This window comes from Chanodichthys erythropterus, chromosome 6 (assembly GCF_024489055.1).
Source record: "Chanodichthys erythropterus isolate Z2021 chromosome 6, ASM2448905v1, whole genome shotgun sequence".
Classification (NCBI taxonomy): domain Eukaryota; kingdom Metazoa; phylum Chordata; class Actinopteri; order Cypriniformes; family Xenocyprididae; genus Chanodichthys; species Chanodichthys erythropterus.
In genome coordinates this window covers 33,172,700-33,295,225 of record NC_090226.1, presented here as the reverse complement: position 1 = coordinate 33,295,225, position 122,526 = coordinate 33,172,700, and the positions used below count along the sequence as shown (strand labels likewise).

General features: G+C 37.6%; 3 protein-coding genes across 5 annotated transcripts; 1 reads left to right on the top strand and 2 right to left on the bottom strand.

Moving 5' to 3' along the window:
• Positions 1-2,404: 2,404 nt before the first annotated feature.
• rbms2a (RNA binding motif, single stranded interacting protein 2a) lies at positions 2,405-72,508 on the top strand. Of its 3 annotated transcripts, none has more exons than XM_067388707.1 (14): positions 2,405-2,893; positions 23,797-23,957; positions 45,620-45,678; positions 45,791-45,882; positions 57,741-57,898; positions 58,211-58,290; positions 58,386-58,495; positions 58,612-58,655; positions 58,772-58,865; positions 62,443-62,517; positions 62,613-62,723; positions 63,439-63,516; positions 63,607-63,694; positions 67,443-72,508. In XM_067388707.1, exons 1-13 carry the CDS (start codon positions 2,822-2,824, stop codon positions 63,685-63,687), a joined length of 1,215 nt encoding a protein of 404 aa, XP_067244808.1. In that variant the 5' UTR covers positions 2,405-2,821; the 3' UTR covers positions 63,688-63,694; positions 67,443-72,508. The 3 variants fall into 3 exon arrangements, with proteins under 3 accessions (XP_067244808.1, XP_067244809.1, XP_067244811.1); XM_067388708.1 differs by having other exon boundaries at positions 2,407-2,893; positions 62,443-62,493; XM_067388710.1 differs by lacking the exon at positions 2,405-2,893 and adding an exon at positions 20,427-22,596.
• Positions 72,509-78,679: 6,171 nt separating this feature from the next.
• On the bottom strand, positions 78,680-86,221 carry faim2b (Fas apoptotic inhibitory molecule 2b). The gene is made up of 12 exons (XM_067387536.1): positions 86,207-86,221; positions 85,013-85,076; positions 84,853-84,929; positions 84,698-84,762; positions 82,434-82,487; positions 82,283-82,333; positions 82,152-82,191; positions 81,726-81,763; positions 81,528-81,615; positions 81,272-81,367; positions 78,946-78,999; positions 78,680-78,829 (listed from the first exon to the last, which is right to left on the bottom strand). The coding sequence occupies exons 1-12, from the start codon at positions 86,219-86,221 to the stop codon at positions 78,680-78,682; spliced, it is 792 nt and encodes a 263-aa protein (XP_067243637.1).
• Positions 86,222-91,771: 5,550 nt separating this feature from the next.
• On the bottom strand, positions 91,772-104,893 carry nr1d4b (nuclear receptor subfamily 1, group D, member 4b). The gene is made up of 8 exons (XM_067387533.1): positions 104,429-104,893; positions 98,632-98,961; positions 98,458-98,546; positions 98,194-98,338; positions 94,659-95,215; positions 94,361-94,546; positions 93,440-93,650; positions 91,772-92,847 (listed from the first exon to the last, which is right to left on the bottom strand). The coding sequence occupies exons 1-8, from the start codon at positions 104,442-104,444 to the stop codon at positions 92,651-92,653; spliced, it is 1,731 nt and encodes a 576-aa protein (XP_067243634.1). The 5' UTR covers positions 104,445-104,893; the 3' UTR covers positions 91,772-92,650.
• Between the last annotated feature and the right edge of the window lie 17,633 nt (positions 104,894-122,526).

Genomic DNA, 122,526 nt, shown 5'->3' with positions numbered 1-122,526 from the left:
TGTGAGTACAGTGGTTCAATATTAATATTATAAAGCGATGAGAATATTTTTGGTGCAGCAAAAAAACAAAATAACGACTTATATAGTGATGGCCGATTTTAAAACACTGCTTCAGGAAGCTTCAGAGCATAATGAATCAGTGTGTCGAATCAGCGGTTCGGAGCGCCAGGGGCATAAATCGCGGGGGGAGGCAGGGGGGTCAGGACCCCCCCTATCTGAGTGCTGTCCCCCCCAAAAATATATATAATTAATAACCACGCTAAGTATTGTACATAAATTATAAAAACTTGAAATAATTATGTAAGTAGTGAAGCAATACAAACGCAAATGGGCGTTTTAAGTTTAGAAAGATTTTGAGTCACCCCTCCCTTGCCTCACAGTGGTTTGGTCCACCGCGCACGTCACACTCGCGTGTGTTTAGACTCTTTTAAAAGTCCGGCGGCGCCGGTGGGAGAGAACAGTTCTACAGACAGATGAGTTCCAGTAAGTCGGCTCTCAAGGCTATTTTATTCAAAAACATCGGATGAAGTGATTATTTTCTCTAGTGATGGGCAGATCGAGGCTTCATGAAACACTGAAGCAGCTGAATCAAATGTGCCGTAATGATTCGAGGCTTCGAAACAATCTGACACCCGTCTCCACGGTGACCCCTAGTGGTCAGAGCAGTGCAAATGCAACAAAACTCAGGCCAAACATGCATTAAAAATACACTTTAACAAATGTATTGCAAAAGTTTTATTTAAAGTAAAATCAATTAAATGGAATTAACTTATCATCTAATAAGATTAAATATAGAGTGTCTGTATAATTTGTGTTCTTTTATCAATTTTAAAGGCTTGTTTCTCTGTTCCATGGCTCAAGCTAAACAGGCCAATAAGAGATTAATAACTACCATTATTCATTTTAATTATTCTAATGTATAATTAAAACATGTACAACTGTATAAAACTGATCGGAGATCAGGTAAAACCATAGGGTAAAGCCCTAGACACTTGTTCAACAGTTCTCAGTGAATCTGCATGATTCATGGGCTCACTTTATCATCGCCCTCTGTTGGTGAACCATTGAAATTTCGAACTGTTTCGAAACAGTCATGACGTGATGAAGCCTTGTTTACTAAAATCACGTGACTTTGGTAGTTTGATACACGCTCCGAATCACTGATTCGAAACAAAAAGATTCATGAAGCTTCGGAGCTTCATGAAGCAGTGTTTCGAAATCAGCCATCACTAATTTTCTCTTTAATGCTGAGGGTGCTGAGTAATTAATCATAACAACAACAAAAAAGATGATAACTGATGATTTTATTTTCCCGTGAGTCCGCTGTTTTAGCAATTATGATGTTAACTTACCTAGCTTGTTTACCATAGCTTGTTGGATATTATAAGATAAGTCACCCACACCAACAACAATTAACATTGTGATAAGAATATGTGAACTGTAACAAGGCTAATAGATTTACTGTTGTGTGTTCGGTTATGCTCAAAGACTAAAAGGGACTTTGGTATTCATCGTATTTTGGTGACTTGGTTGTAAACAACTTCAAAAAAAAAAAAAAAAAAAAAAAATATATATATATATATATATATAAAAATATATATATATATATATATATAAGATTTTGAAGAATATTTTGGCAAATTTAGTCAGTTTTTTCATTGAACCAAAGAGAAACAATGAGCATAATGGCAGTCTCCATGCTACACTAATAATAGTAGGTTTTCTTTTGTGTAACATTACATATATTCTTTATAAGTAAAATTTTGGCTACGTTATTTGTGTCCTCTTCAAAAATTTATCTTAAGAAATTTTATGTTTATTGTCTCCCCCTACTGTCAGATGAAATTTACGCCCCTGAAGTCACATGATTTCAGCAGTTTGGCGGTTTGACACGCGATCTGAATCATGATTCGATACGCTGATTCGTAACGCTCCGAAGCTTCCTGAAGCAGTGTTTTGAAATAGGCCATCACTAAATAAGTCGCTATTTTGTTTTTTTGGCGCACCAAAAAAGCAATAGTTTTTTTGTTTTTTTTCCATTAAGCAATAGTTTTGCAAACATTAAGGGAACGTTTACTTTTGAATGTTCTCCGAATGTTCTAAAACAAGTAGTAACATTTAAAAAATGTTAGATGAACGTCCAACTAAAACATTCCATAAACGATGTATAGATAATGTTTTTATGTTAATATTTTGAGAACCTTATTAAAGACCAAATAACTGAGCAAACGTTGTATCAATGTTACTTGAAGAGCGTTTGTTCATAACATTGCCAGAATGTTAGTTATAGTTCTGAAAACATTCCCTGGTAGTTGAATAAATGATTTTACCCCTTAAAAGGCACTCTGGACTAAAATATAACTCTGGAATAAAATGAATGTGCACTTGGAAAATTTCTGGCATTATTTAATTGATTCATTGACATTTTGAAATGCACGTCTGGCTTATTTGTATAGACACAATGGCAATTCAAAATGTTTTTCATACAAATGAGTAAGACAAAGACATAAAGTTTAATTAAAAATGGATGGATTAAGACGAATAAAAATGCACATGTCGTTAGATAAATTCTCCACACCAAGATTTTATGCAACGGCAAGTATATAGATGCACTTTTGTCAAGATGTCTACAGCGTTAGCAGGTTTCTGTGTGTTATGGTGGCTGTGGTTGTGGCGCTAGGACCCGGGCGGTCTTACAGACACACACAGCAGCAGCAGCAGCGGCAAGCGGCTTCAGTCCTGGCGACGGCGGGACTCGATCCCGCCTGAACTTCCTCTCACTGACGTCAGCCTCGCCGCTCCGGACACCGCGCTGAGAAAAATGCTGCTCTCCGTACCGCCAAGGACGGGAATCAACCCCTACAACGGATACAACAACAGAAACAGCAAAAAGGTAACGCAGACGGACTTTTCTGTGTATTTGACTGTTGCTTTCCAAAACCAGTGGCTTTCTTTGTGCAAACGTGAGCTGCAGTGTCCTTGACAAATCAACTTCAGCTTTCTATGGAATCATTGTCTCTAGAGCTTGATAAAAGACGGCTCAGGATCTGCTTGGTTTTGTTGGGAATGGCGGCTTTCATAAGTTTCTGGGAATAATAGCTTCATTCGTCGTGTTGTTGTAGCTAATCACTCAAGTCGTTTAAACCCACACACATTAATACACACATCGTTTTCCATATTTTTACTATCGAACTTTGGAAGCAAAATATGGAAATTTACTTTCCACAACGAAGAAAGGTTTAAAAAAAATTAAGATATTGATAGATATCAAATGTGACCAGTATCGGTAAGTGATCGACATATTCTGTATCGTATCAAGAAAGGGATGCGGATGCTTTGATGTTTCTGTTTGCAAGTTTTCAGCGATGGGAAAATACAACGCCCCACCCCTCGAAAAACCCACCGTGACGCTTTCGACTGTTGCGTTGTAGAGTAATAAAATGGAAAAAAGTTTCAGTTCAGCGAACTCCCCAGACTCCGTGGACTATGTTTACGCCTCTTGTTTGTTAAAGAACCAAGTAACTTCGACGCGCAACGCGAAGCGAGAACGCAAGTCTTCAAGCGCGCGACGCGACATACTGTATTAGTTACGTTTATAATAATGGAAGCGCGCGCTTGGAATGCTGCCAGCTTAGTTGTTTATAATGTGAGCGTTACTGTAGCGTCGCTTAGTAGCTGTAGATGGGGTTAAACAGTTACATAATTCAGGATGTGAATGTTCCATTGTTTCCCTGAACTTAAGTGTTTTTTTGGGCTTATCAAATGCGACATTTTCTGAATGTCACGCACATTCATAATACGATAAAAAAATCAGTGCTCTCATATATTTATTTATGTCAAAGTACCAGTACTTTATTTATTTATTTATTATTAGGCTATTATTATTATTTCTTAACATAAGAACAACAGTTAGCTCATGGCAGATAGAAATTATGATTTAATATGTAAGTAACCTATAATTGGCTGTTTATGTTCATTTATGTTAAATTAAATAACAAGGTATCAATGTATTTCACATTTACAGTTGCTGAACACCAAGAGTTTTACATGGCATTTGGCAGCTGCTTTAATCCAAACATCGAACCCATGACATTGGTGTTGCTAGTACCGTGTCTCAAGCAATAGACTGCGAGTGATTTCTGAAAACCGTGATGGTGGCTGTGCAAGTGTCTGGAATGTTTACAGTCACAAGCGCTTGACAATCACTGCTCACTGACGCAGTGAGTGTGTGGCACATAGTCACACCCTCAGTCTAGAGACAACGTAACATCACAAATGGAGACTTGGGAAACTGATTGTAATTTGAAAAATGAAAGTGAAATGAAATTCTGCTTGCTTTGTCCGTGAAATGCATTATGTTACAGCAGCTTCTTAAGCTTTCTCTTAATAAGTAGTGGACTTTACATGCATGTTAGTCCTTCAAATATCAGTTAAGCCCTGTTTACACAGCAACATTGTCTCTTTTTCAGTGTTTTTTGTTGTTGTTTTTGTGTGGCATGAGCAAAAGTTGACATTGGATGACACAATGTGGGCATGTCCATCGACACGACAAAGTGGAGAAAAGTTTATCTTTATGCAAATGATCAGCGACTTTCAGCAGTAACTACCGATGTGGAGGGCATGTGATCGGCGTGCAGGAGAGAAAAATCTCATCTCTCAATCACAGTTTTCCCAATAAAATTAAACATTTCACATTCAATCAAGGTACTCATTGCAAACTAACTGCCAGCCGTCTGACATAAAGGATTAGTTCACTTTATAATGAAAATTACCCCATGAATTACTCACCCTCAAGCCATCCTAGGTGTATATGACTGTCTTCTTTCAGACAAACACAATTGGAGATATAATAATAATTGCCCTGAAGCTCCCAAGCTTTATAATGGCAGTACATGGAAACCACCTGTTTGAAACTCAAATAAGTGCATCCATCCATCACAAACGTACTCCACATGGAGTTAATAAAGGCCTTCTGAAGTGAAGCGATACATCTGTGTTAGAAAAACATTTTTCTGATTCAAACGCTTTGCGTCAGAAGGCCTTTTTTTAACACAAATTAAGATATTTTTGATAAAATCTGATGGTTCAGTGAGGCCTGCATTACTTTCAATGCCCAGAAAGCTACTAAAGACATATTTAAAACAGTTCATGTGACTACAGTGGTTCAACCTTAATGTTATGAAGCGACGAGAATACTTTTTGTGCACCAAAACACCAAATGATGGGCGATATAAAAACACTGCTTCATGAAGCTTCGAAGCTTTACGAATCTTTGGTTCCGAATCAGTGGTTCGGAGCGTGTATCAAACTGCCAAAGTCACGCCCCCCAGTGGTGAACTATTGAAATTTCGAAACACTTATGACATAATGAAGCCTCATTTACTGAAATTACTAGAGTTGTTCCGATTACGTTACTAGTATCGGAAATACCACCGATACCACAAAAATTTCTGGCATCGGTATCGGCGAGTATTTAAACTCACGTACCGATCCGATACCATTTTCTTAAACAATACTTAGTTGTGCCCGCTATCTTTGCTTAACGCAGCAAATCGGAAATCGATTCTTCTTCGCGGCTCAGAATGCAAACACAGGAAGTTGTGCTGTGTTGCCACAAACAACCACTGTTTCGAGCAGCGGAGAAGTGAAAACGCGCTAGCAGTATGTCTGCTGTTTGGCAGTACTTCAGACCAGTAAAACGGCGACATGTCTCATATGCAATGCTGCAATTTCGAGTGGCACAAGTATTGGCAACTTTAACACAAATAACGTCATAAAGCATTTGAAGACGCGTCACCCAGCGCAACACGATGGTTACATAAAGGCTAATGCTGCGTTCACACCAGACCCAAATGAAGCGATAAGCGCGAGTGATTTACATGTTAAGTCAATGCTAAGACGCGAATTGACTCCCTGCGGCGCTATTCGCGTGAATGACGCGGTGCGAATTGAGCGATTCAGGCGTTTGACGCGCTTAAGATGGAGAAGGATGAGGCGTGCCAGCTTCATTCAAACAAAGAGAAAAGTTTTCAAAAGACATATAAAGATAACCGACAAAATTGTGGGGTTTATTGTTCTGGATGACCAGCTGCTGTCAGAAGTTGAAAAATTTGAGATTTTTATTTAACAAAATTGTTTCTGGACTTCAAGTTTTAAAGAGATTATTTTCTTATATAATTATATTCCTAGATTTATTTGTTGCACTGTTTTTATAGTTATATTGTAAAACTAATATGCCTTTTTCAGTTTACAGTGTTAGATTTGTGGCTGAATTTGAAGTTCTTTTTCACTTAAAATAAATAAATAATATAACTGACAAATGTATGTCAGATAATAAAAATACTCTAGTTCACTGTATGTTTTTGTTCTTGTTTTATTAAGGGATAAGTCTGAAGCACACCATAAATAATTCTATCAATTCATACAGGGCAGGTAGTATATATATATATATATATATATATATATATATATATATATATATATATATATATATATATATATATATATATATATACACACCCAGGTATTGGATCGGTACTCTGTATCGGCCGATACCCTGAGCTCAGGTATCAGAATCGGTATCGGGAATGGAAAAGGGGTATTGGAACATCTCTAGAAATTACATGAATTTGGCAGTTTGATACACACTCCGAATCACTGATTCGTAAAGCTTCATGAAGCAGTGTTTTGAAATCGCCCATCACTAGATATTGTTGAATAAAGTCATTGTTTTTTTGTTTCGTTTTTTTGGTGCACAAAAAGTATTCTTGTCGCTTCATAACATTAAGGTTGAACCACTGTAGTCACATGAACTGTTTTAAATATGTCTTTAGTAACTTTAATTATCTTGCTGTCAATGGAGGCTTCACTGAGCCATTGGATTTTATCAAAAATATCTTAATTTGTGTTCTGAAGACGAACAAAGGTGTTACGGGTGTGGAACGGCATGAGGGTGAGTAATAAATGACAGAAGTTTAATTTTTGGGTGAATTAACCCTTTAAATATTAATATTTTATTTAAACAAATGCAATGCTTCACTTCAGAAGGCCTTTATTAACCCCCCCGGAGCTGTGTGGAGCACATTTATTATGGATGGATGGATGCACTTTTTTGAGTTTCAAACATGTGGCTTCCATTATAAAGCTTGGGAGCATCAGGGTGATTATTAAAATAACTACGATTGTATTTGTCTTAAAGAAGTCATATACACCTAGGATGGCTTGAGGGTGAGTAAATCATGGGGAATTTTCATTTTAAAGCGAACTACCTCTTTAAGAAATAGCACGGCATTAGTTTGCGTTGCAGTTGGCAATCCCACCTTCTGTAGCAGCTCATCAAACTTCGTCCTCTCCAGCCTAGAGTACTGGAGGCAGACCTCATGGCACATGCCCTGCACCGGCCGCTGGCTGCAAGCCTCAGTGGTCTGGTGGACTCGAATAACCCCGGTGCCTTTACTTACGGTGCAGATAGAGTATGCATGGTTTCTCATTGATACTATGCAGTGTATGCATTGATTCTATGAATGGTTGAATGCCATGAACTTTTGTTCCCACAATTTTTTGAATGTGAAGCTTTCAGGTTACATTAAAGCCCATCATTCTGCATTTGGCATGTGCCTGAGTGGTTTTATGCTGCTCTATATGAACCCTTTTCACATTTCCAGGTTTGGAAAGTGGAAGTGGTAAATAGAGGTACATAGGAGACCAAAGCAAATATAATGTTTGCATTCCCACTTGCTCAAACAACAAAATAAGCCACTATTGCATTTCCATGACTGTCCAAAAGAGGTAAAAATATAGAGAGAGATGAGTTAAATCCAAACTCAAATAGTCCTGCACTCACCACAGATACTTATGAAATACACATTATTGATGATGTTAAATACCAAGAAAATAAATAATATCATGTTAAATTTATGCATTCAGCATATTCTAGTGAAATATAGTGTCTTTGAAGGGCTTCTCAAACAGCAGAAACACACTCAAATAACTCAGGAACTAAAAATTTGATTGGCTGCAAATCATAGTATAACAGTAACAAGGATTTGCTGTGAAACTGATTTCTCTCATGGTTTCTGTCATTTCTGTGTAAAATAAAACAAGTGTGCTCAGCTTAATAACCTTACAAACATTTCCAGAATTTTGGTACAATTCAAACTGGTAACAACTGACATAACAAATATATCTTAAACATTATTTTATAATGTTACATGTATACGTTTTAAATAGATTTCTCACCATTTTCCTGAGAAGAGTGGATTTCACAACACTATGGCTGAAGTGAACTTTTGTGTTAGTGGTGAGAATGTTACTCCCATGACTAGCTGAAAAACATTTGGCCGTAGCCTGGAGTTCATGCACAGGTTAAGTGCACATGTGGAGAATTCCAGACATATCTCGACCATCTCTCTTTGCTCTGTCTCTCTGACCCGATCTCTCATTCCTGTACCTGTGCCATAAGAGTAAACAAAAGAGAGAACACAAAATAAACACGAGCCGAGGGACGAGAAAAGGCTCTTTGTGAGTGGGAGGCGATTATAGAACCAGATGGCAGAAGGTTTTGAATTACCGCATTGCCTTTAAAATGACGTTACTCAAAACTACATTTCCCAGAAATCCTAATTCTGCTGGGTCTCTTGCTGTGCTAATGAATTCTTCAGTGGTGGCAGTTTTCCAAGCTTTTTGCAAGAAAACTGCACACTGATTCATTTCAGCCTTCAGGTGATTGTAAGAAATGTTGCTGTTGCTTTATAAATCAAATCATTGCCTTTCAAGGCAACAATTTTTTTTTATCTGTAGTTCATATTTCTATAAGAAATTATATGAGCACATTGAAGGAAAAAAATTACACTAAACATTTAAACATTTAAAACATTTAAAATTGGGTTAAATGTTTGCCCAACCTTTAACTCAACTATTGTTTAAAAATGACTAAATTGCTTGCTAAAAATGAACCCAAAATATGTTGGAAATTAACATGTATTAATATGTTTAATAAATGAACAATTATTAATAAGTTCAATGAATAATAATCAAACAATAAACATTTATTAAATTGCTTTAATAAATGTTCACCATTTGATTATTATTGTTGCCTCTAGTAATTGTGTACAATTGTTAATTTCCAAAATGCTTTGGGTTCATTTAAGCAAGCAATTTAGTCATTTTTAAACAATAGTTGAGTTAAATAAAACTGCCCAGCAATTTGGGCAAACATTTAACCCAACCACTGGGTTTGTCCATTTTCATCCCAATTTAGGTTGTTTTTAACCCAGCATTTTTTAGTGTATAATTTTTATCATTTTATCAGTCTATCATTTTTGGACTCTCCAGTCTACAGTTTAATACATTTAAATTGTGAACATTACAACAAATTTAAAAACATGCTAAATATGTACTGTACACGCTAAAACTGCTGGGTTAAATAGGGACAAACCCAGGGATTGGGTTGTTTTCACCCAGCAATTTTTTCCCAGCCAATTTTGGATTTATTTTTTTTAGCCAGCAATACATTAATTTAGTAAAAGGCATGTTTTTGCTCACCCCCAAATAGGGGCAAATTTGTGGGGTATTTTAAGCTGAAACTTGACCAGACCAGAGACTTATATTACATCTTGTGAAAGAGGGCATAATAGATGCACTTTAACCCAACCTGCTGGGTTTGTCCATATTTTACCCAGCTTGGGTTGTTTTTAACCCAGCATTTTTCTAGAGTGTAGTCTTTCACAAACGCTCACTTATCTGGTAATATCAGATGCTGAAATGCTAGTTTATATAATATCATAATTGTAAAAGGCCTCTTGAACATTGGTAAAATGAAAACCAGGCAGAATGCATGGCCATCTCTGGCAATTCTCATAACTTTTGTTAACTCTACAATTAGTAAATCCACATCAACAGCTAATTACTCTTCGACAGCAATGCCATAGAAATATACAGAGCTACGGCAAGAACAGAAGTTCAAACACAAAATTCTAAAGATGGCGCTTGTTTCTTTGGCATATAAGGTCAGTAGGATATACCAACGTTTCTTTGGCTGAAATATGAAACGAGCCACAGCTTTAACAGATCAGATAACAAAAACTGACAGATAATGCAGTGAGCCTGTGAATGGATGCAGGTTTAATCATATTTGTCTGATAGTGATATCTTTATTTGAGACACTCTATGAGAAGATGACAAGTGTGAATCTGCATCAGTCTCACTGAAGTCTACTGGAATCACTTTATCACTTTAATTTCATTTAATTGAAATCTTCCAACGTTTGTCATCATTCAAGTTCAAATATAGTGCATATTGGTTAGTGCATAATTGTTGCTTTGTGCATCAGTTTTCAGGACAAATTAACCATAAGGTTTGATTTTGTTTCAAAGTTTAGTCATGCTATTGCCAAATAATATGAAATGCAAATATACAATGTGCAGAGCTCACTTTAATGAGGTCCTTACCAAGTTTACCATGTCCTTTACAGTTTATAATGCCTTAGTTATAACATGTTTGTGTACTGGACTGTCATGGTGAACTTTCAGACAAACAGGTGAAATGAAAATTGAATTTTATTTGTTTTTGTTAACCTGACTTGTAGAGACTGACTGTTGTCAATGATTAATGTGATAAATTTGTGTCATGAGGCCTTTAATTGAGTTTTATTCTGAATGGATCTGTTGGTTTTAGGGTAAGAGGATATTCAGGGCTCAGCCAGCATTTGATTAGATATTGAAGTACAACATTTTTTTACATCTGTATCATTTTCATGAAATAAATCTTTAAATATTAGAGCTAAAAGTAGAAAAGTTCCACTAACTTTAATCTCAGAAATTAAGAAAGGTTCAAAGTTTACATAAAAATGATGGCAACAACACAAGAAGTTTGTCTGCTTTGGCTTTTTCTTAGTCCGATGTCTATTATAAACAGATGATGGTTATGCCGTTGGCTCACCGGATGTTAGTTAAAATGAGCACAAAATAGTTGGTAAATTTGATAAAGTCATGTATTAATAAAAGAATCAGAATAGATTCTTCAATAGTTACATCAGTAGTTATAAAACAGTGTAAAAGTATGTTTTTCCCCCTTTTCTTTTTACGGTATAGGTATTTGTTGCAGAATGCTTGTATTAGCGACACGATTACAGGACTTAAAAACTTAATGGGAAAGAAAAGGTATTACTTTACTAAAACATTTGAGGTTTAATTCACAGAAGCCCAATCCAGCACTAATCATGTCTGTTAGTGATTCACATGAATAGTGTGTTTGGATGCGGTAAATCCAGGGTGTCGAGCCAGACCTCTGGTCTATCAAGGGATATCATGATGATTTCCTCTTGATTAAACAAAAACAATGAAAGTCACAAAGAAATCGGATAGCTGAGACTAATGGTTTTCAGGACTGAAGTGTGTGTGTGTGCTTTATTCTATAAAAATCTAATTAAATAAAGATTTAAAAAGAGTTCGTTTTATGTAGAGCTGGGTATACAGACCGATGATGGAAGCTGGTAGAGATTTTGATATAATTTGCTATAATTTAGTATTGGCTTTTGTGTGCATTTTTTTATTTCCTTGTCTATTTTGATTCATTTAGAGACAACATTTTGATGGTGATAAATTGTATATGAAATATTTCTGCATGAAAAATAAAATGACATTGCAAGTGGACTACAGGAAAAACAATAGTTCAACAACATGTATTAATCTAAGTTAATTTTGTTCAACATTTACTAATACATTATTAATATCAAAAGTTGTATTTGTTGACATAAGTTAACGCACTGTGAACACGAACAAATATATTTGTACTAACATTAACACAGACTAGTTTTAAAACATATATGGCTACGCTTTATTTTCATAGTCCACTTTAGACATTCTACTAACTCATTAATTTGCAACTACATGTCAGCTAACTCTCATTAGAGTATTAGTAGACTGTTAGTTTAGGGTTCAGGCTAGTAGAATAAGTTGACATGTAGTTGTAAAGTTAATTTTAGTCAGTAGAATATCTAAAGTGGACTATTGAAATCAAGTGTTAACAAATATTTGCTCATATTAGCTAATGCATTAACTAATGTTAACAATTGAGAACTTACTGTCAAGTGTTACCGAAGATTTTTGGAAGAGCTGAAAATGTAGACTAAGAGAAGATAAGAGACGCATGCGGAGCAGAATCAGGTTAATGTAACAGCATCAGGTTTCCTCCTCTGAACGCTGTTTTACGTTACACACGGTAATGAAGACGCGAGACAGACAGCGAGAGTGAGACGCAGGGGACGAGTCTGATGTCAGCTTGAGGAATGTGGCGTAGCGTGTGAGGATGAGAGGATGTCCTGTCCTGCTGTCTCTGCTGCCGATGGTTTGACTCGCTCCAACAGACCTGAGACTTATGCAAACTAGTTGTGCATTTTTTTTTTTATTGCAATGCAAGGCTTATAAACAAATTGTCTGTAATCTGTAGCAAATAAGTTTTTGTGCATAGCATGAACTACAGTGCAACATTAACTTTATTTAAACACAGAACAATATGTGCAACAGCTTATATATAAGTTTTATTTTGAAATATAACAAAAAGACAGAAAGCTCGAGAGAAACTGTTTCAATGTTCAGTGCTTTATATGTTTAAAAGTCACATGTTTGAGAAGCTCTAGAATGGTGATAAAATCTGGCTGAGAAGTAATAATTTTAAAATGAATTTCATGAGAATGTGCAACTCTTGAGTAACGTTCACAAAGACAGATGCTGAACATCAAAACCGAACCAAAAGTGCTGATAACCATATTAAATGAAAATATTTAAAAATACCATTCAATCCTCTGTATTTATGATCCATAAACATGAAAACTAGCAGAGCATAAACTTACAAAAACAGATACATTAGTACATCATTATTTTTTTAAAGACCCCCTGTGGTGAAAATCTAGTGTTTGATGTTGTTTATATGTCTATGTAGTGTTTTTAATTAGACAAACCATATGCAAATTCTTCAGTCAACACCGTTGCTGAGTATTTTCTCCTTAAAACTGCAGTGAACCAAACGCTGTTTGAAATTGCTGGTGTTTCTGACGTCACAAACTTTTTTGTAACCAGTCACGTCAGTGTGTGGCTGGGCTTTAGCATATCATTAACTGAATGTTCTTAACAAATATGAAAAATTGGGTAGATTTAGCAATATGGCATGATGTATATTATATTGAAATGATGAACCATGCCTTTCTCCTCTGACGTTCTGAGTTGTTCAAAGCGTTTGTAAGGATGCTGATTGTTAGAAGGCAGCTGTCTGACTCTGAGATGAAGAACGGGAACATGGTTTGTTTAACATTAGCAACACATTAATTAAAGTCCAGCAAAAAGATAATCGTATTAATTACCGTTATGTGTCCGACGTTGTAAAGAGCGATAATGTTGTGCAGCGTTTACTTCAGTAAGTTGACCGAGTGGAGTATGAGTTGGTGTGAGTGAGTGGAGGCGGGGCTAATTTGCATATTCATGGTTCTGCGTATACTAAATGAAGCAAGGGTGTAGAGTTACATTCAAGCTATTTCAAGAAATTAAGAATTTTTTTTTTCACAGAAAAAAAGTCTAAATATGTCATTTTGGTGATCAAAGATGAGTTTTAGGGGATAAAATTATTGAATACAGGGGGACTTAGTTTTAAGGATTCTGAGAAATATATATAATATATATATATATATATATATATATATATATATATATATATATATATATATATATATATATATATATATATATATATATATAATATATATATATATATATATATATATATATATATATATATATATATATAAATTAAATCATTATGAAATATGCCTACTTTTAATACATTTCTGCACTATTTGGTGACTAAAGTAGAAAAAAACTGACATCACGATATTTTGTTTTTCTGTGATATATCGCATCTGGTTTCACCAGATGACTTGAATCAATCTATTTGGGGAAAAAAAAAAATCATTCTAGAATGATTGAGGGGGATTTTAGAGGGGAATGAATCTGCATAGAAAATGACGTATTTGTCTATGGCAAAGTATATGGCATTGATCACATGTTCCTGTACTTTGTACAGACTGTCAGATTTTCTTGCTTCCATTTAAGCTCTTAGTGCTTGAACACGATCAAGTTTTCTTTTCCATGTGCAGTGAACAATATTGTTTGCAATTAGAAAAATAAAAAATAGTAAGCAAACCAATTAGTATAATTTTTTTTATGTGGTATATTATTTTAGTAAATGTATAAACAACATACTATATTAGATATATTGGTTACTTTAGTGTTTTCACAGCTGTGATTACATTAAGATTACAGTCTAGTTTAATGTTATGAAAATTCATTTCCAATGTGAGGAATTGCTGTCCACAATTGAAGTTCTACCAAATTTTTTTAAGTGTAATGAAATTAACAATGCAATTATTCGTTTTGTATTAATTGTTGGTGTATTACTCCTCACTGTTTTGTGACTTTTGAATTTCTTTGAATTGCAATTACGCTAAATTGTCGTCATGCCGTAAGTTCAGTCAATTGTCTGTCTGCTTACAGTATGATTCTGCTGTGTTTTATTTGTTGCTGTTTGTGTATGAGATGGAGAAGCAGGTGTTTTCTTGACTGGGATATGGTTAATGGAAGAGAAGGAAAGACCTGCTTCTATTAGGAACATCCCCAGAATCCTTGGAATGTAATTGAGCTCAGGGGCCCAAAGGACACACACACATGCAGAGAACAAACAGGCAGGAAAGGAAAAGAAAAGAAAAGGAGGTGAATTCTGCGAGATGTTCAAAGAACAGGCTTAAACCGGGACGCTGGCCTCGTGGATATCCGGAGTCTTAATTAAGACCAGAGGAGCCAATAAAACGCTCCATGTGAAGCACAAGTTTCTGTTTCAGCCTCATTGTGTGGGGCTAGACTGTGACATGGGATTTGAGTTCCTTTCTGGGTCATCAGATCGGAAATGTGTTTCCTCTTCTCACACCTAATATGGAGTTATATGAACAGTTCAGTTAACAAAATGAGTTCAGTTAATGGGGGACTGGAGTCTTACAATCTGGATAATAGGAAAATTACGCTGAAAATTGTATTTTAAACAACCCGATAAATTCATTAAACATCTTACCGTTAGGTATTTACAACTCGGCTGGAGCTTATCCTAACTTTAAGAAGTTATTTGCAATGATTTTTAAGAACATTCTTTTCAGGAATTCAAATTCCTGTTTAAAGTTTAGTTTTAACGAGAAAAATAAGAAGAACATGGCAGTTAAGAATGTTTTGTGAATCCAGAACCAGAAATTTAGTCATTCATTAATATATTTTGCCCTACCACATGGTTTCAGAGGCAGTAGTTATTGCATTTTAATCAAGCATTATGTAGATTGTGCATTGATGAATTGCTCACAACAAGAACCATGCAAGTTTATCTAACTTAACAGGTGAAGATAACTCAGAGAAAACCTTTAATTTTGAAAACCGTGGTAACTTTTGTGGTATGTCAGCAATCATAGAAACCACAGTTTACTTCAGGTGAACATCAGAGCGTCACAAACGTCAAAAATGAAAGGCATTAATTTCGAAGACATAGAAATTGCATTATAATAACCTTGCATGGAACAGGTTGTCCAGGTGACCGGGCCTTCTTAGTACAGTGTAAGAACACCAAATGTTTGTGTGTGTATAGGGTTGCAAAATTCCGGGAATTTTCAAAGTTCGATAATTTCTATTGGAATTAAGGGAAATGTATGGCAATTAACGGGAATTGGTGGGAATAAACTGGACATTTGAAAAAAAATGCCTGGTTAACCTGTAACAGGGAACTTAAAAAATTAGTTCACGTTAAAATGAAAATGACCCCATGATTTACTCACCCTCAAGCCATCCTAGGTGTATATGACTTTGTTATCTCAGATTAATACAGTCAGAGTTATATTAATAATCACCCTGATGCTCCAAAGCTTTATAAAGGTGACAGAAGGGGGTACATGAATAAAATGCTGAGTCTTGCCATTTGTTTGCTTCTACCCTACCCTCTATGGTACAGTGTTGCCTCCAGGCAACATGGTCTATTTTAGTTTGTTTTTAATAAAATAAGGCACCAATTGATTGATCAAATGTATCTCAGGACAGAATAACTCAAATACTAATCAATAAAAGTACAAAAAAGACCAAAACATGACCAACAGGGGTCCATTTTGTGCCCTGTTTCAGCACATGTGCACATGACTCCATATTTTCTCAAATGAAAAGTGCTTTACGTGTTTGTATCCATTTAATCACCCACAAAAAATACTAGTCACCTTCACTGGCAATATATCATCAAATGTTTTAGAGAAAATAACAAAAAACTGTGTGTTTCCTCAAGGCAACATTGTACCATAATGGAATCGCATAAGGCCATACAGCCATAATAGGTTTGAATACAAATGTATTGTATTTGTAAGGAAAAGAGTGAGAATTATGTAAATATATTTGAATTTTCACATGATTTTATATATACACATACTATATCTGCATATATTGATCTGCACATTTTCCATAGCACTTCAGAAAGGTGTAAAACACACGTAGTTGAGGATGAGGGGTCATACTGTGATGAGGAAGATGAAATCAGTGACAGTCTGTCAGGGAGAGAGAAGATGGAGATGAGGCTGAAGATGGATATGATAACTTGATACAATAACATAATAATATGACAGTTTGGTAATATTTGTGTTCCACTATGGTACAATGTTGCCTGAGGGCAACAGCTGGATATAAAAATGTTACTTTTTATTAAATATGAAACTTTTAATACATTAAAAACTGGATAAGTTTGTTTGTTCAAGTGTCTAGTTAAAGAAATTGATGTTTTCAATAAATATATTTCTTTTTTCTACATGAAAATGCAAAATGTTTCAATTTTACCATTGAGATACAATGTTGCCTCGAGGCAACAAACTTAAAAAATTTTTATTGATATTGTTAAAGTGTCCAATTTTAAGCAGGAAAAACAACACAAATCACAATCAAATCACCTCATCTTTTGCGGTGAAAACTGACTGCATCCACACAAGCAGCGTGCACATGACAGATTGTGTGCAGAGTTTGCTGCCTTAGCAAATCACGCTACCTAAGCTAGTGCCGTTCTCGACAGTGCACCTTTGAAAAAAGTGTGGATTTAGCACTTACTCGCATAAAGAACAAATATAGACACCGAGTGGATTGAGGTCGATTTAACTTGGGAGTTCTTGTATTTAATGTTGATAACGAGCAAGAATGCAATTGTTCCCAAATATCCACATGATTGCAAACATGACATTTATTATTATACAACAGGTCAACAAACAAAATGTGCATTTTAAACACAGTACTGTCAGTATCAACTCAATGAAATTAGTTCCAACGAAAGCCACAGCAGAGCTAAAGCACACATCGGTGTTTTGTCAACAGTTCTGCAGTTATGAACGAATCGTGAGAGTCAATCATTCAATGATTTATTCATAAATACAGCTAGTTGCTTCGTTACTGAATAAATGAATGAATGACTCGATGACTTGCTCATTAAGACAGTGATTTACCGCCACCTACTGGTGGTATTAGTTTAATATTTAAAAGTCTCACCTAGTTTTTACTATCATTGCATATTTCTCTATTGAACTTTTTTTTAATTTAAAACATTATTTTATAAAGTTATTCATAGAGGTAAAAAATGCACTGGAAAATCAATTTAGGGGGCAAATAGTGTAACGTAGTACATAGTAAATAGCGTAGTACGTCATGGCGTAGCGTAACACCGGTAGTACGTTGTGTAAATTATGCTTTAGACGCAAGTAGAATCTGCATGGCCGGAAGCAAGTTATTTTACTTTATAACATGTTAAATATGGATATTTTTCTTACACAGACTGCATTGTTTCGCTTCAGAAGGCCTTTATTAAATAAGACCTTCGTTCATCTTCAGAACACAAATTAAGATATTTTTTATGAAATCCAAGACCTATTCCAAAAATATTCTTGTCGCTTCATAACATTAAGGTTGAACCACTGTAGTCACATGAACTGTTTTAACAATGTCTTTCTGGGCCTTGAAATTGGTTATGAAAAGCTCTCGGATTTCTTCAAAAATATCTTTATTTGTGTTCTGAAGATGAAAAAAAGGTCTTATGGGTGTGGAACAACATGAGGGTGAGTAATTAATGACAGAAATGTCATTTTGGGGTGAACTAACGATTTAAATGTAGTTGGAAAATCGATTAAAGTTCTACTCACAAATAAACCAAGTCAAAAATGTTTTATATTGGTATTAATTGGCATGCATGTCTGCTTAAGACCAAACAAAATGTTTAGATTTATGTTAATATATGATACAGTTTAACTTCTCATGAAAAGTTTCCACCCCTATGCAACCCTAGTTGTGTCCCTATAAGTTATTGAAGTACTGATACAGTAACATCACCCATTGTGGAAAATGCTTCTGTGCTGCTTATGGTTTTTGGGTTTTATGATCTTTTTTGCTCTTTGTCAACATTAAAAAAAGTTCAATTTACATTACGCAAAAATCTACTTTAGTTATATTCTTTGCTTGGCAACAGCACCATAACAAACGGCTGTTGGTTAGGGGTTGTGTCATGTACATCTTATGTTACTTCTATAACATGGAAATTAATATTTTTACATGTTAACATGCTTCCTAGCCATTTATACTTAATGATAACAATACGATGAGGCATTTCTGAGAGGGTTACATTTCCATTTACGACTCCCTACAAAGGTCTTAAAATTAGCTTTATGAAACCTGTAATTGAACTGACTCTGACTTTGGTTTTCTCTGATCTTCGGGCACTGACTGTTGGCAAGGCCACGCTAAAAGTTCTTTGAAGCCGTTCCCTGTGTCTAATTATTGTAGTATTTGTTCATTGATCTGTGTTTTTTGGCACCTCTGTTCTCTGTGAGTCATTGTGGTTGCTGGAGACATTTGTGGTGTGAGTTGGTTACACTGATTCAAATAATGGATTTCAACCGCACTAAAATTGCTGAAGAATTCATCACCTTTGAAGTATTTTTAATGAATCAACAGACTGATCAGATTGAGCTTTTGAGCCAGCGCGGGGTTCTTTTGAAACTTTTAAAGCGCAAGCAAGACAGGCTCACAAAAGCAAAGGCTCATAATTAGCAGGACTGAAGCGGTCCCCGCAGGGCCCCCGAACGCTTGATTTGTGCTGGTGGATCCTTAAACTAGCAGGCCGTGATCTATAACCCCTCCCGCGGTGTGCGCAGTCAGATGTCTGCTGCCGCTGTAATTGGACGCTTTATCCTCCTCTGAACCTCGTCAAGAGCAAATAAGGCAGCCAGAGAGTTTCCCAGAGTGATAATACACAGGGAGCGTTACGCATCACATGGTAAAGCTGTGAGAGATGTTCAATTTGCTTAATGTGCTGTTCTTTGTCTTCTGTTTTCATGCAATCTTCCATGCAAATGTCTGTTGCTTTCAGAGGTAAAGTACATTCATTTCTTTTGTAGTGCAGAATGGCTCATTGAGTTTGTTGTGATGATTCCCACGAGACGCTCTCAGACAAACCAGCAAAAGAGAGATAAGTGAAACCACTTCCATTATATGGGCATAGATGCGTAGTAATATATATAAATATATTTCTTTTTTGTCTTGAAAGAATTGATTTTTTTTTTTTTTTTAAATGTTTTTTTTTTTTTTACCCTATATCTGTAACTACAGAAAGTATAAGAAGACAATATAAGGAAAGAATATATGTGGGAGGTATACGTAAAAAATAAAATAACGAAGGTTGTTTGGTTGTTTTGCTATGCTCTCTCATAATACGTTCCATATGTTTGCTGAGTATGTGGTGTTACACAAGGACAGATAGTTAGGGCTCTATGAAATCAGTTTCATTTTTTCCCAAATTCCCAAATAATCAAAAGTCTAATTAAGTGAAATCATGAAACATATACAATTTAACAAAAAAATGCATTAAAAGAGTAACCAAAAATACATTTTTAGAGCCCTATGAAATCTGTTTAATTTTTTCTCATAATCCCTTTCGTGATCTTGCATGGTTTAAATTTTTCTGGATTCCATTTTAATGGATTAATTAAATTTTTATCATCAAAAGGATGTCTAATCAATTGAATTCATAAAACTTTAACAAATTGAATCATTTATTGAAGTGATTACAATAATAGTGGCCTAATTTTTCTGGATTCATGATTTAATACAAATGTATTATCAAAAACGAATCAAATTGAATTCATCTTTTAAATTGTAATCAAATAAATATCTAACTAATACATTTTATTTTTGGCAAACAAAGTAGCTTACTCCACAACAGAGGTTTACTGTTAAAATTAAAACATGGAAGAAAACGTGATTTTCCTTAAATTGAATTTTATTGTAATAATTATTATTACTGTACAAAGTTAAACTGAAGTTTTATTTTACCAGGTTGTAGCGAAGAGCTTTTAGTTTATGTTGCTGTGTCCATTTGCGTATTATCTATCCTAAATAGTATTCAAAATTAGAATTAGCAGGTGTGTCGAATCAATGTACATACTCATGCACTATTCTGTGACGTTTTGTAATATAAATAGTAAAAGTGCCCTTTGAATACCCAAATGATGCACTTAATTAACTGATAAAATAAAGTGTGGAATGTTGGACACTTCCTGCACTGAAAAGTCGCAGCTTTAATTACGTAGCGGAGGGGGAGGGGCTGTCAGACTCTGATGCTGATAGACAAAATAACTTTATACAACTCATACACATGAATGCCTAGTGCATATGGTCTACTATTTCCTAAGCGCAGATCCCTGCACACTCTAACGGCTAATATTGCCCATTGCACAATGGGCGAGGATTCAATTAAAACTACAAACATGAATAAAAATGGTTTAAAAAAACTACAAATATGGTGGATGTGCGCGACCAAAGGTTAAGTAGACAGGGATTTGACTCGTGATCAATAATCAATATCTAACCTGACAAAAAAATATTTATTCAATGTTATCCACAATTATATTTCATCTGCAACAACATTTATAAAGATAGGTTTGGTCATTAACACTCAAAACACGCAGACTTCAGGTTTGCAATTTAATGTTATAGAAACGACTCCATATACACAGTGTTCATCCAAAATTTCTTGAATTCATAGGACCCCCAGATAGTGTTTCTATTACAAAATTTAAAGGGTTAGTTCACCCAAAAATGAAAATTCTGTATTAATTACTCACCCTCATGTCGTTCGACACACTTAAGACATTTGTTCATCTTCAGAACACAAATTAAGATATTTTTGATAAAATCAGACCAAAGTCACCCCCCCCAGTGGCGAAGCATTGAAATTTCGAAAAACGCTTATGACATAATGAAGCCTCGTTTACTGTAATCATGTGATTTCGGCACTCTGAACCACTGTTTCGTAATCAAAAGATTCGTAAAGCTTCATGAAGCAGTGTTTTGAAATCGCCCATCACTAGATATTGTTGAATAAAGTCGCTATTTTGTTTTTGCGCACAAAAAGTATTTAGTAGCTTTCTGGGCATTTGAAAGTGTTATTAAGTGTTATTAGTGATTATCTTGCTGTCAAAGCAGGCCTCACTGAGCCATCGAATTTTATCAAAAATATCTTAATTTGTGTTCCAAAAATGAACGAAGGTCTTACAGGTGTGGAACGACATGTTTGGGACCTCCTTTCCACCGGTATCCACTTGATCACCAAAATTCTCATTGTCAAAAGTTGCATCTTAATACAAGGTAGAAACGATGCTTAAGTTTCACTTGTTCCTCACACAAAGCTATCGTATGGCTTCAGAAGACATAGAGGCTTTTGGGATACTTTCAAAATGTTTTTGCATCAGTACATAGACATCAAAGTGCAGATTTTGGCATCTGCTCAGACATGTGGCAGTATCGGATGCCTTGGGTGTGAGAACGGATTGGAGACTGAAGTAGAGTGACAGCAATTTTGTCCCTCCCAGCTGTCAGGTTTTGAACGAAAGAAACCCTTCTTTTTATTTTCCCTCATTTTCCGACTCTCCCCACTCCAGGCAAAATTGTTCAACTCCGTTCCCACTCTTCTTCACTCACATACCCTGGTTTAAACCCATTACTCATGCAGTCAGTCATGTCAGTCCACATCCTCTCCATGTCTTGACAGCTGTATTACCGGTGTCCCCTGATTTCCCACGATTAATGCCTTAACGCTTTAAACCTTAGGCCGGGATGAACTACACATTTTGCTGTCCTTCACTTTTTTAGTGGTGGTTTTCTGTTGGCAGGCATCTGAAAGTTGCTTAATGTTATTATTGGATGGAAGAGACAAAAGGTCAAGTCAACAAACTCATGGAGCATAGGGGAAGGGAAACCATGGGATGTTTCAACATGCAGGATTTTGATTGTGTATCAGGGTGAACTGACACATCCTTCACTTTAACCAGTGCAGGTTAGAGTATAAGGACACAGCTGTTAATGTGTAATGATCATGTTCACTGTGTAGGGCTGAGCATTGATTCAAATTTTATGATTTGATTCCATTTTGATTTACAAGCTTGTGATTCAATTCAGTTCTGATCTCAGTTCAATTTGATTCAATATTGATTCATTTGGATATAAGGTACAGTGCATGTCAACTTTTCTCAAAGAAAAAAATCTCTCACAACTGCAATATTAAAGGTTTAACAACTGATCAACAGCTTATTTGCATACAATAAAGTAAATTGAAAAGTGCACATAGGGTGGTTTTATAATAATGTTATAATAATACATTATGTTTCTATTCCAATTTGAGTTTTTAAATATAAACATTGGCTGTCATAACTTGTTTTCATGAAAGATTTATTCAAATATACACATGTAATATTGAAGAACAGGTTAAGTAAAAATATAATACAGTTCATATATTTTTTAAAATGCTCTACTCTAAAGTAAATTTTTCTAGCTAACTGTCGAGTTTAAGTTTATTGAATGGCTTCCCTGAGGTAAATGTGACGTTACGTGACACATTGTTCACAAGCTGATTTATTGACGTCTTTCCACAGTTGAAACACTGATTTGCGCAATTACATGAGACATGATTCATTTCAATACATTGTAATGTATCTTTCAACATTCCTTCTGATGTTCATTCATGTTTATTTGGTGCAATAACTAGTAGTAAAGAGGAAGAGTGGGTCAGTTCATGTGTTGTTGCCATGCCGTCATTTTACGCCGGACTACTTCACAAACGAGGGTCAATTCAACACAAAAGATGAACATGAAGGCACATGCTAGTGGATGAGTTGAATCAACTCCACAGCAACTACATCAATTTATCCACTAACCATTCAGAAACGTCTAAAAGTTGTAACTTCTTCCTGAGTCTCTCCATCAGTGTCGACTCCGGTTTGAACAATGTAAGGCTGAACACTTTCCTCATTTTGGCTGCGTGAGATTCTCCAGCTTTGTTGTTGTTGAGCTGTTAAAGCTCCGCCCTCTTCTGGAAAGGGGAGCTCATTTGCATTTAAAGGGACACACACAAAAACGTGTGTTTGCTCACACCCAAATAGGGGCAAATTTGACAAGCTATAATAAATGATCTGTGGGGGATTTTGAGCTGAAACTTCACAGACACATTCTGGGGACACCAGAGACTGATATTACATCTTGTGAAAAGGAGCATTATAGGTCCCCTTTAATTAACAATTATTTTTTCACTTAAAATTTTTGTCTTTGTTAAAGTTTTGTTAAATATTAATAACCTTGATTGAACTGTACTTGTATTGGTTTGTACTGTACTACACATATGAATAAATTATTGTTTTTTTTATTTCAACAGCAAGCCTATGTGTCCTCCAGCCACCAGATGGCACTGTCCAGTCCCAACAGTAGCAGCGCAAGTAGTGCGGGAGGCGGGGAACAGCTGAGCAAAACAAACCTTTACATCCGTGGACTCCATCCTGGGACCACTGACCAAGACCTGGTCAAGCTCTGCCAACCGTAAGTCACGCTGGTTTATATAATTCTTTCTAGCTAGCTTTGTTAAGCTTGTCGTATTTGTCAGGAAACATGTTCCTTTAATCAGAATACATCTGAAAAGTAGTGATGAGGAAAACAGAGTGTTTCAATTATAAGTGTTTTAATGGACTATATGCACGGTTACTTCCTGGTTGTCGTTAAGCCAGCTCGAGCACTTCCGGTGAACTGTTAGCTGTTCATTCTGTAGTCGTTGTACATCGACACAAAACCATCTATGGTTGACTTTTTAATGTTGTATTTATATTTTAATGCAGTTAACACATTTACCTAATTTGCCAATAAACCATTTTTATTGATTGCAATAAAGACAAAGCTATTGGGACCGTTTAAGAAATGCCATGTCTGTAATTAGACACGCACATGCATTTTTTCCCCAGCACTTCAAATGTTATTTTTATTGTGAAGACCACAAACATTTTTTGTTCGTCCTTCTGAGATTGTCCCCATTGTAAAACCGAACGTTTAAAAATGTAGAAAATTTTAACATTTGATAGAAAACACTTATTTAAAAATAAAAAAGACAGTAATTAGCACTTTAATTTATTTTAATTTATTTGCGCACATATCAGCCATAGGTTTAAAATACTTTTTGTCAATGTGAGTATGAAATACTCAAAAAAATCTTATGAAAAACAATAACTTTTATTGTGAATTACACAGAAAGTGAACACCGGGCTCTCCCTTTGTAATCACAGCAGCTGTCAGTCAGTGCAGCGCAAGATCAATTAATCAGCACACTTGTGAAAACACATTTTATTCAATTAATCTAAGTAAAGTGCACAATAAATATTTAATTTTTGAAGCTTTTTTTCCACATAAAAGTGTGAAAACTAATGGTCGAATTGAATTTAGGCGAGGAAGAACATTGAGGTACGTCTTTATTTTTTTTTATGCTGTCTTACGTTTGAATAACTAAATTAATGCTATGCCACACTATTTAAGTGACTATATTCTGATTATAAACTAAGTACTACACTACTGACGCTCAACACACCCGCAAATGCATCTCACCGGAAGTTTTCGAGCTGGCTTATATTAATGCGGAAGTTCTAAAGAACGCTCTGTGCATATAGTCCATTGCTTCAATTGATTCACTCTTATGAAGCACTTGAAACACCAAATGTTTGCAACAGCTGGCGGTCAAAACCATATAAATGCAATGAATACTCAGTCCAAACATGCATAAAAGCACCTTTCACAAACCAGTCTACCAATCTTGACATACCATTACAATGAAATGTGTGTATAATATACAGTCATGCTCAAAAGTTTACATACCCCTTGCAGAATCTGCAAAATGTTAATTATTTTAACAAAATAAGAGGGATCATGCAAAATGTGTGTTATTTTTTATTTAGCACTGTGCTGAATAAGATATATTTCATAAAAGATGTTTACACATAGTCCGAAAATAGCGGAATTTATAAAAATGACCCGTTCAAAAATGTACATACCCTTGATTCTTAAAGGTCCCATGGCATGAAAAATTTCACTTTATGAGGTTTTTTAACATTAATATGAATTCCCCTAGACTGCATATGGTCCCCCAGTGGCTAGAAAAGGCGAGAGGTGTAAACTGAGCACTGGGTAAATTGAGAAAATGAAAGCTCAGACGGCCCAATCTGGAATCTTCCCCATATGTCGTCATAAGGGGAAAGGTTACCTCCTCTTTCTCTGCTTTGCCCGCCCATGAGAAAATGAGCTACTACAGTGAGATTCGAGCACAATATTTTTTTCATGGCTTGTAAACGAGCAAATCATGGCAGTTGCTCAGTGTTTGGATGTACAAATGAACACCTTACTATTTTTTTAGTTCCTTCATCCGAGTCTATGAAGAAACAGTGGGTTTATGTTATTTTCTCTGATAATGCGCCGATACAACTTCCCATAGTTTTGTATGTCTGCGCCACACATTTCACCGACCACTGTTTCCTCAACGTGGGCTAATCCAGCCCAGTTACTGTCACTAATGTAAAGGTAGACAGCATCAAGTATGTGTGTGAATACACACACTGTAACGCCAGTGTTGTACATTTCTTTGTGGTTTGAAACCGTTCTGCTGTCGGCGCACGCGATATCCACATTTCCAGATTGCAGAGCTTGATGTAATTTTAAAAAGATTGTGAAACTTTTAAGATTTAGAAAATATAAAATATGTAAACAAATAAATGATGTTGGCATGGTAACACATTTTCCACAACGGCACCTATCCGAAAAGGAATTAGTAATAATAGCGGAGGACTAATTTAGTGGCGCTGGTTAGTGTCTATAGCTGATTATAATATGTATACAATAGTAAATCAGAGCAACATGAAGAGCTAACAATGTAGGTTAGCATTAGCTATATGATAATAACTGTAACAGCATACATAAACCAACTAAAGTACCGTATCCAGACACAATGTTTTAAACTAACCATTCGGAGATGTCATGCTGTAGCCGTTGAGTTGTAACTTCATCTGAATCAGATTCTGGGTCAAACTGAAAGCTTGAATGACTGTGTGTCTACGTGCCATTGCGATACATCCACTGTCAACATTAGCGCATTGTACCATGGCCGCAAGCTGGTTAAGGCCACACCCACCCTCCACCTTGCCCCGCCTCTCTCCCCCTCATTAGCATTTAAAGCTACAGACCCAGAAACGGCACGTCCTGAGGAAAGCTCATTGTGGGACTGGCTTGTAGTGGCTGAAATTCTGCACCAAGGCTGAATTTCAGGAAAGAGACTTCAGATACAGTACTAGGGACCACTTAGGCCTATATAAAAGCCTTTAATAGGCCTTTAATACTGTGTGTGGTTACCTGATGATTTTTGTTTTTATGTTTTGTGATGGTTGTTCATGAGTCTCTTGTTTGTCCTGAGCAGTTAAACTGAGCTCTGTTCTTCAGAAAAAATCCTTCAGTTCCTGTAAATTCTTCAGTTTTCCAACATTTTTTTGCATATTTGAATCCTTTCCAGCAGTGACTGTATGATTTTGAGATCCGTCTTTTTACACTGAGGATGACTGAGGGACTCAAACTCAACTATTAAAAAAGGTTCAAACATTCACTGATGCTCCAGAAGGAAACACGATGCACTAAGAGCCGAAGTGTAAACTTTTTGAATTTGAACATCAAGATAAATTTTAATTAATTAATATAAGGTATCTAATATAGATAGTTAAACAAAATAAGACAAATTGTGACATCTTCATCCTGTTCAAAAGTTTTCACCTCCGACTCTTATGCATCGTGTTTCCTTCTGGAGCATCAGTGAATGTTTGAACCTTTTGCAATAGTTGAGTTTGAGTCCCTCAGTTGTCCTCAGTGTGATAAAATGGATGTGAAAATCATACAGTCACTGCTGGAAAGGGTTCAAATATGCAAAAAATGCTTAAAAACTGAAGAATCTGCAGGAGCTGGAGGATTTTTCTGAAGAACAGAGCTCAGTTTAACTGCTCAGGACAAACGAGAGACTCATGAGCAACCATCACAAAACACAAAAACAGTCGTGGATCATCAGGTGACCACACACAATATTGAGAATCAAGAGAATATAATTTTTTGAATGGGTCATTTTTATGAATTCAGCTATTTTTTGACTATATGTAAACATCTTTTATGCAAAATATCTTATTCAGCACAGTGCTAAATAAAAAATAACACACATTTTGCATGATCCCTCTTGTTTTGTTAAAATAATTAACATTTTGCAGATTCTGCAAGGGGTATGTAAACTTTTGAGCATGACTGTCTGTTCTTTTATTAATTCGTGGGGCTTGTTTTGTGTGTTTTAATGAGGGCGTGGTTATTTAGGCAAACAAGAGACTATTAGAGACTCTCTTCATCTTTTTTTATTATACAAATGTGTCATTAAAATGTCTACATTACATCTGAGATGGTTCATGGGTTCACTGTGATCACTGCCTAGTTGTGAACCACTCCAAATTTAAAACCAACTCAATCTCATAAGAAAATGCAACTATTTTGGAAAATTGATGGTGAATTCCTATGAATTTGTAGAGTGAATTACATGAATTACTTAAAATTACATGAAAAAACTTAAAATTTTTACTGCATATTTGAAAGCAATGTAAATTATTTTTAATATGCACAAACTTGATGAGATTTAAAATGGTATAAAAATGCTAAACTGTATTGTTTTTGAACTTACTGCTAGTGTAATGTGTTCCATATGTCATTTTTTAAGAAGGGAAATAGAGCATGAATTTACATAGGGAAAAAAACATTCAGAGGGGATTTTGTGGTCTCATTCAGAAGAGGCTCAGACACTCTGAAGCTCCTTTAAGCACACTTTTCTCTTTTAGGACTTCTTATATTGTGCTACACTCTTAAAAATGCTGGGTTAAAAACAACCCAAGTTGGGTTGAAAATGGACAAACCCAGCGATTGGGTTGTTTTAACCCAGCAGTTGGGTTAAATGTTTGCCCAACCTGCTGGGTAGTTTTACTTAACTCAACTATTGTTTAAAAATGACAGTATTGCTTACTTAAAATTAACCCAAAATATCGTGAAAATTAACATTTATTAATATGTTTAATAAATGAACATTTTAATTTAATTTTAGATTCATTTTAAGTCAGCCATACAGTCATTTTCAAACAATAGTTGGGTTAAATAAAACTACCCAGCAGGTTGGGCAAACATTGAACTCAACTGCTGGGTTAAAACAACTCAATCGCTGGGTTTGTCTATTTTCAACCCAACTTGGGTTGTTTTTAACCCAGCATTTTTAAGAGTGTACACATGCATGTGATACTTTTTTAAAAAAAATCTTGATGAGAACTCTTTAAGTCGGACTTTTCATCTGCAAACTCCTGCTTGTTAATGTGTTTATAGTCTAGAGATCTCAAGATCAGATCTAACTTTGAGTATGCTTTGTTGCGCAAACTATGGCAGGCTTTGAGGTTAGAACTCAAGCCATTTGTGGTTCAAAAGAGGAAACATGAGGGTAAATTCAGGAGACATAAATCAAATAGGAGTGGCAGAAAGGAAATGCTTTGTTTTCTTGTGATGAAGCCAAGAGCTTTTTTTTTTAAATGTTACATCAAACAACTTTACAAATCCTTTCAGCTAATTCCAGTATAAGCCGTGTGTCCACCAAAGCATTTTTTTTCTGAGGCTAGCATATTTTTCCAATTGTTTTCAATGGGAGCGTCGCGTTTTTAAAATGCCAGGAGCATTCTCGTTTTTTGAGTTGAAGAATGTTCAACTTTGGGTAAAATGCAGCGCTCATCAATGTCACTTTGTACCCCGCCGTCCAATCACAGTGGAGGAGGGGCGCCTTCAGCTAAGTGTTTTCAGAAGAGCGCCTAGCATTTTCAGCTTGCTACGATTTGAAACGCTTTGGTGGACACATGGCCTTAGTTCAGTTAGTTCTGGTTCTGGTTCTCGAATATGATTGGCTTTTGATAGAGCCTTTTCAAACTATACAATATTCTACTAATTTCACACAGAAATCATTTCAAAATTTGTATCACGCTGCTTATTTCTGCCGGATCTATACTCGCAGCATTTCTCTCAGCGAGCGTCAATGACGGAGGAGCAAACCCACTACAGTTTTACAGATGCTACTGTTATTGTGTAATGGAATGTAGTTTTAAGAAATTTTATTTGGTATGACCTCAAATATGCAATTTATATATAAGCATAGTGCCTATTTCGGAGATGTGAGCTCCAGGCGGTCAGCGGCCGAGAACAGCTTAAAGGGTTAGTTCACCCAAAAATGAAATTTCTGTCATTAATTACTCACCCTCATGTCGTTTCACACACGTAAGACCTTCATTCATCTTCAGAACACAAATTAAGATATTTTTGAAAAAATCCGATGGCTCTGTGAGGACTGCATCGCCAGCAAGAACACTCTTTTTTCAATGCCCAGAAAGCTACCAAAGACATATTTAAAACAGTCATGTGACTACAGTGGTTCAACCTTAATGTTATGAAGCGACTAGAATCCTTTTTGTTGTCCAAAAAAAAACTAAATAGCAACTTTATTCAACATTATCTAGTGATGGGCGATTTCAAAAAGCTTTACGAATCTTTTGTTTTGAATCAGTGGTTCGGAAGCGTGTATCAAACTGCCAAAGTCACGTGAACTATTGAAGTTTCAAAACACTTACGATGTAACAAAGCCTCGTTTACTGAAATCATGTGATTTTGGCGCTCTCAACCACTGATTGGTAACAAAAGATTTGTAAAGCTTCATGAAGCAGTGTTTTGAAATCGTCCATCACTAGATATTGTGGAATAAAGTCACTATTTTGTTATTTTTGGTGCACAAAAAGTATTCTCGTCGCTTTATAATATTAAAGTTGAACCACTGTAGTCACATGAACTGTTTTAATGATGCAGGCCTCACTGAGCCATTGGATTTTATCAAAAATATCTTAATTTGTGTTCTGAAGATGAACAACGGTCTTATGGGTGTGAAACGACATGAGGGTGAGTAATTAATGACATAAGTTTCATTTTTGGGTGAACTAACCCTTTAATCTCGGCCAGTCCTTCAGCAATTTTCCCCTGGTTCTAATAGTGTTTAAGCATGAGATATAATTTTTTTTATTAAATGGGCAATCGTTGGTTTTATTAATCTATTACTTGTTCCAAAGCAAATTGATTTTACTAAGGGCAAAGTTAAGTTTCATGACTTTTTATTTCTTTTTAACTTACAATCTACAAACTAGAGTGCTGCTTTCTCCTGTTGTACAAACTTCTTATACTTCTATAATGGCTATTATTATTCATTTAAATATTATTGTTCAATAAATAATATTTTATTTTATCTAAATAAAAATATGCCATATTGGGTATTGAGAAAGTGTCCGTTAGTGATTTCGACTTCAATAAAATTTACATTATTGCGCCATTAGACGGCAGCATCTTTAGTGAGTGAGTCAGTCGCAAAGACTATTATATTGAAAGGGACTGAAACAAGGTTGTAATAAGATTGTAAAAACTTTTAAGATTTATGAAATAAAAAATGTGTAAACAAATAAATGATGTTGGCATGGTAGCACATTTTCCACAACGGTACCTATACGAAAAGGTATTTGTAATAATGGCGGAGGACTAATTTAGTTGCGTTGGTTAGTGTCTATAGCTGATAACTATAAACTGATTTTACTAAGGGCAAAGTTAAGTTTCATGACTTTTTATTTCTTTTTAACTTACAATCTACAAACTAGAGTGCTGCTTTTGTACTTTTGACTGAATTGTGTAAAGAAGGACATTAGCACTTTATAAGACACAATAAATGCATTGACTAGTGTTGTCATGGGAAAGCCCCTTAAGTGTTACTAAATGACAAAGATAACGCTTTCGTCAGCGGACATTCAAACTGATTTTTTGATTATGAATAATGCACTCACAAAGTCGATCTCTCTCTCATAACACTCTACTCTACATAATAAAATAAGTTTCAGTAAAGCAACTCATTGTTTCTTCATTACTAGTTCTAAAGTGACGCTTGGGCTCGACTATTAAACTGTCAACTTGAGATTTGAATCCATGACGGAAGAAAGGGGCTTTTAAAGACACTCCGTTGTTGTTTCTTATTTATTTACACACTTGTGCAAATAATATAAAGATGCATATAGAAATTTTAGTAGATTTTTTTTTTTTTTTTCATTGTAGATTGGTAAGGTTTTATGTAGTATAAGCTAACACTGTACATCTACTCATGAGAAGCTTTGCATGTTAATAGTCTTGCTAAACTTGATAATTTGTGCTTTGAATCGAGTCTTAAGTAAATTGTGTCACAGTATGCCATAATTTTACAGATTTCCAGAGGCTGAGAACTGGTTTTGCTTGTGCAAGTCAAGACCAATCTTGTTTAGACCCTATCATTAATGTTTAAACAGACACATTCTTCAGTTCAGTTCAGATGTGGGACAGCGTTTGCACGGCGGCGAGAGAGAGGTGCTGACGCTTTGCTTCTGTTGGAGATGAACTGGAAAAAGCAGTGCGACACTGCTTTTAAACATTTCTGAGAAAAAAGTGCACCATACACTAATGCTGATTTTCCATAAACATCAGCACAGCCATATTTCTGCGATGGAAAGATTCAGGTGACAGTCCTCAGTTTATGTGAAGGCAGTGCTATACTTTGGACACATTTGACTGAATTTGTTTCTCTTAACTGAATCTTAAAAGCAGCTTTTGTTTAAATGATTGAAGTTGTTTTATATATAAATAACTGGAAGAACAAGTGTCTAGTATACATGTGAACTCCTTCAATACTACTAAAAACAAAAAAGCTTTTGACTAGTGTGTCGATCAGAGTAAACGCGAGTTCATTGACATGATTTGTTAGACATAAAGCAAGTCAGTTTTGCTTTCTATTTCACTTCTGTAGTCTCATCTGGCTTCATGTGCATTTTTGTAAGATTATAAGACTCTGTTCCTGATCCACCCAGTTTCCCCCCGCTGGGAGACTGTAGGTTAAGAGGGACGTTTACGGTAATTTCATGATGATGTAATCTGGGTAAAAGCTCTCCGTTTATGGCCTCACATGCTGTCTAGCCAACAGCTATATGAGTGATCTTTTCCTGTTGTATGAAGGCTAAAACAAACTGCGTTCATGATTTGCTATGGTGTGTAGCTGGATAAATGTGTGTGTCATGTACTTCTGTCACAGCTTAATATGCAGACACAACTAAGTAAGCCATTCATAAGTTAAACACTGTGGCTCTGTGGTTCCTTCAACAGCAGTCCAACATATCAACCGGCTGAACTGCATGTTCGCCAAACCTGTTTTAAAGCTCCAGCAGATAAATGCTTTAATTTGTTGTTTCTCATTTAATATCTCATCAGAAATTAGCAAAATGTTTCTTTGATACTCGCAGATGCAGTCAAAAATTAAGAGTTGTAAAAAGCTATACTCCCTTAATAAAATCTCTGAATATCACTTAAAGGTGCCCTAGAACCAGCTTTTACAAGATATAATATAAGTCTAAGGTGTCCCCTGAATGTGTCTGTGAAGTTTCAGCTCAAAATACCCCATAGTTTTTTAAATTAATTTTTTCAACTGCCTATTTTGGGGTATCATTAACTGTGCACCAATTCAGGCTGCGGCCCCTTTAAATCGTGTGCTCTCCGCCCCCCGAGCTCTCGACTATAATATAGTGCATTTACAAAGTTCACACAGCTAATATAACCCTCAAATGGATCTTTACAAGATGTTCGTCATTCATGCTGCATGCATGCTTCGAATTATGTGAGTAAAGTATTTATTTAGATGTTTACATTTGATTCTGAATGAGTTTGAGGCTATACTCTGTGGCTAACGGCTAATGCTACACTGTTGGAGAGATTTATAAAGAATGAAGTTGTGTTTATGAATTATACAGACTGCTAGTGTTTAAAAATGAAAATAGCGACGGCTCTTGTCTCCGTGAATACAGTAGAAACGATGGTAACTTTAACCACATTTAACAGTACATTAGCAACATGCTAACGAAACATTTAGAAAGACAGTTTACAAATATCACTAAAAATATCATGTAATCATGGATCATGTCAGTTATTATTGCTCCAGCTGCCATTTTTCGCTGTTGTTCTTGCTTGCTTACCTAGTCTGATGATTCAGCTGTGCTCAGATCCAGATGTTAATACTGACTGCCCTTGTCTAATGCCTTGAACATGAGCTGGCATATGCAAATATTGGGGGCGTACATATTAATTATGTTGAGATTCGCCTGTTTTTTGGAGGTCTTTTTAACAAATGAGATTTATATAAGAAGGAGGAAACAATGGAGTTTGAGACTCACTGTATGTCATTTCCATGTACTGAACTCTTGTTATTCAACTATGCAAAGATAAATTCAATTTTTGATTCTAGGGCACCTTTAAGAGACGAGTTAGACATACCAAAATAAATGCCTAAAAACAATTTTGTCTAAAATTTACATCTATCATATAAGTTTATTTTATGAAAATAAATGATCAACAATTTATACTTTTATATATTTTTTGCTAACATTCAAAATATTTGAGAATGAATATTTGAAAATAATCGAGAATCAAAATATTTGAGATTGGAAAAATTATGCTGATCAGTTTCAAGAAATACAATTATTACTCATTCCATATCAATATTCTTCATATTTAACAGCAGCTTCAGAAATGGAATTAACAATCGCATGCAAAGAGAAGGAATCTGATTTGTCAATGCATTGAACTATATAAATGATAAAATAATGTAAATAAAGTGTTTATGTTGGGATTTATAGGGATTTCTTTAATGTTGGGGTTAACATTGTGGTGAAGAGTGTGTGGTTCAGTCAAGGAAGGGCCAAGAGATGCTGCTTTATTTTAAAAGCATTAACAGTGATAGTCTCTTTGCTAGTTGTTTGCTATAGCTAAATAGTCAGCTGCAAAATATGTGTTCTGTTTTAGTAGATTCAAATTATGTATGTTCACATTGCTTAATATTGGTTTTTAAATCAGTTTCCTCAACTGATCTGAGTTAAACACTCTTAGGTTCTTTATTGCCATAGATGGTTCCATCAACCTTTAACATCCACAGAAACTTTCCATTAATAAAATGTTCTTTATAGTGGAAAAGATGGTTTTAAAATGTTTTTCACACTGAGAAAAAAAAAGAAGGTTCTTTTAGGTAGTGATCACTGATCACCAAAAATTGTTCTTCTACGGGATTGCTGCGAAAACTAAATTTTTAAGAGTGTAACCTGTTGGGTTTTATAGTGTAGCTACTCTTTTATTTGTCATAGTTCTAAATGTAGTTATTCAGATCTAGTTACATTTTTTACCTGTGTTTATTAATTAATAAGACAATCATTTCATAACAGTTACTAAAAATCTTTAAATGTAAAAATGTTTCAGCAAAAAATTTAGTACATTTAAGTTTTTATAGTATATGATATGGAGTCAAATTAATGCCTTAAAGTTTTGCACAAAAATAAAGTTTTGCAAAACACAAAAAAGAATTGAGCAATAAAAAAATGTTTTGCAAACAAAAATAAAGAATTGCAAAGGAAAAATAAAGTATTGAGCGGAAAAAATAAGTTTTGCAAACAAAAATAATAAATTGCAAAATAAAATAAACTAGTGCAAAAATAAAAATATAATCAATTACAAAATTCAATTACAGCTGTAATCCTATTTTATCTTTGCCACATATTTTTCATGCTCAAACCTACTAAATCATTTGCAACGCTCATTTTATTCTGCGTTTCAGTCAAGCGTGCGCTCACGACACCCGTTTTCTTTTGCGCTGCAGTTTTCTGTGCGGATCTCTTTATGGCACTGGTTTGACGTGGGGGTGGAGTCAAGAAACGGGGGCACGCCCCCGCGAAATGCATTGGAGGGGAACGTAATCGGCGACAGGTGAAATAATTCTTTGACATGGTGAAAAATAATGAATGGTTTGTTTTTGTTGGTTTGTTTAGCATATGTTGTCGCCGATTACGACCCCCTCCAATGCATTTCTTATAGTAATATGACCCGTTTCGCTCTGTCTCACTGCCTGTATCCACTTTTGTGTCCTTAAACATTCGTTTTTTGGGGTCGACAGCTTATAAAAACTTCTGGGTTTTTTAGCTTGTTAGCTGTACACCTTGTCACACAGCACCTTTTAGGCATTGTTCTGTTTTTTGTAATGTGTCAGAAAAGACAAGAAGGCAGCCTGGAGACGTTTGGATTGTTTTTCCCCCGGTGGGCGTGGTTTTCAGATTATAATAAATGCGCTCTGTCTCTATGCTTGCCTGCGTCTCAATGTGCATACTATCCATCCTAAATAGTATGTGACACTAGTACTATTCAATACTATTTAGGCATAATACAAACCAGTGCCATAAAGAGATCCGCACAGAAAAGTGCAGCGCAAAAGAAAACCAGTATCGTGAGCGCACGCTTGACTGAAACGCAGAATAAAATGAGCGTTGCAAATGATTTAGTAGGTTTGAGCATGAAAAATATGTGGCAAAGATAAAATAGGATTACAGCTGTCATTGATTTTTGTAATTGATTATATTTTTATTTTTGCACTACATTATTTTATTTTGCAATTTATTATTTTTGTTTGCAAAACTTATTTTTTTCTGCTCAATACTTTATTTTTCCTTTGCAATTCTTTATTTTTGTTTGCAAAACATTTTTTTATTGCTCAATTCTTTTTTTTGTTTTGCAAAACTTTATTTTTGTGCAAAACTTTAAGGCATTAATTTGACTCCATAATATGATACAATAATTCTGCTGTCAGAGTTTGACTGAGAAGCAGGTGCAACGCAGCGCCAGGCGTGACAAGTGTTTTTTGCTAGTTTCAGCCCGACACAGTTTTCATTTTCACGTCCTGCACCACTATGTAGCAAATGCATTTGTATGTAGTAAATAGCAAATGCATTTGTTCTCATTTGTGTGCCCATGAGCGTTCTGGTCTGAAAACGAGGTGTGTTCAGGTGCATTGTTGGCGTGTTGCTATTTTGAGGAACTGGAAACAATTGCTCCATTGACTTTAGAGCAGGTTTCATTTGGTCAATGGCACAGTCTTTTTCAATTGCCTTAAAAAAGTAACACACCAACAATGCGCAGTATTTATTTATTTGTTGTTATTTAAAGAGCGCGTTAGTAATATACGCCTACAGGCGGGTGCACAACGTGCGTACATTCTGCTTGTTACACACACAGGGCAGCACACAAACATGCCAAATATTAAAAATAAAAGGATGTAAAACATTATTATTGTATACATAAAGATAAAATGCTTTGGTGGAATCCGGCTTGTCCCGTACATGGTCTGCTTGCGCTGTAACCTCGTGCATGAGCAGATCCGTCTCCTCACTAGAGAAGCATTCAGTTTTTCCACTTGCAAATTCGGCCATGTAAATAGTGAATCCGCCGTGGCGTGAGCTCAACTGGTTTTTAAAGGGATTGGGAGATGAGACTCTGATTGGTTTATTACTCATTAAGAGAATAGGGACAACCCTTTTGGATCATGCGCCAGACGCGCAGACCATTTTTCCCTTCGTTAAACTACCAAAAGTGGATTCGAACACACCCAAAGTGCACCTGTGCCGTGCGCTTTAGACCATGTGCTGAGATCATTAAAATAGGGCCCTAAGTGTTAATGTTCGGCTGCAGATTATTTATTAAATCTTTCCCTGCCAGCTTTTTTTTTTTTTAAGTTGCCAACCACCGCCAACGTTTTTGATAATTTTCACAATTTTATGGCTCCCAGAATATTTTTTCTACAAATTTTGTATGAATATCTGAACATGCAGTATATCAAAAGAACAGAGCTTCAATTCTAGCTTCATGAATCCTTTTTTTTAACACTTGAATGTGGTACGTTTCAACAAAGCTGAGAAAATAATTTTTTTCACAGACTACAATATGCATAAGCAATGCTTTTATCGCTTGTTTCTGCTCCTTTTTGTCTGTGTTTTGATCAGGAGATTCTTTACTCTTTCAGAAGAAGCGTAATAGCGCCCTCTACTGTATAACAGTGTAAACATGGGGCCCTATATTAACGATCTCATCACATGGTCTAAAGCGCATGGCGCAAGTGCACTTAGGGCGTGTTCAAATCCACTTTTGCTAGTTTAACGACGGGAAAAATGGTAGGCGTTAAAAGGGTTGTCAATATTATCTTAATGAGTCATGGGTGTGTTTTGGGAGTAACATGCAATAAACCAATCAGAGTCTCATCTTCCATTCCCTTTAAAAGCCAGTTGTGCTCGCGGCATGGCGGATTTGCTATTTACAAGGTGGAATTTGCAAGTGGAAAAACTGAACGCTTCTCTAGGACCCTGAAAGTGGTAGTTGGATCTCTATGGAGGGACAGAAATCTCTCATACTTCATCAAAAATATCTTAATTTGTGTTCCGAAGATGAACAAAGGTCTTACTTTGAATGACATGAGGGTGAGTAATAAATGACAGAAATTTCATTTTTGGGTTAACTAACCCTTTAAAAATAAAGGTTCCAAAAGGATTTTTGATGCCATAGTAGAAACATTTTTGGTTCTCAAAAGATCTTTTTCCACTATAAAGAACCTTTTAATGCTGGAAAGGTTCCATGGATGTTAAAGGTTCCTCATGGATTTTTAAGTGTAGCCGTAACCAGTGCACAGACTGAAGTAAAGCGATCGCAGGGTGAGAGAGGTGAGGAAGTGTCAGTGGTGGGGAAACAAATACCAGAGCATGTGAAGGAAAGGACAGCATCAGTGCTAACTGGGTCATGGTTGAACTGTAGCGCGCACACACACACACACACACACACACACACACACACACACACACACACACACACACACACACACACACACACACACACACACACACACACACACACACACACACACACACACACACACACACACACACACACACACACACACACACACACACACACACGCTGTCTCAATGTAAATTCGGATAGGTGTTTTACAGCATGTTTGTCTCACAGTCACTTCCTCTTTTTTGGAAGGTGGATATGGTAATAATCATATTACCTGTTGTGCAAAAATAGATGATGTATAACATACATTATATTGAGTTCAGTTTCTTCATTGTTTGAAGAAGCAAGGTGTTTATTTCTTTGTTTAATCAGATATTAATCAACAAATCAGAATGCTGTTGTAGCATATCATTGAGAACGGGCTACTTTGACTAGTTTAAAATCCAAAGCTGATTTGTAAATGAACTGTATTAGGTTTTTGTGTCTGTATTAGCTCTTTATCGGTGTTAGTAACTCATGATAGACCAGGTCACAGTTGTAGCAGCCAAACGGTGTGTTAGTAACGCTTGTACTGTTCCAACAGTTGTACTCAATGTAGAAAGTTATGCTTCATTTAGTCATTCCAGAGCGGCTTTGCCAACAACACTCCACCATGCCAACTGGCCGAACGACAGACTTCCCACATGTCAGCGTGATCGGAAAAGAGTCAGAGACAGACAGGAATGTCTGTGCGTACTGCCAGAGGCGCTGGAGAGTTATCTCTGATGTCTGAACGAGGATTACAATGAATTTATGACAAACTCTTTGAAAATGATTACTAATAAGTGAAAGACACTATGCATCGTTTTTCTTCTTTATTTACATAAAAAAAAGGGATTTTATTTATTTATTTATTTTTTGATTGATTTAATATTCCCTACCACATTTGCTGTTTTTCCTGCACTATATGCTCCAACTAATTAAATTAAATTACATTTTAAATTGAATTTTAAATTAATTTTTAAATTAAATGAATGTTTAAATTAAATATTTAATTAAATAAAAAATAAACTAACATTTAAATTAAATGAATTTTTAAATAAAAATGTATTTATTTATTTTCACTACTAGTACAGTACTTTGGGAAAAAGATTCCCCATAAATGCTGTTTTTCCTTCACTGGTTAACTAAAACAAAATAAAATAAAATAAATTAAATTAAATTAAATTAAATTAAATTAAATTAAATTAAATTAAATTAAATTAAATTAAATTAAATTAAATTAAATATTAAAATGTATTTATTTATTTACTTATTTTCACTACCAGTTTGGACAGTACCTTAAATTAATGGGGTATTTTGATGGGGTATTCAATTCAATTCAATTCAATTGCATTTTAAATTAAATTGAAATTACATTTTAAATTCAAATGTATTTATTTATTTTCACTACTAGTACAGTACTTTGGGAAAAAGATTCCCCATAAATGCTGTTTTTCCTTCACTGGTTAACTGCAACTAATTCAAGTTAAAGTTAAAGTTGAATTTAAATCAAAATGTATTTATTTATTTACTTATTTTCACTACTAGTTTGGACAGTACTTTCCCACATATGCTGTTTTTCCTTCTGGTTAACTGCAATAAAATAAAATAAATAAAATATATATATTTTTAAATTAAATTAAAATAATTTTTAAATTACATTTTAAATTAAATTAAATTAAATTAAATTACATTTTAAATTAAAATGTATTCATTTATTTAATTATTTTTCACTACCAGTTTGGACAGTACTTTGGAAAAAAAGATTTCCCATATATGCTGGTTTTTTTAACTCATTAAATTAAATTAAATTAAATTAAATTATTAAAAAAACTATAGTGTAAGCATAGTTAAATATATTGGCACCGTTTATTTTTATCCAAGTATATACTTTTTGATCAAAATTCCTTTAGGATATTCAGAAACTTATAAATTATATTATAATTACGTATAAATTACATAAATATTTAAATTGGTGTGTAATACATGAGTATATTTAAATAAGCACAATTAAGTATATTTCTGGTAAAGTATTACACGCAAACATTAGTGTAACTGCGCAGTGAATCCAGTGTAGAGAGAGAGAGAGAGAGAGGGGGAGAGAGAGCGAGAGAGAAAGAGAGTGAGAGAGTGAGAGAGTGAGTGAGAGAGAGAGAGAGAGAGAGAGGAACTGGAGCAGGAGTCAGGACTGGAGTCAGGTTTCATCAGTCGTCTGCTCTCACTGAAGCTCACGACTCATGAGAGAGAAACATGCGTGCACTTAATCTGATACATTATTTATGTCCTGATAATAGATAATGTTTTGTGTGTGTAATATACACACATAAATTACATAAAAATACTGTTGCTATACTGTATTTAGTTTTTGTTTATTACATTTACAGATGTTTATTAATAAATTAGAAAATTAGAATAAATGTTTTTTTTAAATTTCATTTAATATTTAGACAATTGTTTTGCAAATTATGCATTTTAAAACTTTTTGTTACATTAAATAAAAACTTTAAACAACATTTTGCTAATTATTTTATAAATGTTATATCTGCACTCTAGTGTTTATGAGTTCAGTGGTAACCTTACAAATGGCAACATATATATTATTTAATATCACTGACTAAATACATTAAATTATTTAATTATGTTAGGGCAGTTTAGGTTAGTAGAATAAGTTGACATGTAGTTGTAAAGTTATTATAGTCAGTAGAATGTCATGGAGGAGCATTAAAATAAAGTGTTTGCACATATTAAGCAGACAGTCTACTAATACTCTAATGACTGCTAGTTGACATGGAGTTGCAGAGTAATTTATAGTTAGTAGAATGTCTAAAGTGGACCATTGAAATAAAAAATAATTGGAGGTGACCATTTTTTATTGCATATTATAAATAGTACAAAGAATATTTGACTTCTGTAATTAATTTTTACAGCTTTTTAAATGAACTAGTGAAAAATTTAGATTTTTTCTATTACAAAAGAATAAATATTTAAATGAACGGTTAATAACCATATCAGCGTTATACCTAAAATAGATACTTTCCCTCATATATCTGATTTAATTGCACAAATTATTACATTATTTGCTAACTGCATTCTTCTAATATTGTAATTTTGACTTGCATTCTCTGTAAAGCTGCTTTGAAATGATATGTATTGTGAAAAGCACTACAAATAAATGTGAATTGAATTGAATTGAATATAAACGTAAGCTTAAGATCTTGATGTGATAAAAAAAATCTGATGCATCATCCACCGAGTATTGGATAATTGATTTTTAAACATAATGATCAGCAGACTTGAGTTTGATGCCATTCTGGCATTATAGGAGTAAATCATTCTTACTTACACACAGCTTCTGTCAAATTATTTCTCAAAGACATCAAACTACACATCACACTTAAACAGGATAATGTTCTGTTTGTAGTCGTTTCTCTATTTTTATTTATGAGGGGCAGACAGGAGGAAAGACAGACAGGTGTGGTAGAGGAAAGACCAGAACAAATAGTTTTTGTCCCCAGGGCGACGTCTCAACCTGTACACAAACAGCAGCATTGAGGCTGATTACAGCGCAGATCATTCACACAGGACAGGAGGGTGTGGACGACTTTATATGTGTAAATGCTGTACAAATGAGTTATGTTAGATTCATTGTTGTTTAGCTGTGTTTGTGTAAGCTGTGCAGATGTTCTGACTATCTTTATGTAAAAAAAAAAAAAAAAAAAGTAGATAGGGTTCATTTGCAAATGTGTTGGTTTTAAAAAACGAAAAAATAGTTTGGTGTCAAAGTGAAAAGTCATAATATCAAGAATAATTCTAGCATTAATACAAACCTGATTCCAAAAAAGTCGGGACACTGTACAGATTGTGAATGAAAACAGAATGCAATGATGTGGAAGTTTCAAATTTCAATATTTTATTCAGAATACAACATAGATGACATATCAAATGTTTAAACTGAGAAAATGTATCATTTTAATGGAAAAATAAGTTGATTTTAAATTTCATGGCATCAACACGTCTCAAAAAAGTTGGGACAAGGCCATGTTTACCACTGTGTGGCATCCCCTCTTCTTTTTATAACAGTCTGCAAACGTCTGGGGACTGAGGAGACAAGTTGCTCAAGTTTAGGAATGGGAATGTTGTCCCATTCTTGTCTAATACAGGCTTCTAGTTGCTCAACTGTCTTAGGTCTTCTTTGTAGCATCTTCCTCTTTATGATGCACCAAATGTTTTCTATGGGTGAAAGATCTGGACTGCAGGCTGCCCATTTCAGTACCCGGATCCTTCTTCTACGCAGCCATGATGTTGTAATTGATGCAGTGATGTTGGAAAATGCAAGGTCTTCCCTGAAATAGACGATGTCTGGATGGGAGCATATGTTGTTCTAGAACTTGGATATACCTTTCAGCATTGATGGTGCCTTTCCAGATGTGTAAGCTGCCCATGCCACACGCACTCATGCCACCCCATACCATCAGAGATGCAGCTTCTGAACTGAGCGCTGATAACAACTTGGGTTGTCCTTGTCCTCTTTAGTCCGGATGACATGGCGTCCCAGTTTTCCAAAAAGAACTTCAAATTTTGATTCGTCTGACCACAGAACAGTTTTCCACTTTTCCACAGTCCATTTTAAATGAGCCTTGGCCCAGAGAAAACGCCTGCGCTTCTGGATCATGTTTAGATATGGCTTCTTTTTTGACCTATAGAGTGTCAGCCGGCAACGGCGAATGGCACGGTGGACTTTGTTCACCGACAATGTTTTCTGGAAGTATTCCTGAGCCCATGTTGTGATTTCCATTACAGTAGCATTCCTGTCTGTGATGCAGTGCCGTCTAAGGGCACGAAGATCACGGGCTCCAGTATGGTTTTCCGGCCTTGATCCTTACGCACTGAGATTGTTCCAGATTCTCTGAATCTTTGGATGATATTATGCACTGTAGATGATGATAACTTCAAACTCTTTGCAATTTTTCTCTGAGAAACTCCTTTCTGATATTGCTCCACTATTTTTGGCCGCAGCATTGGGGGAATTGGTGATCCTCTGCCCATCTTGACTTCTGAGAGACACTGCCACTCTGAGAGGCTCTTTTTATACCCAATCATGTTGCCAATTGACCTAATAAGTTCTAAATTGGTCCTCCAGCTGTTTCTTATATCTACATTTAACTTTTCCGGCCTCTTATTGCTACCTGTCCCAACTTTTTTGGAATGTGTAGCTCTCATGAAATCCAAAATGAGACAATATTTGGCATGACATTTCAAAATGTCTCACTTTCAACATTTGATATGTTATCTATATTCTAATGTGAATAAAATATAAGTTTATGAGATTTGTAAATTATTGCATTCCTTTTTTATTCACAATTTGTACAGTGTCCCAACTTTTTTGGAATCGGGTTTGTAATTGGAGAAAACATGCAGATACAGAGGTGATTTAAATAGATATTGGCTAAAAGCCTCATATGGCTCACTTTCTTGAGTGAGCCATTTCTCTCTCATTTCTTACAGAACAATACACAATATTCAGATTTTAAAATTGCATTTTGCATACATTAGTTAACTTGTTGATATACACCATGCAATGATTTGAGATTTTAAAGGGGTAATTGATTATGATTTCACTTTTTTTAACTTTAGTTAGTGTGTAATGTTGCTGTTTGAGCATAAACAACATCTGCAAAGTTATGAGGCTCAAAGTTCAGTGCAAAGGAAATTTTTTCTTTTACAGAAATCACTTTTTAAGGACTACAACAAATAGGGACTACAGCAAGCTTCTTCCTGGGTTAGTGACATCACTAACCCTAACATTTACATAAACCCCGCCCCCAAGAACACACAACAAAGGGGGTGGGGCCATGTTGGGCTGCTTTAGAGAAGAGGAAGAGTTGTTGTAGTAGAGTGTTGTTGTCATGCCGTCATTTTACGCCGGACTGTTTCACAAACGAGGCTCAATTCAACACAAAAGATGAACATGACGGCACATGCTAGTGGATGAGTTGAATCAACTCCACAGCAACTACATCAATTTATCCACTAACCATTCAGAAACGTCTAAAAGTTGTAACTTCTTCCTGAGTCTCTCCGTCAGTGTCGACTCCGGTTTGAACAATGTAAGGCTGAACACTTTCCTCATTTTGGCTGCGTGAGATTCTCCAGCTTTGTTGTTGTTGAGCTGTTCAAGCTCCGCCCTCTTCTGGAAAGGGGAGCTCATTTGCATTTAAAGGGACAAACATATAAAACGGCGTGTTTTTGCTCACACCCAAAATTTGACAAGCTATAATAAATGTTCTGTGGGGTATTTTGAACTGAAACTTCACAGACACATTCTGGAGACACCAGAGACTTATATTACATCTTGTAAAAGGGGCACAATAGGTCCCCTTTAAAAGTCTTTACAACACTTGCTTCTTGGTTGTAATGTATATACTACTGCTCAAAATTTTGGGATTGGTAAGATTTGTTTTGATGTTTTTGAAAGTAGTCTCTTGCTGTTATAGGCCTTTATCACAGTCACATCTGGCTCTGATTAGTAGCATAAATTAATTTCCGCCCGCATTATTGTCAATGGATGGACGCCAGTTTTGAAACTAATTTAGTTTAACTTAATAATAAACATCAATATTTAAAACTGTTTATTTAGACTTACATGATAGCTTTCCGTGTATGCCATCTTTCATGTTAATGTGTAAGATTATCTGAGCGAGGCTGTCGGTGTTGGCAGTCATGAGAAAAATTAAGAGCAGCTCAAGTTACTGCCAGAGGAATAATTGGACTAACTTAATTTTATTTTGAATACTATTTTGTTTATTTTTGCATTATATATACTATGATTGGCCACCTGTTTTTGTCTACAGTATAATGCTATCCAATAATTGCCCTCAAACACAAAGGATATAACTCATTTAAGATGATCAAACCAGTTATTTTTAAATAATCATCTATGGGCTGGAGATATTCCTTTATTTTGACAACTTCAATTTGATTGAATTATTTATGAAGCATAAGAATGTAACTGAATGAAAAAAAATGCAAATGTTATTGTTTAATAGTAAGTTTCCCCCAAACCTTTAATTTAATCCCCCAAAACAGTCTTTAGTCATAATTTTAAAAATGTAAACTTTGGCTAATTCTAATGCTTTTTAATGTCATATGTTGTTTGTATTGTATTCTTGCATTTCTGTAAGAAAATAAGGTGGTCAGACTCTGAAGTACTGCACATACACATACAGCATGGCTTACACGCTCCCCTTTAAATCCCAAAATGTGCATGGGAATCCATTTTATTTCACAATACTCAATTAATGATTGTAAACAGAGGTTGGTGTCTTTAGATATAAGTAAATATAAGTAAAAATATATATGGAGCTGAGTCACATTTGACATGGTCTTTGTATTGATATTTTAAGGTATGGAAAGATTGTGTCCACCAAAGCTATTCTGGACAAAACTACCAACAAGTGCAAAGGTGAGTGCAGATCAACTTCATGTTCATGAAAATCACACCTCACTTCTCAATGTTTCATTAGCCTATGCATCTGACATAAAATGATTTACTTTTGGTGTGTGTGTATATGTAGGTTATGGCTTTGTGGATTTCGACAGTCCCGCAGCAGCGCAGAAGGCCGTGACGGCGCTCAAGTCCAGTGGGGTTCAAGCTCAGATGGCCAAGGTAGGATATTACAGAAATGTCCATTCAGCACATACACCATTGATCTTCACGTAACAAACCGAGTAAACCTGCTTTGGCACTTCAGTTTCAGGTCATCTTTGTTTATTCCGTGAATTCCAGCTCTCTTGCTTGGAAGTGTTGTTTCTCAAAGCTTCGCACCCACTGACGTGTTTTCGTTCGAGCAGCGCAGCCTTGATAAATCACTTTGCATGGGTTGTCTCCATGCTTGTGATGAAACTGAACGCATATGATTCACACTGCAGCGCTACAGTTCAAGCCGCAGTCACACTACACTTTTCATTACATTCGTTTGCATTCAAACACAAGCTCATGCCAAGAAGTTTTGGAACTTCGCTGCATTTCAAAGTTCAAGTTTGGTGAACTCTGACCTGCGAATTCATATCACATGAAGACGAGTGACCTGTAGAAGATCTAAACCTCACAGCATGACCTTTTAGCTGAATTAAAAGAACACAGACTTTTGCCAGTAAAGTCGAGTACACTGAATATTTTTGGATTATTATTATTATTTATTGTATGTTGAATGATGTAATATCATGCTGCAGCAATGAAAGTGCAACAATATGCAAAAGTCTCCAAAAATACTTGCAATACACAAAATCACCGATTTTTTTTTTTTTTTTCTTTTGTGCTTAATGTCTTATTTTTCATACCCACACAAACTTATGTTTCCTTCTGTTATTTTTAGTGTGTTATTTTTGACCAAATCCTTAACCCAAAATGAAATCTTTGTACATTTTTTTTTTTAATTAAAATTAAAATTAAAAATAAAACAAAAATATTTTTTTATTAAATGTTTAAAAAAAAAAAAAACTGTAACAATTAAAAATTTTCAGGTTACACTTACTCTAGAAAGTACTGAGTAACATAATGTAACTAGGAATTAAACATGGTTTAAGGTTAGGTTTATGGTTAGTTTCAGGGATAATACCTAGTTATTATAGTAAATATATACTATATACGCTACCATTGATAAGTTGGTAAGTTTTTTCAGAAATGATGCATTAATTTGATCAAAAGTGACAGTAAAACATTGATAATGTTACAAAAGCTTTTTATTTCAAATAAATGCTGTTCTTTTGAACTTTCTATTCATCAAATAACATATCACAGTTTCCACACAAATATGAAGCTGTTTTCAACATTGATAATCATAAATGTTTCTTGATCATCAAATCATCATATTAGAATGATTTCTGAAGGATCATGTGACACTGAAGACTGGAGTAATGATGCTGAAAATGATCACAGGAATAAATTACATTTTATTATATCCACATAGAAAACAGCTTTTTTTTAATTGTAATAATATTTCACTATATTACTGTTTTTGCTGTATTTTTGATCAAATAAATGTATCTTTCTTTCAAAAACATAAACAAATCTGACTGACCCCAAACATTTGTACATGCAGGACAAGACTGTAAAATAAAGTGCTATCCTGTAAGTAGACTGTAAGTACATACACATTTACATACCAGTATCATGAACCTGTCCCTGCGTGGCTTCCTGGACACGAGTCAAGATTCAGGTTTTATGATGAGGTTTGTTGACGTTGGTTAGGTAATGCTTGGCTGGTTTAAACACACACACACCCACACACACACGCTGATGTAAAACTATCTTTATTCCCAATGATAAGATCAATTGACACACATTTTGGCTCTCTGAGTCTTTTCTCTGGCACGTTCTGTGGCATTGTTTGCCGTTTTGCTGCCGTGTGTGTGTGTGTGTGTGTGTGTGTGTGTGTGTGTGTGTGTGTGTGTGTGTGTGTGTGTGTGTGTGTGTGTGTGTGTGTGTGTGTGTGAATGGCTCTGTTGATCCCTGTGTGTCTCCCAGACTCTTTTGTACAACACACAGGGAGTGTGTGAGGGTCATACGGAGAGACACACACTTTAAACACACACATGCACACTGATAAATGCTAGCTAAACATCCATGGTGAACCTACAAACTTTACATTGAAAAAGAACAACAATTGTTTTATTTTAAATGTAAAAGTGAGCACTTACTGTGTCACTGTACACAAGAATTAAAGTCGGCATAAAACAGAAGCTGTGATAGTCTTTTCTTCTCTATTGTGACGTGTATCGGAGTGACATGGTGTCTGGAACAAGAACAAATGTAGGGCGGGGCTTGATTTTGTCTGTGGGGAATTGATTGGATGGTTGTGGTTTGCTATTGGTGGATCTCATGTGAGTGACAGGTTGCCCCGCCCTCGTCATCAGAGAAGAGAAGAGATGCTGCAAGAGGGAGAGGAAGATATTCTGATTGAAAAATTGTAAAAAAAATCAACCTTGAGATTGTGGTTCACGTGTCTTTTTGCTGTAAAATCTTTACTGGTTTTTAAGAATAACTAATTAAAGGGTTAGTTCACCCAAAAATGAAAATTCTGTCATTTATTACTCTCCCTCATGTCGTTCCACACCTGTAAGACCTTCGTTCATCTTCAGAACACAAATTAAGATATTTTTGTTGAAATCCAATGAGGCCTGCATTGATGGCAATGACATTTCCTCTCTCAAGATCCATTAATGTACTAAAAACATATTTAAATCAGTTCATGTAAGTACAGTGGTTCAATATTAATATTATAAAGCCACAAGAATATTTTTGGTGCACCAAAAAAAACAAAACAATGACTTATTTAGTGATGGCCGATTTCAAAACACTGCTTCAGGAAGCTTCAGAGCGTTATAAATCAATGTGTCGAATCAACGGTTCGGAGCGCTAAAGTCACGTGATTTCAGCAGTTTGGCGGTTTGACACGCGATCCGAATCATGATTCGACACAAAAGATTCATAACGCTCCGAAGCTTCCTTCCTCCGAAGCAAGGTTTTGAAATCGACATCACTAAATAAGTCATTATTATTATTATTTTTATTTTTTATTTTTTTGCCGCACCAAAATATTCTTGTCGCTTTATAATATTAATATTGAACCACTGTACTCACATGAACTGATTTAAATATGTTTTTAGTACATTAATGGATCTTGAGAGAGGAAATGTCATTGCTGGCTATGCAGGCCTCACTGAGCCATCAGATTTCATCAAAAATATCTTAATTTGTGTTCTGAAGATTAATGAAGGTCTTACGGGTGTGGAACGACATGAGGGTGGGTAATAAATGACATTATTTTCATTTTTGGGTGAACTAACCCTTTAAATAATGCATCTGCGCACATAATTACTTCTGGTTCATTTACCACACTGGAAGTAGAAGGTCAAGTTGAGGGCATTGCATTGTGGGATACAGTATATGTGCAGTGTGATCTGCTGTACACTGCATCTTTTGGCAAGTAGTGGTATCAGTAGGTCATCGTCTCGGTATGCGTACAGTAACCGTTTACAGGCTGAATAATGCAGAAATAGGAAGAGCACATGCTTAATGTTCTTTAAACAAAACATTTTGTCATGAATATTTTGTTAATATGTTGGAAATCGTGGTTTATTTCATTCTTAAAGAAAGCTTCTGATGTGTTTAGAGATAGTCTGGGAAGTGTGTCATGGAAACAGGAAAGAGATCTTTTTCTCCAGGGAAAGATGAGACCGGCAGAGCAAAGATGGAGTCTGTCTGCAGCAGTCTGTCACATCTTTCTGTTTCTCTGTTCACTCTTTTATTTAACATTTTCAGACCACTGTGTCGTCAAGCTGTGTGGTGCTTCGGTTTGACGTCTAGGACATCGACGCATGTGCATTACGACAACTTGCATTCTGTTCTGTCACAAATTATAACCAATATACACATCTTTATAATCTTTTAGGTTTGTAGGCTGGAGTTGTACAAATGTGGGTACTTTCTAATCTCCTTGCACAATCTCTCATCCACGTTGTCATCCATTGTTGTTGTAGCTTGCATGTGTTTTACTGAATTCTGAACAGCATACTACTCTCACTGTTTCTGCCATAGACAGATGTGGTAAAATTAGTATAAGTAGTATGCGGTTCCGAATATAGCATTTCTCTCTGTTCGGTTTATTCAGTTTTTTTCTTTGACTATGCTGTGAATCAATGGCCCAGAAGCACTGTTGCCACCTTGTGGACGAAGAAATTAGTGCATTTTTTTTTTTTTAAATACTCATGTGCGACCTTTGCATACAGAGTACGTGAGGTTAGAAAAATGGGGCTGCGCATGTACTGTGCTGATGACAAAATTTGCGTCACTTGCTCTGATCCTAGTGTATGCGTAAGAAGTGAAGTATATTTTAGGCTTTAATATTTCTGACTGCTTGTGATGTTGCAGAGATGCTCAGGAAGATGTGTGTGTAAAACCCCTGGTTTTACAGGCTTAATCTAGTCCTAGACGAAAATGCAGGTTTGAGCTGTTTTAAAGGGATAGTTCACCCAAAAATGAAAATTTGATGTTTATCTGCTTACCCCCAGGGCATCCAAGATGTAGGTGACTTTTTTTCTTCAGTCGAACGCAAATTATGATTTTTAACTGCAACCGCTGCTGTCTGTAAGTCAAATAATAGCAGTGATTGGGAACTTGAACAATAAGAGTTGAAAAAACTTCCATAGACAAATCCAAATTAAACCCTGTGGCTCGTGACGACACATTGATGTCCTAAGACACGAAACGATCGGTTTGTGTGAGAAACCGAACATTATTTATATATTTTTTACCTCTAATACGCCACTATGTCCAACTGCGTTCAGCTTCCGGCTAGTGAGGTCTGATTGCGCTCTGACAACGGAAGTGATGTCTCGCGCTCATTGAAGTATATGGGCGAGACTTCCGTCATCACAACGCGTTTTTTGACCTCACTAACAGGAAGCTGAACGAAGTTGGACATAGTGGTGTATTAGAGGTAAAATTATATAAATAATGTTCGGTTTCTCGCACAAACCGATCGTTTCGTGTCTTAGGACATTAATGTGTCGTCACGAGCCGCAGGGTTTAATTTTGATTTGTCTAAGCAAGTTTTATTTACTGTTATAGTTGATATTATTGCTACTGCTATTATTTGACTGACAGACGGCAGCGGTTGCAGTTAAAAATCATAATTTGCGTTCGACTGAAGAAAAAAAGTCACCTACATCTTGGATGCACTGGGGGTAAGCAGATAAACATCAAATTTTCATTTTTGGGTAAACTATCCCTTTAACTGTAAGCCACGTGCACTGACAGATCTTAACATATGTCAGTGTCATTGTTTTGTCTCAAGATGCACACAAGTAATGTTTTTTTCTAGGTTATGTTTATAAAAGCTACTTAAATACCTGTCACAGACACGTCAGGTTCCACCTCACTCCCTTACCCACGCACTCAATCACCGGAATTCTAATCACCGCCACCTGAAGTTCATCACCACAGTCATCAGTCACACTATAAGAACCCCACACTCACACACAAACATTGTCCGGTCTCGTTCGTGATACACCCCGTTGTACACTTACCTCAAGGACTCTCAAAGTGATACTTACCTGTCTTCATCATCTCCTTCGTCTCCATTGTCTCCAGTACTCCTCATGTTCCTACCTGCCTGTGTGTGTGAGTGTTCCTGTCTGCCATCTCCAACGTCTCCTTCCACCTTCACCTGCATCACAAAGAAAAGGACAGTATTACCTCTCATTCATCTCCAAGACCTTCCTTATCACCATTCACTTACCTGTTTGCTCTGCTGATTGTCACAATAAACTACCCAACTGCTTTTATCTCTGCTTCCGGTGTCTCTGTTGTAACAGAAGACCGGACCATAACAGCTATTCATCAGCATGAGCTACAATGACCCGTTTCAAGAGCTCGTGGACGCATTGCGCCGAGCACTCACCCCTCAACCACAGTCACCGCCACCAGGACCCACCGCCGCTGCCACTTCCGCATCCACTTACACCGCTGCTTCACCTGTTTACACCGCCAGTCCCATGGCCAAACCAGCGCCCTACTCAGGATCGGCAGAGGACTGCAGCGGATTCCTTCTTCAGTGTGAGTTGGTCCTGGAGATGCAGCCGCACCTCTATCCCACCGAAACGGCGAAGATAGCGTTCATAATCTCCCAACTGCAAGGCAAAGCCCTTCAATGGGCGGATTCCCTCTGGACTCAAAAAGGGCTCAGTCGTAAAATCCTATCCAGCGTTCATCTCCCACTTCAGAGAAGTCTTCGGAAGACCCTTGGCTGATTCTTCTACTGGTGAGAAATTGTATAATTTAAAACAAGGAAACAAGACTGTTAACGATTATGCCTTGCAGTTCAGAACGCTCGCCGCAACCAGCGGATGGAATGAACAAGCCCTCATCACCACCTTTCGACAAGGTTTGGAGCCTAATGTGCGGTTGCATCTCGCTGCATACGAGGACTCCATAGGACTCGAACGATTCATCCAACTCGCCATCCGTGTGGGTTCTCGTATGCAGTCGTGTCTCCTTGAGCACCAGGGTCAACCACTGACCACCACCCTCCTCCGTCGGTCCGAACCCGTCAGCTCTCCAGAACCAGCCACCGAACCCATGCAAGTGGATAACTCCCGTTTGTCTCAAGCAGAAAGACAGAGAAGGCTGACCCTGAATCTTTGTTTGTACTGTGGATCCCCTGGGCATGTCATCTCCACATGCCCAACCCGTCCTCCTCGACCTGTGGTGAGTGCTATCATTCCTTCTATCCAAAAGATGAAACCACTCACTACTATCGTAAACCTTACTGCTGCTAATGCTTCCGTTCCAGTGGTGGCGCTCCTCGATTCAGGGTCAGCAGGAAACTTCATCTCCGGCGCCCTCTGTCGACACCTCGGGCTCAAGACCTCGCCTTCTCCGACTAACTACCAGGTCCACTCCATCACGGGCAAACCCCTAAGCCGAAAGATGATTTGTCGTGTTACTGGACCCCTTCAACTGCAAGTGGGTATCTTCCACTCTGAGAACATCCATCTGCTGGTTCTGGAGGAATCCACCGCTGACGTGGTTCTAGGGCGCCCGTGGTTGGAACTCCACAATCCCACCATCTCCTGGCGCACAGGCGAAGTCCTGAAGTGGGGCGACCACTGCTTCTCCAGCTGCTTCCCAGAACTTCCTGTCCCAAGATCTCCTCTCTCCAAGAATATCTCCGTGAACGCTACGTCCATCGAAAGTCCTGTGGAAAAACGCTCCGTCGATGTTCCACCCGACTACGCCCCCTTCAGTGACGTCTTCTGCCCGCAACGCGCCTCCAAGCTTCCTCCACACCGGCCATGGGACTGTGCCATTGATCTGTTACCGGGTGAGCCAGTGCCTAGGGGACGCATATACCCCCTATCTGTACCGGAGGAGAAGGCCATGGAGGAATATATTAAAGAGGCCCTTAACCAAGGATACATCCGCCCGTCTACTTCCCCTGCTGCTTCAAGCTTCTTCTTCGTGGCCAAGAAGGACGGAGGCTTGCGGCCCTGTATCGATTATCGCTCCTTGAACAAAATTACAGTTAAATTCAGGTATCCAATTCCCCTCGTCCCAGCGGCCCTGGAACATCTCCGCGGTGCCACTGTGTTCACCAAGCTGGACCTCCGCAGCGCGTATAACCTCATCCGGATACGCGAGGGGGACGAGTGGAAGACCGCCTTCGTCACGCCCACCGGCCACTATGAATACCTCGTGATGCCGTATGGCCTGGTCAACGCCCCCTCCGTATTCCAGGATTTCATCCATGAGGTGCTCCGGGAGTTCCTCCACAAGTTCGTTCTGGTGTATATTGATGACATCCTCATCTACTCCCGGAGCTTGGCCGAACATCGCCACCACGTTGCGGAGGTCCTCAAGCGCTTACGGCAGTTCCATCTCTTCCTAAAAGCAGAGAAGTGTTCCTTTCATCAGCCCTCTGTCCACTTCCTGGGATATGTGATTGACCACAGTGGCATCCGGATGGACGAGGGGAAGGTTTCCGCCATCCAGAACTGGCCAACTCCAACTACCATAAAAGAACTCCAACGTTTCCTCGGCTTCTCCAATTTCTACCGTCGCTTCATCAAGAATTACAGCACCATCGTCAGCCCACTCACCAACCTGCTCCGTAAACAGCCCAAGTCTCTGTCCTGGTCCCAGCCTGCCACAGAAGCTTTTGAAACCCTCAAGAAAGCCTTCACCACCGCTCCCCTCCTCGTCCACCCCAATCCAGATTTACCATTCGTCGTGGAGGTGGACGCCTCCACCACCGGAGTGGGAGCGGTCCTCTCACAGCAGCAGGTGAATCCAAGTAGGCTCCATCCATGCGCCTTCTTCTCCCGCAAGCTCAACCCGGCGGAGGTAAATTACGACATCGGGGACCGTGAACTCCTGGCTGTCAAGCTCGCCCTTGAGGAGTGGAGGCATTGGTTGGAGGGAGCAAACCACCCATTCCAAGTTCTCACTGACCATAAAAACCTTGAGTATCTGAAAGCCGCCAAACGACTCAACCCACGTCAAGCCAGATGGGCAATGTTCTTTTCAAGATTTAACTTCTCCATCTCATACCGCCCTGGTTCAAAGAACCTCAAGGCCGATGCTCTCTCACGTCTCCACGCTCCCGAGGAGAAGAATGATGACCCTGAAACTATCCTGCCCGAGTCTCTCTTCATGAGCCCCATCGAATGGTCGGAAGAGACCTTACCCTCCTCCAATGCCTCCTCACGCACTCCGCCGGGTTGTCCCCAAGGCTTGCGTTACATCACCAGGACACGACGCACTCCACTCCTGCACTCCGTTCACTCATCACTTGGCACTGGTCACCCGGGGGTCAATGAGACCCTCTCGCTGCTCAAACAGCGCTTCTTGTGGCCAAACATGGCCAGCGACGTCAGAAGGTACGTGCAGGGCTGCAGGGAGTGCGCCATCTCCAAGAGCCCACGCCATCTTCCAACCGGCAAGCTCAATCCTCTGCCCGTTCCTGAGAGACCCTGGTCACACCTGGGAGTGGACTTTGTCACCGACCTCCCCGAATCTGATGGTCACACCTGTATTCTGGTTGTTGTAGACCGTTTCTCCAAAGCCTGCCGTCTGATCCCCCTGGAGGGTCTACCCACTGCCATGGCCACAGCGGAATTAATGTTCAACCATGTCTTCCGTCATTATGGAATCCCCGAAGACATAGTCTCTGATAGAGGACCTCAATTTGTCTCTCGAGTCTGGAAGGCGTTCTTCTCCCTCCTGGGTGTGACCGTCAGCCTATCGTCTGGATACCATCCTCAGTCGAACGGGCAGACGGAACGGAAGATCCAGGAGATTGGCCGCTTCCTGCGTACCTTCTGTCATGGCCACCAGGACTCCTGGAACCAGTACCTGGGCTGGGCCGAGTACGCCCAGAACTCCCTCCGTCAAGCTACAACAGGATTAACACCTTTCCAATGCGTGCTCGGCTTCCAGCCCCCACTGTTCCCCTGGGACGGGGAACCCTCCAACGTGCCAGCGGTCGACTACTGGTTCCGGGAGAGCAAGAGGGTATGGGACTCAGCTCACCACCAGCTGCAGAGAGCCCTGCGCAGGCGCAAGATGACAGCCGACCTTCGGCGCTCCCACGCTCCAACCTACCAACCGGGGCAGAAGGTCTGGCTGTCCACCAGAGACATCAGGATGCGCCTGCCCTGCAAGAAGCTGAGTCCCCGCTTCATTGGCCCATTCACCATCCTCCGACAGATCAACCCTGTCACCTACCAGTTACAACTGCCTGCACAATACAAGAGAATTCATCCAACCTTCCATGTGTCACTCCTAAAACCTCACCACCCTTCTGTTCTTCCTTCCACAGAACCTGACGTGGCAGCCGTCGAGCCCCCCCTTCCACTCATCCTGGACGATGGGACTGGCTACGAGGTTCGAGAGATCCTGGACTCCCGGCGCCGTGGTGGTCTCTTAGAATATCTGGTGGATTGGGAAGGCTACGGTCCCGAAGAACGCTCATGGGTCCCTAAGAATGATATCCTTGATCCTACTCTGTTACAGACTTTCCACACCAACCACCCGGACAGACCTGCCCCACGACCTCGAGGAAGACCACCACGACGTCGGGGTCCTCGGCCCTCAGGAGCGGGCCGTGGGAGGGGGGGTACTGTCACAGACACGTCAGGTTCCACCTCACTCCCTTACCCACGCACTCAATCACCGGAATTCTAATCACCGCCACCTGAAGCTCATCACCACAGTCATCAGTCACACTATAAGAACCCCACACTCACACACACACATTGTCCGGTCTCGTTCGTGATACACCCCGTTGTACACTTACCTCAAGGACTCTCAAAGTGATACTTACCTGTCTTCATCATCTCCTTCGTCTCCATTGTCTCCAGTACTCCTCGTGTACCTACCTGCCTGTGTGTGTGAGTGTTCCTGTCTGCCATCTCCAACGTCTCCTTCCACCTTCACCTGCATCACAAAGAAAAGGACAGTATTACCTCTCATTCATCTCCAAGACCTTCCTTATCACCATTCACTTACCTGTTTGCTCTGCTGATTGTCACAATAAACTACCCAACTGCTTTTATCTCTGCTTCCGGTGTCTCTGTTGTAACAATACCCTAATTGAAATAAAGCTTAATCCTGGCTTAGGCTAAGCCCTGTCTGTGAAACCGGCCCTAAGATTAATATAATTTAACCAAAGTGGATTAACAATGTTTTTGACTCATCAGCTAATGAAACAAAGAAAAATATTATATATATATATATTTAAACCATTTTATATCATTATAATGTAAGTCCCACTTAAGCTTTTGCTTAAGATCACAACATAGATTTAATTGTGATCTTGGGATTTATCTTTATGATTCTATAAATGGTACAGTTACAGTTTTGGCACATATATTTCTAATATAAAAATGGTTATGACAGTTAAATTGGTAGTAGTGTGTGAGATGAAGGAAAATGGAAAATTGTTACTATAAACTGTTAATGCTATCATTATGAAAAGTAGAAATGACTATATGAAATATTTTATAGGGCTGTCACTAGGTATGTCCCTAGGTATGTCACTATTGGCTGTCACTAGGTATGTGCCCTTCAGAGGGTGATATATCCTGTTTGGAACGCACCATGTGTGACAAATATAAACAATCAACTTATGTACATTATGCATTATAACAAATGCCTGCAGAGGGCGTCAACGGCCTGTGATTGTTGTTGTTACACTTTACAGCAGGTCAAATCCTTGTTTAAAATTGGCCAAACCACATTTAATTCAAATGTCCACTTAATCATTTCTATTTAGCCACTTCTTTGTGATAGAAATGCTACAGCGAGGGTTTAAACTTTTATTTTTGGAAATCGCAAAGAACAGTTTGCATATTTAGAAACATTGAAGTATTCTCCTGTGTTGGTGTAGGTTTATAAATGATTCACCTTATAAATCTGGTGAAATGGCACATTGTGTTCGTGGATGAACATTATAAGCAACCCAAACTCTCAGCACATGCAGAGATGGAGTTTGAGATGCTTTACACATATGTAAATAACAGTGCAACACTCCTCTATGAAACACAAAGCGCGTCAGGCTATATATGGGTTCCCAAATGCTTGTTATTGGAAACCCAAACAAACAGCAAATGCAGAAACTGACAGTGTTGGGGAAAGTTACTTTTAAAAGTAATGCATTACAATATTGCGTTACTCCCTTAAAAAAATGTAACTAATCGTGTGTTACTTAGTTACTTTTTATGAAAATTACATTACTTTTGCATTACGTTTTCTCACATGGGCTGGGTTTTGCTGTTTGTTTATTAATAACAACAAAATAAGTTTTATTTTTTTTGCAAATGTTAAGGCCATTTTACACCAAAAGTGAAATGAATAAGCCTCAGCCTCCAGGTGGGTGTTCCAATAAGGGTGTGACGTCATGTGAACTATGAATTGTATGACTGATTAGTACAGTCAGATATAATTTATGTGTTTATTTCCAGCAACAGGAACAGGATCCTACCAACCTGTACATCTCTAACCTGCCCGTGTCCATGGACGAGCAGGAGCTGGAGGCCATGCTCAAATCCTTTGGCCAGGTTATTTCCACACGTATCTTGCGGGACGCTAACGGAACCAGCAGAGGCGTTGGCTTTGCAAGGTACTTTATCCATCACTCAAGCTGCAATGAATCCTCCAAACCACATGGAGGAAAAGTTATATAACTTCTCAGATATAAGAATTTGCTAACAATATTTTAAAATTTTTTGTATTATTGTATGCATTTAAGTTAAGTTATGAGATTGTTGATGTTTATTTATATGTGCATTTGTTATTAATATTTCATTCAGGGATATTCCTGCTTTTACCATCTTTTATGCATGCAATCTTAAGTTCACACATAAAAATAAAGCTGATTAATTTCACCACTCTTTCCACCATTTATTTGTTTATTCATGTCTTTGTATAACAGGATGGAGTCCACAGAGAAGTGTGAAGCCATCATTCAGCATTTTAATGGAAAATATATCAAAACCCCACCAGGAGTGCCAGGTAGACGATATATATTTTATTTATTTTATATAAATCCCAAGTAAAGAAATGTTAAAACACATTTTTGGGGGGCTTACTGGTCTCTTTGACTGCAGTACCTACAGAACCGTTGTTGTGCAAGTTTGCTGATGGAGGACAAAAGAAGCGACAGAACCAGGCAAAGTACCTACAGAACGGTCGACCCTGGCATAGAGACGGTGATACGGTATGAGAGCGTTCATTGTGGACTGCGAGACTTATATATGCATTAGTAGTTATATTTACATATGTGAGTACTCTGTACATTATATGTAAAGTTAATCATGTTCCTTTTACATTCAGGGAGGAATGACGCTCACATACGACCCAACAGCCTTACAGAATGGGTGAGTTCAGACACTCAAACCTACTATTTGATGTGTATATTAAAAGGAAACGTGTATATTTGCCTATATATCATCACAATATTGACTATTTTATTGTTCCTGCTTATTATTTTCAGGTTTTATTCTTCTCCGTACAGCATCGCTCCAAACAGAATGATCGCTCAGACCTCTCTGTCTCCATACATGCCCTCACAAGTACCGTCCTACCAGGTGAGCATTATTTAAAGATGATTTATTCTGCTTTTTTCCATGTTCATCTTTCTTTAGTGTGTAATGTTGCAGTTTGAGCATGAAAAAGTTCCCTCCAGTGGGAGTTATTCTCTAAATCAGTGTCTGTGTTTCTGAAACGCCTCCATTGTAGTCTTGAGTTTTTTTCACAATATTCCTCATTTAAATAATTCATGCACAGAATAAAGGGGCGGGGCCTGTTTGAGTTAGTTAGTAGTGTGTTGTGGTTGTGGTAAAGGGGTGGGACATTTCCCAAACACACTCAAAGCACTTGACCAATCACAACACACTGCTCTAGGCGACCAATCAGAGCACATTGTGCTTTTCAGAAGGAGGGGCTTCATAGAGACAGGAACTAAACAGAGCATTACTGACAGACTGGAAAGAGAGGAGCTGAATAATGGAGAATATGAGGAAAATAATCATCATTCAAGCAGGAAAACCTGCTCTAGTACAGCATAAAAACAAGACTTTGTAAAAGGGCATAATAGATCCTTTTTAAAATTATTATATCAGTTCTCTTATTAGTCTACTTGAGTTCAATCCAGATTCCATTTTTTCATTTTGTTGAGATACTGAGCTCAGGCTGAGCATGTGCCAAAGCCGACAGCAGTCAGAAGGAACTCACAGTGACTCACAGCATGCGCTGAGTGAGAATCTCAGACCGCAGTGACTCAGCTGAGCTGAGGGTTGTGGGAATTCTGACACCTTATTGAGTGCTGATGGATGAACAGGCAAAAGCAAATACTACTCGCTGAGATCCTGTAGGTCTGACACGCGTGCTCGAAGCACACTGGACGGCCCATTAGAGCTGGATTACCAAGTAATGACGCTACAGCTCAGTCTGCTAGCACGTAACATTTGTCTTAACTGAAGATTTATGTTAATGGTCAGTTAACTATTGAGCACATTAAACACCTTAAAGGAATAGCTCACCCAAAAATTTAAATAATAGTCATTCATATTTATAAAAGTTTAGGGTTGGTATGATTTTTTTTAATTTTTTTTTTTTATGTTTTTAAAAGAAGTTTCTTCTCACCAAGGCTGCATTTATTTGCATACATTTAAAATTAAATACTGTGAATTATTACAATTTAACAGATTTAACATTCCTTTGATCAAAGCTGAATTTTCAGCATCATTACTCCAATCTTCAGTGTCACATGATCCTTCAGAAATCATTCTAATACGATGATTTGATGCTTTTATGCAGTTTTTGCTGCTTAATATTCTGTGGAAACTGAAAAGCTGCCATTCAAAAATGTTTCAAAAATGCATCAAAGATGCACTGCAATGAGAATAAAAGATGTTAGATTAGCTTATTCCTCATTAAAAACTTGTATAACACAAAATACTTATTTTCATTTTTTTTCACTACATATGGGCCACAAGAGAAATATTTAGAAAATAAATTAAGAGCACGTTGAAGTAGATTCAGATTGAAAAACCTTGGTCAGATTTCAGTTTCTCTAGTGAATAATTGACTGGGGTTTGAGATAGGGCTGTCAAACGATTAATCGCATACAAAATTAAAGTTTGAGTTTGCCTAATATATGTGGGTGTACTGTGTAATTATTATGTATATATCAATACAAACACATCCATGTATATAGTTGAGAAATATTTACAAGTATATGTATTTATTTATATTTTTATATAATTTATATTATATATATATAAATACATTGTTTGTACATAACATATTTCTCTTAAATATATACATTAATTTGTGTGTGTTTATATATACATATTATTTACACACATTACTCACACATATATTATGCAAACTCAAACTATTTATTTTGTATGCGATTAATCACGATTAATTGTTTGACAGCCCTAGTTTGAGACGTCTTTACCGGCATAACTCTAGCGTAAAGTTTGCATACTGTTTGTGTGATATCCACTCGTCTTCACGGTTTAAAATGGAAAAATTTCCAATATTGCGACATGACATTTTTCTTTATCCAGGGTTCCCACCCGCCTTGAAAGTACTTGGATTTCAGACACATGAATTCAAGGCCTGGAAAGTACTTGAAAACAAATATTGGTCCTTGAAAGTGCTTGAATTAAATTTGAAATTTTGTGAAAATTATAACACACCCCTCTTAGTCCTAGTATATTTATTTTGGAATATTGTTTTGGAACCAAACAGTATATATCAGATATATCAGGAAAAATAATTACTATGGTTAATAGTTAATGGGGGGCGAGATCTGTTTGGTTACTGACATTCTTCCAAATATCTTTCTCTGTGTTCAGCTGAACTATGAAATTCAAACCGGTTTGGAACAACTTGAGGGTGAATTTTCATTTTTGGGTGAAATAACCTTTTAAAAAGTCAGAATTGCTTGAGTATAAAGCCACAATTGTGTCTTATAAAGTCAGAATTGTGATATATAAATTTCAATTCTGATTTTTTTTTCTCAGAAGTGCTCATTTATATCTCTCAATTCTGACTTTCTTTTCTCAGAATTGCAAGCTTATATCTATAATATATTGTATATATTCTGACTTTAAGCCACAATTATGATCCATATAATCCTTTTTTTTTTTTTTCATTCAATTGCAAAATGTATTTTTATAATATTCTCTCTATATTATAATGTTTTACTCAAGTAATGATTCATAAAAAATAAAAACCAAAATTAGTATGGAATAATTGTTAACATTAGGGATAAGAAAGCTGCAAACGGTTTTAATATATTTCCAAAAATCAATGTACAAATGATTCTGTACCTCTTCCAGGTTAAAATGGATGCAAATGCAATAGGAGGATTAAAATGTTAAGTATTGTAAGAGTTCTTTCATGAGGCTCCATATGTGATGTGAATTTGATAGGTGCTTGATATAAAATAAATGGTGCTTGAAAAGTCCCTGAAAGTCCTTGAATCTGGTGTTCATGAAAGAGTGGGAACCCTGTTTATCAACAATTGCTTGCAAAATGATTGGCAATGATTCACATTTCGCATGCGTCAAAAAAAAAAAAAAAAAAAAAAATCAAGTAAATTATTAAATAAATAAGTAAATTAATGTATTTACCCCCTGAGCAGCAAATCATCATATTAGAATATATATATATATTGATGCTGAAAATTCAGCTTTGATCAAAGGAATAAATTATATTCTTTTAAATTTTAATAAAATTTAACAACATTACTATTTACTATATTTTTGATCAAATATATGCAGCCATGGTGAGCAGAAGAGACTTCTTTCAAAAACTCTTCCAATCTTTTGTAGTCTATGTACAGAATGTGTATAAAGGCTCATGTAAAGGCTGTTTTTAGATGCAACCCCCATCCCACTCCAGTCATTGTCACTAACGGTACTGTCTGGCAGTAAATGAGCAGCATATGGATCCAAATGCACTGTGGGATAGCTAGTTAATTTTGGCTGGTACGGTGCATTTGAATTCAGGTCCAATATTTGGCTAGTGCCTGCAGTGTGAGGCTGAAGTGGACAGAGATATTTCATGAGCGGCAGCGGGGAGTTTGCAAAGGACAGGTTCAGTCAGAGAAGTGATACATACATCCTTTTTTTTTGTCTGGATCCACAGGTGCACAGCCCGTCCTGGATGCATCATCAGTCGTACCTCATGCAGCCCACTGTGAGTGCTCACAGATGTCTATTCGTAGGTTATATCATCAAACTGTAGCTTTACTGTACTTTACATGCATCCAGTGTTTTATCTTCCCTTCAATAACGAAAGAATCACCTTGTCTGTAGGGGACCGTTCTGACTCCAGCTATGGATCACCCGATGTCCATTCAGCCCACGTCTATGATCGGACCCCTGACCCAGCAGCTCGGTCACCTGTCGCTCGGCAGTGCAGGAACGGTGGGCCTGTTACAATGATTTTCACCTTTAATAGTTCCTCAATAGGAGTTTGTCTTTGTTGTAGAACCTAATTAGCAGTTATCAAAGTGCCCCTATTATACTTTTTACTTTATACGTCTCCTAAAAGAAGCTGCTGAAACAAGTCATCAGTCTCACTTCCTTCGGAGCCTGCGTAGGTTTGTAACAAATTTGCATAATGCCAGTCTATGCTCTTCATTGGCTGAACAGCGTCTGCTTTGCCCCGCCCTCAAACACTGTAGTTGTATCTGAGACTGGAAGGGTTTGGTTCATGTTTGCCAAAGCAAATCCACTTGGATGAGATTGATACAGTAAAACCGACGCCATCGTTACTGTTCGAATCACTGTGAATCAAGAGCTGAAATTCAGATATTGTAATGAGCGTCTGGTTTTTGACACTGTCGACCAATCACAACAGACTGGGCCAATCTGACCAATCAGAGCAGAGCAGCTCTCAGAAAGGCGGGGTTTAGAGATACCGAATGTTTGATCGAACCGTTTCAGACACTGAGAGAAAAGAGCTGATGCTGAAATGGATATTATGAGAAAAATTAGAGTGTTTTTGACCTTGGATGAATGTGAACCTGTTGTAGGAGACGACAAAACAAAATTAGGAACCTTTAAAATAGCATAATAGGGGCTCTTTAAAAGATAAGCAAAGTTGTTTAACCATTGATTTTATTTATGTTGTCTGCAGTATATTCCTAATACAGCTATGCAAGGGACATACATCCCTCAGTACACCCCAGTGCCTCCCTCTAGTGTTACATTAGAGGTATGACAACCGTTCATCATCACACACTGCTTTAAAATCTGAACAGGTTCATTGTTTAGATCTGATTAATTGTCATTCTTTGTGATGTAGGAAAACAGTGGACAACAGCAGCAGGTTTCCATGGAGACGCCTTCGGAACACACTAATTACTCCTATCAACACAGCAAATGAAGCTACGGTAATACAACACATAAAAGATGAGAAACATTCAGTGTGCTGTCTATCAAATGCCAGGTTTGGCACTGTGCATTTGTCTTTCACACGTATAGCCAGCGTGCTGCACTGCTGCATTTCTGAAGTTTAGATTTTTATGTTGGCGTGACAAAACTTGACATGAACTCTTATAGAGTATTTGACTATCTTTTCTTAGCTATCTTTATCACTAGCAAAGCTTAGAAACTAGCCTAGGACATGCTAACAACATGTTGAAACATGCTAGCAATGTGTTAAAACATGTTAGTAACATGCTAAAATATACTAGAAATGTCTTAGTTAATGCTAGAAACATCATAACAACATGGTAAATCATTGAGAACATGTTGAAACATGTTAGCAATGTGTTAAATCATGCTAGCAACATGTGAAAACAAGCTAACAAAGGTTTAAAATGATAGAAATATGTGTTAGCAGTCTTAAATAATGTTAGCAAAATGCTAAAACATGTTAACAATGTGCTAATTAATGCAAGAAATGTGTTAGCAATGTGCTAAACCATGTTAGTAACATGATAAAACATTCTAGTAACGTGTTAATGCTAGAAACAAGAAAGCAATGTGCTGAATCATGCTAAAACATGCTAGCAATTTGTTAATTCTTGCTAGAAACATCCTAATACCATGATAAATCATTATAGCAACATGTTAATAATGTGATCATTTATTTTAGCATTTATTTGTGTCAACATTATGTTAAAACATGGTAACCTTGATCATTTATGCTAGCAGTGTGATAAATCATGTTAGCAAAATGTTTAAACATGGTAACAATGTGCTAATTCATGCTAAAAATGTTAACTTCATGCTAAATCATGCTAGTTACATGTTAAAACATGTTAGCAATGTGTTAATTCATCCGAGAAACATGCTAACAATCTGTTTAATCATGCTAACAATGTGTTAAATAATGCTAGCAGTGTTAAATCACATAAGCAACATGTAATGTGTCTAAACATGTTAGCAACTTGGTAAAATATGTTACAAATATGCTAGAAACATGCTAAAACGTGATAACAATGTTAAATCATGCTAGCGCTGTTAAATCATTGATACAACTTGGTAAAACTTGTTAGAAATATGTTAGAAACATACTAAAACATATGTGTTAAAACATGTTATCAAACATGTAATGTCAAAACATGTTAGCAACTTGGTAAAATATGTTAGAAATGTGTTAGAAATATGCTAAAACATGATAGCAGTGTGTTAAAACATGTTAACAACATATTTGTAATGTGCTAGAAACAGGCTAAAACATGATAGCAATGTTAAATCATGCTAGCAGTGTTAAATCATGTAAGCAACATGTAATGTCAAAACATGTTAGCAACTTGGTAAAATATGTTAGAAATATGTTAGAAACATCCAAAACATGATAGCAGTGTGTTACAACATATTAGCAACATACATGTAAAGTGTTAAAACATGTTAGCAACTCGGTAAAATATGTTAGAAAAATATGCTAAAACATGATAGCAATGTTAAATCATTGATAAAAAAAAATGCTAAAACATAGCATATGCTAAAACGTGTTAAAACATGTTAGCATCATACTTGTAATGTGTTAAAATATGCTAAAACTTGGTAAAACTTGTTAGAAATATGTTAGAAAAATGCTAAAACATGTTGGCAACATGATAAAAATACTATGTTTTAGCATTTTTCTAATTATGCTTGCAGTGTTAAATCGTGTAAGCAACGTGTAATGTCAAAACATGTTAGCAACTTGGTAAAATATGTTAGAAATGTGTTAGAAATATGCTAAAACATGATAGCAGTGTGTTAAAACATGTTAGCAACATACTTGTAATGTGCTAGAAACAGGCTAAAACATAATAGCAATGTTAAATCATGCTAGCAGTGTTAAATCATGTAAGCAACATGTAATGTCAAAACATATTAGCAACTTGGTAAAATATGTTAGAAACATCCTAAACATGATAGCAGTGTGTTACAACATGTTAGCAAAATACATGTAATGTGTTAAAACATGTTCGCAACTTGGTAAAATGTTAGAAATATGCTAAAACATGATAGCAATGTTAAATCATTGATAAAAAAAAACATGCTAAAACATAGCATATGTTAAAACGTGTTAAAACATGTTAGCAACATGCTTGTAATGTGTTAAAATATGCTTAAACTTGGTAAAACTTGTTAGAAATATGTTATAAACATGCTAAAACATGATAGCAGTGTGTTAAAACATGTTAACAACATGTTAAAAAATGTTAGCGATGTTGTTATGCTGCCTTCACGTGCTATTGGAAATTTGATGAGTCATGATTACGAGCTCATTGCGTTCAAGTTTCGAAGTCTTGTTAATTCTGAGAGCATGTGAAGGCAGCATTAAAATATGCTAGCTACTTGCTGAAACCATAGACTGTAAAAAAAGATGGACGACGCGACGCCGCTTCCTTCCATTGTATTGAACTGAAGCCAAAATGGGCTGATGAATGGGCGCTGACACGTTACGCAATACGTCAAAAAAAAAAAGTTTGGAGCCTGGGCATGCGCAGAAGGAATCGTCAGTTGAGCCGGAGGCGGAGTCGCGATATCAAACTTCCGCCCAGACGACTGCGTCATCATTCATGTATTTTAAATAGACTATAAAAATTATACACAATTTAAAAGTCTACCTATAAAATAATAGTCTATTCTGTTTCTAGAGCAATAATATTTTTGAAACAGCAAATTCAGTAGATAAAATCAATATAATATGCCACTAGAAACAACTCTAAATCGTCAGAAACGGTCCTGCCATTTTAAATCAAGTTCAACTAACGTTACAGGAGATCGACTGCTGTAATTAAAGTAGGCTATCATTAGTTTTGTCCTGCTAATTATTATTTTATACCCATAAAAATAAAAGTAACTGCCAGATAACGATCACCTGCTTTTCCCCGACATGGTTAACATTAGGTGTGTTATCTTAACTAATAACGTTTATTAATTAGCTTATAACGCCCACATTTAATGTTACAGAAAAAAGTTCAGTGATCCGTCAGATCCTGTAGGTCGGTTAGTACAGTTTACTGCTGAACAACTCATTTTGTTGGTGTTAAATAACAAAGAAATCGAAAATGAACAGTTAGTTATACATCTTCAATCTCCCCTCGAAGCTCCGACAGTCCTCAGACAAGCTGTCAATCAACTGCGAATCATGACGACACGCCCCGTTTCTATAGCACCAAATTGCTAGCTAAAATCTAAATCATCACAAAAACGAACAATTGAATATATATCAGCGTGATAACAACTACCTTAAATGACCAAAACCATCTTTCAGAAAGTTTTATTTGAAGCAGAATTTATTTTTAAGTTTTCACTGAAGTCTCATTCGACTGCATTGAGAGGGCGGGGTTTATGACCGGTACTGCATCCAGCCTCCAGGGGGCGATCAAAGAGCCTGTGGCTTCACTTTTCAGAACGTATGAGACACACCCGGGTGAAACATGTTAACAACATTTTATTAACTTTAAGTAAAACCTTTGAACTTCAAGCTTTTCAAAGTTATAAACTTTCAGACAAGGCTTTGTCAAGCCAACATCAAAGTTTGTCATCCAACTTTTTTTAGGTTGTTGCCATACTTTTTAGGCCATTTTCACCACTTAACACACTGGGAATCAAAACAAATGAAAAAAAAAATGTAAATAATTTAATTGGGTCGTTTTATCCTGTTGTTCTCTCTCTCTCTCTCTCTCTCTGCAGGTCCTCTGGAGGTGCTATATATTGCTGTGGACAATGGGAATCTCTCGGGGAGATTTACGGATTACCACAGACAGAGAGTAGCAGAGGGGATACGGATCACAAAAGGAGCAATCAAAAGGACATCAGTCATCTTTTGTTCAACTCCTCTCTCTTCAGGTGTCACTCAGCCAACAGTGGGAGACTGTGCAAAAGAGCTATCAATTGATCTATTTTGATAACAAAACAAAAAAAAAAGCTTAAAAAACAAAGATCATTTAGAAAAGGGTTAGGAAAACACAATGTGTTCTTTTATGCACGTTAATGGCAAATTCTTATTTTTAAGAACTAATTCTTTAATATGGGAGGATGAGAAAAGAGAAAGTAAAAAACATGTCTTTTATTTTTTTGTAAAATATGCAACTTTTTTTTTTTAGATTTGTTCTTTTTTTTCTTCAGTCAGCAGCAGTAAGATATTTTTTGTACAGATTAAGATGCAAACAGTGCATTTTATTTGTCCTATTTTTGAGTTTTTTGTGTGATACTCCGGTGAAGAAACCATTTAAAGCCACTTCTTCATGTTTTACCATCTTAAGAATCTTCAAAGAAATAGTGATAAAATCACTCTAATTTGATCATCACTTTTCTGAAAGCATCAGACAATCATTAAATTATTATTTATTGAAAAAAATATTTTTTTTTGGTACATACCAAGGCAATATAGATTTGTCTTTCAAGTTCTTATGAACTATTAGATGCAGAAATATAGAATATCTGATATTGTGAGATTATCAAAGTGCTTCAGCCGTTAAGCTTTTTTAAATTTATTAATGGAAATTAATCAGATTTTTGTAAAAAAAGGTGTTTTATGAGGGGCATTTTAAATCTAATGATTACCTGTGAAACAGTTTGTGCCTAATGTTACAGTGTTCTGGATCAATACAGTTTTATTTAAAATATGAAAATGTAAAAAAGCATAATTAATCATTTTAGAATTAAACTTCTGTCTCCTGCCTTGATGCTATAGCTAAAATGAGAGATAGGGCTGATTTAGTATTTTTTGGTGTGTGCAATGGCACCAAATATTTCAGGTTTTCAAAAGCATTGGAAATGTGCATTGTAATGTACATAGTGTTTCATAAATATGACTTTCATTGGCTAACAGAGGTCCAGAGGAAGTGACATTAAGTGGTTTGTTAGTTCATAAAAGTGATGATAACATATTGACCTGATGAAGTTTCTCAATACGGGACTGCCATAAATCAGCAAATCTTTCTTCATGCTGTAATAGAGCATATTAATCAAACTCACCTTTTTGTAACTGCTGTCATTTTGGTAGACTTAAAGGAAAGATTCGCCGTTACGCTGTTTTACTGGTATGACACATGCAGTAGGACAAAATAACAATGACAGTAGAAGAAAATCAATGCATTTGTTTTTATTTGGCCTCTAAGGTTTGTAGTTTTAATCAGTATTTTGTCTTGTTTTCAAGTAGCCATACCTAAACATATAAAAGGTAACTCAGTCATGTTTTATATATGTTGCGTTGACCGATATGGCAGACATCTTGGACTTGTGAAGTGATGGGCGAAACTCTGCTTCGTGAAGCTTCAAACCATTTGTTTCGAAACAGTGATTTGGAGCGTGTATCAAACTGCCGAAGTCATGTGATTTCAGTGAACGAGGCTTCGTTACGTCATTGAAATGTTTCAAAGTTTCCATGGTTCGCCGTTAGGAGTGATCATCTATGTGAACCTCTGTATGTGATTTTTACTTGATCTTAGATCAATTTTATAAATTTGTAGACATTTAATGACACATTTGTAAGGTCTGATTCATACTCGACATGTCAGCAAGTTCGCGTGGGTGCGTGCAGCAAAAATGACATCATTGCGACTTTGGCGAAAGTGTTCATTGACTGCGGGTGAACTGATTTCGCTGGGCGGTGTGCACGGTATTTTTTGTAACTTTGCGTGCAGCTTTGCTTCTGAATATGCACGAATTCTAGGCGAATCTGACAGAGCATGCATGTCATCTGTACCGGCACCCAGTTTGCGCGTCTAAATTAATTGATTCACATTTACAAAATGAGTCTACAATAGCATAAATATGCCCTTTTAATAAAAACAAAGATCCATTTTCAATATAAATGTCCATGAAATTAAAAAAAAAAGAAAAGTTAAATAGTTTTATACATTAGTTCTTTATACGTATGTTCACATCCATATATTTTGGCTTCACATGATTCTTTGGTCCTTTTGTAGTGTCTGTTTGGTGAAGTGTATATGTCACATGTACCTTCTTCTCACCGCTGCTTCCTGAGGGTTTAGAGAACCTGTCATTTCAAAGAATAGTACAATGGCGAGCGCGTCAAGTATAAACACCTCGTACGTTTGAGGAGGAGCGTGCGCAGTCAGCCGAGGAAATGTGGAGCCAGTTTTTTTTTTTTTCTCCGTACGTTTAATAGGGAAGGCGTAGGACATACAGCATAAGCTTTTTGAAGAATGCAGAAAGCGGAAGCACGTGCAAGGCGATCATTTGTGTTTATAAAGCATAAACAGTTGTATTTTTTTTTAGAAAATGGTCGATGGTTTCTCTAGATTAGACTCTTATTCCTCGTCTGGTATCGTTTAAAGCTCTTTGAAGCTGCACTGAAACTGACATTTGGACCTTCAACTCTTTGGGCTCCAGTGAAGTCCACTATAAGGAGAAAAATCCTGGAATGTTTTCATCAAAAACCTTCATTTCTTTTCGACTGAAGAAAGAATGACATGAACATCTTGGATGACATGAGGGTGAGTAAATTATCAGGAAATTTTTATTTGAAAGTGAACTAATCCTTTAACGTTTCTCCCATCACTAGTCATGTGATCTCAAATGTTGGCCTCCTTGAGTCAACCTACTTACTGTACTAGAAAAAAATATATTTTTTTTTTTTTCAAGAGTAAATTTAATTTCTTTAGTTGTCCTTTTTTGACATTTATTTTTACTAGAAAAATACACATGGTTCCAGATATATTCTCTCAAAGCAAGTCTTACTCTTGCACACAATATTGCCTCTCAAGTAAACGTATTTTAAGATATTTTTATTGGAAAACAAGACCAAAATACTGATTAATAAAGTGATGTTTTGCGGTTATGGATACAGCCTCATCAGTTCGTGTGTTATCATGGCTTTGGTTGTTTGTAGAAATACCTTGTCTATGGTGCTGGGATTATACATGACGCATATGAACAGCAGGAACAACTACGATTAGGATCAAGAAGGACAGAAGCAGTTCTTCAGCGTGTGTGCTCGCTCGCTTTCTTCCTTCATGCTGCTGTTTTTCACTGACGTGTTTTTAACTTCCAAGTGAGATTAGCTGTAGTGTTCGGGCGAAGCTTTACTTCTTTAGATGTTGATGGAAATTCCTCTGGTTGTGTGTGTGTTGGTTGCTGTTCCTTTTTAAATCCCTGATTCATAGGTTTTTTTCAGTATTTGTGTTCGTGTGCAAATGAGAAACATTTTTTTTTTTTTTTTTTTTGAGTTGCTCTCGTGTCTTTCTCTGTACAGTTTATTGTTGTACTTGAAATGTACTGTCCTGGTCAATCATGATGCACTTCTATAAGAGTTTGAATATCCAAAATGAAATGCTTTGATGTCATTGATAATCTAAAAAGAGTGTATATTTACTCATGGTGTTACACATGAGTTGTTTTTGTATCTTTTTGTGTCTTTAAAAAGACTCGCTCTTTTATAGGATATAAACACAAGGGCTTATATCACACTAAAGGGCACATGATGCAGCTGTTACTTCCTTCCTCTTGGTGCGTTCTACATTTTATGAATGTAAAGCCATGATCTTGATCCGAAAACTATTAAATGGTTTTCATTAAGAGACTTTTACATTCTCCATCCATAAAAATATCTAGTAGCTACTAGCTAGGTGACCTTCTAGGATAGTTTGAAATTACATTCAAAGAAAGTTGTGTTACTGAAATCGATCTATACCTCTTTTACAGTTTACCGTCACTCAGACTGAAATTCAGTTCACTGAAATCTTCAGGCCACCCAAAGAATTGATTCATTCCTGCTACCAAAGATATCAATGCCACCAAGAAGAAGCATGTCTGTACAATTTAAAAACAATGGTTTCTTAATAAAAAAAATATATTAAATTACCATATGATATCTGTATGAATGATCAAGGAGCTGATGAGATTTGAAATAGCTTGAGTTAGTTGGTTACGGCCTAGATTTTTCCATTACTTTGACTTCTCAACCTTTGCCCTCTTTGTCAATGTGATTTTATTGTTGATGTTTTAATTTTTGACTACACTATGTCAAATGTTCTGTACTAAAGATATTTCTCATGCAGTTCACCTCATGAAGGAAAACAGGATTTATTTTTGGTTATCAAGCTTGGTATTATCCATTACAAATACAAAACATGAAACATGGTTTTGGAACTTTGAAATGATGTTGATTTTAATTCAGATCTAAATTCTTTTTCAGACACTGGGATGATACCGAATCAGTTCCCGGTTCAATTTGCGTGATTTCATTTCATCTAATTTCAACGAATAGCTGCTAATTTTTTGAACAGCTCATTTCATAGTTTCAAAATGTATTGCTGCTAACATGGGGTGTTCAAGCTGTTCACCAGATAAAGCCATAAACAACAGAACCATTCAGAGTTATTTGTAGCGAAGCTGTAATTCAAACCTGCAGAGTTCAGAGTTTGTACAATGTGCCTCAACAAATGAACGTTCAGTTTTAGTTGTGTTGGGTCGGTAGATGGTATTTAGATCCTTAGTATGGTTGTGATGTCGATGTTGTGATTATTGAACAAATGGCTTGTCTCTTGAACAGCTTTTTCTTTATTTATACAGAAACACATTTTGTACAGATAGCTGAAGAATCATTTTGATGGTTTGTTTGCATGTTAACCAGAGTTTCTAGCCGGTAAATTGTCTTCTTGTGCCACAGTTTCTGATATTCTGTTACTGTTTTTTGTTTTGTTTTGATGGGGGGAAAAAAAACAACAAAAAAGCATCTTCTGTTTGTTATTACTTCTTTTTCTTCTTCTTTTTTTTTTTTAAACTGATCTCCTGAATTTCTTTTTTTAATAAAATCTTGTTTGTATTTTGTTGGTTTTTGAGTTATTCACAGCATTTTCACTTAATAACATTAACACATCAGCTGCAGTCTTTTTTTAATCATTCAGATTGATTTTTTTTATATATATATATTATGAGGAATACTCTTTTAATTTTCATTGAACTTCATAATTATCTATTTATATTAAGTTGCCTCTGTATTAATTTGACTACATATAGACACACTTCATTTGACCATAATGTTCAAATAATTGTGTCTCTTGGATGCAAATCCTTACTATTTATTTACTGTTCGTAACCTGCAATTGACCCTTCGCTGGGAGTTTGATTGACAAGCGATCTAACCAATCATAACGCCGAATCCGCCATTTTGTCCAACAAAGCAGTCAGGAGTTAGAAGATTAACCTTGGTGGACTTGAACTTGAAAAATGGTGGGGGGGTCTTTGCGAAGGGTCCATTGTTGGCATAAAGACCTTTTTCTACCTGATTAAATCAAAATAATTCCCTTTCGAAGTGGAACTTCAATGCTACTCCATGGAGTTGCATAGGGGAACGCCATCAGCGTCACTGGCATCTGAATCACGTGTAAATGAACAACAATAATCATTGGCAGGCAGACTGCACAACATTTATACAAAAACTGATTAAAGTGCCCCTATTATGCTTTTTCAAATATTACCTTTCTTGCAATGTGTAACATAGCTGTCTGTGAATGTAAACGATCTGCTAAGTTGTGATGCTGAAAGTGCACAATTAATGAGGTTATTGTCTCTCAAATCAAAGAATCAACTCTGAATAGCCTAAACGAATCGTTAGGAATTTGAATCCCACTTCCGTGACGGCCACACATCACTGGATGACCAATTTGCCTATGGTCTTCATTGGCTGCCTGCAAACATCGTCTACTTTGACCCGCCCTCAAATGCTGTAGCTGTTTAATGTTAAGCCAGCGACACACCAACTCGATGTCAAAGAACTAGCGGCAACGAAAGGCGACGGTGTTGTCGCCTCATGTCGGCTGCGTCGTGGAAAAAATATATGCTTCAACACACCAAAAGAACTTCAGCCTACTGTCAATCAATCAATCATGCTGATCATGTTCTTTATTCGTGCATTTGAGTGCTCAGGTAAGATGACGTAAAATTTGAACAACCTTCTGTCTGTGCCGTCACGACTTATTTGCTCGCTTTCATAACTTTTGCTTAAATTCTCGTGAACTGACTCGTTTGCTATACTGAACAGCCAATCAGAGTTCTCTCTTTCTCCGATGGAGAACATGTTGAATCGGCTTAAAAAAAAGCCAATGAAGACCAACTTCAGTCGACGGTGCAGAACACACTGAGAAAACTTAGTTGGCCGACCTTCAGCTTGGTGTGTTCCTGGCTTTACATGTTGAGAAGACGCTCTTTTCTGCTCAGCAAAAGCAAACTCTCTTTGTAAACTTCCAAAGGATGAGGATGAGTTAGTGGTTAAAATTACCACAGCGATACAACAGCAGAATAACTTCGTGAAAGTGCGAGGAGCTAGGGACAACCCGAAGGGAAGGACCGTATACTGGTAAGCCACACCCTCGAACGCGAATCTCAAGAATCGCCTGTGCTTGGGGGCTATCTGGATATGAAAGTAAGCATCTTTCAGGTCCAGCGAGCAGAACCAGTCCCCGTGACATACTTGTGCGAGGATCTGTTTCAGCGTTAGTACTTTGAACTTTCGCTTCATGAGGGAAAGGTTCAGAAGTCTGAGGTCCAGAATTGGTCTGAGACCGCCGTCTTTCTTTGGAACCAGGAAGTAACGGCTGTAGAAGCCCGACTCGCTCTGCGAAGGGGGCACTAATTCTATAGCGCCTTTTCTCAGAAGAGTTAAAACCTCGGCCCGGTAAATCAGTTGCGCTGCGGAGATCCCTGAAGGCGGTCTCTTCAGTGCCAGACTCGTCCATGGTGCGGAGAAGTTTTGCCTGGAAGACCTGGAAGATGGCCATAGAATGGAGCGCTGAGGCGGCTTGGCCAGCGGATGCATACGCTCGTCCTGCAAGGGCGGAAGTGGTCCTGCAGGGTTTAGATGGAAGGGAACGCTTCGTCTGCCAGCCCACGGCCGCGGGCGGACAGAGGTGAGCGGCCACTGCTTCATCCAGAGGCGGCAGGTGTTCGTAACCCTTCTCCTCCGAACCATCAACTGAGGCGAGGACTGAGCGGTGAGAAGTGTGCAGGCGGGCTGAATAGGGGGCGCGCCATGACTTCGCCAGCTCCTGATGAACCTCAGGAAAGAACAGGGCCGAGCGTTGCTGAGGAGCTTGACGGCGGCCTGGGAGGAACCACTCATCCAGGCGGCTTCGTGATGGCTCTTCTGGTGGAGCCCAGTCGAGGTCCAATTCCTCCACGGCTTTAGATAGGACGCGGAAAAGTTCGGCGTCCATACCCGCGCCGCGATCAATGGGGCTCCAGGGGAGGCAGGGGGGCGGGGTCGTGAGACTCGCCCAGCCAGTGCTCTGGCTCAGAGGCTGCCAGAGACACGGAGTCATCGAGCTGCTCTTCGTCGGATCCGCGAAGGAAACAAGGTCGCTTGCATCAGCCGAGGGACGTTGTTCAGGGCGGGAGAACAGCACTGGGGACTGTTCTCTGCTGAGAGAGGGCGAAGCACGCGGGCAGTGGGCCGGCGTGAGCTCGGTCAGCTCAGCGCGCTGAGCCGGTCTTCCCCGCTGTCTCTTCCTAGCCGGCTCGCGGGAGGAAGGAGAGAGGAGGGCGCGATCGACGGGGTCATTTTCCATGAAGAAAGAAGCCCGTGAGCGCAACGATGCCAGGCTCATAGACTCGCAGTGCGAGCATGAGCCTCCAGCAAGCGCGTCATCTGCGTGGGGCTTGCCCAGACATCCGACGCACTCGTCGTGGCCGTCTGCATCGAGCAGAGGGGCTCTGCACGTAGTGCAGTGGTGAGGCATTGAATAATGCCGGGGCGCCGTGAAAACGGCGATTGTGGTGCTCTTAAACGGCGAGGGCCGTAAGCGGTGAAAACCGCTGTGGAAAGTGCTCTCAATGCGGTGTGAGAACCGCAGAAAAATGCTCTATAGATGCGCCGGATGGCGGCAGGAGACGCGCCGAGTCCGGGCCGGAAGCGGGAGGCGGCGGCTCGTCGACTGCGCTAGGTGGCAGTCGGCGAGGGCGAAGGCGCTGGCGAATCCGGCGACTCAGCTGGGTCCGCTGCGGGGCCTCTTCGACGGCGGCAGAGCTTCTTCTCAGGCGGCGAGCTTCTTTCCAGGCGAGCAGGCTTCTGCGAGGATCAGCGAAGAGAAGACGAGTCGTCGCTGAAGGAGAAAGGACTGAGTTGCCTATGGCGAAATGCTCACTTATATAGGGCCTTTCCCCGCCCATTTCGGCGGGAAAGTTTGCGCGCTTTGTCGCCATAGGCTGCGCAGCAAAGCCGCGCCGTCATTGGTTCGACGACTTGCAATGAGTGAACCAATGACGATGCAGCTGCACTGCGTTATTGAAAAGGCTTCAGTAGCGGGGAAAAAGGGTGACTTTTCCCCCATACGCAGTACGAGTGAAGTATCGAAAGGGAACTGAAAGTAACTATTGCCAAATTGGCAGAGGAAAGGAGCAGGTTTTTGGTTGAGAGTAAGGAATCGGAAACCACTTTCATATGTGCTCTGAGCATCTCTGTGCTGGATTACTTATGCATGCCGGTGCGTTTTTTTGTCAAAAATACTTTCAGATTGTAGGTTGGGGATGTGTCTGAAGACATCCTGCCCCCTTCACCTGCCCCCAAGATGAGTGTGCCATTGGTCAGTAGCTGTGGGCGGAGGTAGATTGCATTTAGCATCTCTTTCTCAGCTTGCTTCTTTCAGGGTACAGCTATATTCTCCCCAGTGTTAGAATTGAATGCTCCCCTGTGGATGGGTTGCTTGGCTGGTACCCCCTTTGGTTTGATGCAAGGTAATCAAAATTATGCTGGGCAATCTGCAAGCATCCTTCTATTTCATTTGCCTCCCTCCCCAACTACTGTTGGGTCTTGACGTAGAGATATACGCTCCCCTTTAACATGGGTGCTTTTATCGGCCTCTTTAGTTTGACCTGTGTTTGAGATTGCAGAAAAGTAGAGGTAGATCCTTCCCTGTAGGGGTGTCCCTCCTTGTTATCTTTGTCATATTATAGCTTGGTGCTAAAAGAGAAAAAAAGATGAAGTGTTAGCTATTGCAGGTCTTGGGAGAAGTGCCTTTACTCAAGTCAGAGTTAAGCTGCCGTCCCCCAGTGCATTGTGGTCTTGTAAGTTGCTCTCTCAGGTAGCCCCTTAGGGTGGAGGCAGGGTAAACAGAATTATGGTGGGCAGTCCGGAAGCGTCCTTCCACTTCTTTTGCCTCCCTCCCCAACTACAGTTGGTTCTTGAAGTAGGGATATATGCTCTCTGGGATGCTTCTGCTGGGAAACCTTGGGTCCTGCCATCCATGTGGATGTTACTTTGACACGTACACTCTTTTATGAAAACGGTATTCCCTGGTGGCTGTGGCCTCTTTCAGCAGGATAATGCTCCTGACACAAAGCAAAAATGGTTCAGGAATGGTTTGAGGAGCACAGCAACGAGTTTGAGGTGTTGACTTGGCCTCCAAATTTTCCAGATCTCAATCCAATGGAGCATCTGTGGGATGTGCTGAACAAACAAGTCCAATGCATGGAGGCTCCACCCCACAACTTACAGGACTTAAAAGATCTGCTGCTAACATCTTGGTGCAGATACCACAGCACACCTTCAGGGGTCTAGAGGAGTCCACGCCTCGACGGGTCAGGGCTGTTTTGGCAGCAAAAGAGGAACCAACACAATATGAGGAAGGTGGTCATAATGTTATACCTGATCGGTGTATATGCAGACACAAAATTTCAAGTATTAAGCCATAAACCTTGTGTTAAATACACTTAAAGGTGCTAAAGAGGATGTTTTGTTTTAAACATTTTTGCAATATTACTTGAAACTGTCTTTACTTACCGATAAAAGACTATTTATTAGGTGCATTGAAAGTAATAATATTAATATACATCATCTGTGCACGAGGTAGGGCCTTAAAAACATCAGCCAATTGGCCTTCTGGCTTGTCAATCACTGCCGTGATGTTCCTTGCGAGAGACGAGCGCGGCTGCGCGCTCCAGTAACTTTCCACACTCCACAGGCGCCGCATGCGATGTTTTTGTCAGGAGACAGGAGTAACAACTGCAGATTATGAGTTACCTGCGGTGAGTCCGACATAATGAATCCACTAACACGACACAGCAAATGCCGGTGGTAAACACTCGTGTTCCAATACTCGTGCATGAGTTTTGGAAGGCGTTCCCTTGAAATGAGCTGTGAAGGAGGGGGGTTTTTCTTACGCATGCGCTTATTTCAAAAACTCAGTAACAGTCTTTGGATTCTCAGTTGATGAAAAAATCCTCTCTATCACCTTTAAAGATTATCTGAAAAATAAGCATTCCAGTGCATTCCAAAAATTCAAACACAACACCTCTGCCATTCTTGGTTTGTTCAGTTTATGTCCATTTATTTATTTAATCAATCTGTGAATTCATTACTCTTAAACTTGTGTACTGACATTCTTCATTGTTCATTCTTAAGTAATATACTTCAAAAAGCTGTAATCAAGAAAGTTGGGATTAGCTCAAAAATAAATCATTATATATCATGCATTCCTAATGACACAATTTAGTATCTATCAGTTACAATTTTCTGTGCACTAATTTTTTATAGGCAATAACTATAAAGTGCCTAATGAAGACAGACTAGATTTATATGTAAGCAGAAGTGTTGTAGTACATTGAATAGGTATCCAAAATGATGAGCTGTCAAATACAGAATAACCTATCTGTGAAAGTTACAGAAATACAATGCATTATGAAAAATGACAAATATGCAATACACAATGACAGATTATTGGTATAAAAATAATAGAGCTTAATATAAACTCAAGATTTGAACTCTGAACCAACTAGCTGAGTGAAAACCGATATTAACACACAGGAGTAACTTCATTTGCCATAAACAATTACCTGAGAAAACATTTTTACCGCATTGATTTTCCTTAAACCTACTAATACATAAAAGGCCACATACATTGAGGTTGCAGAACAGTTTGGAACATTAATATTGTACATGAAGGAGAATATTACTACACAACTGTGACTCATTCTCGACCATCACCAAACAACTGCAGCAGGAACGTAAACAAGTACACAATATCCAGATAGAGACTTAGAGTTGCAAAGATATATTCTTCAGGACTCAGAGCGTATTGCTTGTTCCCCATCAGCAGCTGTGTATCAAAGGCTAGAAACTGAGAAGAAAAGAAAAGAAAGAGACTCAGGTCAGTCGACATTATATAACCTTAATCACATAATAAATGCTCATCATTTAAAACCATAATCTTTTCTTGACTAATCTCCTTCTTACCATGGTAAATACAACAGCTCCAATGCTGGCATAGACCGCATGTAACCAGGGGACCTTTTAAAAGAGAAAGCCGTTAGAATCTATGTTAGGACTGTTAATGGCTTTGTATAAATTTGGACTGGTATTATTATCCAAAAAAAAAAAAAAAAAATCTGTTCTGAACAATTTTGTAACGCAAGCATTACGTAGTCAGATTACTTTTTTATGTAATGAGTAAAGTATTGCATTACTTTATAAATTTTCACATTAATATTTCAGTTACCTTTTTTTTTTTTTGTTTAAAAAGTATTACTTTTCAGTTGAATTAATTTGCTTAAACATTTTTTAAATGACTGAATGAAAATTCTCTCTCTTCTTCATAATATATTCACTTAGTGTGTGGGAACCAGTGTTGGGGGTAATGCACTATAAGTAACTTGAGTTACGTAATCACATTACTTTTTTTCAAGTAAGTAGTCCATCTAGCGTGTATTTACATAGAAAAACAATGGAATGGAAAAACGGCCCCTTAGCCGATTTGTTCATTAATGACATCATCATCGATTAGTCGAGGTCGACTCAACTTTGATCACATAAATGTTGACTTTAAAAAAATCTGAAGTCGTTCAATCAACCCCTAAGATGCACACGAGTAATGTTTTTTTTTCTAAGGCATGTTTATAATAGCTACTTAATACCTATATCCTAATTGAACTAAGGTCTAATCCTGGCTTAATCTAAGCCCTGTCTGTGAATGCCTTTATGTATTTAATCTCACTTTATTAAGCAATGTCTTTGCTGCTGACCTTCAATGATCCAATTCAACTATACTAATAAGAAAAAAATGACTTTAGATGAACATCATATTTGTGTTTCATTTTGTTTTGGTTTTATTGCTGAAGTGTTGAACTTTCTTCTCCTAAATCCTATTCTTCTATGATCCTGAATGGCAGCACAGCTGAAAGGTTTGTTTGAGCTGCGCCCTCTACTGTACAGGCATAAATTTGCATTTGCTTCAGCCTGAGGTTTATTCATTTCACTTTTGGGGCCAGATTTACTAAACGGGGCAAATTAGCGTGAGAGTGCGCCGATGAGAGTGGCAAGTTTTGCGCTTGATCTACTGCTGACGCGCAAATAAAAGAACACAGACGCAGTCAAATCATTTACATAATGACCAACACAATCTTACAAGAGCAACGCAAATTAGCGTTGGTTCGTAAATAAGCAGAGCTGATGCTCACCAGGTGCACGTCGACACAGGAGCAACTTTTTACATGTAATGTATTGATAACGTCTTCTTCTGGCATTCCAAAGAAATTAATATGAGTTGAAAATATTTTCTCCCCTCTACCATGTTCTCTCTGCGGTGTCTCCTCCTAGCAGCAACAATTGCAACCATGTCACAAAATGGGTTAAGACGTGCTTTTTTTAGGGCGTTAAATAATGCCACAAATACCAGTAAATTGACTAGCGCAAACATTAGTAAATCATGTTGCATGATTCATTTAAATACTCTCCTCCCATATATTTTGCATCTGAAAGGGAAACTCTTACAAATGCATGTGCAATAAGGTCAGCCGCAAACGCAACTCAGTCCATGCCTTTACAGTGCTAATTTTTCACTGCGTGTCTTTAGTAAATCAGGACAGTAGCTTTTTAATGCCAAAAGAGGGTTTTGTGCTGGTGCAAGCTGTTAGTAAATCTGGCCCTTGGTGTGAAAGGGCCTTTATATTTTATATATACTTTTGTTGTTGTTATTGTTGTTAAATATGCAAGCCCAGCCCAGGTGAGAAAATGTAATATAACAAATTACTTTTCATAAAAAGTAAATAGTAGTGCAATTAGTTACTTTTTTAGGGAGTTACGTAATATTGAAATGCATAACTTTTAAAAAGTTACTTTCCATAACACTGGTGGGAACAGACAAAAAGCACAAAAGTAACAAAAACATTACTTTTAATTTTCAATACAGTAAGTAATATAAACCATAATGTTAAGAGATCATTTTTATGGCATACATCGCTTTAGGGGTGAGAAAATGAAGGTGTGTGTTGTTGAATGCAACAAAAGACAAAATCTTTTCTGTACAAAAACTCCAGCAAGGCCTGGACGAGAACAAGCCTCAGTCATCTGAGAAAAACTAATGCATGTAATACATTACTTTCCATATAAAGTAACTAAGTTACATAATTAGTTACTTTTTTAGGGAGTAACGCAATATTGTAACGCATTACATTTAAAAGTAACTTCTCCAACACTGGTCCTGATCTCTGTCTATTTGATTGAGTGAAAAACTCAGTGAGGTTTACAGGTGCTGCTGTAGTTTACTTTGATTTTTGATACTTACATAGCCAAAGGGAATCACCAATCCCATCACAATAGCACAGAAAAACATGACCATACACAGAATGAAGAGAACACCTTGGTATGAGGTGATGTCAATCTATAGAAACAAAAAACAGTTTAGAATTGTAATATCATTGTATTTTGCATGTATAAATGACTGTACTTGTACTTTAAGGCCATATTGCTCACCAATGTTCACTAAAAAGGTCAATTTAGTAATATTAATCATTGGAATAATTCTTTCATCAGTTGCTCACCTTGCTCTGAAAGCTGAAGATGGTGACGCACAGACACACCATTGCAGTGATGCAGATGCACAGCAACACAGACTTTGTGTTGTAGAAACTGTCAGAAGTAGGAAAAAGGACCATTATGGTCAGCAGATATTAAACATATCTTGTGGAATTTGGAAAATCAAGTTTGAGCATGCAAACACATAACAGATATGTCATTACCTGGAGATAAAGCCCAACATGCAAGCCATGCTCAGAGTCTTTGTGTGCACAATGTTCACAAAAGCATGCAAAAAAAGGGAAGAAAATAATCAAAGATCATTTAACATTTTTGGAACACTCTTAAAAATAAAGGTTCCAGTAGGACATTTTTGCAGTGATGCCAAAGAAGAACCATTTTTGGTTCTTTTAAGAACCTTCTAGTGATCAGTTCTTAAAAGAACCATTTTTTAGTATGAAGAACATTTAAATAATCTAAAGAATCTTTTTGTACATTTGAAAGGTTCCATGGATGTTAAAGGTTCTTCATGAAGCCATCGATGCCAATAAAGAAGCTTTATTTTAAAGAGTGCACTTGGGTTGAGGGACTGTTTTATTTTAGCATGCAAGTATTTCATGATATTTTTTTATCTTTAAACTGATACTCACAAAGATTGAAAGTAGAATAAGATTCCATGGAAACTGCCTCCTGTAATAGAGAAATGAAAATGTGTTTTCCTTCTTATTTCTCATATAGCGAAGAGTGAATAGCCGCAACTGATCAAGATTTAGTAACTGACCTCAAATCACCACAGCAAGCCAATGAGATATATGTGACCAGAAACAGAAGACTGCAAAACACAAACACAGCTTAAGGTTAAAGGTCAAATGCCTAAATGAGGAACATTTTAAAGCATTTATAGCAATATTTTAATTACTGATGTTACTTACTTGGATATGGAGTATAAAATAGGATGTGTATGAATGTACATCCTCACTGGAGCACTGAGTAAAGCAGAAGGAAAGCGGTTAGGAGTGTCAAAAAGTCAATACTAAATATAATATGTTCACACATAACTGATAGCATACACTGTTCAGAAGTTTGGGGCCAGTAAGATTTATTTTATTGTTTTTGAAAGAAGTCAAAAAGTTTGTTCACCAAGTCCAAACAGGAAACACAGTGATACTGTGAAATATTAGTATATTTGGCCTATACTTGTACTCAGTCTTTTGATAGAGATATACTTAAAAGTATAATTAAGTATTCTAAATATACTTGGCTTGTAGTTGTTTACTCTTTTGATTGAGTAGCCTATTAAATAGGGGGCGCTATTACACATCTTCTGAAGAGTACAGCACCTCTGGATCAAAACACAGGAAAAGAAGAAGCAGAAACACGTGACAAGCGTTGCTGACGCTCTTGTAAAATAACACGATCATCAAACATTAAACGGAATATAAATCAAAACTGCTTAACGTTACTGAAGGAAATCATGAACCCTTGAAGAGAAAACAACTGACGTTTCGTGGGGGTTAATGGACTCGATCTACTCCATCTGTGTTTAGATCATCGTTCTGAATCCGATCTGGATGTAGACTTTGACAAAAACATGGTTTTCTCAGCTTTTTGTTCAAATTGTTGCTTTTTTATATATATGAAACTGACCCATGTTAAATTGTTGACTAAAAAAGATTGCGTGAAGCTAGAATAAAAAGTTTTTTTTGTTTGTTTGTTTGTTTAAAAGCAGCAGCTCTGCTCTTTCTTTTGATATATTACATGTTTAGATATTCATACGTAAGCACTAAGGTACGAGAGGCTGTGCTGTATCGTGAATAGGTCATGGCTGGAGGGCCTTGTTAGGAACGACGCGAAGTGGAGATATTCACGATACAGCACAGCCTCGAGTACCTTATTGTTTTTAAAAATGGTTACCACACAATACAAATATTAAAGCCAAAATATATGTGTATCAATGCAATTTTCATGAAGTAAACTTTCACTAAAAGCCTTCCCTCCACCAGAAAAAATAGTCCCTGACCATGAACAGCAACAGAAGTTACATTATTAAACCATTAGATGGCAGCAAAGACTGTCTTTATGAGCAAGTCACTCAGTAGGGAAGACTTTTATATTGAAAAGACTGATTTGTTGTGAACACAGAACAGGACACAACTAACAAATGCTTTGACTAGTGCTGTCAGTCATGGGAAAACCCCTTAACTGTTAAAAGGACAAGATATCGCAGCGGACATTTAAACAGATTTTTTATTATGAACATAGGACTGACCTGAAGGAAAATGCTAAATCTGAATGCAGGTAATAAACTCGCTCACTCAATCTCTTTCTCATAACGCTCTTCTATATAATACAGTAAGCTTCAATGAACAATATCAACTGAGAACAAACAGTTTACATTGCTAAGAATGGTTGCTAAGGGTGTTGTGTAGTGATACACAGAACTGTTGGGTGAAGCGATCATAGTCGTGTTTTATCGTGAATAAAACACAGCTATTGACAAATCAGAATCAAGCACAGGAACTAACCGTTTTATAAATCAAAATATATGGGGGCCATGAAATTTTTGTGAAAATGATCAAAAATGCTGCTGCTGTCTGGCAACGCTGGCTGGGAAAATTTTAATTACAGTTAAAGGTATATATTTCAAGTATAAAAATGAATACCTGAATAGAAATGTAGTAGTATACTTAAGAGCAAAAATAATATTTAAATAATAAACTGTACGTATGCTGATCACTTACAATGAACTTAAATTTCACTTAAAAAAACTTAAAAAGTACTTGCAGTAAACTAGTAGTTTACTGAGAGTATACTTCAAAGTGTACTTTCATAAACTAAAAAATGTGATACAAGTATCAAACTAGTAAACTATCAGTATACCAAGTTCACTTATAATATAGTTGCAGTACAAACGAAAAACTAGTAGTGTTGGAATAGTACACTTACATGTATAATACTAGTACATTGATGTACTTACTACATAAAGTATATACTTAAAATCAAACTGGGTATTCTTTGATGAATAGAAATCTTTTGTAACTTTATGAATGTCTTTAATGTCACTTTTGATCAATTTAATGCAATGCAGAATAAATGTATTAATTTCATTTCAGAAACAATAATAAATATTACTGTTCCCAAACTTTTGAACGCTAGTGTAACTGATTCAGTAATGTGACTATCATCAGTAACTCACTGGAACGTGAAGAGGGCGATGACTGCGACTGTTGAAAAGAGCTGCAGCATCAGAATGGAATAAACCTGCAGGAAATCAAAAGAGACATTTTTATTACAAGCATTTGGATTTGATAGTCCTCTTTTTATATTTAAGTAAAATATTTAAATTGATACCTTTCGTATAAAAATTCGTCTAATGAACGTATCATCCCAGGAAAAAACTCCTTCACCATAGTAGTAACCAGGGCATCCTGCAAAAGGATAAAGAAAGAAATAAACGAACATGGGGAGAAAATATATATTTGACAGAAGGCAGAATGTTAGTCAAAGCTACCTGCATTGGCCTCTTCGTAGCTCGGAGGCATGTTTCCTTCAACGGTTTGGACCGTCGGAGCAACCTGTGACAACAAACATAGTTGGAAAATATGTAAGCCATGTAATATAGAGGCCAATAAAATGCTATTAACACTGCCAAAGAATAATCAATGATCAGATTCATTTAACTCACTTTGAGAATGGCTATAAAATACTCTAATCTTTGATTATTGTTTAGAAGCTCACAGATACGATCCAATCCAGTTTAGAGATTAAAAATAAAATAAACCATCAAATAAAGGACATGATGTCTAATGAAAGAGTGTGTGTATGAATGCAAGATGTAATATAGTCAGTTTAATTTTTAATCTGTTTTAGTAGAATAAAACTGTCAGTAATTCTCTGTAAAGACAGAAGCTTGATCTATAAATAGTCAGAATAATCTCCTTATGGAAATATGCCAGTAAAGCATGCCGTGTCTTCTGAGGGAATACACACTTCTATTCTATTCTATTCTATTCTATTCTATTCTATTCTATTCTATTCTATTCTATTCTATTCTATTCTATTCTATTCTATTCTATTCTTCTGATCCGTTCTATTCCATTGTTCTAATAATGCTGGGTTGTTTTGGTCAAATATGGACAAGCTCAACTGTTGGTTTAAATTTTTTAATTAAATTTTTAAATCCAATGGTTGGGTTGTCCATATTTGACCCAAACATGGGTTGAAACAACCCAGCATTTTTAGAGTGTTCTATTCTATTCTATTCTATTCTATTCTATTCTATTCTATTCTATTCTATTCTATTCTATTCTATTCTATTCCATTTTTTTGATCTATTCTATACTATTCTATTGTATTCTTATTTTTCTGTTCTATTCTATGCTATTCCATTGTTTCAATCTATTGTATTGTATTGTATTCTATTCTATTGTTCTGTTTGATTCTGTTCTATTCTATTCACTGTAAAAAAAATTCTGGGTTGTTTCAACCCATATTTTGGTCAAATATGGACAAACCCAACTACTGGTTTAATTTTTTTGATTAAATTTTTAAATCCAATGGTTGGGTTTGCCAGTATTTGACCCAAACATGGGTTGAAACAACCAGCATTTTCTATTCTATTCTATTCTATTCTATTCTATTCTATTCTATTCTATTCTATTCTATTCTATTCTATTCTGTAGTAATTAATCAAACGATACCGTACCTTTTTCTGTGTCATTTTCTGTGATCAGTTGTCACTGCAGAGGTGTGATGTGTGTTCTCTCAATCAGAGAGCGGAGCAGGTTTCTGTGGTTCATGTGTGTCTCTGCACTGGAGATTTATAGTGTCTATTCAGGCTAATCCCTCTTACGCTCCTGTCAGTCCCTCCCTTCATTCTAGTAACGTCTCAGTACTGGATGTATTGATGGGAGCGAGCGGGAAATTACCACCTTCATAATACTGATCTTGGGGTTTTCCTTGATCTGTTATCCAACCTCTTTCTCAGAGAACAGCTGTGCTATATTTAGAGTTATGTAGCTTCTTATGTATGGAAGACAAACCCGAAAGAGGAAAGACATACATATGAATGACATATTAAAATGTAGGAAATGTGTGGGCTATACATGCATAAGTAAAGTAAATCCTGCTAGAGTTTCATATCATGTACAATAACATAAAAATAACTGTAACCATAACCACACAAATAAAAAAATTTAAAAAAAAGCTTTGTTTTTCTGACTCCACAGGCAGATATTACATAAACTCACTTCATTTTGATCAATTTTTCAGAAAACAAGACTTAATATCTTAAGCCATTTTGCTTCTCCAGTAAATGTATCTTGATTTTCAGAATTTTGAGATATTTTTACTGGAAAACAAGAAAAAAACACAGAGGAAGCGTGTTTATATGGGTTATTCCGTAAATGTGTTCTATTTGTTAAAACAAAAACTAATGTATTTAACACATATTTTCATTAAAAAAAAGAGTTATGGTTGTAATAGGATTGACACATAACTTGGAGAGACAACTTGAAGTATTTTTAATAAAATACCTTAACAATATTAAATAGCAGACAATATAAATAGAAGAAAAATATAATAAATACCAAGTTTTTTAGAAATGCAGAGCTGTAAATAAAATAGCATTAAAAATTTGATTTTTTTTTAATGTAAAAATGCCTCTAATAATACATAATAGAGCTGGTGTCATTAATTCACCGGTCATTTCATTGTTCACAAATTGTTGTGGAATGGTCCATATTTTTTTATATTAAATAGGATAAATATTGTACTGTAGCATGATTGTACATCGTGTCAGTAACATATTTCCATGATATTTTAAAGGGCACCTATTATGCAAAATAAAGGTGTTTGGACATAAATGTGTGTGTGAACACAACCACCCTACAATGATAACAATGCACCCACTCCTCTTTTTTTAATCCCAATTAAAACCAAAGCAGTCTCATTAGACATGTTTTGATTATCTGAGCAGTGTGACATCACACTGATCAGGCCCCGCCCACTGCCATTGACTGACAGCCATGCATTACCATAGTTTCCGCCCTCAGCGAGTTGTACGCTGTCCTCCATTTTCTCCGTGCTCGAGCAGCTTTAACAACAACGTCTTGTAAGCAATCCTGGCGTTCAGTTGTTGGATTTTGAGTAAACATAGGAGATTTCATTTTCTCCCAACATATAAAGTCACTGAAGATGCAGTGTATTCATTTTATTTTTTGAAGATAATGCGCCCCATAATATACCTAAATGCGTTTATGTCTGTGCAAATCATCTCACTCCAGACTGCTTTGTGAATGAGGGGAAATACAAGGCAGGCTTTGCTAAAAAGTTGTTACTCAAGGATGGATCAGTACCTACTGTTTGTCATCCAGCTTCACCTCCAGAAGAAGTAAGTGTCACACTGTTTATTTGTTATGATTTTTGAGCAAATCACCATTTCAGTCAATGTGAATGTTAACCAGTCCACAACAAATGTATAGTATAAAATCTATTGTTGTCTGAGAGACCAGATGTCTGTCAGATGTCTGATATATTATATATCTTCCAAGGGGTTTTTTCCCTCCTAGGACTTTTTTCCCAATGCTAGCACGCTGGGTTTTTCTCCTAGGGGTTTTTTTCCACCCCTGGGAGTCAGCCGACATTGGCTTAATGTAGCACCATCTTGTATATGTTACATATTACCACGCTAGGTTGTACAGCTTATTTTTAACCTCTTCCCTTTTTCTGTGCTTCTAATATGTAAAGCTGCTTTGAACAATTACCAATTGTAAAAGCGCTATATAAATAAATTTGACTTGACTTGACTCTGTCGTCTATTTTAAACCTTGTTTAAAATCAGTGTAAAAGTGATTGTCCTGTAAAAATTGTGAACGTTTTCTGTAAAGACAAGACATTAAATTTTGCTATATTTATTTGCAAAGGCCAGCACATTTATCCACTAACCATTCAGAAATGTCTAAAAGTTGTAACTTCTTCCTGAGTCTCTCCATCAGTGTCGACTCCGGTTTGAACAATGTAAGGCTGAACACCAACACTGACAATCCTCATTTTGGCTGCGTGAGATTCTCCAGCTTCGTTGTTGTTGAGCTGTTAAAGCTCCACCCTCTTCTGGAAAGGGGGCGGGGAGCAGCAGCTCATTTGCATTTAAAGGGACACACAAAAACAGCGTGTTTTTGCTCACACCCAAATAGGGGCAAATTTGAGAAGCTAATCTACAGTTATAAAGTCATTAATTACAATTTCTGTTGTAATCAATAATTAGATTTAGCTGTTTCATCACATGTTTTGTGATTCATATTGTTGATATAGTTACATAGGCAATATATCAGTGTGGCCATATAGCTCCAACCCCAATTAAACACACCCGAACCAGCTAATCAAGGTCTTACTAGACATACTAGAAACTTCCAGACAGGTGATTTGAGGATAGTTGGAGCTAAACTCTCCAGGACCGCGTTTGGAGAGCCCTGCCATGTGTGAACAATCTAAGCACATCTGCAATGTTATGTGTTAACAATTGTATAATAGTATTTATTAGTAAATAATGTTTTGCCTGTCTCAGCTTGTGGGTCATGTGACTGTCAGCTTTTGAAACAGTGACTTCATGGCTTTTGTAAGCTGCTTTTGTAATGACTGACAATGTGTTAAGTGTGTTAAAGGTTTAAGGGTTTATTTCTGGAAGACTGCATGTCAGTGGGACAAACTATAGTACGATGGGTGTTTATTTATATGTGCTAAAGGGAATGAAAGATCTCCGTTTTGCAGAGTTTCGATATTTGTCTTTATTGCATTTGGCAAATGCTTTTATCCACAGTGACGTATTTCACACATTTCTTGGGATTCGACAACATAAACTTGGCATTGTATGAGCTACAGAAATGTATTTTTCAAAGACGTCAGAAATATTTTTGAAAGTTATGTCTTCTAAGCTAAAATAGTTTTGTCAGTAGAGGGCGCTCTTCCCTCTCCTATGGCCTGGTGTCTGTCCAATAGTAATAACTTTTCTTGTAATAAGTCCCCATATATAGTTTGCAGTAATAGCAATAACTTGTTGATAACTCAAGCTTAACAGCTTAATTTCACATTCACCCTCCCTTTAAGATTTTAATTTCTTTAAAGCATACCTCTCTGTTTTATTCACTTTATTTTTATGGTGTATATAAAAAATGTATGCTTTTGATTATTTTTCTGTGGTTATTTCTATGATTTATCCTTTCAAACATATTGTATCAGAAGATTTATGAATGTTTTTTTTATCCATTATATCTTTTGATATCATATACTCATATTAATCTATTCTCTTCAGATATTTAGTTCAGCTCTGCCTCTGAAAATATCAAGTTGAGACAAGCTATTTTATATACTAAAATGATCTTTATTATTTTTTGTCTACAAAGTCTGGTATCCTGTCTCATATCAAATGTCTCACTTATAATCACATTAGTATTATTATAAGGTCTGAACATGATGGAAAGCTCTTGCATCTCTCTCATAGCAAGAAGAGCCCTTCTTTTGCTCTTTTGCTCCTGTGACAATATTATTTTACTCAGAGATGTTGTGATACTGACTGGTTTATTGTTACTTTGCTACTTACTATTAAAAGCTGATTATTCTTTATTTAAACATTCATTGTTTATTATTCATTTTATTCTTTACTTATAAATACAATAATTTTTATCCATCGCTTCTTCATCTGACTGGCTCTCATTGCATCAACTTTATTCACACTTTCAGTTTAAGATGAATATAAATAATTCCAGATACAAATTGTTGAATTATCTGATGAGTTTCAGAGCTACAACATTTTGTTTCATTGCTTGCTTAGCTTGGCTGGAAAAGAAACTGATTTAGAAATCATTTAAGGAAATCATTAATTTAAAGACTTTATTAAACTAATGTCTTTAACATTACTGTTCACTTAAATGTAATATGGCACAATAACCTAAAGAGGGCGCACTTACTGTTTATAAGAATATAATGCCATATCAAGCATTACTGGTTGAATGTGCAATACGAATCTGGACTCATTTATTCATATATGTTTGATATAGGCTATATTTGATAGCATATGTATTTGACATATTTTATATATTAGGCAGCAAGTGAACATTTTGTCCTCAAAGTTGATGTTAGAAGCAGGAAAAATGAGCAAGCGTAAGGATTTGAGCGAGTTTGACAAGGGCAAAATTGTGATGGCTAGACGACTGTTCTGCAATGTTCTGCTGGGAAACCTTGGATCCTGCCATCCATGTGGATGTTATTTTGACACGTATCACCTACCTAAGCATTGTTGCAGACCATGTACACCCTTTCATGGAAACGGTATTCCCTGCTGGCTGTGGCCTCTTTCAGCAGGATAATGCGCCCTGACATGAAGCAAAAATGGTTCAGGAATGGTTTGAGGAGCACAACAACGAGTTTGAGGTGTTGACTTGACCTCCAAATTCTCCAGATCTCAATTCAATCAAGCATCTGTGGGATGTGCTGAACAAACAAGTCCGATCCATGGAGGACTTAAAGGATCTGCTGCTAACATCTTGGTGCAGATACCACAGCACACCTTCAGGGGTCTAGAGGAGTCCATGCATCGACGGGTCAGGGCTGTTTTGGCAGCAAAAGAGGGACCAACACAATATTAAGAAGGTGGTCATAATGTAATGCCTGATCGTGTATAATATATATATTTATAAATATAAATTTCTTAAGGATCATATGCAAATAGTAATATTAATTTTCTTTTAAAACACAGTATAGAGAAGGGGCACAACGTAAATCCATATTCTCCCTGTTCCTTTGTCCCATTTCACAGCTGTCAGTGGCTCCATAGCGTGTTTGTTTCATTTCTGTTGCCTCAATCTCATTCTACCAACAGCATCACATTCGTCTAACATTTCATTTCATTATTCACAGGTATGATACATTTGGTATGGTCAACATTAAATATTCTACACTGCACTCTAGACGTATTATTCTTTGCTACAGTGTTATATCTGTAATAGTAAGAAGGCAGAGAATGTAATGAAACAAAGATTCCATTTGGACCCCTGGAGCCATTATTTAAATGAAGGGGAAAATCACATAGATCACATACATCAGCTCATGCTGGTTCCATTTCCTGTTGCTAGGATACCATTGTGCTCCATCAGCATTCCGTGTGCAAAGGAACGTGCAGTGCTCAGAATACTATATATACACATGTATGTATACAAAAAAACTCAGTTTGCAAAAATTCAAAGGTAATCTTTTAATATCACATAATCTTGCCATCTCTATGGTAAAAGATAAACATAATACATTTATCAAATATACATTTAGATGCACGTGAAACAAATGAATGTGTAGAAATGTCAATGTCCACTTTGCAGTTAACCCATCCTCTCCAATACAAAAGAAAATTCTGAACTGCAAAGAGTAGAATAATCCATATCCATGCAGAGCTGTTGTTTAAATACAAGATGAGCAGTCCTTTCTTCATTGAACAACCCACTGTCCCTGCTATTATGATATTTCCACACGAGAATACATATTACAGTCTTATACAGTTATGAGAAACGATCATATATTTCAATTATAATACATGTTTTTACACTCAAGGTTTTGACTGCCTGTGCCTGACATGAGCAATAAACAATATTTATAACGGCCCACAAGGTGATATAAGAATGCGTAAAATGAAATTATTGAATTATGAGTTAGCATATGAGAAGTAGTTAAGGTTGTACAATGTGTTGAACAATATGATAATGAATGCATGGCATCTGGAGTGAGAAAAATATTTATAATGTTCCAAAACTGCATACTGACACTGATTTGCGAGTCCAGATTAATTCTGGTTATAAAATCACCTCATAATCTCATCGAATGTCCATTGTAGAAAGAAAAATCTATTCCCTCTTCTTCGGTTCTTGAATTTCTTGGAAATTCTCCTGAAAAGTCCAAATGTCCAGCATCTGCTCCATTCATTATAGACTTCTAATGTTACACTGGAAAAGTTTGACGTGGTGAAGTCAGTCTGAGGTGTCTGTGTAAATTCGAAGTTCATCCTGAATTATGCATGGCTTATTTGTACAAGAAGAGCACCCTGAATCTCTGCTTTGACCCCGTGTAGATGATCTTAGGTAGGTCTGGCGATTGTCTCTTTCTGTCCTCAGGGGTCAATGTGGAAGGCGAGGAGTTTGTCGGAGTGCTGGTTGTTGAGGGTGCGGAGGTCAGGCAGACGCAGCAGGAGTTTGGGGAAGAGCGAGCTGTCCTCCGGCCTCCGGCGCGTGATGAGAGCGCGAAGAGCTCCGATCAAATCCTCCTGGAGCTGCTCTACGGCGCCCATGTCCGATATACCTGAGCGATCTGATACAGAGAAAAATAATCATGAGTAACTGGAATATTGTCTCTGTGTATAAACTTAGAGACAGCTCTATTCCAAACTCACTGCATAAGCAACATAAGCAACTACCTTCTAAGGGCCGGTTCACACAGAATGCGTTTAAAATGTGAGATGCAGGTCAATGGAATGAGAAAAAGCGCAAGGTCTAGAGACACGTTTTTGAACTTGAACGGCATGTTTTTAGAACGCCTTGTCATGCACGAGACGCTGCAAAAGATGTCTAACATGTTTACATTGAAAAACAATGCAATAGTGCAGTGGAATGGAAAATGAAGAAAAATTTAGCAGCTTATCAAAATGGAATGTTTTCCTTTGCAAAAACATTCCATCCAAAATGATGGCTGTAGTCAATGCATTTTAGTATCACGTTATCCACAAATAACACATGTGATGCTGATTTAGAATTGGCCAAACATTCCGTATCATTATACTGTTGAAACAGCCATGTGAAAAGCAAAGCTGTGATGCCTAAAGTTTGACATCTCACTAGTACTGACACACTTCAAACATTGCTTGTGTGTGATAATTCTCTCAATGACTGGGAATCCAATGTACCTGCAGAAACCAGCACCACAGCCATGAAGAGGCCCATCTCATCGGCCTCCAGCCCCATGTTCCCCAGCTTCTCACTGAACTCAAACATGGCGTCCAGAAGGCCGCCCATGCCAAGCACTCGTAGGGATGCCAACGGGTAGGTCTGACCATTTAGGAATGTTACCGTCCGTTCCTTGGCATCAAACAGTGAGCAGAACCTCACCATTAGAACCTGCAATGAAGATATACTATGTTAAATAAACTGTTCAAGATTTGGCTGCGTAAAGTGCATCAAACAACTCTCAGAGGCTTCAATCATTGTAATTTAAGTACTGCAAGCATTTCACATTCAGACCATATTAGCTGAGTGTTAAAAAACAAATCTGTAAAGATATAAGTCTAGAGCCTTTGCGCAGTCTGTAAATAGTTGTCCGTAACACAATGTGTTTGAAACTTTTAACTAACAAAACTGCAAGGGATGTCAGATTCATGATCGAATTGTTCAGTTGAGGCAAATCTTTTCAATGAATCAATCGAACCAGTTCACAAAACCAATCTGAACCGAATCAATCCTTGGGTCGTGAGCTTGAGTCAACAATATTTTGGCTCTAAATATTTGTTCGAAAGATTTGCGGAAATGACCCTGCTGAAAAATCCAGCCTTGCTGGACCAGCATCCCATGTTGGTCCCAGCATGCAAAATATACCTCATATTTTGCATGCTGGGACCAACATGGGATGCTGGTTTGCTGGCCCCCAACATGGAAAGCAGGAGTTCTGGTAGACCAGAACTACACCAACCTGGACCAACATGGGATTCCCACCACTAGAAACTGCCTTATGTGATTGAGATCTAATATAGGCTCATGAAGGAAAGCAGATACATCCAGGCTAAGACAGTCTGATTGGAAATGATCTGGGGACAGACTTTGGCGTTTCTCACCTGAAAGGTTCCTGCCTTCAGCAGCATGACCTGATCATGTTGACTCAGTGCCTGAAACCCTGGAATGCTTTTGGCAAATTCAACCACTTCTTTAACAGCTGGAGTGAAGCACTGGGAGAAACTCTCCCACACCTGTTGACTGGAGTGACTGGCTGGGGATATGGGACATGCATTGAGAGGACATGCCTAGGGAAATACAGAAAGAGAAAGAGTCTCATGAATTATATATATAAACAAATAGTAAACTTAGACATTGTTTAGCATTGTGCAACAAATCATATGCCCTCATAAAACCTACCAGAACTTTAGCACCAGGACTCAGTCTCCAAGGACAAGATGTCTGAGTGGAATAACTGTTGTGCTTAGATGGATAGCTTTGAGAAGGTGTAGTTCCCTGGTTGGGACTTGAGGATTGTGGGAAGTTATAGGGGTTGTTGTCCATAACCTGGATTGTTGGTTTGTTTTCGTGGTTAGCGAACGGACATCTGGATTGGGTGAGGCAGCTTGTTGTAGAATGGACAGCATGTTCTTGCGGTGAGATGCTTGGCTGAGGGTGAGACTGGGTGTAGCCGGACTCTTGTATTTGATTATGCCGGAAGGAAGAAGGATTGTTGTTGTTGTCATCGTCAATCTTCACTAACAACTTCTCCCCATTCACGAAGATGTTACGATAAGCTTGCGAGATAGCACCAATGGCCTCTTCTGATTGGCCATCTTCAGGGCTGGCAGGGGTCTCGGTGGGTGTAGTACAGTTGATGTCCATGGACGCCGATTCATTAAGGCTGTTCATGTAACTCTGCATTTCATCCAGTAGACGTTGTTTCTCACGTTTCGGAATGCGTCCAAATCGCACAGCTAGGAGAAACGGGGGGAAAAATGTCACTTAGTATGCAGTGAACTAATCCTTTAAGGTTCCTGTTTCAGTTTACTAGATTATATTTATGCATATGGCAGATGGGTTTATTGTATGATGTAGAATACTACATTCAGGACACAAACTCTCCGTTTTATAATAGACATGAAGCAAGATTACATCACAGTGGCCACCAATCTTTCATATCAGATTATGACTGGTCTGCAAAGCTTCTTTCTGTTCTACTTCCCCCATCTCTTTCTCATCCAATCTCTCCCTACTCCACCTCGCAGCTATTCATAGATCCTACAACTGTATAATACACCTCCCCCATCCTTCTGTTTCTCTCTCTCCGTGTGTCTCTATCCCATTGGGAAGTGGGTCAGTGAGTCACCCGAAGCAGAGGTGATGTCACTGAGGGAATGAGTGATGGAGTAAATGACAGCAGGTGAAACAGATACAGTCATGAGTTAAAGGGTTAGCAGGTTATGGGTGAAAAGGGCAGAGAGGAGAAGGCGTTAGAATAGTTAAGTGGTGCAATGTTGTAGGGCAGAGGAACATGAGATGATGATGATAAACTGGACTGATAAGGAGTCTTGAGCAATGTAAGGTGACTTCAGCAAGCAAGGATAGGTTAAAACTGCTAAAACAAGCACTAAAGCAAAACCAGATATGTAATATAACAAGGTTTTTTGTGTCTAGAGGTGTAATATAGAGCCTCACGTGAAGGCGTAAGCCAGTGTAAAGGGAGAAGTCAAGGTTTCAAAAGACAAGTGCAATGACATAATATAATGGAGGGAGAATATACCATCTACTGTATAGCAAGTAACATGCACAATGCCTTTTGCATTTAAGGGCATCATAGCATTACAATACCCTGAAAAGCTAAATCCATAAAGATTCTGTATATATTCATAAACTTTCAAATTAATTGGAAATCTAGTTTAATTACAGTGTGGCTACAAGGGAGAAAAACAAGGTCAAGTACATCATGTGACGTTGAAATATGATGGTGCATACTGTATCACTTCACTTTTCTGCTTTTTAGGTCACCTAAATATGTACACTAGCCCCAGAAAATATGATTTATTATCAGCCCAGTTTACAAAGCTCCCCAGAGACAACACTGTCCTGTATGGGCAAAGTGTGCTAGAGGACAAACTGAAAAGATATTTCAGTACATTTATGCACTGCATTCAATTGAAATTCTTCTTCTGGGTTACATCGACAAAGCACTTTATTAAATCCCAGCTAGCGTTTGCATCTTAATTAATCCTGCAATACAGCAAACGAAGACCTGGAAACACATTAAACTGCAGTGTACGAGGAGCTCGGGCCATTTGTGTCCCCAATTCCCCAAATTAACCTGATTTGCTGCAGTTTTTACAGTGAGTGATGACTTGTGGGATTTAGGCGTGCCTGCACTAATAAATCAACGGTGAAAGGAAACTGTCAGAACAGGGCCTAAGCCATGGGTGCAAGCATTAGAGAACAGATGGTGGATGCTGGGTTAGGAAATATAAAGCAGAATTGAAAGCACGTATTAAATGTGCTGTAAAGATGCGGTCGCATTTGCAAAATTTTGCAGCAAAAAAGGTCAGTTGTCCATTGTCAGTAGTGTAGCGTTGCATGAAACACCACTCACACAGAGGTCCCTTTCAAACCAAGCAGCTTTCTGTTGGTAAACGCATCACATTTGCGTAACAAACTTTAACCAGGTGTGGAATCTACATGGGGAAATATTTTGCCTTCACTCGAAACTCAAATCCCACAGATTCTAATTGAACTCACTGAATTGAACTCACTTTAGGCCATACTATCTCCTCAAGATTTATTCCCTTATTTTTGTTAAGCAAAACAATTAACAATTGGGGGCTCGTCCGGGATGAGAAATGTACCAGCCAGTTTTCAAAAGCCGATGCATATTGTGTTGGGTGATGTACCTAATTGTGACGCATACCTTGACTATATTGTAGTCTATACTGAGTCATGAGAAGCCCACATTAAACCTTGGGAATGGTCTTTGAAAGGTTAAAACGTGCTTCGCTATCTTTAAACCTGTCTAAGCATTGTTATCATGTTGCTGAGCAGTTTCTAGGGTGTTGTCTGTGGTTGTTATGTGGGTTAATATTGGACTAAAGGCCTTTGCACACTGAGTCCGATGCGTATTAATGAATGCGTAGTGGAGAAAAAGAAAAAAGAAAAAAAAAACGCAAAACAATACAAAATGAAGTCTTCAAGCAGTGAGCATGATTTAGTTGTCCTCTCTCTCCTTAAAAAGAGGAAATATTGGGTCCATCCAATTTCAAGATTGCATAGAGAGAAAGGAGAATTCACCTCATCAAGGAGCTGCGTGATTATCCCGAGCGTTTCAAAGTTTACTTCAGGATGCCAGTTGCAGTTTGATGCTTTGCTACTGGCACAATCTGTCTTTATATTCGGTCTCTTTGTATTCTCATGTTTTTTGTCATTCAGTGCTGCTGTTTTGTGCTGTAGGCAACATGGATCAACTTGTCAGATGGCATTCAGGATTTTTGTGTTCGCATACGGTGGCTCTGAATTGTCAAAACGTCTCTCAAAATGCGTGACACGGATGTGAAAAACGCAGAAAATCGAACCTGATCCGAATATTTTTTTGACGGATGAAAGTTTCGGAGGAAGTGTGCAAACGTGATTGACATAACATGAGGTCGAATTTATTTTTTAACGTGCAAAAATTTCACATGCGAAAGGCCTTAAGACCCACCAGTCTATATTCTGGTCTCCAGATCAGTGTCAAACATATACTTGCCTAGAAAAGTGCAATTACTGGGTGTAACTGGGGGTTGCAAGGTGGTTGTTTACTGAACTAACAACATTCCTAACACTATGTATGTGTGGTAATACTGATGTTTCCCCTCAGCAAACACTGCAAATAATATATGGTCATACCAAGAATAATAATGTTTATTATTAATAACTGTATATTTAAAGCTCTTACCATCTCTAGACATGCCGACAGAGAGACACTTCTTAAAGCGACAGTGCTGACAGCGATTGCGGTTCATCCTCATGATCAGGCAGTTTTCATTCTTCACACACATCTTATAATTGATGTTCTGCTGGATACTGCGGCGGAAGAAACCCTGAGGATAACACAAGATCAGATTGAATGGTGACTTCAGCCTCAGTATAAAAGCCAACATAAATATGCACTTTGAGAGTATTTTATGAGTGAGCAGTGTGCGTTTGTAAGTGTCCTTACCTTGCAACCCTCACATGCATGGACACCATAGTGAAATCCTGATGCAATATCCCCACATACTTTGCAAAGCAACACCATACCTCCTGTTTCTATTAACATAAATTTGAAACAGGTTAGCAGTGGTCAATGGTAAAAGATATCAATCATATCAAAAATGACTCCAATAATACTCACTTGTAAAGGTACCCGTGAACCCAATGGGTCGCCTGCCAACCATCGGGTGAGAGTAGGAGTTTTGCCCTGATGATGTTACGGTCGGGGTAATGGTGTTGGCAGAGGTAGCACTGCTTACTTCTGGAAATTGGAAAACCAGTTTGTTGCCCCCTGCAGAACTGCCATTGCTTCCAGCTGAATATTTTTTAAGGGCACCAAGCTCAGTGAAGGAGACCTCCTCGGGGGATGAGGGTTGAGAGGATGGCGACTGTGTCTGGTACCCACTGGATGGGCTTCCTGGACTAGGGCTGGCACTTCCTGTTGAGCCTGCATAGTGGATCACTCCTTCACCTGTGTGTGTGTGAAGGAGAAGAGAGAAAAAGAGGGAAAAGAATATTTCATGAGGATAAGTTGGTCTTGTTATTATTTATATCTAGATCAGTCATGAAACTCTAGATGGCACATGGCTCTACAAGCTGATTTGTCTCTGGTACATCAGCAGCCAACAAGTCTGCATGCTAAACATTTAAACAGTCTGGTTTAGTGTTTGCTATAAACTGCTCCTGCAGCCCTCCAACCTCCCCAGCTCCACCTGCCAAGATCTGCTATGAGTAATTTCATGTGTGATATTTGCGCACAAAACCAAACTATCCCAAGAGTTTATATATATATATATATATATATATATATATATATATAGTAGTCAACATTTGAAGTGGATCAAAACCTTTCAAAGTTGTCCTAAAACCTACTTCTTAGGACAACTTTGATTAACCTTTTTGATCAACTTCAAATGTTGACTACTAATATATATATATATATATATATATATATATATATATATATATATATATATATATATATATATATATATTATATTATTATTATTATTATTATTATTATTATATATTATAACATTGTTGCTAATTTCATCTACCAATAAGAATGTATATTCACATCTCAGTTTAAATCCATTCTGCAGAATTCAGCAAATGTCATTTAGCTGAGGCTTTTATGCAAAGTGCCTAATAGCCAGTTTTTTTGTTGTTGTTTTTTTTTAGGTTAACCTGACCTTTAGTATCTTAGGCAAATGTATGTGGGATTTTGGGATTTGAACGTGCAATATTTTAGCCACATTGTTACTCTCTGTATCAGTTAAATGTCTGTTATTAACTGAATGGGATTGTTTCGGAGAGGGTGTCAGATTTTTTTTTTTTGTCCAGAACAGTAGAATTTTCAAAAAGCTGCCAGGCCACTGATTTCTATGTAAACTTGGAAATGTCTCACATGTTTGAACCCTCCACTACTTTCAGTCTGGCTAGCTCATCCTTCATCATGAATCACATGTTTCAAACCGCGCCAGGAGAAGGCTCAAACGTGAGAAATGTGCCAGGATGAGCCATACTGACTCACGTGTAGGGGAATCGGATTTATTTCACGGTCGGTTCACTTCATGTGATTCAATCCGTTCGTCTCTCCAAAGTGTTCCAAGAATTACATGCTGGTTTTCCCAAGTTCAGTGTTAGTGAAATACACTTGTTTGTTTACATGATTGCGTTTTATATTTTATTGTTTTTTAATGCAATGTGCATCTTCCAGTTTAATGATGGCACCTTAAAAGAGTGTTTTTCTTACGCGTGTTTTTCTTGCGTCAAAAGTCGCGTTGTCTCCATCGCGTAAAAGTTCTATCTTACAAATTACTACTCCTTCTCATCTTCCGAGACTGTTAAACCGAATCATCAAAAAGAACCGACTCAAAAGAACGATTTGTTTGCGAATCAGAAACACGGAACCAAGAACTCTCACACCCCCACCTCACGCGCTGCGCGCTCCTCTGGCGGCGCGCCCGGGAACGCGCACCAGAGCTGCCAGCCACCTGACCGCCGACTCACATGCACTCCTGACACAGTGAACGCCCCGAAAATACAAGCCTCTTTCCGCAGTCCCGTGTCTAAAACAGCCGCAGTAAGAGGGGAAAAAAAGCCACACAAACTGCCAGCCTGCTGCTCACGTTTGAAGAGGGCTTAAAAACAGTAACCGAGGCCACATTTATGCGCCCGTGTTTGTAATACTTGAGTCACCGGAAACTGGAGAGCATGCATGAACGTGCACGGTCACGTTTGCTCGACATATGAGCTTGTTTTGTTGTCGCCTTGTTGTTTTTTAAACGCAACTCATTTCACCTCTTCTCACTTGTTTATAACGTGCTGCCTCTACAGCATTCACTGTCCTTCCCAATTTCATCCGAGTTAAACTGTTTCCACGTCCATTTTGTAGGAGTAATTTACCACATGAATCATCTTTCCTCTAGTGTAATTTGTCTCACATGCTCAAGGGTGAATGAGACTAGGAGAAAGAATGAATGGGTTATTGAATTTCAGTTATGGTCTGAATGTGTGAAACCTGCTCTTCAGGAAAAACCAAAGTCCCACTCAACAGCAACATACATGACAAATTCTGAACAGTGCTGCATTCGTTCTATATGCAAAATAGAATTTATGTATAATCACTTTAATGGATTTGAATAACATTAGTAAGCTATAAATGTACATTTCATATTATACTATGTAGCATTGTATTGCATATTGTGTTTTAATGCACTATAATAGTAACTGCTGGTGATGTGATGCTGTATAATTTTGTATCACCTGGAATGTGATACTAAAATACTTGCTTAAAAAAAAAAAAAAAAAGCTGGGTTAAAAACAACCCAAGTTGGGTTAGAAATGTTGGGTTGGGTTAAATGTTTGCCCAAACTTTAATTCAACAATTGTTTAAAAATTACTGAATTGCTTGATTAAATTGAACCCAAAGTATATTTATTTATTAATGTTTTAGTAATGTTTAATGTTTAATTAATGAACATTTATGTTTAATGAATAATAATTAAACAACAACCATTAATTAAATTGCTTATTACACTCTAAAAAATGCTGGGTTGTTTCAACTCAATTTTGGGTCAAATATGGACAAACCCAACCGTTGGGTTAAAAAATGCATTTAAAAATTTAACTCAATGGTTGGGTTTGTCCATTTTTGACCCAAAATTGGGTTGAAACAACCCAGCATTTTTAAGAGTGTAATAATTGTTCACCTTTTGATTATTAGTAAGTCTGATTTTTAATTTCTAACCTATTTTGGGATCATTTTAAGTTAGTCATACACTCTAAAAAAATGCTGGGTTAAAAACAACCCAAGTTGGGTTGAAAATGGACAAATGTTTGCCCAACCTGCTGGGTAGTTTTATTTAAACCAACTGTTATTTAAAAATTGCTATATGGCTAGCTTAAAATGAACCCAAAATAGTTGGGAAATTAAAAACCAGATGCAATTAGAGACAACAATAATAGACAAAAGGTGAATGTTTATTAATAAGCTTTAATATTTTATTAATATAAATTCAATAGTTTATTAATATAAATTTATTAATAAGCAATTTAATAAATGTCTATTGTTTAATAATTATTCAATGAACATTAATAAATGTTCATTTCCAACATACTTTAGGTTAATTTTAATTAAGCAATACAGTAATTTTTAAACAATAGTTGAGTTAAATAAAACTACCCAGCAGGTTGGGCAAACATTTTTAACCCAACCACTGGGTTTGTACATTTTCAACCCAACTTGGGTTGTTTTTAACCCAGCATTTTTAGAGTGTATGCTTCCCTTCAATGTTATTATTCATATTACATATTATTCGAGAGCTCACTTTCCATTATGTGCATTAAATACAATGTGAAATAAAGTGTCCACTCATCTTCCAAACAGTTTTTCTCATGCATTCATTTATAGCTCAGCTGTGAATTTCATGTATAGGTGTATCTGAATGTGTAGTCGAACCTTTCTTATTCATGCGTTTTTGATTTATTCTTCATGTTAATGTTTTCTAAAGGCAGTTGAATGATTTACAGAAGAATGAACTATATTTTAAACCAGCCACATTAAGTGAATAACTTTTTCATTGATTTGGCAGGTGAGTTTTCAGACTCTCAGTTGGGAGGCTTTGATTTCTTGTGTCTTGTTGGAAGGTTTGATGCCCTCAGACATGTGCTGCTGCAGAAAACCAGGTCAATATTATATCTTCTTGAAGAAAACACAGGTGTGCAGCACAACCTATGTGAATGAACGCTCAGTGTGCTACAAATGCACAACTTATCATTCGCTTTGTAATCTAATTTATTCATTTTTGACATCAGCAACACTACCAGGAACAAAGTGCATGTGAGTTCCATATTTGTTACAGCTTTGAGCTTTGTTTTTACAAGACGACTCAATCTTTTAGTCTGTTTATAGGCCATCTTCTATCACATAAGGGTGTGCCTGTTATAGCATGTGTTTAACGGAGATCACGCAGGCAGAGAAGAGAGAAGCTCAGATCTGTGCCTGTTTGACTTTGACCCAGTGACCAGCCTCCCTCCCTTCAGAGGCCGGATGAGACACGGGCTGCCGGAACAAAAACACAAGCAAGGAGGGGGTGTGTGCCTGGGTAATCACGCGTGGCACGTGGAGTTCGGAGTTGATCCTCGTGACAGTGAAAGTGAAAGTCTGTCTGACTGAAAAGCGCTATGATGACATGCAAAGCGCGCAGCTGGAGCGCTTTCAAAGAAATCACACGAAAACACACTTAACACTGACTGTACGGTTACGCGTTTTGAGATATGTTATTTCTATCCCATCATAAAATAGCACACTGACAATTGTTAGACTGCATAATTGTAGTCTGTGATGATAATAATAATATTCAAGAAATGGACAGTTTTGCAATTTAGAGTCTACTGTTTTAAAGTTCCCATGTTAAGTGTGTATCATTATTTTACTTGCTGCACAAAAAACAAAACAAAAAAACTAGTAGCCATTTTAATCAGTATTTTGGAATCACACTAAGCTGGATTATTTCCATTTTGAGTATGACTTGCTAAAAAAAATCGAAATTTACTTTATATGACAGCCGTTGAGCCATTTAAAAGCACCACTGCATCATTGCAAAGGTCATGTGATGCCAGTAAACAAAACTCTGGTTTACTCCCTGATCATGATGTGGTGAATGAATGTTATTACAGTGTTTCATTTCAGGATAAACGATGGTTATCCTCTCACATGTTCATGAGCAGTTATTGACATGCACGTGTTCGGGTGAATGTAAAGGAGGAGCGCGTAAAGTAATGAACATCAGTCACCGGCGCACGAGCGTGACTGGGTTAATGAATCACCGTATGAACACGTTACCGGGTCGAAAGGGAAACACCTTGACAATAGACAAGTTTTGGATTGTATCCACCTCCATACTGGAGTAGCATACACATAATACAAACGAATCACTTTGGCGAGTGCCCAGATATAGCGTTTAATTTTTACGATTGCAACTTTGTTTTAGCAACAAGTCGTTGGTTGGTAGGAGGTCACAATTCATTTATGAGGATGATGCATCATGATGATGTACACAGTCTATTGGAAGAGCGCGCGAGCAGCTGCACGTGAGTTTGTTTACGTGCAACGCGAGACCGGAAATATTTGACAAAACATCGGGAGAGCGCGATATAGTCAAATATATTATATATATATATTATATATATATATATATATATATATACGCGCAAAAGCTAAAAATAACACCATAATGGTATTGTAAAATGTGCACTAAAATACCAATATATTTATGTCACTATTTTACAAATTGACATTATGTCAAACTAGGCAAATAACTTGTAAAAGGGTGAATGCAAAATGACTAGTCTACCAATAGTCTCTCATCCGAGCAATTAATTTATCTACATTAATTAATAATTGTAGCCAAAATAATGCTTTTAAAACTCACCTGGGCTGCCGTCCATGGTGTCTGTTCCTGGTGTTGATGAAGAATATGCAGATATCTGAGCCAGCTCTATAATAATAATAAGCGTGTTTCAAATTCCGTCCACACAGGTGATAACTTCAAGAAGTCTGTCTCGGGAAAAGAAGTTGGTTCTCAAAAGTCAGAAGTCCGTCAGATAAAGCGTCTTCACTCTCTGAGATCTGTCCTTAAAGACTGGATCGTGTACATTACAGTAGCGAACAATCAGTGACCTGGCATCAAGGCTGAGATGTGCAACTAGTTTGAGACGCGCACAGGCATCACACTCATACACACTAAACACGTTTTCAGGTGTCTTAGAAATGTGACTGAGCTTTCCCCCCACTAGTTTCCCCCCGCCTTTCTATGCCCTTTAAATTGTTTGTGGTATTGTGTGCCAAGGACTCTGACTCCTTTTCACACGCCCTTTTCCCTTCCCAGTCACGCTGCTGTAGTAGCTGCTGTTCCTCCTCTCTGTTGTTCACAGTGGCAGATGACTGCGCGTGGACTCGTTTGACATTGGAATGCCTGCTTGCATGCGCGCGCGGCATGTGAGCGCTGCCCTACTGACACACATTTTATGCAAATGTGATGAGAGGGGGGAGAGCCGTGGGGGAGGCACATGTAGAGGAGGAGGAGCGCACCGTGACTGCTGTTTGTTTCCCTCCAGAGCTTTCTATTGCTCGAGTTCCTCCTCTCGACACGCGCGCGACTGATAGGCTTGGAGCCATCGAGGGCTTGCCCGACTGAACACCGCATCAAACAGCCTGAAGTACGCACTTCGGAAAGGCATCATGTGGGTCTCACGTTTTTAGCCTGCATCACACTGGTTTGGATGTAGGTCATGTGCCTAAATTAGCTACCCTTATTTTGATAATAATGTTTGGAGAATTATAACTCAACTATGATGTTTAGAAACGTGTCTATACAACTCCAGAGAAATGTACCTGTATATATAAGTTACACGTCATAAATAAAGGGTGAGATTTTTTTTTTTTAAAGAAATGAATACTTTTTATTCAGCAATGACGCATTAAATTGATCAAAAGTGACAGTATACATTTATAATGTGACATATTTCATTGTCTATTTGAAATAAATTCTGTTCTTTTGAACTTCCTATTCATCAAAGAATCTAGGTGGGAGTTCATTTTTAGTCCATTTGCTATCCTGAAAAGTCCGTTTTGCAGATATGGAATAAAAATTAACTCTTTTAAGTGGGGGTCATATAGGCCCTATCTGGATTCTTTACCTAACCATTCGATCCTGACACCTTGCACTTCTGGAGACTCCAGGTAGGTTGAAGTTCTGGAAAATGGTGGAGCTGGAAACTAAAGGGTTCCTGATGGTTTCACACTTAAAGGGTTAGTTCACCCAAAAATGAAATTTCTGTCAGTAATTACTCACCCTCATGTCGTTCCACACCCGTAAGACCTTCATTCATCTTCAGAACACAAATTAAGATATTTTTGATGAAATCCGATGGCTCAGTGAGGCCTGCATCGCCAGCAAGATAATTAACACTTTCAATGCCCAGAAAGCTGCTAAAGACATATTTAAAACAGTTCATGTTACTATGATGATGATACTTTTTGTGTGCCAAAAAAATAACGACTTTATTCAACAATTTCTAGTGATGGGCGATTTCAAAACACTGCTTCATTAAGCTTCGAAGCTTTATGAATCTTTTGTTTCGAATCAGTGGTTCGGAGTGTGTACCAAACTGCCAAAGTTACACGATTTCAGTAAATGAGGCTTCATTACATCATAATTGTTTCGAAATTGACTCACCACTGGGGGGCGTGACTTTGGCAGTTTGATACACACTCCGAACCACTGATTCGAAACCAAAGATTCATAAAGCTTTGAAGATTTGATCACAGGAATAAATTACATTTTGAAATACATTATATTCACATAGAAAAGTTATTTTAAATTATACCATGGTCTGTCTGAATACTCAATTCTGATTGGCTGGAAGATGTGCAGTAAAACCGTTTAATGCACAAGTAGTTCCAAGCCAGTTTATTCACCATTCTTTACTTTAACCCTCTGGAGTCTGAGGCTGATTTGGGGCCTGGAGAAGTTTTGACATGCCCTGACATATGTGCTTTTTTCAGTTGTTCATAAACATATTAATGGGAAAAGTGTCATTACACTGTATTCAGCACAAACTAGGCTACAAAAATATGTGAGGAACATGTATGTAAATGTTTGTATTTTTGAAGGAACAATGTTTATGCGTGATTATTGAAAAAAAAACAAAAAACTTGAGTCAATGAAATAAGGCCAAAAAAAGTATATTAAATCTTTGTTCACAAGACTTTTGGGTATTGGAGGTTGTAGACTAGAGTTTTTGCTTCAGAATTATGTAAAAATTATGCTGCCTACTCCTTCATATAAAACAATATATTGATTTAGTTTTTGTAAGACACTTTTTGTCAAGAAACGCAGTATGCATGGAGGCGTGAATGATCATGAATAATGGGTCATTTACACATGAGAAGACAAAAGAATCACATAATAATGACCTGAAATGACTTGCATATTAATGAGGTCTTTCAGTCAGGTAGGCTGTGAAAAAAAACCCTCTGTAATCATGTCTCAGCTCATCATAAACAGCAATACTGTGAAATATTATTACAATTTAAAATAATGGTATTTATTATACTCTTTAAAATATAATGCATTTCTGTGATGCAAAGTGTCTGAACAATTATGTTACCTCTATGGCATTTCATATAGCCTTTTAGCTTAAAAGCATGCACATTTGGAGAAATATTAATGGATTCTTATATATTTATGACAATTTTCTATACTGAGAAGTAATATTTATTGTCATCACTATGAGTGCTGGATACTGTTTTTTCAATTCATACTTGCAGCCGGAGGGCGCTCTCTGTACACCTTTAGTCCACAAATTATTCTAAAGAAGAAGAGGACATTTCAGGAATGGTGTTTTTAATTCATACTTGCAGCCGGAGGGTGCTCTGTACACCTTTAGGCCACAAATTTATATAAAGAAGAAAAGGAACCAGGAACTAACTGCATGTCTTCTAGAGATTGCTAACCATGGCTTTACCATCCAAATAAACACTTTTCAAGACAATAAATACACGATTGAGACGATGTATGCATGTATTGCCTCTGAATTTGTATCTGAATAGCGCTGTGGGAGGCCACGTTTTGAAGCCAAAATAATGCATCCATCCAAAAAAAAGGTAATCCATACGACTCCAGTGGGTTAATAAAGGCCTTCTGAAGCGAAGAAATGCGTTTTTGTAAAAAATGATCCATATTTAACAAGTTATGAAGTAAAAAATGTAGCTTTTGCCAAACTGCCTTCTGTATTCAACTTAACGATGAAAGTGTAAAACTCTAGCAGTTCACAATTGAATACACTTGAATACATTCTCATGGCATTCTGGCGGAAGCGAGATATTTTACTTAATAACTTGTTAAATATGGATATTTTTTTTTTTTTTTACACAAATGCATTGTTTTGCTTCAGAAGGCCTTTATTAACCCTCCGGAGCCGTGTGGAATATGTTTATGATTGATGGAGGCACTTTATTCAGCTCATACTCGTTGATCCCGTTCACTGCCATTATAAAGCTCGGATGAGTCAGAATATTTATTGATATAACTCTGATTGTGTTCATCAGAAAGTAGAAAGTCATATACACCTAGGATGGCTTTATTAATTGTTGAGAAAACAAGTTTGACCACCAGATGTCGCTAATGCGCATTGTGTCAAAAGCTTTGTGTAATGAACCGATTTCAGCTCCATTTGATGAAAGCCTTGGTTTCCCATCACTATACAAAAGACAAAATTCAAAAGAATGAACTTACAAAGTCAAGCAGCACACACCAACTCTACTGAATCTCTCATCTAGGAGAAAAGGAAAAGGATCATCTGCTCCCACTGTGCATGTGCACACCAAACAATAATCAATCCTAATCAATAATTTGCTGCACCCGTGATATTCTTAATATTATGGTTTTTGATTGGTTTAAAAACATTAAACATCTTACTGAACCCAAACCTTTGAACAGTGATGTAGCCTATAAGTTTAACATTTGGTGTTAATTGTTAACATACACCGAGTTCAAACATACACCCTAATGTACAGCCTTGAATAAGCATTTTCCCTACAGCCTACACTAATTCCTAGAATATATGGCCATGTTTTCTAACTTGGTGTTATTTAGCCAGTAACATGACACATGAGTACATGTCCTCATGAAATGTGTCATGTGAACTGAATGTTATTTAAAGGGTTAGTTCACTCAAAAATTCTGTCATTAATTACTCATGTCGTTCCACTCCTGTAAGACCTTCGTTCATAAATGCATCCATCCACCATAAGTATAATCCAAATGGCTCCAGGTGGTTAATAAAGGCCTTCTGAAGTGAAGCGATGGGTTTTTGTAAGAAAAATATCCATATTTAAAACTTTATAAAGTAAAATAATTTGCTTCCGCCAGATGACCGAAGGAACTTTTTCCATCGTCCTCCTTGCCCTTATAGATGCATTGTAAAACAGTTTGTAGATACGGGAAGAAGGAGGCGGGAACCGGCGAACATTCAACGTAACTTTAATTTCAAAATAAACAAAGAACAAAACAAAAGTAATGCCGGCAGACCCTCGCCGGCCACACAAACATAGTAAAACATAAAATAATATCCAGGCCTGGTCCTCTCTCGTCCTTCACTGTCGTCGCTCCTCCTTTTATGCTCCCGGAGCTCCTTCGTGAGAAACTTGAGGCCGGTGCGCCTCACAGGTGAAGATCATTAACACTCATAATTTTCAGCAGGTGTATACAAATGCTGCCAGAAAAGGTTGACACTCTTAAATCTTCTAACAAGGCCTTCTGATACAGAGCAGTGGTTTTGGGAGGCTGGACCAACTCCATAGAGCCAATCGAGGACCCTCACAACTGAGGTGGTCATGAGGCCTGTGCTGTACAACAGAAATTTAAGCAATATTTTGTTTCAGAGGCAGAATGATAAAGGAAAAAAGAGCACTGTTATATACAGATGTGGACAAAATTGTTGGTACCCTTAATATATATTCAAAGATGACTAAAGATAAATCTGCATTGTTTATCCTTTTGATCTTTAATTCATAAAATTAGCAAAAATCTAACCTTTCATTGAAGGAAAAGAATTGAAAGTGGGGGGAAAATCACATTATGAAATAAGCATTTTTCTCCAAAACACGTTGGCCACAATTATTGGCCTTTTATTCAATACTTTTTGTAGCCTCCTTTTGCCAAGATAACGGCTCTGAGTCTTCACCTATAATGCCTGATGTGTTTGGAGAACACCTGAGAAGAGATCAGAGATCATTCCTTCATGCAGAATCTCTCCAGATCCTCCAGATTCCAGCTCCATGTTGGTGCTTCTTCTCTTCAGTTCACTCCACTCATTTTCTTTAGGGTTCAGGTCAGGGATTGGGATGGCCATGGCAGAAGCTTCATTTTGTGCTCAGTGACACATTTTTGTGCTCATTTTGATGTTTTTTTTTTGGATCAATGTCCAGATGGAAGATCCAACCACGGGCCATTATTGGATTTATAGCAGAAGCAGTCAGGTTTTGATTTTTGTATCTGTTGGTATTTTATAGAATCCATGATATTATATATCTGAACAAGATGTCCGGGACCTCTAGCAGAAAAAATAGGCCCACAACATTAAAGATCCAGCAGTATATTTAACCGTGGGCATGGGGCACTTTTTATCCATGTGTGCACCAAACCCATCTGGTGGGTTTGCTGCCAAAAAGCTCTTTTTTTACTTTCATCTGACCACAGAAGCTCATCCCATTTGAAGTTCCAGTCTTGTCTGATAACTGAATATGCTGGAGATTGTTTCTGGATGAGAGCAGAGGATTTTTCGTGAAACCCTCCCGAACATCTTGTGGGGATGTAGGTGCTGTTTGATCATTTTTTATTGCTTTCTGAGACTCAAGACTCAACTAATCTCTGCAATTCTCCAGCTGTGATCCTTGGAGAGTCTTTGTCCACTCAAACTCTCCTCCTCACTTCACATTAGGACGATTTAGACACACGTCCTCTTCCAGGCAGATTTGTAACATGTTTAGTTGATTGGAACTTCTTAATTATTGCCCTGATGGTGGAAATGGTGATTTTCAATGCTTTAGCCACTTTATATTTTGTGAAGCTCAACAATCTTTTGCTGCACATCAGAACTATATTCTTTGGTTTTACTCATTGTGATGAATGATTATGGGTATTTGGCCTTTGTGTTTCCTTATGTTTGTACTCCTGATTCATATTTTTATGTATTCTTAAAGTAATTTAAAAAATGGTTCAATGACGTGACTTTTTAAAAAAGGCCTTAACAATAATAAAAAACAAAGATATGACATCCAAAGTATGCAAGGAAACTAGATCTCTTTTATTGATTCCAAAAGGTTTTAATTATATTTTGCTTCATATAAAGGTATTTTAAAGATTTTGAAGTGTCAAAAGGTCATTCGGTTTAACCGTCCAAAGGTCAAAACAGCCATTTCATTTGTGATTCAAATATCTTAAAATGCAATAAATGTATATATTCTTTATTTCTGGCATGATTTTATAACATCATATATCAACATAGTGCAAATTGGTATTAAAATTATCTGTAGAAGTCGTTGCTTTGTTATGAGAAAGAATGTTTGGAAAAATCAATTTCATTGATGTCATTTGGAGTAACCAAAGGCAAAATTTTGGATCAAGTCATGTGGTCGATATCATGTGACAGGATGTGACATCATTCAGACACCTGCAAAGGACCACAAGATCATGAAGCAAAGTAACTAAATCTCTCTTTCCCATATGAAAAATTCATGTTTTCACTTGCTTATACATGTCCTGAAACATCGGGTCATTTGGTACAATTGCAATGGAAAATTTAATATTTTAAAAACTTGTACTAAATATGAAATGTTTGACAAGCTAACTAGCTTTCTAGCTAAATATCAGCCTTTTAGCATTGTTTGAAAATATGGTCATTTGGTATAATCAAAAGTGTAATTTGGTAAAACCGAAATTTAGGTCAAACTGGCTTTTTTTGGTGACAAATTTTGTCCAACTTGTAAAAAATGACAAAAGCAGTGTTAATTGATTATAACCACATAATCTCCTTGTTAACACTTAATAAAACTTCAAAATCAATTATAACTCCATTATGATTTTTTTTACACTTTTAAAAACCTTATTCGTTAATGACCCAAATATAATTATAACTAAACCTATTATAAATAAAACTAACAAAAATATCACAATAAATATAAAAACCATAAGAATCAAAATTTGATAATGATTGATGGTTTTGGCAGAATTATCACAATAGACATATTTTGTACTTAATCTGACGACTATTATTTCACACTGGACTTTGAATACAGTAATGTCATAATAACCCTCTGGACATTCCTCTGGCTTTTTATTTGTACTGCTGTTCTGGATTGTTTTACCCATACATCTATATTCTTTGGCTGTTTGCACAGGCATTTCAATAATAAAACTGAATTTAAAGAAAGCTTTTACTCTGTTATTTAAATAGAGTCATTATTGAGGATTTGGAGATGTGTTTGTATTCACTGTAGGTAGTTACTATTTTTATTTTACTTAAAAAAAAATGTCAGCATAGAACTTGCAGTTGTCTTCAGTATTTGAACCACAAGATGGCGCTCTTACAATAAAAGATAGAATTGCGTAGAATTTTAATTGAAATACCTCACAGTTGAATTATAATGACAGAAAGAAATAGATATTATTATATATCAGAAAAGAAATAGATGTTTTTTTTATTTATTTTTTTATTGTACATTTAAAGAGATGCAACACTGGTGACAGCATTTTTGGACATGAACTGTTCATCCACACTAAAAGAAGCTTAATTTATCAAATGTAATGAAACATAAATTAAACATGAATTAAATACAATCTCATCTATCTGTCTGCCTGTTGTGAGGTCTATAAAAGCCTTCGAAATTCAAACTCAAAAAAAGCCTTTTTTAAATCTTTTCAAACAAGGTAGTACCAAGCCAATATTAACAGTCTTTCCTTTTCAGTTAAAAAAAGCAAACATTTATTGCAGTTATATTCATTTTGTTGAATTCATTTTAATTTGTACAATTATGCAATTCTGTATATCAGCTCAATTCAAAGTTAATCTACTACAATTAAATTGGTTTTTAAAAGACATTCTCTCCTCCACTGACTGTTTGTCTATTCAATAACATTAAAATCCTAAAAATATATTAGTAATTTCTAATCTAAAGCACTATCAGAGATTTTTATTAAAAACAGATCAACCCATTTTAATGAGCATTCTGTGTACTTCTAATATGTGGTATTATACTGTGATATAATAATTCTAATCTTGCACAGAATCTGTATCTAATACGCCCACTTGATCCTCAGGAAATGTATCATTTACCTGAAGTAACTGGAATAAAGAAGCAGGTTAGTTTCACTGGATCAGTTGCTATGGTTACTAATATAGTACCCTGTGAGTTAACCTGATTTTTGGAACCTTAAGCTGAGGTTAACACTGTTTGCAACATGTTCTTTCACAGCTACTAGGGATAAAAAGATGAGCAAGTGAAAACTCCATGCCTTACCCTGACTCATAATGGTAAGATAATAATAATGATTAAGAACTTAAGCTGTGGGTTGGATTAAGCGGGAAATCTTAGTTTTATGTAATTCCTACGTGGTTACATCAGGCTTGACAGCTTGTGCGTAACCTTAAAGGGTTAGTTCACCCAAAAAATTTAAATTCTGTCATCATTTACTCACTCATGTCATTCCAAACTAGGAAGACTTTTGTTCATCTTTGGAAATAAAATGAAGATATTTTTGATGAAATTTAGACAGCAAATTTTCAGAAGAGACATGATTGCTTTATATGATGAACAGATTTAAATTAGGCTTATATTCACATATTAACATTGATCAACTCACACATAACCAGGGGCGTAGTTTGTGGGGGGGATGGGGGGGAGGTCAAAAATGAAGAGAACCGCTGCCCAGCCAACTATATTAAACCGCTGGTCCGTTAAAAAGAATAAAGCATGTACTGAGAAGGAGGTATGAGAATGTTTTGTAATACACTCATATTTTAGCTAGCTAATCCATTACAATGTAGCCATAACTATCAGTGTAACTGTAACCAGTTACCAAAACAGCCGTCTGTTTTGTTTGTTCATTTTTCAATAGTGTCTGTAATGATCAATGACAAAAATATTCACATCGGTGTTTGTTTTCTTCCTAAATTAATCTGACTTTTGAACGAATTGGCTGAATGAACGATTTAAGTGACTCACTCACTCAATAAAAAAGCGAATCGCTGCCGCCTACTGGCGGTTTCAATATTTAACATAATTTCTTTCTTTTTAGAATCACCGTTATGTTAGAATTTGATGAATGATTATACATACATTTCATAAAGTTCTGATAGATAGATAGATAGATAGATAGATAGATAGATAGATAGATAGATAGATAGATAGATAGATAGATAGATAGATAGATAGATAGATAGATAGATAGATAGATAGATAGATAGATTATCCAATAACACTACACATAAAACAGGTTATTATTTTTTAATATAAAAAACAAAACAAAAAAACAAACAGGCAGCATACGTTCAACCCCCCCAATGTTGAAACCAAATCTACGCCCTTGCACATAACGGAAGTAAACGGAACGTTAAACAGAAGCTCAAGCACGTTCGCTTGACATGCACTGCTCGTGTTACGCAGCACGTTTGAGCTTCTGTTTGCCGATCAATGTTTAGATGTGAATAAAGCGCTTAAATTCACTTTTTGAAGCATCAAAGAGATAGTTGCGTAGACTGTCAATGGAGGGAACAGAAATGGCTCAGATTTTGTTACAAATATCTTTGTTTGTTTTCTGAAGATGAACAAAAGTCTTACTGGTTTGGAATGACATGAGGATGAGTAATTAATGACAGACTTTTAATTTTTGGGTGAACTAAACCTAACGAGCAATAATGTATCTTTTAAAAGGAAACCATGCACCATTACAAGGTGTAAGGGAAAGTCTATAATACAACTCGTATTGGAAAGACTGGTATTGTCAATGCAACAGTGGTAGACCTGCTCAGAAGACATCATTTAGCCTATTGATATTAAGTTACATTAGATCTTTTCTTTTAGGAGGGTGCCAATAAAATGATCACCTTGTAATCACGGGTGTGTCTCAGACCATCATTCATCCATCTGTGCTGAAGAGCCAAGCCGAAGACCAGCACTTGTAATTACCAAAAAATTGTTTCTCTGCAAGTAACTTGCAGTTTTACACTTCAACCAATAGAGGGCCGAATCTTCCGCAGGCTACTTCATCGTTAACAGTTAAACTGCTTTCTGGATCACCCCCTATTCACCTTAAGATTTATTTTTTTTGGATAATGATGCTAGTGATGTGCAGAATGCAACATAATTCCAAATACACACGTTACAATATGTCTGCATGTGTTGAGGGGAAACTGTATACAGAAAGGAAGAGAGAATTAAACAAGGAGGGACCTAGAGAAGAAAAAGGGTTTTTGTCAGGACATGTTGTGATGGGCATGTTGGTAATTACAGAGTGAGCGTGGTGTTTGGAAACTCAGCATACAGCTCTGCCAACACACACTTGCAAAATACCTTGAGCCTGGAGCATTCAACGCCCTAATTCATACCGACACTCTTATAAACACAAGCATATGTTCACTCACACACACACATGAAATCAGCATTATTGGCAAATCACGTTTAGTCAATGTATATGCAAGCACACTACAGGATTGAACTGCCTGAAAGTTGATGAATACATTGCGAAAAACAGCTTGTATGCAATGAAAGGAAAGATTGCATTTTTAAAAGTGTGCATGTAATACTTCTGTTCTTTTATTTTCATTTTGTTTTGATCTGGAAGCATCATAAACAAAAGACTGGAGTCTGTGGTTGATCAGACTGTTTCTCCAGTGTAAGACGGCTTACAATTGCCCTACTTGCCCTCAGTAGCTTCTGTGAACTGAGAGCTTTATCTAATGAAATGCAATCAATTAAATACAATCCTCAGGCTAGAGATGATCGGCAAATTCATTCATACAAAGTTCTGTCACGAAACTCAAGATGCCACAGACTAATACGTCCATAACTCAACCTGCTCCTCTCTATGGGGCACAGCTGATTGGTTCCTGCTGTGTCAATAGCCAATGAGCTCACTGCTCAACATTCAAATACTTGATCAACATTTACTGTAGCAGTTTGCAGTGTGCTTCAGAAACCCTCCACCTTCCCCAGCTCCACATGTATAGATCTGCTACAGGTAAATCATGTATGTGATTTTTTTTGTAGAGAAGCAGCATATTTTACTTGCTCACAGCAGCGTGTCGTGTGTATTGGCAGTAGAAAGTCCTGTACTTGCTCTGCTGCAGCAGCAATAAGAGCAGCAACAATAACCAGCAGCAGCAGCAATAACTAACAGCAGCAATAACAACAGCAGCAGCAGCAATAACCACCACCAACAGCAATAACAGCAGCAGCAGCAACAACAGTAACCACCACCACCAGCAATAACCAACAGCAGTAGCAACAATAACAGCAGCCGCAGCAATAACCACCACCAACAGCAATAACCAACAGCAGTAGCAATAACCACAGCAGCAGCAGCAGCAATAACTAACAGCAGCAGCAGCAGCAGCAGCAGCAATAACAACAGCAGCAGCAGCAATAACTAACAGCAGCAGCAGCAGCAATAACAACAGCAGCAGCAGCAATAACTAACAACAGCAGAAGCAACAATAACCAAAAGCATCAGCAGCAATAGCAATAGCAACAACAACAACAACAGAAGCAACAATAACCAAAAGCAGCAGCAGCAATAACAACAGCAGCAGCAGCAGCAACAATAACCACCAACAGCAGCAGCAGCAATAACCAACAGCAGCATCAATACCAGCAGCAGCAGCAGCAATAACAACAACAACAACAACAGAAGCAACAATAACCAAAAGCAGCAGCAGCAATAACAACAGCAGCAGCAACAGTAACCACCACCAGCAGCAGCAATAACCAAAAGCAGCAGCAATAACAGCATACGCAGCAGCAACAACAACCACCAACAGCAATAACAGTAGTAGCAGCAACAGTAACCACCACCAGCAACAGCAATAACCAAAAGCAGCAGCAGCAATAACAGCAGCAGCAGCAGCAAAAGTAACCACCAGCAGCAGCAGCAATAACAACAGCAGCAATAACAACAGCAGCAATAACAACACCAGCAGCAGCAATAACCAAAAGCAGCAGCAGCAGCAAAAGTAACCAACACCAGCAGCAGCAATAACAACAGCAGCAGCAGCAGCAGCAATAACAACAGCAGCAGCAACAGTAACCAACACCAGCAGCAGCAATAACAGCAGCAGCAGCAGCAGCAGCAATAACAACAGCAGCAGCAACAGCAGCAAAAGTAACCAACACCAGCAGCAGCAATAACAACAGCAGCAGCAATAACAACAGCAGCAGCAGCAAAAGTAACCAACACCAGCAGCAGCAATAACAACAGCAGCAGCAGCAGCAACAGCAATAACAACAGCAGCAGCAGCAACAGTAACCAACACCAGCAGCAGCAATAACAACAGCAGCAGCAGCAGCAATAACAACAGCAGCAGCAGCAAAAGTAACCAACACCAGCAGCAGCAATAACAACATCAGCAGCAGCAGCAATAACAACAACAACAACAGAAGCAACAATAACCAAAAGCAGCAGCAGCAGCAATAACAACAGCAGCAGCAACAGTAACCACCACCAGCAGCAGCAATAACCAAAAGCAGCAGCAATAACAGCATACGCAGCAGCAACAACAACCACCAACAGCAATAACAGTAGTAGCAGCAACAGTAACCACCACCAGCAACAGCAATAACCAAAAGCAGCAGCAGCAATAACAACAGCAGCAGCAGCAGCAGCAAAAGTAACCACCAGCAGCAGCAGCAATAACAACATCAGCAGCAGCAATAACAACAGCAGCAGCAACAGTAACCAACACCAGCAGCAGCAATAACCAAAAGCAGCAGCAGCAGCAGCAGCAAAAGTAACCAACACCAGCAGCAGCAATAACAACAGCAGCAGCAGCAGCAGCAGCAATAACAACAGCAGCAGCAACAGCAGCAAAAGTAACCAACACCAGCAGCAGCAATAACAACAGCAGCAGCAGCAGCAATAACAACAGCAGCAGCAGCAAAAGTAACCAACACCAGCAGCAGCAATAACAACAGCAGCAGCAGCAGCAATAACAACAGCAGCAACAGTAACCAACACCAGCAGCAGCAATAACAACAGCAGCAGCAGCAGCAGCAATAACAACAGCAGCAGCAGCAGCAAAAGTAACCAACACCAGCAGCAGCAATAACAACATCAGCAGCAGCAGCAGCAATAACAACAGCAGCAGCAGCAGCAGCAAAAGTAACCAACACCAGCAGCAGCAATAACAACATCACCAGCAGCAGCAATAACAACAGCAGCAGCAACAGTAACCACCACCAGCAGCAGCAATAACCAAAAGCAGCAGCAATAACAGCAGACGCAGCAGCAACAACATCCACCAACAGCAATAACAGTAGTAGCAGCAACAGTAACCACCACCAGCAGCAGCAATAACAACAGCAGCAGCAGCAGCAATAACAACAGCAGCAGCAGCAGCAAAAGTAACCAACACCAGCAGCAGCAATAACAACAGCAGCAGCAGCAACAGTAACCAACACCAGCAGCAGCAATAACCAAAAGCAGCAGCAGCAATAACAACAGCAGCAGCAACAGTAACCACCACCAGCAGCAGCAATAACCAAAAGCAGCAGCAATAACAGCAGACGCAGCAGCAACAACATCCACCAACAGCAATAACAGTAGTAGCAGCAACAGTAACCACCACCAGCAGCAGCAATAACCAAAAGCAGCAGCAGCAGCAAAAGTAACCAACACCAGCAGCAGCAATAACAACAGCAGCAGCAGCAGCAGCAATAACAACATCAGCAGCAGCAACAGTAACCAACACCAGCAGCAGCAGCAATAACAGCAGACGCAGCAGCAACAGTAACCACCACCATCAGCAGCAGCAATAACAGCAGACGCAGCAGCAACAGTAACAGTAACCACCACCACCATCACCAGCAGCAGCAATAACAGCAGACGCAGCAGCAACAGTAACCACCACCACCACCACCACCAGCAGCAGCAGCAGCAATAACAGCAGCCGCAGCAATAACTACCACCAACAGCAATAACCAACAGCAGCAGCAATAACAACAGCAGCAGCAGCAGCAACAATAACCACCAACAGCAGCAGCAGAAGCAATAACAGCAGAAGCAACAATAACCAAAAGCATCAGCAGCAATAACAACAACAGCAGAAGCAACAATAACCAATAGCAGCAGCAATAACAACAGCAGCAGCAGCAACAATAACCACCAACAACAGCAGCAGCAACAGTAACCACCACCACCACCAGCAATAACCAAAAGCAGCAGCAGCAGCAGCAATAACAGCAGACGCAGCAGCAACAGTAACCACCAGCAGCAGCAGCAATAACCAACAGCAGCAGCAGCAACAGTAACCACCACCACCACCAGCAATAACCAAAAGCAGCAGCAGCAACAGTAACCACCAGCAGCAGCAGCAATAACCAAAAGCAGCAGCAGCAATTACAACAGCAGCAGCAGCAACAGTAACCACCACCACCACCAGCAATAACCAAAAGCAGCAGCAGCAATAACAGCAGACGCAGCAGCAACAGTAACCACCAGCAGCAGCAGCAGCAATAACCTAAAGCAGCAGCAGCAATAACAGCAGACGCAGCAGCAACAGTAACCACCAGCAGCAGCAGCAGCAGCAATAACCAAAAGCAGCAGCAGCAATAACAGCAGACGCAGCAGCAACAGTAACCACCAGCAGCAGCAGCAGCAATAACCTAAAGCAGCAGCAGCAATAACAGCAGACGCAGCAGCAACAGTAACCACCAGCAGCAGCAGCAGCAATAACCTAAAGCAGCAGCAGCAATAACAGCAGACGCAGCAGCAACAGTAACCACCAGCAGCAGCAGCAGCAGCAATAACCAAAAGCAGCAGCAGCAATAACAGCAGACGCAGCAGCAACAGTAACCACCAGCAGCAGCAGCAGCAGCAATAACCAAAAGCAGCAGCAGCAATAACAACAGCAGCAGCAGCAACAGTAACCACCAGCAGCAGCAGCAGCAATAACCTAAAGCAGCAGCAGCAATAACAGCAGACGCAGCAGCAACAGTAACCACCAGCAGCAGCAGCAGCAATAACCAAAAGCAGCAGCAGCAATAACAGCAGACGCAGCAGCAACAGTAACCACCAGCAGCAGCAGCAGCAATAACCAAAAGCAGCAGCAGCAATAACAGCAGCAGCAGCAACAGTAACCAGCAGCAGCAGCAGCAGCAGCAATAACAGCAGCAGCCTTACTCACTGCTGTGTGTGTGCACTTGGATGGGTGAAATGCAGAGCACAAATTTCGAGTATGGGACACCATATTTGGCCACACATCACGTCATTTCACAGTATGACCCTATTGTATTTTGGATGGTTTCCTGACCACCTGACCTAATATGGTTCTGCAGAAGTCATCATTACAAACATGTTATTTTGTAAGCGCTTCATTGTAAACATATGCCAGAAACAGACTACATGGCTTATATTCTCTAAGCAGATAAATGCACAAAACACTTCAGTTTTACGCACATAACACATAGACTCAGTTTTCTTACTTTGACAGAGTAAATTCATTCTGCATAGAAATCGATATTAATTCTAATGATGCTTCAAATTATGTTCAATAACTTTAAAAAATAAATTCATATTTTTAAGATAAATTATTTTCAGATCAGAAGGCCTGAGGCAGACATTAATGGACTAATGGATTAGAGGACAGCGTCTCTCTGGTGGTGATTTTAAACTCATGCTCCTGGCAGAAACAGCAGAAATTGTACAATTGTTTCCATATGTGCATCAAACTGCTTTTCCATTATTCAAACTCCTCCTTCTCCCCTCTCTCCCTCTCCCTCTCTCTCTTTTCTAATAATTTTGAGTTTTTAAAACTTTTATGATGTCTGTCTTAATCAGAACAACCTGGCACATTTTGGCATGGCTACAAACTTATTGTAATTCAATCATTGTGAGAGAGACAGAGAAAGAGAAAAAGTCAAAGTTACAGAGAGAGTGAGAGAGAAAAAAAAACTACAAAAAAGAACAGAGTAAAAACAGAAAGACTGTGGTAACAATCTTTCTCTCGACTGTGAGGCGACTTGAGCAAAAATAGATGTTCCATTACAGATGGAGGAGTGGAAAGTAGTGGAGGTTTAGGTGAGGGAAAATGGCAAGAAAGACGAAGAAAAAGAATGACTGCAAAGCAGACGGGAATCTGACAGTAATGGTAGTTGACAGACGTGAGTTCATGGCAGGTTTGTGATGACATCGCTGGCAAATCTGAGAAAAGTTTTTTGTCTCACCATACACATGTTGTTAAACATGGAATACCTATGCTGAACTGTAAACTAGATTTGCTTTTTCTGAGGAAAACGTGAGCGGCGTTTGCCCATGTAGAAACCATATGTTGCCACGCTGTTGTGGGTGGTTGCTGGAGTGTTGCTTTGTGGTTAATTGATCAGAGTGGTTTATTTGCACGTTGCTAGGGTGTTGCTAGCTTGCTCTGTGCTGAAAAGACTTGTTTGGACTAGCATACATTTCCAGTCTAGTTTCTGGTCTAGCTGGTTTCTAGTTAAAAAAAAAAAAAAAAAAAAAAAAAAGCCAGGATGGGACACCAATATCCAGAACATTGGATTTACAAAACATAAGAGCTCACTCGAAATATTTTAGTACCTAGATAAGGCTTTGGCTCACTTTCAGTGCATATTGAAGAGTTCCTCCAGAATTTTGTTCATAAAACATCAATTGAAATGCTTCCAATTTTTGGATAAAAAACATTTGGTAACACTTTATTTTGATGGTCCTCTTTGAACATTCTGTTGACTATAAGTATTGTTGCACCTATGTGTCAACTAACTCTCATTAGAGTTTTAGTAGTATTTGTTGGTCCCCCAACAGAGAGAGTTAGAGTGTTATATCAATTCTATTGCACTTCGTCTGCTTGATGCACATATACGCGCCGGTGCTCCTTCAATGAAGTCTGTGAAGTTTAACCGAGACTCGCTTGCTGTCAGAATGAGCCTTTATGCAAAATGGAAATACTCAAGAAAAAATATCTAACATTTACAGATAAGGATACTATAAGATGAAGGCCTAATTTATGTGCTGAGTAAAACTATAGTTTTTAAGGGGACCTATAAAGCCCCTTTTACTAGCTGTAATATAAGTCTCTGGTGTCCCCAGAATGTGTCTGTGAAGTTTCAGCTCAAAATCCCCCACAGATCATTTATTATAGCTTGTCAAATTTGCCCCTATTTGGCTGTGAGCAAAAACATGCTGTTTTTGTGTGTGTCCCTTTAAATGCAAATGAGCTGCTGCTCCCGCCCCTTTCCAGAAGAGGGTGGAGTTTTAACAGCTCAACAACAACAAAGCTGGAGAATCTCACGCAGACAAAATGAGGATTGTCAGTAACGGTGTTCAGCCTTACATTGTTCACACCGGAGTCGACACTGATGGAGAGACTCAGGAAGAAGTTACAACTTTTAGAATGAAACTGGACGTTTCTGAATGGTTAGTGGATAAATTGATGTAGTTGCTGTGGAGTTGATCAACTCATCCACTAGCATGTGCCGTCATGTTCATCTTTTGTGTTGAATTGACCCTCGTTCGTGAAGCAGTCCGGCGTAAAATGACGGCATGACAACAACACTCGACTACAACAAGTCTTCCTCTTCTCTAAAGCAGCCCAACATGGTTTATGTAAATTTTAGGGTTAGTGATGTCACTAACTGGGGAAGAAGCTTGTTGTAGTCCTTAAACAGCAAATTCTTTAAAAGAAAATGTCTCCCTTTGCATTGAACTTTGAGCGTTGTAACTTTGCAGATGTTGTTTGT

What these genes read in the sequence shown, in the direction of transcription:
- rbms2a (XM_067388707.1), top strand. Translation starts at nt 2,822, where the DNA reads ATGCTGCTCTCCGTACCGCCAAGGACGGGAATCAACCCCTACAACGGA. An exon ending in CTGGTCAAGCTCTGCCAACC is followed by an intron (nt 23,958 to 45,619) that starts GTAAGTCACGCT and finishes TGATATTTTAAG; the next exon opens with GTATGGAAAGATTGTGTCCA. An exon ending in GGCATAGAGACGGTGATACG is followed by an intron (nt 58,496 to 58,611) that starts GTATGAGAGCGT and finishes TTTTACATTCAG; the next exon opens with GGAGGAATGACGCTCACATA.
- faim2b (XM_067387536.1), bottom strand. An exon ending in GCTTGCTGTGGTGATTTGAG is followed by an intron (nt 82,192 to 82,282) that starts GTCAGTTACTAA and finishes TCTCTATTACAG; the next exon opens with GAGGCAGTTTCCATGGAATC. An exon ending in TGGTGATTCCCTTTGGCTAT is followed by an intron (nt 79,000 to 81,271) that starts GTAAGTATCAAA and finishes CTCTTTTAAAAG; the next exon opens with GTCCCCTGGTTACATGCGGT.
- nr1d4b (XM_067387533.1), bottom strand. An exon ending in ATGCATGTGAGGGTTGCAAG is followed by an intron (nt 98,339 to 98,457) that starts GTAAGGACACTT and finishes TGTTATCCTCAG; the next exon opens with GGTTTCTTCCGCCGCAGTAT. An exon ending in TGTGGTGCTGGTTTCTGCAG is followed by an intron (nt 92,848 to 93,439) that starts GTACATTGGATT and finishes TCTCTGTATCAG; the next exon opens with ATCGCTCAGGTATATCGGAC.